The sequence below is a fragment of the Heteronotia binoei genome, chromosome 21 (genome assembly GCF_032191835.1).
Source record: "Heteronotia binoei isolate CCM8104 ecotype False Entrance Well chromosome 21, APGP_CSIRO_Hbin_v1, whole genome shotgun sequence".
In the NCBI taxonomy this organism is placed as follows: domain Eukaryota; kingdom Metazoa; phylum Chordata; class Lepidosauria; order Squamata; family Gekkonidae; genus Heteronotia; species Heteronotia binoei.
This window is the reverse complement of record NC_083243.1, coordinates 51,265,699-51,409,877: the sequence shown is the minus strand read 5'-3', so window position 1 is coordinate 51,409,877 and position 144,179 is coordinate 51,265,699. Positions and strand designations below refer to the sequence as shown.

General features: G+C 43.1%; 3 protein-coding genes across 3 annotated transcripts; 2 read left to right on the top strand and 1 right to left on the bottom strand.

Annotated features, from left to right (window-relative positions):
* The first annotated feature begins 58,706 nt into the window (after positions 1-58,706).
* Positions 58,707-77,385, top strand: VASH1 (vasohibin 1). Its single transcript, XM_060262526.1, has 8 exons — positions 58,707-59,330; positions 59,715-60,064; positions 69,286-69,374; positions 70,645-70,701; positions 71,499-71,573; positions 72,372-72,753; positions 74,148-74,260; positions 75,194-77,385. The coding sequence occupies exons 2-8, from the start codon at positions 59,786-59,788 to the stop codon at positions 75,264-75,266; spliced, it is 1,068 nt and encodes a 355-aa protein (XP_060118509.1). The 5' UTR covers positions 58,707-59,330; positions 59,715-59,785; the 3' UTR covers positions 75,267-77,385.
* A 6,776-nt stretch (positions 77,386-84,161) lies between these two features.
* ANGEL1 (angel homolog 1) lies at positions 84,162-102,165 on the bottom strand. The gene is made up of 10 exons (XM_060262131.1): positions 102,081-102,165; positions 99,352-99,942; positions 98,351-98,577; positions 97,932-98,001; positions 96,284-96,717; positions 94,094-94,220; positions 91,436-91,546; positions 90,490-90,559; positions 89,068-89,231; positions 84,162-85,435 (listed from the first exon to the last, which is right to left on the bottom strand). Exons 1-10 carry the CDS (start codon positions 102,142-102,144, stop codon positions 85,275-85,277), a joined length of 2,019 nt encoding a protein of 672 aa, XP_060118114.1. The 5' UTR covers positions 102,145-102,165; the 3' UTR covers positions 84,162-85,274.
* Positions 102,166-106,829: 4,664 nt separating this feature from the next.
* Positions 106,830-139,239, top strand: LRRC74A (leucine rich repeat containing 74A). Its single transcript, XM_060262228.1, has 14 exons — positions 106,830-107,158; positions 110,689-110,811; positions 112,550-112,725; positions 115,220-115,327; positions 118,954-119,050; positions 120,320-120,369; positions 123,259-123,340; positions 123,756-123,841; positions 125,930-126,124; positions 126,521-126,616; positions 128,426-128,569; positions 133,453-133,560; positions 135,204-135,289; positions 139,111-139,239. The coding sequence occupies exons 1-14, from the start codon at positions 107,122-107,124 to the stop codon at positions 139,178-139,180; spliced, it is 1,458 nt and encodes a 485-aa protein (XP_060118211.1). The 5' UTR covers positions 106,830-107,121; the 3' UTR covers positions 139,181-139,239.
* The last annotated feature ends 4,940 nt before the right edge of the window (positions 139,240-144,179 follow it).

Genomic DNA, 144,179 nt, shown 5'->3' with positions numbered 1-144,179 from the left:
TAATTGGGTGTTGAACCTCCTGACTCTCACACTTTACCTCCAGTTCCTGCATTTGAGGCTCTGCCTCCTGACTCTGCTCGTCAGGCTCTGTGCCAGCATTCGGCTCACCTTCTCCAGCCCCACTGGGTGCCACCTCCTGGGCTGGAGTTCTGGGCTGCGCTCCAACATCGTTATCGCTACTTGGCAGCAGGACAAATTGTTTCTGCAAGGAGTGCAACCTTGGCCAGCTGCTTTCTTCATTGAACTGGGCACTCTTATTAAGTGTTATCTTGCTTTTGCTATTGCAGAAACGATAACACCTGGCCCTTGGCTTGTAGCCCAGAAAAATTAGGCTCTCTGCCCGGACATCCCCCTCCCCGCTACTCGTGGAGTGGATGCCAACCCGAGCCCGTGACCCAAAGACTTTTAAAGAACTCAAATCTGGGGTCTTGTTCAACAGTAACCTGTAAGGCACATTTTTCACAGTATTACACCAAACCCTGTTTTGCAAAAAAACAGCTGCATGTATGGTTTCTGCCCAATAGGTCATTGGCAGTTGTGCATCCTCTAACATGCAATACATCACATTCTGCAATACAGCCCCATGCCCATTTTCTCGGGGCGTTGCTGGGTTCGTCAGACGGTGGGCAATGCCCTTGTTCTCCAGCCAACGTTTCATCTGGTTAGATAAGAATTCCCCCCCTCTGTCGGTTTGTACAGCCAGGAGATTAACCCCTAATTGTCTCTCCACTGCTTTGACCCACTTGGTGAATGTCTTATACACCTCAGACTTATGCACCATGGTGAAAACCCACGCGTACCTCGTGTGGTCGTCGGTGGCCACCAAGCAGTATCTCCTCCCCGACAGACTCTTTGGCAATGGGCCAATAACGTCTAAATGGACTAGTTCCAGGGCTCGTGTGCTTTCCCTTGAGCTTTCTTTAGCAACAGCACACGCCTTGCTTTTGGTCTTCTTGCAGACCTGGCAATCCAAGTAACATTTGCAAGGATTTACTTTCAAACTAGGCACAAGCTCCAGGGTTTTCTTTAACGCCCTAAATCCGCAGTGCCCAAGTCTCCTATGGAGCAAATGTATACAATTATTGTGCACAGGCTCATTCGACACCTGAGCCACCTGGGCACAATCACTCTGGACCACATACAGTTTACCTTCCCTCTTTCCTGTCACAAGCAACTTTCCCCCACCTCCCAGGATTTTGCAGCAGGTTTTCTCAAATCTCACCTGGTATCCCTGGTCAAACAGTGTGCTAACACTCAACAGGTTAGACTGCAGTGAGGGTACATACAACACATTTTGCAACATACATTTCAGTGCAGGAAATTCCACATTGCCTGAGCAAACAGAATTGGCAGTGGTCCCATCAGCCAATCTCACATACTTATGCTCAGGACTGTCAATGTTTTTCAACAACTCCTTCTCGCAGCAGAGATGGCTCGTTGCCCCGGAGTCTAAAATCCAAGCAGACCCTGTGCTCTCTACTGCAGACGTGACCAGCCGGGTTGCTTCCTCACACGGGCTGGCGGTCCTCCGCTCTCGCCGCACACGCCCCCGCCTCTTCTCCCTCTCAGGGCAAGCTCGGAGCAGGTGCTGCGACGACCCGCATCCATAGCAGCGACGGACTGCAAACGCAGTCGGCTCCACTTCCTCCACCTTCGGACGCCTGCCAGCAGCAAAAGCTGGCTCATTCTTGGCTGTCTTCCCGGACACACCGATAACAGCACGCTGCCCGGCCGACACCCCCGGACAGCTCACGGCCGCAATTCTCTCTTGGAAGTCAAGCAGGTGGGCACAGACGTATTCCATGGTCAGGGTCGCTACGTCCACCGTCTCCAGAGAAGTTATCAGGGGAGTGTACTCAGGTGGCAACGACGACAGCAAAATGTACACTCTGTCGTCTGGAGCTACAGTCTTGCCTCTTGCCTCCAGCTCAACGAAACAGTCCGTTAGCCGTTTGATGTGATCTTTCACACACCCTCCAGCCGGCATAACGGTGCGGAACATCCTCCTTGTCAAGGCCATGAGGGAACCAGCAGTGGTGCTAACATGCACCGCACTCAACGCGTCCCAGGCAGCCTTGGGAGTGTCCTTCCCTCGCACATAAACCAGCTGGTCATCTCCTATAGATAGCACTATGTTGGCCAGTGCCTTATCCGACAACACAGTCTCGGCAGGAGATAAGTCAGCAGGGGGGTTACTCACGAACAGCCATTGCCCTTCACGCTTGAGGTAGTGTTGCATTCTCAGGCTCCACACCGCGTAGTTGGCTGAGGTGAGCTTCTCAACGGCTACTCCAAGCTGTTGCTGAGCCATCGTGCCGACTCCTCCTCACGGCCGGCTGCCGACGTCCCTCTGGCTCTCAAACAGAGAACGGTGGTGCTTCTGTGTCCTTCACCGGCGTTCCTCGCCTCCGGCTCTTTCCAAACTCACAGTCAGCTCAACTCTCAACTCTCTCCTCCGCGCAGCGGAAGCGCCCTGGGCCCATAACCCTGTCGGAGCGGGAGTAGCAGAGTGAGGGAGATGACTTGCCCGACACAGGGCTTCAGGAAAGAAAATCAGGCAGACACGTGCAACTAGTGCCAAAAGGTGTATTAACATATATACACAACAAGTGCTCTCTTGTGCAGTCTATACAATATCACCTCCACGGACAAAGTGCTTCGCCTAACCACCATCTCACAGGGAGAGACCTGTGTGATGCACACACAGATCATATATAGTCCAAGCAGCCAATCCTGGCCGTGCTGACTCAGCAGATTGCATCACTTGGCTTCTGCCGGCTCAAGCCGGTCTGCTGATCAGGTCACTGTGACCTAGCCTGGCAGCTAGATCACCAGCTGTCATATTGTAGCTGTCAGACTGGGTTTATGTAGATTCTTGCTCCAACAGGGACATACCAGTTAGTATTCCCAGACAATGGTGTCCAGTGGAGAAAGAAAATCAATGACCATAACCTTCATGGCCTTTGGTAGAGGGTACTGCTTATTTGCATGTTACCTTTTTAAATTTCATTTGATAGCACCTTTAAATTTTGTAAAGGATTTTCTTGTGAATGATATTATGCACAAAGGTTTGCTTTTGTTAGTCTCCCCTGAGCATACAGGAGATGAGTTGCCATATTCTTTATCATTTATCATACTCGGACTCAATATCTATCACTCAGGACATTGCATCCCCCCTGCCTCTTGTTTTGTGCCTATAATGATTATATTCTACTCAGCTGCTAAAAATATCAGATTTTCTGACTGGATTTGGAACCTGAAGCTCTTGATTACCCCAAGATTACTGTTTTACAAGCACAATAAAATGTCTAAGAACAAACATTTTAAAAACTCAACAAGGCTTTAATTTCCTATCCACTGACTGTTTCTTTCTGTACTGGAGCTGTATTGCTCCTCTAAATGAGGAACCAATTGCCACATTTCCTCAGTTGTACCAACTACAATCTGTTTTGTTCGTGGAAAAAAATATTTAATATAATGGTGATACTCCAGCTGTAGTTGATACCATCATTTCTTATTGGTCTATAAGGAAATAAAATAGCCTGCACTGAGCCAAGGTATCCAGGATGTAAATCACTTAGAATTTATAATTCTTGGTAATCCATATTTAATCATGGTAATGATTAATGAATGTGTTTCTTTCCCACATCATCTTCAATATGAATGACACATTTAAATCTCAGCATTATGGATGTTACCAAGCTCTCTAGGTATCAATGTCCACTCTATGAGTTGTCTTGAAGGATAGAGTTGCCAACTCCAGGTTGGGAAATTCCAGGAGATTTGAGGGCCATTCCAGGGGATAGAGAGCTTTGGGGAGGGGAGAGACCTCACTGGTGTATAATGCCATAGAATCTACCCTCCAAAGTACCTGTTTTCTCTGTAGTCTGGAGATCGATTGTATTTCTAGATCAACGGGCTTCAAGGATGGCAATTTCTTATGCCCTTTTGGAGAAGAGAGATGACTCAAGGACTCTTAGCTTAAAGAGCTTTATTTTTATTCAAGTTTCAAATAAAATCAAGCTGAGAGAGGTTTTACAGAGGTTTATGGAATAAGATAGAAGTAAACATTACAGAAAGTAAGAGTGTTTGGAGGGTGGGGTTGTCAGGGTGTCACTGAGCTTGAAGTAGACAGATCTTAAATAAACCCAAGTCTGGAATTTGTCCTAAATGCTTTTGCAGATATTTGAAACTTGGCAATTGACATAAGTTTGAAGATCTCTCAGTCCTTAGGAGAGAGAGAGAGAGCACCTCTTATTGAGCTTCATTTAACTTCTGTTTGACAATAGTTTCTTTTGGGGCTCACTCTTTGCCGGGGGGCTACCAAACATGGCATTCATGGGTACCATAGCACCTGCCAATATCTTTCCTGATGCCTGCCAAGTGTTATAGGGTTGCCACTTCCCAGTTGGGGCAGGGGATCCTCTGGTTTGGAGGCCCTCCCCCCAACTTCAGGGTTATCGGAAAGGGGGAGGGGCATGTTCACTAGGCACTCTGTTATATCCTCTGAAGATCGGTTCCCATAGGGTATAATGGAGAATGAATCAGTGGGTATCTGGGCTCCGGGCAATACACCCTCTAAACTGTGGAGTCTTGTGAGCAAAAATTCTACTATGTGAGCTACTGATATTAAATTTGTGAGCTACTGCATAAATTAGTTTGCTCTGGGGTCATTTTTCCTGAGCTAATGTGTGAGCCAGAGGCTAAAAAACTGTGAGCTAGCTCACAATAACTCAGCTTAGAATAACTGGCTTGGGGGTGGCTGTTTTTTGTGGTAGAGGCACCAAATTTTCAGCATAGCATCTGGTGTCTCTCCTAAAAAAAACCCCACCCAAGTTTCAAAAAGATTGGCCCAGGAGGTCCAATTTAATGAGCCCCAAAAGAAGGTGCCCCCATCCTCCATTATTTTCAATGGAAGGAAGGCATTAAAAAGGAAAATAGTCCCTTTAAATGTGATGGCCAGAACACCCTTTGGAGTTCAATCATGCTTGTCACATCCTTGCTCCTGGCTCCACCCCCCAAAGTCCCCAGATATGTCTTGAGTTAGACTTAGCAACCCTAGGTGGGGACAGGTGGCGCTTTTGCTCAGCAGAGCTTGTGACTGGCCACTGGAGATCTACTTGGCTCTGTAGATTTAAGAAAAAATTGGCAGCATCTGCCCCCACAGCACAAGGATCTTCAATGCATTACTGAAGGTACACTGTATGTAAGCAAGAAAATAGTTTAAAACAATATATTCTTTTTAAAGGTATCCTCTTAAGCAGAACTTCTGCTTGAAATGTTGAAGAGTTCCAGTTGCAGTTTTGCTTGATCTCACTCTCTGATAAGGGTGCCTGCCGGGCACTGCCTGGCAATTAGCGGGAAACTGAGGAACAGTATATGGGAGGGGGAAATGGCCATTGGCATTAGTATGATGTCACTTCCAGGAAGTTATGTCATATCTCTCTATGAATAGCTAGAAATTTTACAGTGAAACTATAACATTTACAGCTATTCCTAGAGAGGACAGGCATCGCATCTTGGATTTCCCCAAAGCCATAGGCAAAATATCCTTAACCCCCAGTGGAGGCCTGATGGCAACCCTGCCCTTTGCCATATTGTGGCTGAGTCTACTTGTTGCAGTAGCAATTTTGTGGCTGAGTCTGTCGCCTGCAGCAGCCATTTTGTGGTGGCAGCTACCACCCTGTGTCAGAATTCCAAAAATGCCTGCAGGCTTTAAAAGGTTGGAGACCCCTGCTCTGTGCTGTGTCACAGTTATTACAAGTGTGTGGTGGTGGTGGGGGGGGGCGGGATCAGATGCATGACTGACTCTGGTCATGCCCATTTCCAAGCAAAATTCACTCTATTTACACACTAGAGGTTAGGATTACGAGGTTAATTTCCATAAACCAAAAGCACATCCCACCTCCATTTCCCACATCTCCCTCCATTCAGCAGTCCCTTCCAGCCTCAACAAAGATTATTCCTTGGCTGTGAGGATGCACTGAGGAGAGGGAAGGAGGGCAAAATTACCCTCTTCTTCTTCCATCAGCACAATTCCAATGTCAGAAGAGGTAAGAAGAAGGGTTCCCACCCCCCCCCCACCCCCCACAATCCCACCAACTTGCATGGCTATTCTTCAGTGTGGATCCCACAATGCCAGAAATCAACTTTGCCAGGATCTGAAGGCATTGGTGGGTGGAAAAGAATGTGAGAAAGATACACCATGACCATCAGTATCTTTTGGATAGGGAGGAGGAGAAGACTGGATTTATACCCTACCCTCCTTCACTACTCAAAGAAGTCTCAGAGCAGTTTACAATCTCCTTTCCCTTCCCCTCCCCACAAGAGACACCCTGTGAGGTAGGTGGAGCTGAGAGAGCTCTAACAGAAACTGGTCTTGAGAGGAACAGCTCTACAAGATCTTGTGACTGATTCAAAGTCACATCAGCAGGCTCATGTGGAGGAGTGGGGAATCAAACCCGATTCTCCCAAATAAGACTTTGCACACTTAACCACTACACCAAACTGGCTCTCGGAAGGGGAAATAGATTAAAAGCAATTGGACAGGAGCTTCCTTTTTTATTTTCCTAAATGTGATACCTGATGTCACATGGCTGAGTATATAGGATTAGGGTTTCCAATAGCCCTGGAGAAAAACAGCCTGTCTCTTTAATAGAGGCTTAATGGGATGTTATTTACTTTCTTGACATGCAAAGCATCACAAGCCTGCTTCCACACATTAAACCTTTATTAAAGGGACAGGACATTTTTCTCGAGGTCTGTTGGCAATCCTTTTGGGATCCAGCCAAATCCTTTGTAAGAGATACACTCTTTTAAAAATCTCCTTTCCCTTCCCCTCCCCACAACAGACACCCTGTGAGGTAGGTGGAGCTGAGAGAGCTCTTTTTAAATCTTTTTATAATCTGGTGGAATTTGTGGCTAAGAGCAATCAATTGATAATGTAAATAGCTGTCCCAAAGGCACAGGACAAGCAAATATATGACCAAGAATATCTCAATGCACAAAAGAAATTGTTCAGAACCAATAAATATAGAAAGTGTTTATTTTTTCATGACAAAAATGTTTTTATTCTGGCAATAAACCACAAGAAATCCTAGCTAGGATTCTAAAAGAAGAACACCAAAAATTATTTTATTTCTGCTCTCTTGCTAAAAGGTTTATTAATTAACCCATCAATCGGAGAAGGAAGCAGGATGTTTTAAAACTTACTATCAAACGTTGTACAAATCAGATCATCTACCAAATGAAACTATTTAAAGGAATCTGTCAGGATTGATATCTTTAAGCTTAATAATGAAGATTTAGTTCAGTTCACTTAGAATAGGTTGTATCTGTGATCAAGAACTTGGAAAATAATATAGCACCAGATCCTGAGGGCCTGACATTAAAATTTTATAAAGTTTTTATAGATAAGATTAAAACCCTTTTAACATCCATTATAAATATATCCATTCATCTTCAACAGTTACAGTCTTCTTGGGAAGAAGCCACACTAATAGTTTTGTCACAACCAGTGAAGACCGCCTCCCAATTATCAATTTATAGGCCAACGTCTTTATTGAGCTAGGACTTTAAATTCAGGGCTTTTAACATTGTGCAGAGACAAATAGTATCATCTTTAGAGGCGTAGATGAGGTTTCTTGAAGAACAGACCATTGTCGTCAAACGTTGTACAACTGATAAACATAGACTCTCCAAGTAGACAATGACTGTAATTTTACTGGATGTCGAAAAAGACTTTGATCACGTGGTTTGGGGCTAATTACAACATGTTCTGGTTAGTTTTAATTGGAGAGGGGGTATAGGCTTGGTTTCTATACTTTTGTTCCAGCTGGGCTTCTTGCAGAAGCAGTTGTCTACTGTGGAACTCACTTCTTCTCACACTTGGTGCTTGGGATTAACTATTGGATTTTTTTAAGTGCCTAGCATGAGAGGAAGTTGTTCAGTAATTATTTGGAGTTGGGAGTAAGCAATGATGTGGCTAAGTCTGCAGATGACACTAAATTGTTCAGGGTGGTGAGAACCAGAGATGATTGTGAGGCACTCCAAAGGCATCTGTTGAGGCTGGGCGAGTGGGCGTCAGCATGGCAAATGAGGTTCAACATGGCCAAGTGCAAAGTAATTCACATTGGGGCCAAAAATCTTAACTATAAATACAAGCTGTTGGGGTGTGAACTGGCAGAGACTGACCAAGAGAGAGATCTTGGGGTCGTAGTAGATAACTCACTGAAAATGTTGAGACAGTGTGCGATTGCAATAAAAAAGGCCAACGCCATGCTGGGAATTATTAGGAAGGGAATTGAAAACAAATCAGCCAGTATCATAATGCCCCTGTATAAATCGATGGTGCAGCCTCATTTGGAATACTGTGTACAGTTATGGTTACCGCACCTCAAAAAAGGTATAGCATTAAGAAAAGTGCAGAAAAGGGCAACTAGAATGATTAAAGGGTTGAAATACTTTCCCTATGAAGAAAGGTTAAAATGCTTGGGCTTCTTTAGCTTGGAGAAACATCAACTGAGGCTGACATGATAGAGGTTTACAAGATTATGCATGGGCTAGAGAAGGAAGAGAAAGAAGTACTTTTCTCCCTTTCTCACAATACGAGAACTCATGGACATTCAATTAAATTGCTGAGCAGTTGGGTTAGAATGGATAAAAGGAAATACTTCTTCACACAAAGGATTATTAACATATGGAATTCACTGCCACAGAAAGTGGTGGCAGCTACAAGCATACACAGCTTCAAGATGGGATTGGATAAACATCTGGAGCAGAGGTCCATCAGTGGCTATTAGCCACAGCTTATCATTGGAACTCTCTTTCTGGGGCAGTGATGCTCTGTATTCTTGGTGCTTGGGGGGGGCACAGTGGGAGGGCTTCTAGTGTCCTGGCCCCACTGGTGGACCTCCTGATGGCACTTGAGTTTTTTGGCCACTGTGTGACACAGGGTGTTGGACTGGATAGACCATTGGCCTGATCCAACATGGCTTCTCTTATGTTCTTATGAAGCAAGGTCTGCAATGGAGAACTGCATCCCCAGAGCCAGTAGAGAAAAGTGTGCTAGACAAAGACTTAGGTGGCAACAAATTGACATATTTCAGATAAATGTGCTTGAGGGGTATAACAAGAACACCCACAATCATCTTTGCTGTTTGTCTTCGCCATTAGAAATCTGTCTATAATGATCAGGAATAACAACAGATGTCTTAAATATGAATCAGCAATCCTAGTTTCAAGATCTGCCTATATACCAATGGTATAAGTAATTTCCTGACCTATGCATTATGTTCCTTTATGGAAACTGCTGCATAAATTACAAGTATCAAATTACAGGGTCAGGTTTTATAAAGCAGGATGGCTAGACCTTAACTTACCAATAACACACAAAAATGTGTTAGGCAATGTTAAAATAAACTAGAAGCCACATACTATAATATATCTAGGAATTCTATATGACTCAAACTCAGCATCATAAACAGAAGATCTGCTGGTTTCTTTTGTGGTGGAACATGCCTGGCTTTGGCCTGCACGCCATATTCCACCCTGCCCTCCAAGGTTTTCTCAGCATCTGGAAAGGCTTTTCTTTCTCTTTCGAGTAACCACTGACACCACCTGACCTTTGTAAGGCATTGCCTGCTGGGAGGGTCAGGACTCCCAGCTTCCCTTCCCTTCAATCTCTCACTGCCCATATATGGGGTCCATTTACTGTCTTGTGCACCCCTAGAAGAGTAGCCACTTGCCAACTGCCTGCCTTCCCCCTGGCACTCCTTTTAAAATAGCATGTCCAAGATGGTGGAGGTCTACGTGGTACAGAGAACCACCAGCAGCATCAAAAGTTATAAAGTATTTAGTAAAAAGAAAATGTTCACAAGCATACTTTTAGCACAGCACCAGGTTGAGCAAGGGACTCAAAAGAAATGGGTAAAACATAGTTCTTGGGTCCCTCTCTCTAAACATGCCTTATCAGATGTTAAAATTATAGGACAGGCTCCTTAGCTTAGAATGTGACATAAGAACATAAGAGAAGCCATGTTAGATCAGGCCAATGGCCCATCCAGTCCAACATTCTGTGTCACACAGCGGCCAAATATATATATATATATATATATATATATATATATATATATATATACACACACACACACACACACACACACTGTGGCTAATAGCCACTGATGGACCTCTGCTCCATATTTTTATCTAACCCCCTCTTGAAGGTGGCCATGCTTGTGGCTGCCACCACCTCCTGTGGCAGTGAATTCCACATGTTAATCACCCTTTGGGTGAAGAAGTACTTCCTTTTATCCGTTTTAACCTGTCTGCTCAGCAATTTCATCGAATGCCCACGAGTTCTCGTATTGTGAGAAAGGGAGAAAAGTACTTCTTTCTCTACTTTCTCCATCCCATGCATTATCTTGTAAACCTCTATCATGTCACCCCTCAGTCGACGTTTCTCCAAGCTAAAGAGCCCTAAGCGCAGATCCTCCTTTTGTCCTTAGCTACACCTATTAGCATTTCTTAGGAGATAGCTGACGTGAGGCTGGAAAGCCATTGGTTGACTTCTTCCTCCCTGCCCATTCTCTGCCCAAAGAGAGGGGGAAAAAACAAAATTTAAAAAACCCCACAAAGTGAAAGTATTGCTCATTTCAACCTCCAAAGGGAAAAAAATGCATTTCTTCACAATTTTTATCATGATAGGATTGCCACAGAAGAGAAGAAGACAAGTTGGTTTTTATACCCCACTTTTCTCTACTTTAAGAAGTGTCAAAGCACCTTACAATCGCCTTCTCTTCCTCTCCCCACAACAAGCAACATATGAGGTAGGTGGGGCTGAGAGAGTTCTGAGAGAACTGTGACTGGCCCAAGGTCATCCAGAAGGCTTAACGTAGAGGAGGAAAGGGGAATCAAACCCGGTTCTCCAGATTAGAGTCCATTGCTCTTAATAACTACTCCACACACTTTCCTTTAATTCCTCTGAAATCTCCCATTTCAGAGATAATATTAAGGTTCCCTCCCTCTTGGTTTGGTAAACCCACATGGAATGCTGTTATATGAGAGAGAAGGTAAAGGTGGATTGGAAGTCCCAGATATAAAAGGCAACTTTCCAAACAACTTTCAACAACTGTTTGCCCCATGGGAAGATTTGAAAATATTTCAAAAATTCTTGACATGTCCTTTAACCATGAAGAAACCATGCTGGGCATCATGGGATCTGCATAGACAAAAGTCATGTGTGATGGAGGCTGCAGGAAAGAGGACTGGGTGACACTAGGGATAAAAGTCAGCTGGAGCCAACTTATATGGTTCCAGTTATGGAACTGGCATTGTGACACTGTTTCAGGCTCCTCTAGTTTGAGCATTTGGCATAGAGTTAACTCTCATTTAAATCCATAACTATCTCCTCCCTCCTCAGATTTTTTTTAAAAAGAAACAACTCCCATATTCAACATACTTGAACAAGAAAGAAGAAGAAGAAGAGGAGGAGGAGGAGGAGGAGATTGGATTTACAGTATATCCCACCCTTGACTTGGAGTCTCAGTGCAGCTTACAATCTCCTTCCCCTCCCCTCCTCACAATAGATACCCTGTGAGGTAGGTGGGGCTAAGAGAGCGCTTTCAAGAACTGCTCTCTTCAACAGCTCTTTCAAGATCTGTGACTGGCCCAAGGTCACTCAGCAGGTGCATGTGGAGGAGCAGGGAATCAAGCCCAGTTCTCCCCAATAAGAGTCAGCACCCTTAACCACTACACCAAACTGGCTGTAGGAGTAGGGTTGCCAGGTCTGTGTTGGAAAATACCTGGAGACTTTGGGGGTGGATCCAGCAGAGGGTGGAGTTTAGGGAGGAAATTGGCGTCAGTATGGTGCAATGCCATAGGGTCCCCCTTCAAAGCAGCCATTTTCTGCAGGTGAGGTGATCTCTGCCATCTGGTCAGATCAGATTGTAAAAGCGGGAGATCTCCAGGCCCCACCTGGAGACTGGCAACCCTATCTAGAAGGGGCAGATTAGGATGCAAAAAAAGGGAAGGGCCCTGCCTCCCTCTCCCCATGGAGAGGGAGAGAGGACAGCTACAGGCCGGCTTGCTCCTGTCCATTTTGCGAGGGGCAGGGCAACCGGTCCCAGTGAGCTAGGGACTGTTTGTTTGTGACAACAACTCCCTTCTCCCTGACGGGGACTTGCAGCTATGATGGCTCTTTCACTCTTTGCACAGGGCTGCCTCATGATCAATGCAGCCCTGGTGGGAGGTGGCCATTCAGGCCATTCGCCCACTGGGACTTTCCCCAGTGGCCTTCATGGCCAATCTACCCCTGAATCTGGAGGAGGTTCAGCAACGGATATCTGCTGTCTCATTTTCAGATGAAAGCCTTGTGAAAAATGATGTGATACTATCGTACGAGGAAATTACACAACAACTCTGCTTGTTCAGTATTTGCAAATAAGACACATATTATTAATCTTATTTAGAAATTATGGCTGTCGAGCGAGACCGAGATTTGACCAGAGATTACATGATGATAAAAGCCAGGGCACTGTAGCAGAAGCTTATTGTCTTTTATTAGACAAATACAGATCTCATTCAAATTATATGAGAAACTGGGATCGAATTTCTAGGCAAAGGAGGTGCCTATGAATGAATGGAGTTGGAACTGGGAGAACATCCATCAAGGGCGATTTCTTCCACATGAAAAGAGAACTTTTTCAACTCATGTCTAGGTGAACTGTTATATGATGAAGCATGGCAGGTAGTTCCCCTGACTTCAACTTAACATGCTGCTTGCTTTTCAAAAAAAGTACTGTTTCTTCAGATATTTGTGGCGACACATTTTATTTTATTAGTTTCACCCCAAATATGTGAGCGGGGGGGGGGGGGCATGAGCCATAGTTGTAGAATACTGGAAAACATCACTAGGAATTAATATATATGTAAAAATACCACAGTTGCCTAAACTTTTCCCATCTCTCTATGAGGCTCAGCGATGTTGCCTGGAAACTCTCTGTGGCAGTCACCTTCCCCGTTATCTGTTCCTACTAATTAAAAGATCAGGAGATCGGGAAGGTCACCTTGAGAGACAGGCAGGTGCCACTGCCAGCAAGTACAATGCTTGGCAAAACAGCTGAGTATCCTAGGACCTCTTCCTTAGGCCTGTGACATTCAAATTCATCTGACATTCAAAGGTCTTATACAAAAAACCCTTCGACACAAGCCCTTGGTCATTATGATGTTGGTGAAGCATATGCCTTGAATGCGTGAATATGGGAGAGCTTGCTATCTGCAATTCTCACAATATGAATAGTCATCATATGGTATGCGTATGGCAATGCAGGTATTTCCCAGCGTTGGTATGCATTTTGAGTGTACACATTCATGCATACAAATCTGGAAAACACACACGTATATACAAAATGGAAACCGTGTGTATTGGGACCATTGTAGGTTGTGAACTTTCTTTTTGCATGAGGTTGGAGTTCCTGAATCATACTGACAGAACGGGGCATGAGCAGCAATGACACAAGACTGTAAGGAGTAAACAGGAGGATCCCCTTCTGTTTTGCATGTGTTCTTAAATGTTTAGTGTACAGGAGCACATTCCCCATGAATGCAATCCTGTTCAGAAATATTATGTGAGAATATCTTAAAGTTCTGCTGTTTCACCCCTTCAAGAGGTAATATTATGTATAACTTTAGGGTTACTATATGTTCTCTTTTTAGATGACACATTCTCTTTTTTGGTGTCTCTCTTCTTTTGGGCTCTTTTAGAAAAACTGATGTAAATGTCCTCTTTTGGAGTTGGGAGGCTGAGTCTGTTTTGCCCTATAGTCCCCCAGCAGAGGCAAGGTTCATCTTAAATAGGGGTATTTAAAATGTGATTTGCCAAAGTAATCAGTTGTTTGAAGTAATCAGTCAGGAAATATGTCCTCTTTTTTGGCTTTTCAAAATATGGCAACCCTAGTATAGTTGGGCAGAGATTCTCTTGGAAAGATACTGAAATTTGTTTTGTATGTGCTCAGAATTGCAGTCCTGTCTATTCATTACATAGCCTTTGCCAGTGTAACAATTTAGAGTTTAATTTACCCAGGTCAGACTACCTTGTCCTGGCCCTGATTCCTGGCACTCCACCTTGAATGTGTGCATCCATAAGAAGTGATTCTTCTCCACCTTCTTTGCAGTCCTTGACTTGGGCCCTCTCTCCACATGTCTGGTGTGCAGTAGTTGAAGCATCAGACTGGATCTGGGAGATCCAAATTAGAGCCCCCACTCTACCATGTTAGGTGACTTTGGAGAGAGGCACTGATGCTGTGACTTCAAGCTGAGCACCCAGAAGTGACACCATGGCCTCTGCAACACCTGCAATCTCTGGCAACCAGAAGAAGCATTTGGGGGCAGGAACTTGGAGAATTAATGTCTCTCAGTGTTGTAATTTCACTTCCAGTTGAGTATCCAAAAGTGACATCATGCCCTATGGATTCCTTCATCTCTATGGTTCAGAGGTGTTGTTGCAATGTTGCTTCCCACCCAGCTAGCCCATTTACTCCCACAGAAGCAGAGAGCTCTGGTAGGGCTTGGAACCCAGGAGAGGGGATCACCCCAGGCAGATGATATGCCTACCATTGTCTGGGTGCCTCAGATCCAATGCAAGGGAGCCTCGGAGTGCAGGGCAGTCAGCCTGGCTTGCCCCTCTCACTAGCAAGTCTGCAGTCTTTTGGAGGCAGCTTTTAAATACCACCTGCAACCTGTGCATGCATGCCCCCTGGCAACTGGAAGGGCCTGTGGCTGGAAACACCAACACATGTCAGCCTGTGAGAAAAACATTTTTCTGTTAAATTCTCCAAGTTCTTTATTGGCTTTTACATCTCAGTCAAGACAATATATGTCACCTGTGGGGGAGGGGGAATTGTGTTCTATAATAATCAGAATTACATGTGCCTTGTATTTTTGGGGTGGTGGTGGTGGTAAGGAGTATGTATCTTCCCCCATGTGTACAAAAAGAGACGTCTTGCTTTTCTTTCTACTGAATTGGAGGCATGCAAATTCATCTTTTGCTTAGGGCAACAAAGACTCTTTAGCTAACCCTCATGGAAGGAAGGTGCAGCATGCAATCTTTCTCACTTCTCCTATCTTGCATCAGGGGATTCTTTCACCTCTGTGATTTCCCCATATCTCTTTCTGTCTTCCTAGGCCAACTGGCAGACAAAGGAAAGCCCAGGGTCAAGGCAGGGCAGGCAGCAAAATCCACCCAAAGGAAGAGTGTTCAGTACTCCATCCAACACAGCATCTCTTATTTTTGTTAGCAATGCCTCCTCCTCTCCAGTTGAGCATCAAATTGCCCAGCAATGCAAGAAGCTCCTTTATGGGCATTCCTATGTAAACTTGTGTGTGAAATTCTCTTTCACTAGACAAACCAGTCCCTGAAAAACTGCAAGAGTCTGAACTGCATGTTCTTCATTGGACTGTAGAGATCAAAGGCGTAAAAATTCTAGGAGGTGCTATACATCCTTTGTTTCTGACATTTATTAGTACAGACATGCAGTTCAGTGTGTCAGACTTCTGTTTGATAACTGGATCATAAGGAACACATCAGTCCAGGATTCCAATCTATTTTAAAGAAACAGATAAGGGGAAAGGAAAATGCATAAATGATCAGTGTTCCACCTGCTATATAATTTCTTTGTGTAATGCAATGACTTTTCCTACAGGAATCTGCACCAGGTTGCAACCTATGGGATGGACCCCATGGTTTGTCAGTGGTAAGCATTGACATTAACCGATCTCCCCAGTTTCCCCTTCCCTCAGCAGTCCTTTCCAACCCCAGGAGAGTCTGCCTTTCTCACTGGGGCTCAAGGAAGGTTACAAGTACAGTAGAACTATTCAGTAAATCTGATGGCAAAATATGATAACACTAAGAATAAGGCCCGTTGTGGAGAAAAAAATACAACAGGCTCTAGAAGGAAGCTCTGCGTAAGTGCCCCCCACCTTTGCTATCTTCCCACCCACCTAAGTAAAGGCATTCACTACCCCCCCCCCCACCTCAAGGGGTGCCATCTGGAGAGCAGTTGTGATACTGAATGATCTCCATTCCTTACCTGGAGTTTGGCAACAGTGATTCCCCAGGAGGAAATGATATTGTATCTGTCTGAGGTGCCATCAAACCACACCCTCTGCAGGCTGCACCCCTTAAATCTCCAGGAATTTCTGCAGAAGTCCAGTGGTCCCTAAACTGTGTGTCAAAACCTGAAAGTGGATCTCTGCTCTCATAAAGGTGGTCACAAGTTTGGGTGAGTAGAACAGGGTGAACCAATTTTGGATTTGTTACTGTACAATATCCAGTCTGGCAGGGCCACTGTATCAGCATACCCTGAGGTGAGGCAACTGCCAGGACCCCAGGCTCCCGGTGGGGCCCACTCCCCTGACTCCCCATCCCTGCCCCTCTCTGCTTCCTGGGTGCTCTACTCTCACCCACCTGTACCCACTTTCAAGCACTGTGCTGCTCCCACTCCAAGCTGCAGGGAGGGAGGGTAGCTGTGAGCAAAGGTGACAGGCCCATAGTGCCCCATGGGGCCCAGACAACCCAGCCTCCTTGTGGATTTCACAAGCTCCCTCTCCAAGCCTTGGCTCCCCCCCACCCTTGGGGCCCCTCACACCGAACAGTAAGTTCTTGGGTGGGTGGGAGAAGAGGCCCCTAGACTGCACAGGCTGCAAGGGCAGCTAGAGTCCTTTCAGGGTGGGGAGGGAGGAAGGGAGGTGGCCACAGCCAGGACATGTCTCCTCCAGGCAGCATGTACAAGCCGCATGTGTTCCCTGCTGCTCTCAGTTGCAGAAGGGCACAGGATAGCAGGGAAATGGAGAGGGAGCACTGAGATACACATCAGCCTTATTTTGAGCTTCGGAACTGGATCACTGCAGGCTGCGCTCCAGGAAAGATAGAAGAGGAATGGGAGCTTACATGCAATTTAAATCACACTGGAGGATGGAGGGGTGGCCCCCAGCCTCTTCAGCTTCTTGCTCTCACCCCCATGGCACCCCTTCTACAGCCCCCTGTGGCCCCCTTACCCTGTAACTCTTGCTACGGGGCTGGTGGTGGGAAGATGCACAGGTAGATGGAGGCAAGTAGCAGGAGGGGAGGTATGAGTAGGGGGCTGGGTCTCCTTATGCCCAGGGTCTCCCAAAACTTGGAACCATCCCTGCAATATGGCAATGCTATTGACAATACTATATAATCATTAAAAGGAAAGTTGTTCAGTCTTCTGTGAAGCAATGATCTGTATATTATATGGGGGGAAAGGGAAAAGAACATGCAACCTTTTTCACAGGTGAAAGGAGCTTAGGAGCAGGCTGCACTTCCAAAAGTTAGAGGACCTCTGCAGCAGGGGAGGATCCCAGGGCTTGTTCTGCTGTGAGCAGCTCCTTCTTTCTGCAGACACTCCAATGACACTGGGCTTCCATCAAGTGCATGCTAAAAGGAAAGTCAAACTGCCTTCCAGAAGCCTTCCCGGCACAAAATGAATGGCATTCTTATGGGGCTCTTGTTCCTCCACTCCCTTCCCTGCTTGCAAAAAACAAGAGCTTGTTATCTTACAGGGAGAGGGGATGAATTAACATAACCACTTCTCCACACAGCAATTAGCAAATGAAATCAAAACAAGGGAAATGTCCTCCATTTATCTCTTCCTGCCAAAGAGCACCTGACTGCCATATAATCCACAGCAATTAGCCAAATAATAGGACAGCAGGAGATTTATCATGATGCAGGAATTAGGGAGAGCACGATTAATGTCCTGTACATGATCCTACATTGCAGTGCTAGAAACTGGGTAGGGTGGTATTGAAATTGAATGCCTTTGTCTAGCAGTGATGTAGCAAGGAAAACCTCTGAGGAGGAAAAGAAGACTTTGCCAGTGGGGTTGCACTACAGAGGCCAGTGTAGCATATCCCACATTTACAGAGGCCAACATAGCGTATCCCGCGTAACAGTAATACAATGGCTGGGGATTTGGGGGTGGGGGAGAGAATTGGTGGGCAGGAGAGGGGTATTTAAATTATCTCCTACTTACTAAGGTAATAATTCCAGACAGGTAACCATATTGTTTGTTACATCAATATAAGTCAGAAGACTAGTGGCAGCTTAAAGTCCAACAAGAAGTTTTTGATTCCCAGAGCTCAGTTCATCAGATGTGGAGAAATGCCCTCCACTTTGGGCTTCAACATAGTATTGAGAGTTCAGGATGTACAAAACCCCTACATTGACTCCATCAGTATAAGGACAGGAAACAGGAGAGCAGTTTATTGTTCTCCAGCATCCGCATCTCATTGATGGCAAGCACAAGCACTCAGTATTGAAGGCTTGATTATGCAAATGCTTCTAGCCATCAGAAAACAATCAAAGGGCCATCTCACCAGCTGGCAGGAATGTGACACCTGGGAAGGGACAGACATGTGGGGAGGCCAAAGGCTAGGTGGTGTCCCTTCCTATGGAAGACAGGAAGAGAAGGACTGATTCATAGGCGGGTGGGTAATAAATTCTCTGGACATGAGGAGAACAAGGTCCACTTTAAGAAGTCAGTTATGAAGATAACTTGGAGAAAGGAATGTTTACACTCAAGCACCATCTTGATGGCCAGCATTACCACATGAAGGTAACAAAGAGCAGGCAGCCCAGACAAAGGGTGTGATCACACGAGCAGTTTCCCCTGCCATAGCCACCCCTCCCCTCTGGATTAAAAGGGCAAGACCACACACACACTTCTAGCCCCTGTGCCCCACTCATCCTTACCTTGCACTAAAATGACTCCCACACAGATGAAATAGCTATCAGCAAATTCTAGTGGCTTCCCTGGTGAAGTGCTTTTATGAAAGGTTTTCAGCCATATGATTGCGCCAGCACACCATGGAAATGCATGAACAGTGTGGTCACTACTCAGTTTCCAGTGTGTCCTTTTATCCCCGACCCCACTCCAATGTCCTTCAGTGCACCCATAGAGCCAGCCAGGAGCACTTGTGTGCTTGTCTGCTTTAGCACACACCCAGCGGAAATTTGGAAAAAAAAACACCCAACCCATTGTGAGTCTGTGGTTGTGGTGCGTTAGCAATGGGGATGACCAACCATGGGCCTGCAGTGCTACAATGCTGGCTTAGGGGGTGCTGATTGACATTAACCACCCCTAACTTGTGCAGCTTCTTTACAACCAAGATCCTGCCACAACAACCTGCCTGTCTGATCCCACCCAAAGATTCAGTGGAATGGATAACTAATGAACACTGCAACTTTTAAAGTGAAGTATCTAACCTAGAATAACAACAGTCATGGTACATTGTCCAAGGACAGAAGAGAGGGTGTGTGCACCTTTTCTTTGTAACCCTGCTCAATCCATCACTGTGTAGAGTATATGTGTGAACATTTTCCTTTTAATAGATTTCTTGTTACTTTGAATGCTGGAAGTTTGTTCTCCATAATCATTATAAGCCTCCCTTAAACACATTATTAAAAGGATGCCAGAGGAAGGTAGATAGTTGGTCAGTAGAATCATAGAATCATAGAGTTGGAAGGGACCTCCAGGGTCATCTAGTCCAACGCCCTGCACAATGCAGGAAACCCACAAATACCTACCCCAAATTCACAAGATCTTCATTGCTGTCAGATGGCCATCTAGCCTCTGTTTAAAAACCTCCAAGGAAGGAGAGCCCACCACCTCCCGAGAAAGCCTGTTCCACTGAGTAGATTATTCTCTTGGAGTGCACAATTGCAAAGGCTAGGAGATGCAGGCAGTAGACAGAGCCTATAAATAACAACATGGATGGAGTTCTATGAGCGCTGGTGCTCATAGCGGGATATACTCTAAATTGACCAGCTGGTGGCAGCATAGATACCCAGAGAGAAGCAAGGAACCCCTCTGGGAGTTGGTGGATTTGTGAGAGCTGTAGGCCATCAGATAGAGACTTGGGACAAAACTGCTAAGTGTCTTGACCTCTTAGGGGACCCAAAGCAGAATGGAGCTCACAGGTTAGAGGAGCATGCTGTGACAAGATGCATGGCACATACATCCTTGGCAGTTATTTATACCCAGAGTTTCATGCAACAGCCTGTAGCCCACCCAGTAAATGTCTGGAGAGGGGAACCAGCCTTGGAGACTGTATATTTGCAAAAGAGAAACTATAGATGCAAGAGAGGTTTGCTCCTTCACTCCTGCCTGCTGATTTTGGTTGGTCCTAATCCTGCTGATTTTGGTTGGTCATACGGATCATCGTCTTGTACGCTGCAATCTCCGTCTTCACTTTAAACCCACACCCAGGAGAGGAGGTATCCCTCGGAGGAAGTTTCAGGTTGGCAGCCTCCAGTCAGCCGAAGTTAAAGCTGCCTTCCAGGCAAAACTCCAGTCAAGAATTGAGGACCTCAGTTGCCCCACAGACCCTTCTCCAGAAGCACTCTGGGAACACCTAAAAACTACCGTCCTGCAGATCTCTGAAGAAGTCCTCGGGTTCTCCACAAGGAAGAACAAGGACTGGTTTGATGAGAACAATCAAGAGATCCAAGAATTACTGGCAAAAAAGAGATCTGCCTACCAAGCACATCTTGCTCAGCACTCCTGTCCTGGGAAAAAAGCAACCTTTCGCGCTGCATGTAGCAACCTCCAGCGCAAGCTTCGAGACATTCAGAACGAGTGGTGGACCAAGCTTGCAGAGAGAACCCAGCTGTGTGCAGACACTGGTGATTTAAGAGGGTTCTACGAAGCCCTGAAGGCAGTATATGGTCCATCATAACAGGCTCAGAGTCCCTTGCATAGTGCAGACGGCCAAGTGCTCCTCACAGACAAGGCATCCATACTGAACCGGTGGTCGGAGTATTTTCAGGTTCTCTTCAGTGCCAACCGCGTAGTTCAAGATTCAGCAATCCACCTCACCCCACTTCAACCGGTGAAAACAGAGTTGGATGAGATCCCCACCCTAGAAGAGACTGTTAAAGCCATCAAGCAACTGAAAAGTGGCAAGGCAGCAGGAGTTGATGGAATTCCACCAGAGATCTGGAAGCATGGGGGCACAGTACTACATAGCTCACTTCACAAAGTACTTGTCACCTGCTGGGAACAAGGCAAATTACCACAGGACTTTCGTGATGCAATCATCATCACCCTATACAAGAACAAAGGGGAAAAGTCAGACTGCTCCAACTACCGGGGGATAACCCTGCTCTCCATCGCAGGCAAAATCCTTGCCAGAATACTCCTGAACAGACTGGTGCCCACCATTGCAGAAGAACTCCTCCCAGAGAGCCAGTGCGGCTTCAGAGCTAACAGGAGCACCACCGACATGGTATTTGTTCTCAGGCAGCTCCAAGAGAAATGCAGGGAACAGAACAAGGGTCTGTATGTGACTTTTGTCGACCTTACCAAAGCTTTCGATACCGTTAGCAGGAAAGGCCTGTGGCAAATCTTGGAACGTTTAGGATGTCCCCCAAGGTTCCTCAGCATGATCATCCAGCTACACGAAGACCAGCGAGGCCAAGTCAGACACTGCAACGACCTCTCGGAGCCCTTCCCAATAGGCACAGGTGTAAAGCAAGGCTGCGTTCTCGCGCCAACTCTCTTTACGATTTTCTTTAGCATGATGCTTCAAAGAGCCGCAGTAGATCTAGATGAGGACGATGGTGTCTACATCCGCTATCGCACCGATGGCAGCCTGTTCAACCTGAGGCGACTAAAGGCCCACTCCAAGACAATGGAAAAACTCATCCGAGAGCTACTGTTTGCTGATGATGCTGCACTCGTCTCCCACTCGGTATCAGCTCTGCAGCATATGACGTCCTGCTTTGCAGAGGCTGCCAAGCTATTCGGCCTAGAAGTTAGTCTGAAGAAGACAGAAGTTCTCCACCAGCCTGCACCCCAGGAAGATTATCACCCTCCCTGCATCACTGTGGGTGAATCAGTTCTGAAGACAGTCCAGCAGTTCAGCTACCTAGGGTGCATCATCTCCTCAGATGCCAAGATCGACAAGGAGATTGACAACAGGCTGGCAAAGGCAAACCGTGCATTTGGCCGACTGCACAAAAGAGTGTGGAGCAACAAGCATCTGAAAAAAGGCACAAAGATCAATGTTTACAAAGCGGTTGTGATGACAACCCTCATCTATGGCTCCGAATCGTGGGTTTTATACCGTCATCACCTGCGACTCCTTGAGCGCTTTCATCAGCGCTGCCTTCGCACCATCCTCAACATCCACTGGAGTGACTTTGTGACCAACACTGAAGTCCTCAAGCGGGCAGAGGTTACCAGCATCGAGGCACTGCTGTTGAAGACGCAGCTGCGCTGGGCAGGGCATATTTCTAGGATGGAAAACCACCGCCTTCCCAAGATTGCCCTGTATGGCGAACTCTCCACCGGCCATCGAAATAGAGGGGCACCAAAGAAGAGGTACAAGGACTCCTTGAAGAAATCCCTTAGCACCTGTCACATCAACCATCACCAGTGGTCTGACCTAGCCTCAGATCGCAAAGCATGGAGGCACACCATCCACCAGGCTGTCTCTTCCTTTGAGAACACACGCATAGCTGGTCTTGAGGACAAAAGGAGATTGAGGAAGAATCGCACTGCTACAGCACCAACCCCAAATCAGACTTTTCCCTGCAGCCGCTGTGGCCGGACCTGCCTGTCCCACATTGGTCTTGTCAGCCACCAGCGAGCCTGCAGCAAACGTGGACTATTGCACCCTTCTTAAATCTTCGTTCACGAAGCCAAGCCGAGAGAGAGAGAGAAATCCTAACACCTCACATTACATTATCTCAGAAAATAGGGTTGCCATGTCCAATTCAAGAAATATCTGGAGACTTTGGGGGTGGAGCCAGGAGACTTTGGGGTGGAGCCAGGAGACATTGGGGTGGAGTCAGGAACAAGGATGTGACAAGCATAATTGAACTCCAAGGGAGTTCTGGCCTTCACCTTTAAAGGGACTGCACACCTTTTTAAATGTCTTCCTTCCATAGGAAATAATGAAGGATAGGGGCACCTTCTTTTGGGGCTCATAGAATTGGACCCCATGGTCCAATCGTTTTGAAACTTGGTGGATACTTTGGAGAGAGTCACTAGATACTATACTGAAAATTTGGTGCCTCTACCTAAAAAAACAGCACCCCCAGAGCCCCCAAAACCTCCAGATCAATTCCCCATTATACCCTATGAGAATCGATCTCCACATAGAGAATAATGAAGTACTCAGCAGACTTCCCCCCCCCCCATTTCTGGCAACACTGAAGGGGGATCGGCCTCTCTACTCACGAGTTGCTGCCAACTTTTTCAAAGTAACACAGACACCCCATCCCAAGAGGAAGCCTTTCAACCAGCGACTGAAGCCTCTGGAGGTAGAAACGCACATGGTCCTCTGGGGGCGGAGCTCCCCCCCCTCCGCCAGCCAGACTTCCCGAGGAGACGCCTGTAGCAGCCGGAGAGGATGCAAGGACTACGAGTCCCAGCATGCACCTTGCGAAGGGAGGCCGCGGTGTTTCCCCCCCACACACCCCTCTCGCTTCCACGTTCTTGGAGATCGGGGGGAAAGGCTGCTAATCCAGGGGTCCCCCGGCAAGGCGGGGGGGTTGGGAACCCTATCAGAAAATATGGGGCTGGGTAAACACACTGGCTTGACATGACATCCAATCCAGCTTTTAGGTGCTTTTTAGTTGTAAGGGAGGCTGGTGTTAGTTTGCTGGATGAGAGCATCATGCTTGGTTTCATCTTTGCTGTAGTCCAAGTTCTTTCCCCTCCATTCTGCCTGCCCCACAGTAGCAGGTATGTTGAAAGTTTGTTGTCATTCATCTCATATTGCTTAATTTCTACTCTCACAGATTCCAGGGTTCCAGTTTCTCTGTTTTTCTCTGGCCTGGAAGCTCATCTCCCAATTCCATGTATAAGGATGCTTGTTGTATTAATCCCTGGTAATTTCAAAGCACCCAGCATATGCTTCAAGGATGCCTATTCTCACTTCTTATAGAGAATTGTAGAATCATAGAGTTGGAAGGGATCTCCAAGGTCATCTAGTTCAAACCCCTGCGGAACGCAGGAAATTTACAAATACCTCCTGTACACACCCCCAGTGACCCCTGCTCCATGCCCAGAAGATGGCAAAAAACAAAACACCTCCCTGGCCAAACTGGCCTGGAGATAAATTGCTGCCTGGCCTCAAAGTGGCGACCAGCATTTCCCTGGGCGTGTAAGAAGGGAACATGAGAACTAAGCACTGATGGTGCAACTGCAACCCTTCCTGCCCTCCTTCTCTTGATCTGTGTAAGATATCCCAGATCTCTCACAAGATCTTCCTTGCACCAAACAGCTACGTACTGATGAGGTCTAATTCAAATTAAGCCTGAGGTCCTTCCCAAATCAATGAAAAGAGGCTTGATCCTCATCCTAGCTCAAGGAACGAGCAAATAAAAAGGAAGGGGAGGGGAATGAATGACACAGGACCTTTCATTTGGGCCTCAACATTGTTTCCACGGCACAACAGCAAAGGATCCATGATCTTTTTTAAAAAAAAAATGATGAATTTAACTTTTATTTGAACAGCAACAATGTCAACAAGCGCAACATTGAGAGGATCCATAATCTGAGAGGTCCCACTTTCAATGAGCCGCATGGTATGCAAGCTGTTTGGTCTCAATTTACCTGAAATGTGATAATACCTGATAATGGTCTACCCTAGAGGGTTTCTGTAAAGATTATGGCATAATAATGATATCCTGTCACTTCCTTAGCTAAGCATAAGTGGTGCCCTGGTACAGTGATGTCAGACGCTTCTTCACCCATGATGGGACACATCCTGCACCAATGGGACATGTGGCTCTTAGCAAAGTGAAGGAAGCAAACCAAGGAAAGAACATGGCTCATATGGAATACTGAGACTGCTATGCAAATGGCTAATTACTAGAAATCTGCCGGGGGGGGGGGGGTTCAGTTACAGAGAGAACAAGATTGGTAAGTGACACTTTTTTTAGTGATCTCATGCAGTTTAAATTTAGGCTGGGGAGTTATCAGATGGGAAATAAAACATATTTTCCTTAGTGTGCTACTAGCACTAACCCTAACCAATGCTAAAGATACTGATTTCAAGGTAGAAGAAGAGGCTGTAACTTTGTTTAGGATTACAGTGTAAATTCTTCACTTGCAGAAAGGGTACAAAACGGTGTTTGGCACCCCAGAAAATGCCACGGTACAATTTCACAGAGACCCCAGAGTTCTTTAGCCCCTGATGTGGTAAATTCCACTTTCCAACACAGGCCTTCTTAATTGCAAAGTGATAACAATGCCAGCACCCCACGGTTTTATGGGATCCAAAAAGCACTTTCTGACAAAGCACAAGTTGCAGAAATGCCGAGCACAGAAAGGGGGAGGGGAACAATTATCTTTGGTATGCCTTTGGTATATCTTTGGTATATCTTTGGTCAGTGTGCCTGTCTGTCATTCCATTTTCTGCTGATTTCCCATACACACACACACCTCTTCATGCATGGTGGAACTGAAATATTTTGGACAGCTTTGGACAGAATACAGAGGATTAGCAACTTTCCCTTGTTGTATCTGAATGTAGTTACATTTTTGATTTGAATTAAGTTTCACTTCGTTTCTATCAGAATGCACGCTCCTACACTGCACTGTAGAAGAAGACTGCAGACGTATACCCTGCCCTTCTCTCTGAATCAGAGACTCAGAGCAGCTTACAATCTCCTATATCTTCTCCCCCCACAACAGACACCCTGTGAGGTGGGTGGGGCTGAGAGGGCTCTCACAGCAGCTGCCTTTTCAAGGACAACTCCTGCAAGAGCTATGGCTAACCCAAGGCCATTCCAGCAGCTGTAAGTGGAAGAGTGGGGAATCATACCCAGTTCTCCCAGATAAGAGTCAGCACACCTAACCACTACACCAAACTGGCTCTCTGTAGCCCAATGGGAATTTCCTCTCTTTGCATTATTTGGTTGGTAACATTTTAAGAAGGAAGAAAGTTATCTAAATAGAGACGATATAGTTAAAATTATATGAGCATTAGTTCTCTTGTCATTTTATTATTGTTTCATTCAGCTAAGATGCTGTAACTAATGTTTTGGCTGACTGCTATTCATTTCAATGAGACTTTCCAGTGACTTGGGTCTCATTTTTGCCATACAGAACTCTGCAGTTGTTAGGGTTGCCAGGTCTGGCTCAAGAAATATTGGGGGACTTTGGGGGTAGAGCCAGGAGACTTTAGAAGTGGAGCCAGGAGCAGTGGTGTGACAAGCATGACTGAACTCTAAGGGAGTTCTGGCAATCGCATTTAAAGGGACCGCACACCTTTTAAACGCCTTCCCTCCATTAGGAAATAATGGATAGGGGCACCTTCTCTTGGGGATCATAGAATTGGACCCCCTGGTTCAATCTTTTTGAAACTTGGAGGGTGTTTTGAGGGGAGGCACTGGATGCTATGCTGAAAATGTGGTGCCTCTACCTCAAAAACAACTCCCCTCAGAGCCCCAGTTACCCATGGATCAATTCTCCATTATGCCCTATGGGAATCGGTCTCCATAGGGTATAATGGAGTGCCCAGCAGACATTTCCTTCCCTCCACCCCACTTCCTGATAACCCTGAAGAGGGGAGAGGACATCCAAACTGGAGGGATCCCCTGCCCCCACTGGAGATTGGCAACCCTAGCAGTTGTGTCCTGGAAATGTACAGTGCAATCCAAAACAGAGTTTTACACCCTTTGGAGACAGTGACTGACTTAGCATGGAATAACCATACCTAGGATAGCAGTGATAGATCATTTTGGCATGAACCTCACTGTTGAAGTATTCAATTACATCAGAAGAGGCACCAGTGGAATTGTTTGCTCAGCAGCATATGAGTGAAAGGTTTGGGGAAGGGCCTCAGCAGGGTACAATGCCATAGAGCCCACCCTTCAAAGCAGCCATTTTCTCCAGGGGAGCTGATCTCTGCCAGCTGGAGATCAGTTGTAAAAGCAGGAGATCTCCAGGCCCCACCTGGAGGCTGGCAACTCTACCTGCACCTAATGTACATCAAGCAGCTGCAGGACTACCTTGCTGTCATATAAATGACCTTCCCCCAAAAAACACGCCCAGAAAGAAACTACATATCAACAGTCACCAATAAATCCAAGTTTTCAATAAAATCACACAAGCCAAAATTCTGTCTAGAAAGTTGTATCAAGCCTTATAAGTAACTGCAAGTGAGTGAAATACTTCAAGAACCAGCCCAAAGATGGACAGATTCCTAAAGCAGAAAAGACAAGAAGAGGTGATCTCCAGGAAAACACCCAGAAACAGAAAGCTGTGTGGGAAAAGGTAAGCAAGAGCAACCCTGCTGGGCATGGGGTGAGGAGCTGAGCTCACAGCTACCCAGAGCCTGACTTTAAGGCGACCTTCAGTGGAACTCCTTAGCAGTGTATGCCAGGCAATCGCTGGTAAATCTTTATTAATTTTAATTGGCGGCGCCCATTTATAAGAACCATTAAAAAGGATAAATTGAGCCCATCCGGCGTAATGTCTTTTGTTAATTAGTTTGTCAGCACTGTTTTAATATCCCCTAATGACTTCATATTTCAGACCTGACATTAAAGGAGACACTGTGAGAAAGGAAATGGTCTTATCACTGTGTACCTTTTCTCTCTCTTTCTCTCCCCTCTCTCTCTCTCTCTCTTAACAAAAAGTGTCCTTTCAGGACAGACCAAGGTTAGGTGTCATTAACTCAGAAGTAGGTAGTGCGAGACTTAGAGGGACACTCCTACTTGAGCCAGATTTCTCCTGTCACTCACAGGTCAGGGTGTCAGACATATTTCCCTCACAAACTTCCTTACTCAGAATGTCTCAACAAAGGAGGTGCTAGAGAGAACCTTTTTGAAGCCTTGGTTGCCAGACAGTGCAATTCTATGAATGCCTTCTTGGAAGTCAGTCCCAATGTGTTCTATGGTGCTTACTTCTAGGTAAGAGTGCATAGGATTGCATCCTTAATTTTTCCTTTATATCAAACATGTATCTTCCACCCATTACTATACTGGATGCCTCAGAATTAAGAGTACTGCGGAAAAGATGGTGCCACATACATTCTCAGAAGGAAGTTCTATGCAAGATTCTGATTGAGAGTACTACCTATTGAACAAAGTTTGAGTCCAATGGCACCTTTAAGACCAACAAAGTTTTATTCGAGGTATGAGCTTAGCACTCCACAATTAAGAAGGTTACATTTACACATCTATCTCTAATTGGGCATATTTGTTTGCTTCACTGTTCCCCCCCCCCCCCGAATTGAATCCAAACAATGATGACATAAACTTAGCTTGTTATTTCTGTTTGCATCTGTTGAAACATCTTCGTTATGTTGTATGCTGGATTCTGTTCTGTTCAAGCTCTGCCTTATATGTATGGACTGGTGTATTCCATTTCATTGTATCTGAGGAAGTGTGTGTGCACACGAAAGCTAATACCTTGAATAAAATTTTATTGGTCTTAAACTGGACTCAAACTTTGCCCTACTGTTTCAGACCAGCATGGCTATCCACCTAGTACTACCTATTATGAGCCTATTCCAGATGGTAATAATTAGAAATAGCAAGTGAGACACAGTGCTACACTCTGCTATTCAAGAAAGCAGGGAAATGGGAGAGAAACTTAATTGCCAGATGTGTAAAAGCAAAAGAAAATCATTTCAAATTTTTAGGGCTACCAAATGCAAGGCAGGTTCTGGAATTCTCCCAGAATTAACATATGTCTTTCAGCATAAATTTCCATTACAGTTGCTGGGCATGGCTTGGCAACTAGGGGAAACTGGGGGTGGAGACAGAGGAGGGGACACCATAGGTAACAGCATGATGTCACTTCCAGAGGAAACCTGGAAGTCAGTCCTCCCTTAGAATCAAAGGAATCAATGGGTTTACCATAAAGTTTCCAGTAATTCCTAGAACTACCGCACCTCACTTCTGGATGTTCATAAGAACATAAGAGAAGTCATGTTGAATGAGGCCAATAGGCCCATCCAGCTCAACATTCTATGTCAGACAGTGGCCAAAATCCAAGTGCTATCAGGAGGTTCAGCAGCAGGGCCAGACTCCAGAAGCCCTTGGAAGTGGTATCATGCTGTTGTCATAGTGGTACAGATGACATCATGCCCTCCCATGACTCCACCCTAATCCTCCTGCAGGTTACCAGGCACAGCATGGCAATTAGGGTTGTCAGCTCTGGGTTGGGAAATATCTGGAGATAGGGGGACTGGAGCCCATGGTGGGCAGAGTTTGAGGAGGGGAGAAACTTCAGCAGGGTACAATTCTATAGAGTCCACCCTCCAAAGTTCTCCAGCGACACTGATCTCTATTGTCGGGAGATCAGTTGTAACAGCAGGAGATCTCTGGGCTTGCAACACTATCTAGGCCACACTTGGAAGCTGGCAACTGCAGCTGCATTCAGGATGGCTTGCAAGAACTGTTCTGTTCCCAGGGGCACTTAGTGGATGGTAAATTGTTTGGGGCTGTATTTTTAACTGCGTGTATTAGCTTTTAACTTTGCTTAAGTGTGTATTTCCTTCAGTTTTAATATCATTCTCCACCAAGCTCTTTATTTGTTGCATTTGAAACAAATCATATTTATGATTCAACTCTTCAGCAGTTTTCAGTTCTATTTTGCCACTTTGTATTTTTAATAATTGATTATATGACAACCACTTTTCTTCACTTATCTCAGCCATTATTTTTATTACTTCAGCTGGCACTATCCATAACGGTCTTCTCTCATCTCCATATTTCTTGTATTTAATCTTTTTTTTTAGCAAATTATTTCTTATTTAATGGCGAGAGAAAAAACCATCCATCTTCTTTTTTCCATAATACAAATACGTGTGCCAGCCAAATTTATTTCCGTGACCTTCCAACACTAAAAGTTTTTTGTTTAACAACGCTATCTATTCTTTCATCCACACTAAACAAACTGCTTCCTGATATAATTTTAAATTCAGCAGTTGAAACCCACCTCTTTCTTTTGCATCTGTCAAAATTTTCATTTTAATCCTTGGTTTCTTCCCAGCCCACACAAATTCTGAGATTTTCCTTCGCCATTTATCAAATTGTTTGCCATCCTTCACAATAGGAATAGTTTGAAACAAATACATTATTCTTGGTAAGATATTCATTTTGATTGCAGCTATTCAACCCAACAATGACAAATTAAGCTTATTCCATTTTAACATGTCTTCATCCATTTTACACCATAACTTCTCATAATTATTTTTAAACAGATCAATATTCTTCATTGTTATCTCCACCCCTAGGTATTTTACCTTAGAGGTGACTTCACAACCCGTTAGTCTCTGTAATTCTTGTTGCTTGTTCATCCGCATATTTTTACACAGAATTTTTGATTTTTCTCTATTAATACAAAGTCCCGCCAACTCCCCATACTCCTGTATTTTAGCTAGCAGCAAAGGTGTAACTTGTATGGGGTTTTCATTTATAAACATTATATCATCAGCAAAAGCTCTATATTTGTAAGTAAATCCTTTTATTCTTGATCCTTCTATTTCTCTTTCTTCTTGGATCTGCATCAATATCTCAAGAGTCATTATAAACAACAATGATTAAAGCGGACAGCCTTGTCTAGTACCTTTGCTAATTTTCATATCTTCTGTTAGATCTGTGTTTATACACAACCTTGCACTTTGTTCAGAATATATTGATTTTATCATTCTTATAAAGTTTTCACCCTGCTCCATTTTTTCCATTACTGCAAACATAAAGTCCCAATTTAAATTATCAAATGCTTTCTCTGCATCTGCAAAGAATAATGCTACTTCTTTTTCTGGATGTCTTTCATAATATTCTACAATATTTACAACAGTTCTAATATTGTCCCTTATTTGTCCTTTGGGAAGAAACCCTGCTTGATCTTCCTTTATAAAGTTTATCAAATGTTGTTTAAGCTGTTCTGCCAAGATTCTTGTAAATATTTTATAGTCATTATTTAATAGCGAAATTGGTCTGTAATTTTTTACGTTCGTGACATCTCTATCTTCCTTAGGTATCAACGAAATAACAGCTTCTTTCCATGTGTTTGGTACTTTCCTTTTTATTCTTATCATATTCATCAACTTCTGCAATTTTGGTATTAACTCATCTTTAAAAGTTTTAAAATATTTAGCTGTATATCCATCAGGCCCAGGTGCTTTTCCATTCTTCATTGCGTTAATTGCTGCTTCAATTTCTATTTTTTCAATTGGATCATTCAAAACTTTTCACATATTTTCAGTTAAGGGCTCTATTTTTATCTTTTGTAAATACTCATCCATCTTCTCTTTCTTTATTTTAACACCTTTAAACAATTTGGCATAGTACTTAAAAATTCTCTTTTTATTCTCTCTTGAGTAACCACTTCTCTTCCATCTACCACAATTCTGTTAATAATTCTATTTTCTCTCTTTTTCTTCAATTGCCAAGCCAAATACTTTCCCGGTTTATTTGCTCCCTCAAAGGATTTCTGCTGAAGTCTTTTCAGACTCCATTCCACTTCTTTATTTAACAAATGTCTCAATTGAGTTTGTAATATTGTAATTTCCCTTAAAATTTTCTTTTTCCCTGGCCTTTTTCTCAACTCCCCTTCCTTCTTCTTTATTTTATTTTGAATGTCCAACAACTGTTTTTCTTTTACTCTCTTATCTTTATTACTCAAAGTAATCAACATTTCTCTCATTACTGCTTTATAGGCATCCCAGACCGTCTGAAAGTCAATATCCTCTTTGTCATTCACTTGGAAAAAAGCTTTAGTTTCATTTTCTAGGTATGTCACTGTTTCTTTATTCTGTAGCAAATTTTCATTCAATCTCCATATTTTCACCTTCTTGGACAATTTTGTAATCCACATTATTGGGTTATGATCAGCAACAATTTTAGGTAAAATCTCTATTTTCCTTGTTATAAGACCTAAATCTTTAGTTCCCCACAACATGTCAATTCTAGAAAAAGTTTTGTGTCTTGCAGAAAAGAAAGTATAGTCCCGAACTTCAGGGTTAAATTTCTTCCATATATCTTCCGATTTTCATGTTTAACCAGTTCAAAAAAAGACTTTGGCAATTTTCCTTCTTTACTATTGTTTTTTTCCCTCCCGACCTGTCCAATGAGTTCTTAACTGTTCCATTAAAATCTCCCATTATCAAAACTTGGTCATAGGTCAATTCATCAAGCTGTTGTATAATGTCTTTTAAAAAAACATCCTTTGCACCATTAGGCGCATAAAGTCCCAATAACAACGTTTTTTCCCCATCTAATATTGTCTCTACTGCTACAATTCTTCCATCTTTATCTTTAAATACTAATTTTGGCTCCAATTCTTGTTTAATATAAAAAACCACTCCCCTTTTCTTCTGTTCAGCCAATGAAAAAAATTCCACTTCCAATTGTTTGTTCCATAAAAATTTATAATCCTTTTGTTTGATATGCACTTCTTGCAAACAAATTATATTACAGTTTCGTTTCTTAATCCAATGAAATGTTGCCCTTCTTTTTTGTGGGGAATTAAGTCCATTTACATTTCAAGACAATAATTTGTAATCCATCGTGGTGCAAATTCTTTATTTTCTTCAAAAAATCTACGCATATCCTGTGCATTTGTAATTGTGATTCTTTTCCCCTGGACTTCAAAACTCAAGCCTTCAGGTATTATCCATCTAAACCTCATCCCATTGTCTCTCAATTTTTCTGTCAACTTTTTAATGTTCTTCTATTATTTATCACTTGCCTTGGCAGCTCCTTCATGATTCTCACTCTACTGCCTCCCACTATCAATGTCTTTTCAAAGCTTTTACTCATGATCCTTCCCACCATTTCCTTTGTCATATATCTTATGACAACATCTCTTGGTAAATTATTTTTCTTGGCATAAAGTGAGTTCACTCTATACATATAGTCATACATGTTTTTAGTCTCTTCAGGGTCTTCCTCTAAAAATTCTGCAATTATTTTTATTATATATTCTTTTAAATCACCATCCTCCTTCTCGGGTACTCCTCTCAGACATATCTGAGTCTCCATTAATTTGCAGTCATGGATTGTCACTTTTTCTTGCACTTTCAACAAGGTGGAATCATATACTTTCATTCTTCCTTCTACCTCCTGCACTTTCTTAGATGTTTCCTCAGTTTCCATTCTGAGATCTTCCATATCTTTTTTAATCTCTGCAATAACTTTTTTTTCCAATTCATTTATCATCTCTCTCACCCTTTTCATCATTCTGGCCTCTATTGCCTCCAATTGGTCCTGCATTTTTTCCAACGAAGTAGCCCTTGTACGGGGCTGCTTGTGTTCAGACATTTAAAAAACAATGAAAACTTGGACCTCACCAATTTCCAATTTGACTATCAGATTCAAAGAATAGGACTTGCCCTTTATAACAAGCCCAATTTCGCCATCCTCGGAGCTTTCAAAGTCAAGATATTTATTTTTAAAGTTTTTAAATCTTCCAAAAAATTTTCCGCTTTTAAAAACATCTGAGGTCCACACAAATAATATGACCAATAGTATTTAACTTCTTACCCTTTTATCAGTTAACTCCAATAATTTTTAATGTCCTGAATTCTTTAAAAACATTGTTTTTATTTTGACCTCCCAGCAATGGCCGCCAATGTTTCTCAACGGTAGTAAATTCCTAGAGTAGGTTTTCCTTCCGCTACTTCCTGCTTTTGTTTCCACAAAATCTCATTCACACTGGTAAGGAGATCTCACGATACTTGACGTACTTCCTGTCTTGCTTGAATATGCTGCAGGTCTGTGACGATGGTGCTCTTTTTTCAAAACCACAAGTAGACTAAACAATAAATTCCTTTGCACTTTTTAGCACTTTTTAACACTGTCTTTTATATTTAGTCCAAATTTCACCTCTTCCTCCTCTCTTCTTCCAGACTTTCTAGATTTTCCTTTCCCACCTTTTAAATTTATTCCATTAAGCTGTAAATAGTTCCGCAATGAAAGATAGTAATTTGTACCTTCTCTTCCAATTATCCAAGTTCCCACTGGTCTTGCAAAGCTTTAGATGTTTAGCAATGTCCAAGAAGATTAGGATCCTGTCGAGCTTATGTCAAATAAATGACTCTGAAAACTTCTGCAGATGATGAAAATGCAACTCTTCCCGGAGACCCCTCAAAGACTCAAAGGAGCCCCCCCCCCGGGACTCCCTTTTAGCCAAGGTAAATCTCCTCAAAGTTTCCTGTGCATATCTTGGACTAATCTCTGACTGAGAAAAGTAGGTAGTAGGCATTAAATTGCCTTCCACTACCCCGAACAGAAGTTCCAGCCTGCTCCTGTTATGAAAAGCAGCTCAGCTTGACATTTTCCTCCCCCGGAAGTCCTGCGTAAAGATTTTTACTCCAGTGGCACCTTTAAGACCAACAAAAGTTTATTTAAGGTATGAGCTTTCATAAGCATGCACACTTACTATCTGAAGAATATCAGTTTCTCTTTGTGTGTAATCTGAAACCACATAGCAGGTCTTCTGCCCCATAGTGATCACTTGGGAATCTTCTCAGTTAATTTATTTTATTTTATTTTTATTTACATTATTTATAGCCCGCCTTTCTCACAGGGATTTGAGGCAGATTACACATAGTGAGTCAGTACAACAGGAAAAAAAATGGGCAATTCAATAATCAATGCATTAGGATTTTAGTAGTCCCAAACCACCAGAAAGAACTGAAGCATAGCATAAGTATTATTAGCATGACACATTAAAAAATTACATAACAGGATCCTACTTCCAGCAAGCTACTATTCACAGGTTATGGCTGAAGGATTATTGGTGGGATGGCAGAGGGCTCCAGGATCATAATACAGCAGAGTTTATCTGGTTTGTGGGGGCAGGCAAGAACACAAAGTTACTCATGGAGCCTCTTTATCATTGCAAAACTAATAATGAGTCCTTTATTGTAAGGAACTCCATTCTTGACAGGATAGAGTAGAGAGAGGGTTCTAATCTAGTCTAACTAGCTAGGATGGATAAAGATGCAGGAAGCATGTCCTGCCCTCCGGGTGCCAAGATAGAGAAAGTGTGGCACAGTGTGGAAAGAAGCTGTCAGGCTGGAAAGAAGGCAATCTACACTTCAAAGGGATAGCACCAGAGAGTAAAGGGAAGAATAGTCAATGTCCTGGTCTCTCTATCACTCTGACTCTCTTACAGACCCCACTCTGAAGTCTGAGGCTAAGAGACAACATAAAGTCCTTCACATACAACAATTTCCCCACTTTAAATGTTACCACACCAGATAGTGTGGAAATGTTTCCTTACAAAGAGAGTGGTTAAATGTGGAATTTGCTGCTAGAGGATGTAGTGATGGCCAAAGGAGTAAATAACTTTAAAAGAGGATTAGATAAATTCATGGAGGATAGGTTTATCGGTGACTACTAGACATAGTGACTGAGTGGAACCTCCACAATTCAAAGGCAATAAATCTCTGAATCCCAGTACCAGGAGGAAACACCAGGGAAAAGTCTCAGCCTCTGTGTCCTGTTGTTGGCCTGCCAGAGGAACTGGTTGGCTGCTGTGTGATACGGCATGTTGGATGAGATGGACTACTGGTCTGATCCAACAGGGCTCTTTTTATGTTCTTACATAGTCTAAGAAAAGAAATCCCCCACCTTTCTGTCCAGAATACTGACCCATCTTACCCTAAGACTAGACTTGGCTTCCTAAACCCTGTCCCCACTGTCATTTCTTCTCTATCCCTAACTGGGCTGTTTAGTGAAACTAAGTTGGTTGGTGAAAACCTTTGTGGCTTTCTTTTAAAAATAAAATCAGGGTATGAATAGGGACAACAGTGCTTCTTTTCAAGCTCTTGGGGGGGGCTCTTCCTCAAAGAAAGCACAAAGGGGATGAAGAAGATATTAAAGAAGATATTGGGTTTATATCTCATCCTCCGCTCTGAATCTCAGCGTCTCAGAGTGGTTTACAATCTCTTTTACCTCCCCCCTACATACAACAAACATCCTGTGAGACAGGTGGGGCTGAGAGAGCTCTCACAGAAGCCGCCCATTCAGGGACAACTCTGGCTGACCCAAGGCCATTTCAGCAGCTGCAAGTGGAGGAGTGGGGAATCAAACCCAGTTCTCCCTGATAAGAGTCCACATGCTTAACTCTCTTATAGACCCCACTCTGAAGACTGAGGCTAAGGAACAGCACAAAGTCCTTCACTTACAATGATTTCCCCACTTTAAATGTTACCAGCATCAATGAAACTATTAAGATTTCTTTTTCCAGTGTTTCTGTGCAAAAATAAGAAGTTAAAACATGACAAATCATAACAAACAAACAAAAAACCATTCCCAAATGTGTACAGTGATAAGGGAGGATAAAGGTGAGCAGAGGACCAAAAATGAGCTTCAGATATAAACATCTGCTAGTTGTCAAAGTTAAATCATCAGTGTAACTCCACTTCCTACATGACCGTGAATTCACTTTCAAACCTGATGCATTTAAAACTGCATTTCTGTCTTTCCTAGATGCATGATGATAGCAGAAGAGAGGATTTAAAAAAAATTGTGTCCAATTTCTCACTAGGTTTGTTTTGGTCTTGGAGCCCTCCACCCCCCCCACCCCCCACCCCAGTGCTTCTGTCCAATTTTGCACAGGCTGCCTCGGGGCTGCAACTTGCTCTGTCCCTTTCCCACGGCAAGATCTTCTGAAAATTGGTTTCTGCTTGCTGCAGGAAAGAGGCAGGGCAAGTTGCAGTGACAGGGCAAGTGGCAGCTTGTGCAAAATCAGACAGAAGTGGTGGGGGGTGGGGAAGGACTCCGAGACCGGAACAAGCCTTGTGAGAAATCAGTCTGCTTCAAGTGGTATATTTGAATGTGCAGCCAGCAAACTCTGCAGTTCAGGAGTTATTTAATTTGCCACTAGAGGGCAGCATAGTGATACTGCAAAAATCAGAAATGGTGGAAAATAAGGTGTACATACACCCAAATGGGGCTTTTTTTTCTAGGAGAATGTGGTGATTTGGAGATTTGGAGCCTCTTCATGGAAACAAATTTCTCAAAAAAAAAAAATTAAAAGTTCATGAGGGGTACCCATGTGCTTATCCTTTGTTTCCCTCTTGACAGTTCTGGCAGCTGTTTTTCCAGAAAAAAATGCCCTGCACCCAAATATGATTTTTTTTAAAGGTGTGTTCATATTCCTGTTTACAGAGTTTAGAATACAAACTTTTGAGCATTAACTCACTTAGGCCTTACTCCTGTTTTGAATTGTGTAGAGTACAATTGTGGACAGCATAAACTTTGATACCAATCCTTTCAATTTTGTCTCCTCTTCGCTCATTAACCTAGGCAGGGGCCAAACTATTGCCTGTGAACATTTCAGGAAGTATGAGAGGAGAATGTGAAGTGAGGAATTCCCACCCACCCCCAAATGCAAACATATCTTTTAAATGTGTTTGTAGTTTCGTAGCCACAGTGTCCCTCCTTTCTGTGCTGAATCTTCTCCCTCACTGTGTGATCCTAGCCAGTTAGTGATCACATACTGAGCAATATGACCCCACATCTCTACATGGCCACAAGCTACTTCAGACAATGTCTATAGTGGGAGGAGAGAGAGCGAGAGAGAGAATACTGACTCTCTTCTGGGGCTCTGTTGTGAGGCCAGACAATGAAGGTGCTGCCATGAAGCATGGAAAAGCAATAGGAGGGTATGTTCTTTCTTTTCCCGCCCTGCACCATAGGTAGAGTTGCCAAGTCCAGCTTGGCAAACAGTGGGAGACCAAGTGGGGTGGGGTCATAGGAGGTGACCATCAGTGGCAGGGTGACATCACTTCCATGTTTCCTCACAAATAGCATTATGCCAACAGTGATTTCTTTTCCCTTTCTCCCAATAGCTGCCACAGGCGTTCCATGGCTTACTTTTAGACCAGGGGTGTCGAACTCATTGGTTAGGAGGGCTGGATCTGACACATATGGGACTTTGTGGGGCCAGGCCATGTGTATCATAAAATGTAATGTGAGGTAGCAGAGATATAAACCTTATAAAAGACACAAACATAATTAAAGATTTGTTTTAAAACTTAAAATACAAACATGATTAAACCTCTTGCAATATTCTGTTTAAAATGAAAAGATTGATTAAGTTCAGTCCTGTACTAATCATGGTATGTTTTGCATTGACATGTGCTTCCTTTTCCTGGAATTGCAAGCTCAGAGGATTAAATTTTTTCACCTGTCATCATGCTGTAAAACCTGTATGAGAGCTGACTGATGTATATGACCAATGAGGGCTGGCATGCCATAGTAGTGAGAGCACTGGGGCAGGACCTGGGACAACCAGTTTCAAATCCCTCACTCAGCCATGGAACCCTGCTGTTTCTCTGCCTAATTGGCCCTCGCAAGGTTTTTGTTGTGAGAATTAAGTGGAGAAGAAGACTGCAGATTTATACCCTGCCCTTCTCTCTGAATCAAAGACTTAGAGTGGCTTACAATTGCCTATATTTTCTCCCCCCACAACAGACACCATGTGAGGTGGGTGGGGCTGAGAGGGCTCTCACAGCAGCTGCCCTTTCAAGGACAACTCCTACAAGAGCTATGGCTAACTCAAGGCCATTCCAGCAGCTGCAAGTGGAGAAGTGGGGAGTCAAACCCGATTCTCCCAGATAAGAGTCTGCACACTTAACCGCTGCACCAAACTGGCTCTCCTACCTTGGATTGCTACAGCTGCATTCCAAACACTGTGGATAGAGGCAAATGATGTGAAAATCTACTTTGGGTCCCCAAATCAGGGAGAAAGGCAGGATATAAAAATTTTAAAGCATCAAAATAAGTATATTATCAGAAATGACCGTTTCAGCTCTCTCAAAAGCTGTCATTTGTCTCCATTCTTAGACAATAATACTTCTTTTAAGATATGCCATTTCCTTTTTTTTGTGATTTTGGCAAGTATGTGCTAAAGGGAACTTCTTTGCTTTCTGCAAGCTACGGTATCTCTGCAGCTGATGTTGCTTGTTTTGAATGTCTTCCTAAAGGGTGGGGGGCAGGAAATTAATTAGTGCCTATGTGTCCCACTTCTAGAACTGCCTGAGCAGTATGCAAGATTTCTGAGGACAAAATTCACCCACATCCATTAAAATGACTGGTCAATGAATATTAGTAAATCCATTCTGATCATGACAAAACACACTTGGTAGAAATGCAGTTCTTTGCTATCACCAGCAGCTGGAGGGTCCCCACAAAGGAGGAGTAGTGAACTGTCCACAGTCTCTGCAAGCACGTTATTTATAGATCCAGCTGAAAGAAAAACCAATGAACATTCTCCCCCTCCTGCTCACCTTTTCAATTGTAAATGGCCCTCTAGATGGTTGAACTGCCTCAAACATTTTGACAAACTTGGCTCTTTACATCCTAAACATGATTTCAAGTGTTTTTACCAAGTTGCACAGTTTAGGAATAAACATAAAAGCAGAATATGAAGATGTAGTTCAAAATGCATACTATTTGACCCAACTTGTATTAAAGAAAAAGACTTCAAACCAAACCAGTGCATATTTATTCAGAAATAAGGCCCGTTGTACCCTTGGGACTTGTTTCCAGTTAATTGTACATAGGAGAGCAGCCATAATTGCTGAGAGTCCAGTGTGTTACCTTTGAGGACTTGACCATATCAGCATAGACTCCTGGCAACAACCAAACCAGACCAGGCATAATAGTGCCCAGGAGAGATGGGAAGGGAGCCAATGCATATTCTCACAGTTGTGGACTCTGCCGCTTGCATCAGTTCAGCCTCATTCTTGTTATGTGCACCATCTTCATAGTTATTGTTTCATGCACTCCTTGTTTACCAGAGTCAACCCTGTTATCTGGTACCTATCCCTGATATCTCACTGTCCCTTTTCTTTGTCATTTGGGAATACCATGTTAAAGTTTTGGTGGTATGACTTGCTAGCATTACCATTCTTTAGAATTTACATCTCACTCCCCAGGATATTTAGAAATTAAATGCTTGAATAGTAGATGGATGTGTCCTATTACCAGTACCCATCCGTTTAAATGTGCGCGCACGAACACTAAAATCATTTCACACAGTGCAAGCTGCCGGGTTATATTTTGAAGTGCACATAACATATTGCAGGGCAATCACAATATATCTTTTCTGGTATATCTTCATGCAACACTCTCTGATTGAATTGGGTCATGCTTTTGTTTACTTGCCTCCTGAGATCAGTCTCACACTTTCAAGACTGTTATTTTTAGCATTGATGTCGTCTGCTTCCCTTGGACTGCTACAGCTGCATTCCAAACACAGGAGAACAAGCTACCCCCAATGAGGGGGGCAGGGAGCAGCCATCCCTTCAACTGAGACCCCAGCACTGGAGGTTGAGCTCTGATGCTGGGGGAAGGGATGAAAGGCAAGAGCCTTTCCATTAACAAGTGATCAGCCAGGCTTCCAAATTACAGTAAGTCCTTAATCAGGAGAAGAAAATGCCCCTTCCTCTCTACTAGAGACCACCCTCTCTTCTTTGCTTTCCTCTGTAAAAGTCAAGGGAGGAATCTAACAGTAGTGACTGATTCTTCTGCAGCAAATTGGGCCAGTCCAGGGAGGGAGGGAAAGATGGTGGACCCTTAACAAGCTATTGTGTCTTGCTTATGCCCTAGCCATCCATTGAGAAGAAAGAGCATCAGACCTTGTAAGACTCGCATTGTTTGTCCCACCATCCTAGACAGAAAGTGACATTTTGGTGCTGCCCCGCTTGTGTGCTTCTCTCTTTTTCAAGGCCAGTTGCCTTACCCTGTTCTTACAGTTAGGAGGAGGAGGAGGAGGCGGTTGGATTTATATCCCACCCTTCACTACCCAAAGGAGTCTCAGAGTGGCTTACGATCTCCTTTCCCTTCCTCTCCCCACAAGAGACACCCTGTGAGGTAGGTGGGGCTGAGCGAACCTTCCCAGAACTGCTCTTGAGCAGAATAGCCTTGAGAGAACTTGTGGCTGACCCAAGATCACATCAGCAAGTGCAGATAGAGGAGTGGGGAATCAAACACTGTTCTCCCAGATAAGAGCATGCTCACTTAACCACTACACCAAACTGGGTGGGGTCTTCAGAAGCTCAGGGGCTGCAGGTTTTAGGGAGAAGCATGGCAGAGCTTCTGCTTTCCACACAGAAGGCCCCAGGTTCAATCCCTCAGTGGTAGATGACATGAAAGACCTCTCCATAAGACCCTGGATTCAGAGAGTCACTGCCTTGATGAACCAATGGTCTGCTTCAGTATAAGGTAGCTTCATGTATGTGTTCGTGTAAGTACCCAGTTGGTTTGGGGCTCCAGGGGTCATTATCAAAGCAGCTATTATCAGCTGTCATATACCCACACCATTTCTTTGGCTGAAATAACCATAATTAATCTCTGTGGGGCTGCTTTCTCAACAACAGATCTATCACAGGGACATTTCTCAACTGCTGTGATAAAGCATGCCCAAGCAGGCTTTTCAGCAGACAAAGGGGTCTGTTGTGTATCATTTGCCTTGCTTTGGACCCCTAATGCTGACCCCCCACCCAATGTTACAGTAAAACAATTGCTAATAGAAACATTGTTCAACAGATCCTGATAATTCAGAAGTTTTAGCTTCTTGCCTTTCTTCCTGTTAGATTTTATTTAGATTATTAGATTTATTTCAACTTCTATCCAGCCCTTGGATTTGGAACAGGTTGTGACAAACTGCAGCATGGAGAATGACATGCCTAACTAAAATGATATTCTGCTTTTTAAAAAAAGATTGAAATTATCCAATTTAACTGCAGCTGTTGAAAATCCAGTTTATTCAGGCAATACTTCTGAAAAGTACTTAGGTGAATGCCATAAACCTCAAGAAGTGGCCAAGTTCAAATTTATTGTTGACAGCCAAAGACCCTTACAATCTTATTACACCAGATGATCTGTTATAGTGTCTTCACTGGACATCACTTTCATTTCTTATGCATTTGTCTGGACCATGTACAACTGCATTCTTCTACCATACACACAACTCCTTTGCCTTCTCCTCCTCCCCTGATTCCTGATAGAGGATGCTTGTGGTTTATCATCACAGTCTTAATTAAACCTAAGTGGGGAAGTCACCCAGCAAATGCACAAGGACCAGCAACTACTTCTATGTTTGCTACTTCCTCTAAGCTGTGGAGACTTGTGAGCAAAAACTCTATTTCATGAGCAACTGGCATTAAAGTTGTGAGTGACAGCATAAATTAGTTTGCTCTGGGGCCATTTTTCCTGAGCTAAGACAAAAATGTGTGAGCTAGGGGCCAAAAAAGTGTGAGCTAGTACGCACTAACTCAGCTTAGAGGGAACACTCCCCACCCTCCTGGCATTCTGTAAACTATATTAAAACTGAGTTCTTCAGGAGAGCTTGTCCATAAAGGCAATAGGGCTATACCAGGGGTGGCCAATGGTAGCTCTCCAGATGTTTTTTGCCTACAACTCCCATCAGCCCCAGCCAGCATGGACAATGGCAGGGGCTGATGGGAGTTGTAGGCAAAAAACATCTGGAGAGCTACTGTTGGCCACCCCTGGGCTATACTATAAAATAAAAGTTCAGGAGTCCACTATATAAAGAGAAAGGAACTGTAGATTATACAATGAACTATCAATTTGCTGCACATATTACCCTGTTCTTGTTTCATTGTTTCCGACTGGTGTGATACTATTTTTCTTAATTACATCTACTTGCTGTGTGCCTAACACACTGTGCTCACTCAGATTCTGGTAGTCTTACTTCTAGTGCATTGCTTGAATGATGTTCTCTCGTATTGATTGCATCAACTGCACTTATTAGTGGTTTCTTTGTGTGGACTTATTCTGTGTGATCTGCCCTGAATCTCCATGAATACAGTAAATAATAAATCAATAATAAACCAGTGAATAATAAATCAATTATTATTTCATATATGTTGGGCACTAATTGTACTGAAATTTGTAAAAACACAAACAAACCTGGTTTGATATCTATCATCTGTCTGTCTGTCTGTCTGTCTGTCTCTCTCTCTCTATCTATCTATCTATCTATCTATCTATCTATCTATCTATCTATCTATCTATCTATCATCCATCTATCTATCTATCTATCTATCTATCTATCTATCTATCTATCTATCTATCTATCTATCATCTTCACCCTATCACACTATCCCTAACTTAACTTCATACAGTGAAGATCCTGATGCTATGGTGGCAGCTGGTGCTATAGCTATCTGCACAGCCTATCAAATCTCCAGTGGCTAATCAGAAGCCTTGCTGGGCAAAAGCCCCATCCAGCCCCACCCACTTTCTAAAAACTCTTGGTGGGCAGCAGGAAGGGTGTCAATGGGCATCATGGTACCCACATTGGGGACCCTGGCCTAGAAAAACTGATGCACTTTCTCCAAATGTGCTCCAAGGAAACTTGTAAACATATAATCAATTCCAAATTGAGCCAAGGGGGAGGCAGGCATATCATTAATCTAGGGACTTGAGTTGTTTAGGGCTTCATAGGTCAAAACACAGAAGAATTTTCATAAAAACTCTCAAAGCAGAATTACTATCATTTCAAATAAGATGTAGAAAAAGTAAATAAGGTAACATCTGTATATGGAAATATAAATGACATCAGAGTCAAGTTAATACCAAGGAGTATAAGACAAGCAGCAACTCATGATCCTGAGCATAGTGCTATTCTGTGCAAATGAGGCATATGCAGCTAGTATAATGCGCACAGTGTTTGTGTTAACCCTAATGAATGCCAAAGCCTGAGCTTTTGGACAAGGACAGTGTTATTCTGTTATTTCTGCCAGTTCATTCTTTCCAACGCGCGCACACACACACACACTTATTATAGGCTTCTATGATAGCATTTAGTACTTATTGTCATGTTTTCCACACTGTTTTTGAGGGGCTTAAGGTAAGACTTTGCAAATGAATTCTCCCAGCCTAGACATGGCATGTGCATGCCTTTAAATAATGAACCAGAATTGGAACTCTTCCTTTCTTTTCCATGTAATTGTGAGGATACTGTTGATGTTCTGAACCAGTGCTTGAAGTCAGGGCATGAGGGTAAAAAAGCTGAAACTTAATCATGACAAGCCAGATGTTTTCTTAGTCAACAGGAAATTAGACCAAGGACTTGAAAACTCTCCTGTATTCTAGAAAAACCTTGAGAGTGCTGCTTACCTTAGAAAACCAGGTAGTTGCAGTGGTTCAGAATGCTTTCCCCCAACTTTGGTTTGGTGCATCAACTGTGCCTGCTCTTGGCTGAGTTGGATGTAGTGATAGTGATCCATTCCTTAGTTACAGGCTGGACTATTGCAAGGGTTGGAGCTATCCCTGAAGAGTGTTCAGAAGCTGCAGCTGGTGCAGAATGCTACACCCAGAGATCTTTCTCCAAGGACACTTTATGCTTGTGATACTTACAGACTGCTTCATGTGACATGGAACAATAGGAACTGGACAAGACTTTACCCCTGTATGAGGAAGGCTTTGAAATGGACTACAAAGCTGGCAGTATCCATTGAGGTGGTTCTGAAAATGTCCCATATTGATTCTCTATTGCACTTGGGATTATGAACTTTGAATACTTCTTGCACAAGCACTTCATTGTAGTGAAACAACTTGATTCAAAATAAGCGTATAATGACTTGGTTTGAAATAATTACTCATATGGGATTGTTTTGCATAAATATACTTTATTAAGTGTATTAAGTACAGCATCATAGAATGTTTTAAATTGTAATTTATAATTGTTTTGAATTGAATTGAATTGATTGTTAGTCTCCCTGAGTCCGCTAGCGGAGAGGGCAGGTTAGAAATTGAAAGTAATATGGTATATGACTCCAAAAAAATTAGCAAAGATGAACAACAAGATGCCAGATAGGTGTTGGAAATGTAAAAAGCATGAAGGTTCTTTCTACCATATGTGGTGGACTTGTGAAAGGGCTAAAATGTTTTGGCAAATGATTCAGCAAGAGATTTCTAAGATTTTGGGATATGAATTCAATAAAGTGGCAGAGACTTTTCTGCTGGGATTACAAATGGAAAAATTTCTTAAAGAAGACAGAACTTTAATATGGTACTTGCTCTCAGCTGCTAGGACATTGTATGCACAGCTGTGGAAGCAAGAAAAAATACCAGAGAAATGGGACTGGATTACAAAAGTTATGTCATGGAGTGAAATGGACAAATTAACAAGGAAATTAAGAGACTATGATTTGGAACTTTTTAAATTGGAGTGGAAGAAGTTCAGAAGATACGTAGAAAAAGAGTGGAAAATAAAAGGACATTGGACAATCTTTGATAATGATTAAGTTTTTTTAAAATAAGAATATAACTTGGGGGGGGGTTAACAGTTAAGGGTACCTTTAATATTTGTTTCCTTTAAGTAAATAACACTGGCGGGGGTCAAGTAACGGGGGGGAGGGGTGGGGGAAAAGTAAGATATGGGGTAGGAAAATATGTTCTTTTTTTAAGTTTTTATAAGTTGTAGATATAGTTTTGCTACCATATGTTACTAATAAAATTGTTTACTCACAAGAAATTGAAAGTAATAAATAAATAAAGTGATTTTTCATAAATTGGGTTATTTTGTAGTAATTTTTGGCACTGTTTATACTGGATGCCTACTGCTGCACTGAGACTGCAGGTCAGGGCCCACTATCAGGAGCTGTGCACTGATATGACAGCACTTACATTGGCTACTGATACACTCCTGAGCCCAAGGTACTGTTTTTGACTTTTAAACCCCATATGGCTTGGGAGCAGGGTATCTGAGGGTTCATCTTCTCCCATATCTTCCTGCCCAGGAATTAAGATCACAGAGAGAAACCCTCCTGAATGTCCCACTCCCACCAAGCAAAGACACATGTCTGGTGGGAACACAAAAGAGGGTCTTTTTGGTGGCAGCCCCACAATTATGGAACTTCCCCAAAAGGTGCACCTAGCCCCCTTTCACTCTTTAGGAGGCAGGTAAAAATGGTTTTATTTGGACAGCATTTGAATAATTTAGTTTTTCAATTTGTTGGCTGTCTTAAATTGTGGTTCTAAATGTTGGGTTTTATGTATTTTACTGTTATTGTTTTGCTTACATTAGAACCCACCTTGAGTTCTGTAAGGTAGAAAGGCAGCTAATATTTTAAACAAACAAACTTGTGGTAAATTATGGATGTATGAAACAAATTATTATAAAGAGTGGTATTATACATTGTCAGAGAAGAGGGGTTTTTTTGCATATCCTTTAAAAATATTATAATGCAACAAGCTCCATGTTGAGCTGCAATCTACACTGCCTGCAGCAGAGTACAGGATCCAGTGCAGGAGTTAATAGCTAGAAACACTAACTTGCGCTTGTGTTGCCACTGGTTTTCCTTCAGACAAGCCCTAACTAGCCATGGCCAGTGGAACGGCTCCCTTTTAGACAATCACATTAACCACAGTTAGCTTAATTATATCATGGCTTTGTAATATGTCTGGTCTAACCCTGTGTGTGCAAGGCAGCAATGGATAAACTACACTTTCCCAAACTTAAGACATCAGTGAGACCGGGGGGTGCAGGTGGGATATTAGCTCTCATGACTCAACAAAATTCACCATCCTCAGCACAGCTAAGAGATTTCCAGGGATTTCAGGGGATAGAGCCATGTGTACTTAACATCACAGTGCCACGGGTGGTTGAATTGATTCTGGAGCCCTGGGCAAAAGGCCAGGATAAGGCTCCAGGATCATTGCCCCCCTGCCAGCTCCCCACTGGGACCAAGCAAAGGAACCATTGCTGCCATGGGAGGAAGCATGCTGTCCAGGCTCCGTATGGGGTGAGCACAAGCAGAAGCAGGAGCCTGCTTTTCTTCCTTTCCCTCTCTTTCAAAGAATATAAGACCACGAGAAGAGCCCTCCTGGATTAGACCAATGGTCCATCTAGTCAAGCATCCTGTCTCACACAGTGGCCAACCAGTTCCTCTGGAGGGCCAACAACAGGACATAGAGGCTGAGGCCTTCCCCTGATGTTGCCTCCTGGCTCTGGGATTCAGAAGATTAGTGCTTCTGAGGCTGCAGTCATACGACAGGCTTAGCATAGTCTGGCCCCACCTCTAATGAATCTAGGTTTTTTTGTAACAGAGAGTTTTGATCAGACATCTCACCCTTAACCCGCTTCACCACATGCTCACTCTGTCATTGATTGGTCAGATTACTGCTGTGTGGCAACCACAGAGTGGGTAGTCAGGCAGTTTTTAAAATCATTTGACTCCTGAGTATGCCCATAAGCGCATATTGGTAGCAGTGCTTCAAACTCCTGGCAGGATGATGGTGACTGGTGGCCAATGGGATTGATTCGATTTTACTCATTGATTTCTAGCCCACCCTTCCCGCAAATGGGCACAGGGTGGGTTACAAACCATAAAGCAATAAAACATGTATTTACATATGTTAAAACTATCATTATTTAAAAACTAGTGCTTTACGTTAAAACGATGGCATCTAGAAAGTAATTTCATCTTCCTGTGATTCAAGTAAGTCCTGGGTTATTGCAATGAATAGTCTTCAAGTCTTGAGGGACCAAGTTTTCATGAATAATAATCATCTTCAAGCAGTAACCATATGACAGGAGGGGCTGCTGGACGATATGTAGCGCAGGAGGAGGCAGTTGCTGGGATATACAGTGCAGCATGGGGAAAGTGTTTCTGAAACTATGGCTTTGGGGGTTTTCTTAAGAAAAACACTGTCTTGAGAAAACAGGAGAGAGAGAGATGAAAGAAAGAACTCTGAAAGAACTCAAAGTTGAACTTGTGGATCTTCTAACAAAAATCTGTAATCTTTCATTGAAATCTGCCTCCGTTCCTGAGGACTGGAAGGTAGCAAATGTAACCCCCATCTTTAAAAAGGGTTCCAGAGGAGATCCGGGAAATTACAGGCCAGTCAGTCTGACTTCAATACCGGGAAAGTTGGTAGAAACCATTATCAAGGACAGAATGAGTAGGCACATTGATTAACACGGATTATTGAGGAAGACTCAGCATGGGTTCTGCAAGAGAAGATCTTGCCTCACTAACTTGTTACATTTCTTTGAGTGGGTGAACAAACATGTGGACAAAGGAGACCTGATAGATGTTGTTTACCTTGATTTCCAGAAAGCTTTTGATAAAGTTCCTCATCAAAGGCTCCTTAGAAAGCTTGAGAGTCATGGAGTAAAAGGACAGGTCCTCTTGTGGATCAAAAACTGGCTGAGTAATAGGAAGCAGAGAGTGAGTATAAATGGGCAGTCTTCGCAGTGGAAGACGGTAAGCAGTGGGGTGCTGCAGGGCTCGGTATTGGGTCCCATGCTCTTTAACTTGTTCATAAATGATTTAGAGTTGGGAGTGAGCAGTGAAGTGGCCAAGTTTGAGGATGACACTAAATTGTTCAGGGTGGTGAGAACCAGAGAGGATTGTGAGGAACTCCAAAGGGATCTGTTGAGGCTGGGTGAGTGGGCGTCAACGTGGCAGATGCGGTTCAATGTGGCCAAGTGCAAAGTAATGCACATTGAGGCCAAGAATCCCAGCTACAAATACAAGTTGATGGGATGTGAACTGGCAGAGACTGACCAAGAGAGAGATCTTGGGGTCGTGGTAGATAACTCTTTAGCTTGGAGAAACATCGACTGCGGGGTGACATGATAGAGGTTTACAAGATAATGTCAAGACAGTGTGCGTTTGCAATAAAAAAGTCCAACGCCATGCTGGGAATTATTAGGAAGGGAATTGAAAACAAATCAGCCAGTATCATAATGCCCCTGTATAAATCGATGGTGCGGTCTCATTTGGAGTACTGTGTGCAGTTCTGGTCGCCACACCTCAAAGAGTATATTATAACATTGGAGAAAGTCCAGAGAAGGGCAACTAGAACGATTAAAGGGCTGGAGCACTTTCCCTATGAAGAAAGGTTGAAACGCTTGGGACTCTTTAGCTTGGAGAAACATCGACTGCGGGGTGACATGATAGAGGTTTACAAGATAATGCATGAGATGGAGAAAGTAGAGAAAGAAGTACTTTTCTCCCTTTCTCACAATACAAGAACTCGTGGGCATTCGATGAAATTGCTGAGCAGACAGGTTAAAATGGATAAAAGGAAGTACTTCTTCACCCAAAGGGTGATTAACATGTGGAATTCACTGCCACAGGAGGTGGTGGCGGCCACAAGTATAGCCACCTTCAAGAGGGGTTTAGATTAAAATATGGAGCACAGGTCCATCAGTGGCTATTAGCCACAGTGTGTGTGTATATATAAAAAGTTTTGCCACTGTGTGACAGAGTGTTGGACTGGATGTGCCGTTGGCCTGATCCAACATGGCTTCTGTTATGTTCTTATGAGATAAATGTCTGTAAAAAATAAATGCACAAGCAATGATTGATGATCCAGGGGTGATTATGTTCTCATGTACATGTCATTACCTGATTTTGAAGAGGGGGCAGAAACAGATGGGAAGGTTCACACCTCCCAACCAGCTTGAATTTGCAACAGGGGAGCTCAGACAACCAGAAATGTGGGGTGAAAGCACTGACATCCATAAAGACGAGACTTACCCCAGTGCCCAATACCTTCAAAGCTGAGTCAGAACAGAGTGCCAACAACTGGGGAATGGGAGGCAGATGTTGCTGTCTGACACTCACATTCAATCTGGAAGGGAAGAACAATGACATCGGATCAAACTGCTCATCTGACTGCAGCCTGAATGTGGAGGTTCCCCTCAGTCACTGAGACTAGTAGCCATTGATAGACTTATCCTCCATGAATCCATCTAATCCCCCTTTAAAGCTGATAAAATAAGAACAAAATACTAGAATGAAAGCAATATGAACACATGAAATTGTGTTATACTGAATCAGAACCTTGGTCCATCAGAGTCAATATTGTCTACTCAGACTGGCAGTGGCTCTCCTGAATCTCAGGCTGAGATCTTTCACATCACCTACTGCTCGATTCTTTAAACTAGGGATTGAACCTGGGATCTTCTGTGTGTCAAGCAGATGCTCTACCACTGAGCCACAATCCCTCCTTAAGACTGTGGTTAGTCAGACCCCCCCACACACACACACACAGCATGGGGCCCAGGGCACTTTACCCCTTGTTACCCATTGGCTAGGACCACCCATGCACAACACCTTTGATGAGTGAAATATAGTTCCCGGAAACTGCAGCCATGGCTCAGATTAAATTCTTTCTTGGTTCCTTCTTTAAAAATTCTTCAATTGCCACTAGGTGGCTCTGCAAGGCAGCTGTGAATAGCACAAAGTAAATTACAGGGTTTAAAACAAAAATAAATAATAATGATGATGATGATGATATTTAGCAAGTTCCTGCTAAGGTACTTGCAATCAGCACTTCCAGTCAACAGGCTTAATGAATTACAAGTGATGATGCCACTTCTGGGAAGGCAGTGAACATATTTGCAATGAGACACATGCTTGTCTGCAAAACTTGTCTTCATAGTTTGGTCTCTACAGAGCTGTTGTCTTTGATGGGAAAATCACTTAACTGCAACTGCACACCAGACAATAGGGATAAACAACACACCTTGTTGTAACTGAACGCAGCATCAGCACTTATAAGACCTGAGTCAGACTTTTACAATCTAGCTTCACATTTGCAACTTCTGATCTTGTACTGTAAACATTTAAACAAATTTTGAGTCCAGTGGCACCTTTAAACATTTATGTGATTTAAGTCAACAATGACTGGAATGGTTTTTCTTCTCCCTCACCCCGGGTGGCATGGTTCCTGTGTCTTTAACAAGAGTATGATTTACAGAAACTGAACAACAAGCTGCTCAAGGGATGGAGATGCAGAATCTTTTAAAATGCCTGCCTGTTGTGCAGCTCTTAAAGACACAGGAGCTTGTTGGGAAGAAACACCTCCTGAACTTTCAAACATTTTTTGAGAATTTTATTTCTATTAAGAGGTTCCAGAACTCCATTCTACTACATTCCCTCAGGGGGGGAAAGCTCTGAATTAGTGACAAGGAATGCAGTGACTAGTAGGGCTGCCAAGCTCCTGCCAGAGAGGGCCCCAACCTGCCAGCAGGGAGTAGGCTGCTGGGGGGATCCCTGCCCCCAAAGAGCCCTATTGCTGCATGCCATCCCCAACACAATATCATCACCTGGAAGTGACATCATCAAACCAGGGACATCACATCAGGGATGCTCTAGGGTGCTAAAAACTCTATGGTGCCATAGAGAATGAACTGGTGCCATAGAGTTTTACCGCAAATCCTAGAGCATTTACGATGTGATGCTCTAGGAATCACGGTAAAACTCTATGGTACCACGGTGTTTTATTGCAAGTCCTAGAGCGTCCCAGGTGGGATGTCCCAGGCGGGATGTCCCAGGCAGGACATCCCAGCACAATAACGTCACTTCTGGGTGATGTCATCATGCCGCGTGTGCTTTGTGTGCATGAGGAACATGTCCCCTGCTGCAGCAACTCTAGCAACTAGGGAACGAATTGAATTTCCTCTAATATAAGCATAAGAATATAAGAGAAGCCATCTTGGATCAGGCCAATGACCCATCTAGTCTAACACTGTCACACAGTGGCCAAAACCCAAGTGCCATAAGGAGGTTCAACAGCAGGGCCAAAATTCCAGAAACCCTCCTACTGTGGCCCCCCAAGTACCAAGAATACAGAACACCACTGCCTCAGATATAGTGTTCCATCTGTCACTTGTGGCTAATAGCTACTGATGGACCTTTGCGCTACATGTTTATCCTATCTCCTCTCAAAGGTAGCCGCCACTACTTCCTGCATCAGTGAATTCCACATGTTAATTACTCTTTGAGTGAAGAAGTACTTCCTTTTATCTGTTCTTGCATTTTGAGAATGGGAAAAAAGTACTTCGTTCTCTACCTTCTCTATTCCATGCATAATTTTGTAAACCTTTATCATGTCACCCCTCAATCATAATTTCTCCAAGCTAAAAAACCCTAAGCTCTTCAATCTTTCTTCATAGGGAAGGTGTTCCATTCCCTTAATAATTTTTGTTGCCCTTTTCTGCACCTTTTCCAATGATATAATACCTTGTTTGAGGTACAGTGACCAGCACTGTACACGGTATTCCAAATACCTGTACACGGTATTCCAAATAAGGCTGCACCATAGATTTATACAGTGGCATTATAATACTGACTGATTTGTTTTAAATTCCTTTTCTAATAATTGCCAGCATATCATTGCCTTTTTTTTATTGCAGTCATACACTGAGTCAACATCTCTAGTGAGTTGAGATGACTCTATGATATCTCTCCTACCATGACTCTACTATGACTTCTACCATAACATCTACCATGACTCTATGATCTCTCTCCTGGTCAGTTACTACCAGTTTAGACCCCATCAATGTATATTTATAGTCAGGATTTTTTTTTTGCTCCAATGTGCATTACTTTGCACGCTGGACCTCATTTGCCTCATTGACATCCACTCACCCAGCCTCAACAGATCCATCTGGAAAGCCTCACATTCCTCCCCAGTTCTCACCACCCTGAACATCTTAGTGTCCTCCACAAATGTAGCCACTTCACCACTTACTCCAAATCAATAATGAGCAAGTTACAAAAGTGCCAGACCTAATGCCAAGGCCTGTGGTACCCCACAGCTTACTAGACCATATCAAGACAAGCAGGAGAGTCAGATTTGGTCTGATCTGTTCTGAAACAAAAAAAGAGGATGTGGGTGATGGAAGCTACGGTCCTGCTCCCTTCCATGTCTTTCTCCATTTCTTTCAGCATTTTTCTCTCAGCCCAGCTGACTCCCAGTGCTGGAACCTGGCTAAGAGAAAAATTCTCCTAGCATCTGCTTGGTGAGCAGAAGGTCCCAGGTTCAATCCCCGGCATCTCCAACTAAAAATGGTCCAGGCAAATAGGCATAAAAAACCTCAGCTTGAGACCCTGGAGAGCCCTGGAGAGCCACTGCCAGTCTGAGTAGACAATACTGACTTTGATGGACCGAGGGTCTGATTCAGTAGAAGGCAGCTTCATATGTTCATATGAATCAAGCAAGGTCAGGTGCAGGTATAGAAGCATTGAGCTCCCCTCACTTGTTTGTACCATTTAAAATAGACATCCTCTCCTCCCCCCACCCAAAGATCATGGGAAAGACCTGAGGTTTCTTGATGATAATTTAATTACCAACAAAATTGGGGTGCTTTCTCCTATCTACCTAAAATATGGTAGAAAGGATCCTTTTGGCAAAGTATATAGATCCTGAAATTTTATCCCAGTTGGGTGAAAGATAAAACAGGTATGCATAGAAATGTGTTTATCATGGAAATCAATGGAAGTAAACAGGTTTAACAAATTATTAAAAATAATTAGACTTCTATTCCTAGCACAGAATACAAAGAAAATATCAGAGTATGAATCCGGGTAATTCTTCATTTTAGCAGGAAGTGTTATAAGCCTGCAAGTTTTTCATTCAGCTCCTTTGCCTTTAACTGGAACTTGATCTGTATCCATTAACAGATAACAATGTTTATCACCAAAACTGAATGGTTTTACTTTCCCTACCTTTCCCCACAATTCCTACATCCCAAGACATGGTTAAAGGCAAAGGAGCAAACCAGCCTGATTTTTCTTTCTCCAATCTGGAAGCAATTCTAGTTAGTTCCTGATCATTCTACTTTTGCTCCACAATACTTATCAATTTTAAACTACATATTCAAGGCCTGAGTGCTGGCATTTAAAACAAATGCAAGAATATAGATTTTTCTTTGGATGTGCCAGTAGACAGTTGCCAACAGGCCTGGAGACAAATGTCCTTTCCCTTTAATAGAGTCCAAATTGATGTGAATGGGCAGTTGATGCTTTTCATGGCACGGAAGTATATAACCCCCATTAATCTTCTATGGAAAAAAAAAAGACAGAACATGAAAAAAGAAAGAACATTTTCCTCCAGACCTGTTGTGGGGGGAGAAGATATAGAAGATTGTAAGCCACTCTGAGTCTCTGATTCAGAGAGAAGGGTGGGGTATAAATCTGCAGTCTTCTTCTTCTTCATTCCTATTTAGATTGTTGGTTAGCCAGAAAACAACTAACCTGGCTCACTCTGTGCCTTTCACAGCAACTTGCTTTGCAAGAATCAGAAAATGGATCTTTTCATTACATGGAAATAAAACTAAGTGTGTGTGTGTGTGTCTGTTATGTGTCATCAAGTCAGTTTTTATGGTGACCTTATGGATTAAGTGACCTCCAAAACTTCCTAAGGTTAACGGTCTTGCTCAGGCCTTGCCTTATAGATACAATCCACCATGTGTTGGGTCTTCCTCTTTTCCTGCCGCCTTCAACTTTTTCTAGGATTATTGACTTTTTCAGGGACTCTTGTCTTCTTATGATGTGACCAAAGTACAATAACCTCAGTTTAAACAAACAGTATTACCTGCAAATGTCTGCATAGCAACTATGAGGAAAGGCATATGACAGAATGCAGGTTTGCAGGAAGCTGGGTTCAGTTAGCCGGCTCAAGGTTGACTCAGCCTTCCATCCTTCTGAGCTTGGTAAAATGAGTACCCAGCTTGCTGGAGGTAAAATGTAGATGTCTGGGGAACGCAATTGCAAACCACCTCATAACAAAAAATCTACCAAGAAAATTTTGTGATGTGATGTCACCCCATGGGTCAGTAATGACTTGGTGCTTGCACAGGGGATTTCCTTTACATTTACCTTGTAACTACAGAAAATCTCATGTCAGAGGTAAATGGAATGAGATTCCACATCAGAGTGATGATGCAGGACTGAGATCACGTCCCATTTCCCAAAAATCTCATAAGGACCATTCATTAAGATCATAACTACAGGGATTTGAAATATGCCCCTTGGGGGAATTATATGTAGCTTGCAGATTTCCAGATTGTTTTTAAAAGACTCTATTGATTAACAAAACAGCATCTCTTCCATCATCTGGTTCTAGTGGGAAGCACCCAAACAGCCGAGTTTTAGATTTGCATGAGATACTCAGGGGTGGCCAACGGTAGCTCCCCAGATGTTTTTTGCCTACAACTCCCATCAGCCCCAGCCATTGGTCATGCTGGCTGGGGCTGATGGGAGTTGTAGGCAAAAAACATCTGGAGAGCTACCGTTGGCCACCCCTGAAGATCTGAGCAATATGGCTCAGTTTCACAAAAGCACCAGAATTCAGTAGTTTAATATTATTGCTAACTATTTTATTGTCATGTGAAATAGATGGTAAATATGTTGAACAAGTGGGAGACACACAAGGATTTGTGAGGATCTTTGCCCCTCATTCAGTCTTTCCTCTTACCAGAAAGCCCTCATAGCCTCTCCCCCTTTTCTGTCTTCTTCTCATCTCCCCACCCACCAGCCAACCTACCATACCTCTCCCCACTTCAGTTTCCCCTCCTTCCTTCCCTACCCCTGGCACTTTCTCCCTGGAAAAAGTCGGGCCAAGTTTTACAGCATTGGCTGCTAAGCTAGGCCTGGCCTTGTTGCACAATGGGGAACCTACAAGAACTTGCAGGGAGCACTTCTTTTTTCCTTGTATCCCTTTTCCCTGTGCTATTTCCTCCTTCCCTCTTCCTTGTAGCCCCCATATCCTCATTTTTCTGTTTCCTTCACTCCTTCCCACCCATCAAACAACCCACCTTTTATCTGCCCCCCATCTTCAACTATATTTATTTACTACATGTATACCCCATCTTTTTTCATCATGGGAACCCATAGCTGCTTACATCATTCTCTCCTCCATTTTATTCTCATGACAACCCTGTAAGGTAGGTGAGGCTGAGTATATGTGACTGGTTCAACATTACCCAGTAAATTTCCATGGCAGCATGGGGATTTGAACCTGGGGTTCCCAGATCCTAGTCTGAAACTCTAACAATTTTAACCGCACTGGTTTCCTGGGATGGCTGAACAGTGGCAAGCAGCCAGGCTTGAGTGAGTCATGGAACTGGGTGGTAACAACTAGCCTGGCCCTAAAGCCCAAAACAGCCCTGGAAAATTTGCATTAACCCTTGAATACTGGCTATAGTGGGTAGGTGCCTAGCAACAACTAGTGAGGGCATCAGCTTTTTAAAGCTACAAGTTCTGGTTCTATTATGGAGAGAGAGAGAGAGAGAGAGAGAGAATGGATGAATGAATGAATGAATGAATGAATGAATGAATGAATGGATGACATTGGTTTTAGACCCAATACACCATTTTTTAAACCCTGAGTCCAGGACTAAAATATGAAGGATGGGTCTATCAATGACTATTAGCCATGCTGACCCAAGGGAACCTTTATCGTCATAGGCAGTTAACCTCTAAATATCAATGCTTCTATGCTCATTTTGTTGGCCCTGTAAGACAACAGCTGACCACTATGCGAGGATGCTGGGCTAGATGGACCAATGGTCTGATCCAGAAGGGCTCTTCTTAGGTTCTTATGTCCAGGAGGGAAGAGAGGGTAAACCCTTTCCATATATAATTTTGCTGATGGAGCTCCAGCCATTAGCCCTGCTTCCATCTGCTGCTGTTGCAGAGCATAGCATCGGACTCTCAGCCCCCCACAACCCCCCTTGCCCAGGACCACCCCTGCATCCCTCTTGTGCCACATCCTGCAGCCCATCAGAGCAGCCACAATTAAGGTTCCCAGCTCTAGCTTGGGAATTGTCCAGAGATTGGGGGGTGGAGCATGAGGAAGCAGGGTTTGGGAGGGGAGAGAATTCAATGGGGGGTTAAGTCCATAAAGTCCACTTTCCAAAGCAGCCATTTTCCCCAGGTGGCAATATAATATTCACTAGTGATCATGCAGCATAAGTACAATGGAATACAAAAACAACTGTATGAATTCCAAATAAAACTTCAATTACAAATAATCAGATTTTCACTCATGTACAAGCACAACTATAGAACATGGAATGCTCCAAAAATATACAATGCAATATTCATAAAAATGAACAGGTTCAAGGTAAATGGCAGAACCAATAGCAACTGAGAGCAGTTGCCTGAAAAGATACACAAAAGATTTTCTGGGTCTTTGGACACCATAGCAAACCTTTGGATTGTCAGCTCGTTAAAAGCAATGCATTGTGAAAAGTGGTCAATATTAGCTATCAACGCATTGAGAGAACATCTACATCTCTGAACTGACCTTTTTTGGATGAGAACTAGGTCCAACAGAAATGGAAGCACTGGATGCCTGAAAGGGAATTTGGCCTTTAAGTTCCATCCATGATTAGAATTTGGACTTCTGTGGACTATTGGTTCTGCCATTTAACTTGATCCTGTTCATTTTTGTGAATATTGTATTGTATATTTTTTGAGCACTCCATGTTCTGTAGTTGTGCTTGTATATGAATGGAAATGACTGATTATTTGTAAATGAAGTTTTATTTGGAATTCATACAGTTGTTTTTGTATCCCATTTTTCCCAGGTGGGCTGATAGTTGTGTCCTGGAGATTAGTCATAATAGCAGGAAATCTCCAGCCACCACCTGGAAGCTGGCAACCCTAAGTCCCTGAACAAGTTTTTTTGCTAGATTATTTTGTCCTATTTGACTCCTTCACTCCTGCAACTAAATAAACTTACCTTTCATGAAGTTTCGGTACCCTTGCCCATCTTTTTTGTTATTTGCAATATTATTTTGAATCTTCCACCCTTATCTGTTAGCTGTTTCCATTGCTGCTATATGCAGAAAAGGAGGTCTGGCACCTACTATCAATCACACTTTCTTTTGTATGCGAGCCAGGTCACGCAAAGTGATGGTATCACTTTACTCTGCTCTGGTTAGACCTAACCTAGAGTATTGTGTTCAGTTTTGGGCACCACAATTCAAGAAGGATATAGACAAGCTGGAATGTGTCCAGAGGAGAGCAATGAAGATGGTGAGGGGTATGGAAACCAAGTCCTATGAGGAAAAGTTGAAGGAGCTGGTTGCCATTCCCTCCAGGAGGACTTATATCTGAGGCCCAGAGATCTGTTGTAATTCCATTAGAATTCCAGGCTCCATCTGGAGATTGACAACCTTATCTACTCCCTGTTTGCAATGTGGTTCTAGCTATCCTTCTGTATATGCTTTGCAGAGCTCATATTTATCTACATATTTATTTGCTGCTTTCTCTGTAATGGGGATCAAGCTGCTTACAATATTGTTCTGTCCATTTTTTTTTTCACAAAAACAACCCTGAGAGGTAGTTAAGGGTTAGAGACCCACTCAAGATAACTCAGCAAGGTTTAAGAAAAGGTGAAGATTTGAACCTGGCTCCCCACTCTACAACTACTGGCTCTTCTCAGATCAACGGATCTAAGACAACCCATCGAAATGTATGTCAGAACTAATGTCCAGTGAGCAAAAACAAGCATTTCACTACAAGGGATGATCGCCAGGACTTCAGTTGAGTTAAGCCTCTCCGGGGCTCCGACTCGTTTCGCGTGCTAGAACAAGGGAAGTCAGGAACGGACAAGAGTGCCTTTGAGTACGTGCAGAGCGCCTTTCACAACCAGCGCCCAACAGCTGGGTCAGGCGGCGTTGCTCCCTAGCAAGTTTAGGAGGCAGCCCTAGAGCAGAGCGAGCGCCCCTCCCGCCCTCGGTGGTCTTCCTGGCCTCTGCCTCCACACGACCTTGCCGCAGCCCGCCCGGCTTGGTGGGGGGCGATCGCTGTCCCTTTAACTAGCCCCAGTCGGGCGGAAGGGACGCATGCGCATCACGCGTTTGGCTCCTGGCATGGGGGGAGAATCGGGGCGCCTACCCTCCCGTGCAGGCAGCCCCCGGGCGCCCAAGCCCCAGGCCGGCTCCTGTGCTTGCTTGGGCCGGAGGTGCGGCCCGGAAGGCTTGCAGGACTCGTCCCTTCCTCGGCGGCCCGGCGGGCGGCTTTGTTCCTCGCACGCAGCATCTGCCCGGCCGGCTCCTCCTCCTTCTCCTCGCCCAGCGGCAAAGCGAGCCGCTGTCTGCGCCCGGGCGGGCCTTTGTCTGTCTGGCTCGCCCGCAGAGCTAACGGGGCTGCTGGGGAAGAGGGCGCTTTCGCATTCCTTTATCTCCAGAGAGCAGCTGCTGCAGCCTCTGCGGCCGTCTCCCTTTCCCGGCGGCAGCGCCCATGGCATTGTGACCGGCTTCTAAGCTCACCTGGTTTGCAGCGGGCAACGCTCGGGTTGCACCTCATAAAGACCCCCGGAATTGCCCTGGAAGGCACCCGCCTGGCCCAGGCTCGCTCTGCCTGTCTCGCCCAGCGCCTTGACCTTCTCGGGTTTGCCTGTCTTATTGCCCCTACTTGAGTAAAGGTGACTTGCAAGTGTCAGGGCTTTGTTGGCATCTCTTTGCTGCTTGGGGGTCTTTCCCTGTTGCTCCTGGGGGGATGCCCTGCGACTCTAACCATTGGCGATGCCCTGGTAGGTGAGTAAGATGCCTTCTTTAAAAGCCTGACTCCCTCTAAGGGACCTTGACCTTTTTCTCCCACTCCCTTCTCTTGGTTTTCTCTTAATATTCAGACTGGGGACTTTGCCATAGTTTTCTGATGCTACTGACTTGGTGGGTGGTGGGTGGGAAATACCTGAGTTTTCTCCACCTCCGCTTAAAAAAAAATCTCTCCCATCATTTCCTTTGTTCTTTCTTGGCTCTTCTAAGTTCTTCTTGAAGCAACAGCTGCTTCTTTGCGGCTGGAGAGGCTGAAAAACAAACCTTGGCATTGCAGGGTTGTGTGAATGAACCACACCCTTTGGGGGATTCTTTCTGAAAGGGCCTTCCCCATCTTTCTAACTGTCATGTCTTCTTCAACAGCAGTGGCACCTTCTCCAGCAGTCTGAGGAGGCCAGGCAGGCCCCTGCTGTAAGGAAGAGAAGGTCTGCTTGATGGACGCTGGGATGTCAGGCAGCAGAGAGGATGGCGGCGGCAGTGCAGCCGTGGTCAGGAGGTCAGAGGCTAGTGAAGGGGTTGCAGAGAGAGAAGAAGAGCAAGAAGAAGAGGGGGACGAAGATCTCCGTGATGGTGGAGTCCCCTTCTTTGTGAACCGAGGAGGACTTCCCATTGATGTGGCCACCTGGGAAAGGATGTGGAAACATGTGGCCAAGATCCACCCTGATGGAGAAAAGGTAGCCCTCAGGATCCGTGGGGCCACCAACCTACCCAAGGTGAGAAGCTGGAGGGAGAGATGGGGAAAGTGAACTACTAGGTAGAATTTCCAGTCAAGCTACCAATGAAGGAACGAAAAATCGCAAGGGCTTTGGGATGACCATGCTGAGGATGACAGTCTACAACCATGAAAGGCTGTAGATAGCATGTTTCTTTTGTGGTTGTTTGGAATGTATCTCTGTGAAGACTCTAAGTCACAAGAGTGCAATAATATTAGAACGTTATCTTGGGAATAGTGTAGATTCTAACAAAGAACATACCTGTTTTTGCTTTGTTGTTGAAGTGTCTGTGAAGTGTTGAAATAGCCTGAGTTACCTCTGATAGTCCAGTTTGGTTTTAAAATCCAGATTTTGCAAAGCTCTTCGGGTGTCAGGGGCCATGTTGGGAAAATAACTGAATCTTGTGCACATTGTAACTGTCTAGAATAGATGGGAGGAAATAACTTTCATAGGAGCTGTATGAAATAGGCTTATCTGGGTGCAGGGATGGGGCTGTGGAAGGAAGAAGTGGAGGAAAAGTTCTTCTGTATTTCCTAAGACTGGGATGATCTAGCTGGGAAAGTACCTGTGAAGTCTACATGTCTAAAAGGCTGGTTAGGTAGAATTTCTGGAGGTGGGCATGTTAAAACAGCAGTCCAGTGGTATCTTAGAGACTTTAAGAAAATCTTATTTTAACATAAGGTTTCCTAAGTCAGGAAACTTAAAATCTTATTTTAACATAAGGTTTCCTAAGTCATAAGGTTCATTAGATGCATGAACTGTACATCCTTCATCCCACATGAATGAGCATTTCATGTATATGATAAATTCACACTGGAATAAATTTTGTTGGGCTTTAGGGTTCCTCCAGATTTTTGTTTTATTTCTGGTATCTATTTTGGTCTTCTTCCAGAATTCCATAAAGTCATTCATCATCTTCATGGGACACTTACATTATACATGGTCTTGCTCTCACCCACTGTTCAGTGTAGGTCACTGCAGCTGCATAAGCTGCTGTGTTGGAAAACTCCTTTTCCTCAACCTTTAAGGCTCAGGTCCAAACTAGACTTTGCATGTGGCCATTTCAGCACTTGCAAAGGTGGGGGGGGGAGGGACAAGATCCCATTTCCACTGTGCTGCAGGCCCAATCCTGATTGTGCCCTAGCAGCATTTTTAAATGGCCAAATTTATCTCTAGTGCAGTGTCAGCAGCTGCAGGTAGGACCTGTAGCTGCTGTAATGTCTAGTTTGGCGCTCAGTGTGCCTTACTTTCACTGGATGGAACAGAGTCTGGGAGCCAGACACTCCTCCCACATCCCAAGTACAGACTGAGCAGGGCCGACCCTTCCACTAGGCAAACTAGGCAATTGCTTAAGGTGCCAGCACTGATAACATCACTGAGTCACATGGGGGTGCCCAATTCCACACCCCCATGTGACTCAGTGATGTTATCAGTGCGGGGGGTGCCAGAAGTTAGCTTTGCCTAGGGTGCCAGACATCTACGGCCGGTCCTGAGACTGAGACATCCCAAGTACAAACTGAGAGCCAGTATGATGTAGTGGTTAAGAATGGTGGGCTCTAATCTGGAAACCTGCGTTTGATTTCCCACTCCTCCACATACAGCCAGCTGGGTGACCTTGGGTCAATCACAGTACTCTCAGAGCTCTCTCAGCTCTGCGTTTCTCACAGGGTGTCTGTTGTGGGGAAAGGAAGGGAAGGTGATTATAAGGTGCTCTGATACTCCTTCAGGTAGTGAAGGGCAGGGTATAAAACCAACTCTTCTTTTTCTTCTGAAGGGCTCACCTTACAGCAGAGCAGAAGTGGCCAGTGGAATCTTAAATGCTTAACAGTTGTTGAGACTTGAGCTGTTCAGAGGCTTGAGTCTGCTTTATGACATGCATGAAAAGACCTGCAGAGAGGTGTGTTGGGAGACTGAGCTGCCAGTCATGTAACCTTTTTTTTCCAGTCATGTTCCTTTTTTGAGTAGGATCACACAGGAACACAGATCTGGCTGGCTTGGCATCGGGGGGTGTGTCCTAATATGCAAATGAGCTCCTTCTGGGCTTTTTCTTTTTAAAAAACCCTGCATGATATAACATAAAGCTGCTGTGTATCAAAACTGGGAGTGTAACATTTAATCTTCCAAACAAATGGAGATGAATCTTGGAAAACCAAATTGCACTGTTGTCTTCTCAGCAGCACCACTGGTGTTTGGTCTTGGTAGATTCAGAAGCATTTGAAGAAATATATGTATTGAGTACATATTATCATCCCTGTCCTTTCATCAAGGAGCTCAAGGCAGTATGCCTCATTCTCCCCTCTTCATTTTATCCTCACAGCAGCTCTTACGTGGAGCCTGGCCCAAGGTTGCCCTGCAAGTTTCCGTAGCGCAGGTGGGGATTTGACCATATGTTTCCCAGATTCTAGTTGAACTCTTTGCACTGAGCTGCCTGTGTTTGTATACCCATTTTTTTAAAAGTTCCGCTAGTGGGTGCCATTGTATGGTGTTGTAGTAATGCCAAAGGGCTGTCGGTGTCGTTGCAGATGACAAACTTCTCCACAGATACCAGGGATAGGTATGAATCTTCACCTCAATATTGCTTTCTTCTATAATGTAGCATATTTATCCTGTTTGTGACAGCCTTGTTAGAAACTATTTAAAAATGTTGCAATAGTAAAGGTCAATGGTGGTGTGTAATTCAGGAAGAGTTTACCCCCTTGTGTAATGAGGAGCAACACCAGATGGTTGAATTGGGTGGGCAAGGAGAGAGAGCATCTCTGGGGAGAGTTAGGGCAGATGGGAACCTAACACCGCTAAAATGGAGAAAGAGAAACCTCATACAGATTGTGCCTGTTATTAACAGTTGTTTGGTACAGGACAGAAGTGCTAACCATCTGCCACCTAACTACATGAAGTGTGTATCATGGGGAGCTGCTTGAAAATGCAACTGTGCAACAAGCCATTTGTCTGAACCATGTGGCCACCCACCCATCTGGTTCTGGAGGCTTTGAAGCACACCACTAGAAAATCTCCTGAAAGAGAGGGCCTGAACACAAATAGATGAAGTTGCCTTCTATCAAATCAAACCACTGGTCTATCAAGGTCAGTATGGTCTATTGTGGCTGGCATTGGCTCTCCAAGGTCTCGAGTAGAGGTCTTTCACCATCGTGTACTATCTAATCCCTTTAACCGGAGATGCCAGAGACTGAACTTGGGACCTTCTGTTATGCAAAGCTGATGGTCTACCACTGAGGCAGTGAAAACCAGTGTGGCATCATGATTAAGAGTGCTGGATTCTAATCTGGAGAACCATGTTTGATTCCCCACTCCTCCACATGCAGCCAGCTGAGTGGCCTTGGGTTCCCTCAGAGCTCTTTCAGCCTCACCAACCTCACAGGGTGTTTGTTTAGGGGAGTGGAAGGGAAGCTGATTGTAAGCTGCTTCCAGACTCCTTCAAGTAGTGAAAAACAGGTATAAAAAAAGCAACTCTTCTTCTCTCCATTGCCATGGCTGCTGTCCTCACAACGCACAAATGATGTGTCACTCAGGATGTGACTTTTCACCCTCCCCTAGCATTCTTGCCACATAGGCCACAATGAGTTCAATGGCACCATCATGCCTAATACAGTGCATCCAGGGCTGGCTCGCCCACTAGGCAAACCAGGCGGGAGCAAACCAAATTGACCCCGCCTCCCGGTGCCCAAGACAACGGCCTAATTTGCCTCCCTCCCCTCCCTACTGCCAGCTCCCTCCTGCCTGCCACACTCCCACCCACCCCCCAGAAGCTTAGCCTGTTATGGCCCACTCCCAAAGTTTGCCCTGCCCTACCGCTGGTGCAGCCAGCTCCCTCCCTCCCGCCCCCGAAGCTCGCCCTGCGACCGCCTGCCCCATCTCCAAAACTTGCCTTACCACCCCACAGCCAGCTCCCTCCCTTCCATCCCCCCTCCAAAGATTGCCCTGCTGCTGCAGGCAACTCCCTCCCGCTGCCCCCAAGCTCACCCTGCCGCCACCGCAGCCAGCTCCCACCCGGCCCCAAGAAGCTTGCTGCAAGGACCCCGAGCCATATCGGCTTCAAGGTCTGTGTATGTTTTGAAGAGACCTCTGGAGGAAGCTTCTCCTTTCCAGAGAGGGGGAAGAAACTTCCTCTAGAGGTCTCTTCAAAACACACAGAGACTTTGGAGCTGATATGGCTGGGCATGCTCGGGGGAGGGGCACCTGCCGCATGGGGCTACTAGCAAGTAGCTACACGCCTGCTGTCTACTCACAAGTAGTGCCTGCCACCTACTTATGAGTAGGCAGCAGGCATGGGGACTCAGGGGCGGGCAGAGCTGTGCTGCCTAGGGCGCTGGAAGGGCTCGGGTTGGGCCTGAGTGCTTCTAGTTTTCATCGCTTTGGTTGTTCAAGTACTTTTTGCTTAGGGGCTTTATTGAGTGGTCTGGAGTTCTGAATTGGGCTTTAGGGTTCTACCTCCTGACTTGGTTAGACTCAAGGATTCTAGTGCCAGTACAAATTGACCCACATGAAGGCATTTTACTTGGATCATGTTCCAGCATGGCCTGTCTTCATTGATGTCTTTGGGTGGCCCCATGATGGGGCACAGCATCAGCTGCATGCCACGTTTCTGGCTTAGGGAAGGAGCAGGTGGCCGCCCCGGGTTACTGTGTCTTGTGGGCTATCCATGTGTTTTGGGGCCATATATCTCTCTCCAGCCTTGGACCAACTTTGTGGCTTTTGGAAGATTTCCCTCATGTGGAACAGATCCAAACCAATCTGCTTCCTCTGCTGGGCACAGCTGGTGTTGCTACTAGCCCTTCATAGCAATGAGATGGTTGACTATGTCAGTTGTGGGTGGGAAGTCTAAATTATATTATCCCCACCCCCCCATTCTTGAAAGTGTAAGATCTTCCTTCTGCTACTATAACAAAGAGGCAATAGGGCAGAAATTAATAAAAATCCACACACCCCTCTTCTTTGCATTTCTGTTTTCTTCTGAGAGCTATAGCTAATATTTCTATCATAGAGGATTCATTAAGGCATGCTTTGAAAGAAGCTTATATGCGAACAACATTGCACTGCAGAAATGGTTATATTACCTTTTTATCTTGCCCCTTTTCCTCCAGGACACACAAAATAGCATTCATGGTTCTTCCACATCATTTTATCCTCCCTGTGAGGTAAGGTCTCTGAGCCTGAGAGGGAGTGGCTGGCCCAAAGATTCACCCTCTGAGCTTCACTGGGGAGTTGAACTCCGGTCTTCTGACACTCAAATCACTGCACTATAGGCAGCATTGGAGGAGCATGAAACTGCTCCTTGGATTTGCTTGGCTTTATTGTTTAACATTAAGAGATTTATACTCCACTCTTCGCACAGGAGGTAGCTATTCTTGAGCATCACTGCCAGGCTTTATCGCCCACCCCCACCAGATGCTTTGAGATTTAGGACTCTGCTGTCCAAATGTACAGAACACTGCAGACCTGCCAAAGCCCAACAGCAATGGCTGTTCTGTGACTGAATTACATCCAACCTTGATTCTTGTTGCTGAACTACATCCAACCCTAATTCTGAGTCAAATATGAATGTTTGGCCAGGCTGCTACCCCAGTGCCAGTAATTCACATACAGATTTATGACTCTGGTTGTCTGCATTGCAAAAACTGTGGGGGTGGCAGGAAACAAAGAATGATTTCATTATGCCTCATCTTGAGGAATGTGTACTGTATGGTATTGCTTTGCATACCTTCCCCAAAGTGGACTGTCCAGCAAACCACTGCTTTTGTTAGAAACCCTTTGAAAACTGCTGCTCTGGACTCATTTATGTTGTACAGCTCCTAGTACTGCCTGTTGGCAATCTATAGTGAACATGCATTGTTGGTTCTTTGTGTGGCCTCATTTGAATACTACATACAGTTCTGGTCACTGTATCCCAAAAAGGACATTGCAGAGCTGGAAAAAGTGCAGAGGAGGGCAACCAAGATGATTGGGGATTGGAGCACCTTCCCTATGAAGAAAGGCTGAAGGGTCTGGGACTTTTCAGTTTAGAGAAGAGTGGTGGTGGTAGGGGGGCATGATAGAAATGTATGTATGAGTTAGAGACGGTAGACAGGGAGGACTGTTTCTGCCTCTCCCAAATACTAAATTAAGGGCATCCAATGCAGTTGATGGACAGTAGATTCAGGACAGACAAAAGGAAATACTACTTTCCATGACAAGTGATTAAAATGTGGAATTTGCTGCCAGAGGATGTAATGATGGCCACAGGAATAAACAGCTTTAAAAGAGAATTACACAGCTTCATGGAGGAGAGGGCTATCAGTGACTACTAGTTGTGATAACTAAAGGGACCTTCCACATTCAGAGGCACTAAACCTCTGAAAACTGGTGTCAAGAAGCAACATCAGGGGAAATTCTCAGCCTCTATGCCCTGTTGTTTGCCCTCCAGAGGAACTGACGGGCCACTGTGTGAGGCAGAATGCTGGACTAGATGGACCACTGGTTTGATCCAGCAGGGAGCTTTTTACGTTCATGTGATGATCATGCATCTGCATGAAAATCTCCCTCTCTGTTTTCAGGTGTGATGAAATAAGTCCTAATCTTTGATAGTATTTTATGTGACATTTCCATCACAAGCCCAGCTGCATCTTGGTAGTGACTGCTATGTGGAAAGGTTGACTCCATCTGTGGTGGCTTGCTACTGTCACAAATTACATAGCAGCTGCTGGGCTGCTGAATTTCTGGGGCCCCTCTGTACCTACAGAACTGATCGTACTGTATATCCTTACTGTATATTCTGATCTTAATAGCCCCGGCTAGCCCGGTCTCATCAGCTCATGGAACCTAAGCAGGGTCAGCACTGGTTATTATTTGAATGGGTGACCACTAAGGAAGTCCAGGGTTGCAACACTGAGGCAGACAGTGGCAAACCACCCCAAACATTTTTTACTCTGAGGACCCCATGAGGGATCACCATAAGTTGGCTGCAACTTAAAGCACTTTCCACCACTGCCATATCCACAGACAAATAACATACTTTTTCAAAACTCTCTTTAGAAAGGAATAACAACAATCCCCCCGGTTTTTTCTTTTAGCAGTTATTTGGATCCATTAATTTAAAGCTTGTTACTTGACAGCTTGAGCTGAAGAATTTGCAACAGGACATTATCCCAGTGCAATCCCAGAGCAGCATTAACAGTTCATGTCCTTTTATCTCTGAAAGGCATAAAGTCATGTTGCTTTTCCTGCTACATACACGTGCACATACACACACACCCTTTTTGTCTGATGGAGAAGGCTGTAGTCTTGGATGTGAAGGAAACTCTCACCCATTCTGGGCTCCAGGCCCAGTTCTGTGTACACTGAATTCCCCATCAGTCTAATTGCCTAAGTGAGAGGCTAGTTATAGCAGGAGAATCCTCCGCTCTTTAAGTGGTTTCCATTGCGTTGTCTGGGAGTGTTGGATGTCTGTGTGTCATAATGCTTCACACCATAAAGATGCGTACATAAAGTTGCCTTGGTTGGAAAGCTTGTTTTATGTCGGGGAGGGGGCGCATTTGACAACAGTGATGCATACGTAATAAGTAGTAGTGGGTTAAAGGTAAAGAACCACTGAACCATTAGACTTTTATTAACCTTAAATATGAAGCCAGAATATTTTTCCTCATGCAAGTAAGGATGGTGATGAATGCTTAGTGTGTTGGAGGTTTGGGGGTTGGGGATTCCCCCCTCTTGTTGTGATGGAAATCTTGGCTCACTTCCTCTTACTGACTGACTGACTTTGAAGAACTTCCTGGTATCTCTTGGGCCCTTCTCTTTTGTGCTGTTGTGTTTGGGGCATATTGGGAGTCGTTTGTTAACTTTAAGCCCTAATAACATTTTGAGAAGTGCCTGCTGCTTGGTTCTGTGATCTCAGCTGCCTTTTGTGTGCACACATGCACCTCTGCTGGAGAAATAACTGCTAAATGTGCCACTCTTCTGACTTCATTCTCTTTGTCTTTAAGATTTCTTCGGTGTGGGTTTTTGTAAGATTCCAAAAGGGTAGACATGTTAGTTTGTTGTAGCAAAAGGGTAGCCATGTTAGTCTGTTGAAGTCCAGTGACACCTTAAGACTAGTAATATTTATCTAATGGCCCTTTGGATAAGAGCCTCCTTGCTAGTTTACCTCACATAAATTTCAGTGGTTGTGTTCTTCCATGATTCTTGGCTATTTCCAAGTTTTGCAACATTGGAAGTGGTGTTTATCCCTATTTGTTCTGCAGGGTATGGCTGTGTAATACCCATGGCTGGGGCATCTACATTGTTCCCTGCCAAGAATGTTTCTTGCTTTCAAGGACCTATTGTCCTGTTTGAATATCCACTTGTTACTCTTCCTTATAATTGATATAGCATTTGAAACTTTGCCACATGTTCTGGCTTCACAATAACCTGATGACGCAGCTCTTTGCTACCTTTTATCCAGACTGGAGACTAATTTGCCTAAGACTGTAAACAGAAGTAGGATCCCTATTGAATTCTGGTACAGCAGATAAGGTGCCTCTGCTTCAGCTTCCTGCATGTGGGGAGGACCTGCCTGCCTTCTAGCTACCTAAGCACCCCACTGGGCACTCCTTATAAGTTTTGCATACAACAAACACTGTACAAAGACCCTAGAACATTTCACACTAGACCTTTAACCCTGGTTTAGCCCTGTCCCCAAGCTGACCTTCTACACTAAAACCAGAGAATCCACATAGTCACAGAGTTGGTTTCTCCGATTCTCTGATTCTAGTGCAGGATGTCAGTTTGGTGGCAGAGTTAAACCAGGATTAAAGAGCTAGTGTGAAATTGGTCCCTGACTATTTAGTGGAACATTCAGTCAACAAGAAAACCAAAGTAATCCTGTGAGCAGGGACAGTGCCTTGAGTTGAGACTATAAAGGAGCCTTCTCTGTAATTCCTTATAGTTCCAATGACCATAATTCTATAGCTTCATCACTTGTCATGTGTTTGAGTGCCTCTCTTTTCCATTTTAAGAGTTTGAAATAATCTCTTGTAATTGTCTGAAATCAGAAGACTAAATGCTCTCTCTTTAGAACTGTCCTCAAATGACCAGCAGTTTAAAAAGAAAATAATTTCATGTGTTATGTGGAACGATGATCTCATGTACCTCCACATTGGCCCTGGGTGTAGGCCTTGTATGCAAGTTGATGTCTCTTCTGGTGATCTCATATCTTGTCTTTTCACCATCTCCCTCCCCCACTCCCCATGCAGATCCCCATACCAAGTGTGCCTACACTCCAGCCGTCCACTCTTATCCCTGAGCGCCTGGAGGCTATACAGCGCTATATCAGGGAGCTTCAGTATCCTTTTTACCTTTGGCTAAAGTGCAAGGGGTGGGGAGAGAAAGAGCGAGATGACTTCTCAGCTGACCACAATTTCTGGCAGCCTGGAGCTTCAGCCAGGCTGGGAACTGGAAAGTGTTCTCTCCCAAAAGAAGCAGCTGTTTTATTACAGCCTACAGTTTTGCTGGCCTGAGTTGACTTGCTGGTTTCTCTGTGTTCATCCATTCCTCATCCCAGCATCCTATGTGTGACTGAGACAATGATAATCTTTCACAAGCGCTTTGGCAGAGTGCCTACCAGCAGCAGGGCTAATGGTGAGGGGGAGGGACAGGAGGGCCATTTGGCCTGGGTCCTCAGATTTAGATACTTTTTAAGGGGGGGAAGAGTTTGATAAGTTTCCCAACTTGCTTTATGAGCATACTTATTAAAGCCAAAGTGTGACACATTCTCTTCCTTTAAAGATGCAGATTTAAGCAAATAAAAGAGGTGATTTGGTAAAATACATTTTTTGTTACCAGAAACAGATGTTGTCACTCTTTTTGGTGCCTTTAGTTTTGTTGTCACCTTTTTTTAATGGCTAAAAGGTAAAGGTAGTCCCCTGTGCAAGCATCAGTCATTTTCGACTCTGGGGTGACGTTGCTTTCACAACGCTTTCACGGCAGACTTTTTACGGGGTGGTTTGCCATTGCCTTCCCCAGTCATTACACTTTCCCCCCAGCAAGCTGGGTACTCATTTTACCGACCTCGGAAGGATGGAAGGCTGAGTCAACCTGAGCTGGCTACCTGAACCAGTTTCCGCTTTTTAATGGCTAGGGGCCTCCAAAGCTGAAATGGGCCTGAGCCTCACTGGGCCCGAGGGGGCCTGGAGACAGCACAACAAGGTCCTCCATACCAGGCTGGGGTTTCTGTCTGTGGGTGATTCACCAGCTATGCAGGAAAATGTTTGTTTGTTTGTTTTTAAAGGCAAAAGAACTCTCCACTTAAATAGTCTGACAGGGACTGAAAATGGAATACTGAAGGCTGATGAGTGAAGTTTAGCTATCTGTTGCATCATTTTATCCCAAGCAGGTCAAAGAAGCATATGAAAGGTTTTTCTCCCTCACAGCACTATCAAGTAGGTTAAGCTGATAGTGTGTGACAGGTCCAAGGTCACCCCGTGGACTTTACGGCTGGCATGATAAAAAGGCTATCACAAAAAAAAAGGATGGTGTCCTCTGAGAAGAGTATGTGCTTGTTCCCGCCCATTCAGCTCTTTCAAATGGTGTAGCCCTTAACAGTTTGCCCTTATGTACAATCATACTGGAACACAGTTCTTTGAAATCAAGAAAAGCAGGCCTTTGACGGGGTAAGTATTCTCATGATGACTCTCAGTACTGGGATGAGGTGCTTCTGAACTCTTCCCCTTCTGAGTCTGACAAAATGCTGAGGCTGAACTCTAAGTTGGCCAGGGTATCTGTCCTCCCCAAGGAAGCGCAGCACAAAAGCTGAATTCTGCTTTGAAGGCAGCTGTCCAGCATCATGACCATTTGTCCAAGATTTTCTTCCTGCAGCTGAGGAGCCATTAATCAGCAACAAAGTATCCACTTTAGTCACCAAAGCAGCATTGTGGGTTTCAAGAGTACTTTTTGAATTCATGGGCTTTGGATAGATTTTTAGATAAGATAAGCTCTTGCTGGAAAGAACATAGCTTATGTCTTCATAGCCTTGCATTCTTATTGCACAGCAGACATTTCTGGTATTCATTGTGCCACTGATATAGTAATGTTATGGCAGTAAAGGTTTTTGGAATTGGATACAGTAATGCTGATGGAGATGAACATTTTCTGATTGCAAAGAATTCTCCTAATTTCAAAACTTCTTGCAGGCCTAATATCCACATTGACTTAAAGGAGCACCTCTGCATTGGCTTGAATAGGAGGCATTCCAAATATATATTCTGAGGATGAATGGCTGCTGAATCATAGAGGGGAAACCATCTCCCTAGCGAGTGGGGGAAGAGCTGAGGAACATAGCCTGCATCTAACAAATGGCTTTTTCTTTCTTTGCATGACCAGATCATTCCGTCTCCTACCCTCTTGCCATATGTTCTGCCCTTTTTTATTCTGATTATCCTCTTGCTCCACACCTTGTCTTGCCCTTTAGGCTGATGGATTTGGCCAAAGAAATGACAAAAGAGGCCCTACCAATCAAGTGTCTGGAAGCTGTGATCCTGGGAATGTATCCTTTCCTCTTACAGTAATCTGTGCCACCTCTGATGTTTAAATGTTGTTTCTGTATTGCTGCTCTTCTGCTGCAGTACTTAAGACCACTTAGATTGCTCTCCTCATGTACTGTCCTACCAGATGGGAAAATGCATTTGGGAAGGAAGGTTGCTGTATGCTGATCACACATAATCTCTTTTGGACAGCAAGGATACCCAAGAACAGATGGGCCTATTTACTACTTGAATTAGAAATAAATCTTAAAATAAGATGGTAGAATGTTTTTGGTTTAGTTTGTCTCATCATTTGACTTGGGCCTGAGTTTTCAGGAAGAAAGACTATTTTAAAATAAAGAGAGCATGTCCCATTGCTTATTTTTTTCAGCTGAAGAAACTGTTGACACAAAAGTAGTTTAAGAGGCCTTGTGTGAAATGCATAAGCTTTGGAACTGGCTGATAGTAAAGATCACATTTCAGCATGATCTTGTGCATAGACAGGCACTTTCACACACAATGAATAATGAGCTTTCAATCCACTTTGAATACACTTCAGTGATCATTTGCAAGTGGATTTTCTGGTTTCATACAGTAATATCTGGTTTCAAAGTGCAAAAGGAGCAGACTGGAGTTGAATGGCTTGTATCTTTAAGTGAGGTAAGTGGGATTTGGTATTTTGGTCTGTCTAGTTCTAAGTATTGGACTTAGCCAGTTAAAATAGGGCCAGATATTTAGGAAACATGGCAAAGGATTCCTGTTAGGCTTCCCCTCTCTTCTTGTCATACCATTATTTCCTGAATACTTTTCGCCATTGACAGTTACCTCACCAACAACATGCCAACACTGGAGCGTTTCCCCATCAGTTTCAAAACCTACTTCTCAGGGAACTACTTCCGCCATATTGTGCTGGGAGTGAACTTCGGGGGCCGCTATGGGGCACTAGGCATCAGTCGGCGTGAGGATCTCATGTACAAGGCACCCACCTTTCGCACACTGAGTGAGCTGATCTTTGATTATGAGGAGGCATACCGGCGTTGCTGGCACACCCTCAAGAAGGTGAAGCTTGGCCAATATGTGTCCCATGACCCACACAGTGTGGAGCAGATTGAGTGGAAGCATTCCATTTTGGATCTGGAAAAACTTGGCCGTGAGGAGTTCCGGAAGGAGCTTGAGAGGCATTCCCGTGACATGAGGCTGAAGGTAAGATGGCTGGAGGTATGGTACTGTCACTGCTTAGCAGGCCTTGAATTCAGCAGGAACTCACAGGAGCACAGCTCCTGAACCTTTCTGAGGGTTCCCCCTACTCCTCCCCACCCATCTTCCTTGTCCATTGAATAGTAGGTACAGCTGCATAACAATCCCTGGATGAGCTCCAGCACCTATTTTTCTACAAAACAAGCCCTGCCACTTAGTACTACTTAGTCTCCCACCTTTTGGGGCAAGCCTTGAATCCATTTAGGCTGTCTAATTGTATCCTGTTGTTTACATGTTTAAGGGAGACATTGGTTATTTAATGCCACTCAGAAGGGGAAGGAGGAAAAGAGGCGAATCATTAGCTTCTCCTTTTGTCTTTGCAGGATTTATGAAGTGTTAGGTATACATCTTGCTGTTTGGGGAGATATGGATAGCATAATGCTTAATTTGGCTATTGGCAATAGAGAGATGTGTGAGACCTTTAGAAAGTGTACACTGCAACTGATGGATAACATTCATGGGAATTACTCTAGCAAAGCAACTAAGGTTGCATGATAAGCTGACATTTGTTTAAGCCAGTTTTGCACCAACTTGGGCTGCACAACAGCCCACAGTTTGTCAAGCTCAGCCTGCTGCTTGCTGGCCTTTCTGCTTCCAAACAGGATCCATGGGTTCTCTCAAGCTCCCTTGTACTGTCTGGCTGCTGTCCAAGTATCACTCTATGCAGCTTGCTCACTATTGGTCAGCCACAATAAATGTGTGGGGAACAGTTGGGTAGTCAAGACTGGCCAACTCCCAGCTGAGCTGATCATCAGCTGCCCTCTTTTCTTACCTCCCTGTTCTCACTAAAGCTCAAAAATGCATCCTGAAATGCTGTCCATGGTGGAGTGGAGGTCCCCCTGTCTTCAGAAACAACATTTCAGGGGTATTGCAGATTGGAGCAAGAGAGGACTAAGTCTGGTTCTACAGATGCAAGGCTGTAGATAAACTGCAGTAGATCCCGCCTGTGGTTTAAATTCCACTTCAGGTCTCACCAATACATTGCAATTTGATGGACATCTAGGTGCAGATTGCCCACTTAGATCTGACTTTAATTCACTGTAGCTTATTGTGATATTTGGGTGTAGCCTAGGAATATCCCTGGTTCAAACTGCATTGTTCACTTATTAGTCTCTGCCTCATAAAATGGAGATAATATTGTCCTGTTTTACAGGGTTGTTCCTGTGGGTTTCTGATAGATTGTACATGAAGCTTTGAATGTTTAAAAAGAGATAAGCATTTGTAGTACCCTTTGTAAACTGTCTTTTCCTTCTCTTAACACATTCTTCTTCTTGCTTTGATGCATGAAATGCTAGGACTGTTGGAAGTTGGTTGCAGTACTCACTGTCCTTCTCCTTTAGATCAACAAAGGAACAGGCCCACCATCCCCAACCAAGGAAAGGAAGAAGGATGTGTCCTCCCCACAGCGAAGCCAATCTAGTCCTCATCGTCGCAACAGCCGGACAGAGAGGAGGTAAGCAAAATGCTGTTGTGTAGAACCTATATGGGTGTGCACTTGTACTTATGTCTATCTTCTAACTTTCCAACTATGACCCAAGTGCGTGAACTTAGAAGATTTTGGGACCCTTTGAGAGTCAAACCATGTTACTTCTTAGTTGTGCCTTCTCTGAATAAATAACTCTTGACTGCCACTTCAGTAACATTGCCCCTTCTGTCCTTTTGAAAGCTATGAATTTGGTCACAGCTAACTCCAGCTTTTGAGAACTGCTCTGTCAGTGGTCCATGTGGATTGGAATAGGCATCTGACGCTACCATTAGCCACAGAAGTCTAGTTAGAGCAGTCCACAAAGATGTGCCCTCCTTCTAAATTCTCTGTGCCTTGATGAGAAATCATTCCATTTTGGTTCCAAAATACCAGCTGCTTGTATCTCCTTCCCTGTCCCCACCCCCAGAGTCTTTTAGCAGGGGCAGGAGTCATCTATCACTTTGCACTTTGGAGAAGCTTGGAATTGTTAAGGTTCCTGCTTCTAGTCTTCTTCAAAGCCTCATGTAGTGAGAGAGAGACTCACTGTTCCTCTCTTTGAGTTCATACTCATGCCAGGGGGAACTTGGAGTCCACAGTGCCTGAAAATTACAGCTGTCTACTAAGCCAAGCCAAAATATGTAACAGAATAGTTTCTCAGAGAACATCTGGGATGGATAACTGACTGATGATCTCTTCCCTCACTGTAGCTGTGTGGGAAACCCAGAACATAGAGGAAACATCTTTCACAACTGGCATTTCCTCTAGAAGAAGAAAGCAGGAAGTATCCTAGCCCATTAGGGGAGGGCGGGATATAAATCTGATAAATAAAATAAATAATCTGACTATTTCACCCACCCCTCCCAGTTTCGTTTATTCTTTGTTTCTCTCACCCCTCTTCCAACCCTCTGCCCCATCTTATAGGCCTTCTGGAGAAAAGAAAACTACTGAGCCCAAAGTCATGCCAGATCTTAATGGTTACCAAATCAGAGTGTAAAGAGACTCGCCTTGTTGGTGGACTCCTGCTTGGAACAATATTTGGACCACATTCGCCTGCAGCATGCTCACTACAAGGGGAAGGAGCAGCAGGCACAGAGAGCTGCTTTTACCAAGGTGTTTCCTGCATTGATGATTCCAGGACTGTATCTTGTAGATTAGAGCATTTGCCTCTCTGGTTTTGTATGGGAGAAGTGTTTTTAAATCCTGCCAACTAAATGAACCTTTTAAAAGTATTGAACCTGGCAGTTGCTGGTTTAGTGTTTGTACAGTATTGTAAGGAAAGAAATATCCTATAGAGGTGCTACAACCTACTGACATTCTTTTGACATGGAGTAATGCCTTGCTAGGCATCTGTCTCCTCTTTCTACTTTGGATGGAATCAAGTTAGCATGAAGATTTCTAGATAGGGGAAGAGAACTGGAATCAAAAATGATGATTCCTGTGGAAGAATTTTTTTAATACGTACCTTCTGAGCATTTTAATATTTTCTAATAAGATTAGAAAGGGAGAGAACCATATCTTAATGTATATCCTGAAATCACCAATATAATCCTTATGCCACTGGTTCCAGTGATGGAGTGCCTTGTACGCCTCCATTCTGTCATCTCTGCTGCAAGCTGACTGGTAATATTGTGTTAAAAGTCCCTTTATGGGAAGCCACTTAGGAGGTGCCTGTGTTATTGTGGACAGAAGGAAGGAGGGTGACATCTGCCAAGAAATTAGAGCCCCCTTGAAGCATTCAAGAAATTGTCTGGAGCTTAGGTTATCGGTTCACTTCCTACTCTGGAGTGTGTTGGCAGAGCATTGCAGGTCTTGGGGTCATAGAAGAATGCAAAGATAAAGAGAACAGATTCCTAAAACAAGGTTCTCTAAGTGTAATGTGCATCAGCAGTAGGTAGGTGTGTATTTGTTCTTCCTACATGCAGGTTGTTAAGCGTGTGTCCAGACTTGTTTGCCTCTGCAAACATTTAATGCAAGAAAGGGCTTCAAGCCACACAGCATCCTGGGATGTGTCAGTGGACCCACATCTGATGTGTTCTGTTTTGCTTCCAGTCTCATGCAGGTTTTTCCTGTGGTTTAGTGTGAACAGGAATGTTGCATTATCTGTCAGTTCTGTGGTTTTTTAAAAAGTGACTTGTGTCTACATATTCCCTAGATTCAGAATCTTTATGGTAGATGTCAGACCTAATTACTTCAGGGTTTGCTGACATTTGTTGTCAACAGACTAGATGTGATGATGGTGAGCACAGCAACACTTATAAAGAGTCCTTTTTGAAGAGAGAGGGTGGACACAATGTTGAAAGAACTTGCTGTGGAAAGGATTGCACTGGCTTTCCTGGTGAATCAGGGAGACTGATACAGAGAATAACTACCAAGCCTTCTCCTTGTCCAAGTTGACTAGCTCACCTTCTCATGGGGACCAGCTGGCTTTGGAACAGCATGAGTCTCCAGTGGGTGAGAATGTAGTGAGGAGACTTCAGAGCAGAGAAGTCATGTAAAAGTTTCATACCTGCCCCACAGTATTGCATTCCTCAATCTTCACATTTGATATGGCCAATTCAGGCTGTAGTTTTCTTATAACAAAAGGAAGTCTGGCTGGTATGTCTTTTAGTCCTTACACACACACGCATTACTAGTTTTTAATACAGCAGGAAGGAGCTGGACTTCCTCCTGATTAGTGACTTGCTATGGCTTAATTCAAACTACCAGCCAATGGGAGCATAGCAAGGGATGAATTATCTATCTGCAGAAACTCCTGGCTGTAGGAGCAGGCAGCATTGTCAAACTAGCACTGTTGCATTTGTGTGTTTTGTGGAATCTTCTTTCTCCCTATTTTATAACTAAAAGATTCATTCAAAAGTGTACACATATTTATTGGGCAGATACAAAACTGTCATGTTAGATTGTGCTCATATCCAAAAATTAATGCTGGTTACCAGTATTATTTAGGGCCTTCTTTGACAAACTCATTTCCTACCTTTTTCTTGTTTACATATGCAAGGAGGAAAAATCTTTGATATGACTGGATCACATTTTTTTTATTTAAAGAACACTTTCTTTTTTTGTAATTTAATTGATTTTAGTTTTTAGGTAATAAAAAACTACACTCTGATGAATATGAAGTCCATGTTAATCCTGAGCAAATTGTTTTGATCACCTTTTGTTTAAAGCACCACATCCTTCCATCTTGTATTACACCATTATTTCTCATTGCCAGTTTAACTGCTAAATCCCTCTATATAAGAAATAGAGAAAGTGAAGAAGGGAGATGGTGGATAATCATGGACTACACTGGTGGTTGTGCTGAATTGTTCAGAACCATCCTTCAAAACTGGGAGAACTGCTCCAAGTTCCAAAGTTAAATTTAAAAGCAGCAATTTAACGATGGGTTAAGCCAGATAATGGATGCCATTGTAGCAAAATGGTAGCTGCCACTAACAGTCCCTCTTTGTGGGAACACCACATCATGAGGCAGCCTAACCTTTTGTTGATGAACCATAATTAACATGACATCGAACATAAGAACCAATTAGATCACATGGGTCTTCTGGTCCTGAAGTTGTCTTGCTAAGTATATGGCTGTTGCTGTCTCCCAGGAAAAATGACCCGTCTGTATATGGAGAGAAACTTGGTTGGAAAGGAATTGGAGGAGAGCTACAATTACTTTAAAATATCCTATTCTCCTTTAAAAGAGAAATGATGTTAGATTGTGAAAGGATTGGGGAGCAGTGGCAACAGCAGCTATTCAGTTTCCTCTGAGGTTATAACAGTAGATCAAAGTAAAATGCCAGTAAGAACTTCCAGTAATAAGAATTCATCAGTGAGATCTTCTACCTGGGGGAGGTTGTAGAGTCCCCTTCCTTCTTGAAGGCATTAAGACAGAAAACTAGTCAAGCATCAGGATAGAGGTGGCTCAACAAGATAATCTTCTATAGGCCCCTTCTTACTGCATCCTCATATAACGTACAGATAGAGGTGAGAATTTTGTACTTTTATTTCAATACGTTAAATTTGCTGGATTAATGTTCCAACAATGTTTTTTCCACACTTTTCTAACCTGAATCCCCTGCCTGGTCTAGGAGAAACTACAGTGCTTTGTCTGCTATCCTTTGCTCCCAAACCAAGTGGCACGATTGGCAGTTCTATGGGATGTAGTCATAGCAGACTGCAGGGAATTCAATTTCATCCTTGGTTTTAAAATTCTCTGCACTTAAAATTGTCAGGGAGAAGGTTCTGGTGTGTGTATCTTTTTATTTTATTGAGTCACAGGACAATTTGTATGGGGCTGCTGCAGATCAGATGTCTGGAGGGATGTAGTAACTCATGTGAGTCTGACGATCATGTTCTTTCTGTCCCTGGAAAGCTTCATTTGAGTCAAAATCCATATACTTTTGCTTGGAATTGGTGAAAAAATGCTACAAAAATTAAAATATGGTTGAACTCAGATCTAGTTTGTCCAAGCCACTGGGATGAGGCATTAGAATGGCTATATTGTTTCAATCTCTAGATGGTGGATTGCAACTTTTTAAAGATGCAAATAAGCAAAGCAGGAGAAAAGGTCGAATCTCTTTCCATGTTGTGCCTGCTTTCTGTTGGCAGGGAGGCATTCCAAAATTCAGGTCTTTGCCTCTAAATCTGAAGTGATGAAATATATTCTACTGCCTCATTCTTCTGCATCCGTTTTCAGTAATAAATATTGTCCTTTTCTGTCTGGTACAAATAGGGAAGAAATCAGCATGTATGCCTGCTAGACTCTTCATATCTAGATGTTACTTCAGTCATCTCTGCAGGTGAAAGAAGGTTGCTTGCCTATCTATGCTAGCACCTCAGTACGGGAACTGCTTCTGTGAATACTTACCCTCTCCCAATAAATCAACACAGGCTATGGCAGAGCTATAGAGGGGATGTGGTTTGCAGAGTAATAGTGTTGGGATAACTGGAGTTGCTTTATAATTTATAACAAGTGTTATGTGTCAGCCTTATTTGGTAAAAGTCTTAGCCAGACTGTATCACTGAAGTCACATGGCAGGCTAGATACATGTGTGTGTATATCTGGGGGGTACAGTATCTTTAATGCTGTCTCTTGAATTTTCTATACACCTACCTGATCACCTGAGTTTTAAGGTCAATATTGTCTTCTGTTGCAACAATCAACCATTCAGAATGATTGTTGTGAACAAGATGTTGCTGTAGCAGTTTGCCTTCTGTGGTTGACGTAGTCACACACTGTAGTTCTACTACAAATAAATTTGTTAGTCTTTCTTTCAGACAGCAAAGGTATTATCAGGCTTCTTTGGCACTCTTGGTTTTTGAAGTAGTCAAGGCAATGAAACTTCTAGGTTTCCTGCTCTGATGCAAGACTGAATCCATCATTCTAGGTGGCAAAATATAAGCTTAGGTCTAATAAATCACAGCTAGTTCGCTCTGAAAATGCTGTATTTCCCCCATGGAGTTCTGACAAAAGAAATTCAGCAGATTCTGGAAACTCAGTGGCTCTTCTCAAAGTGGCTTAAAGTAGTTTTCAAGCTGTCTACCATTAGCAAACAGTCTGTAGGCACAGGTCTGCCACGAAACCCCTCTAAACTATCAGAGAGTTCCATGGTGTTCAGGGTGCACACAGTGCCTGTTGTCTATAGGCCAGGTGCATTCACAAACATAACAGAAACTGCCTTGCATGGCTTTTCATTGCAGAGAGGAACTGTTTCTCTGAGAAAAATAGCTTATTTGCTATTACTGCTCTTTTCATTAAAGAACTGTCTTCTCTGGTGTGCACACAGTTAACAAACCACTGGCTAAAGAGAACTGTTAACCGGAACCATGATGTGATTTGGGGGGGGGGGCAGGGTAGCAACATTCCCTTTGTCTCAGAAGCATATGAGGAACTTGTGACTCAGTTCCTTGTCATTAATTGTTGTTCCTGCCCTGCTAACAGGCTAGAAAGTCAGCAAAGTTCTCTGGGGAATTCTAAATGTAGCAGGACCTAAGCAGCAGATGTCTTTATCAGTAAAACCATTCTTTCTGCCTTCCCCTTCCACAGTGGTGCACTCACCACCTGCTTAAACAACTGGGAGTCACTTAAGCTCTACTGAGCTGAGACCTTCAACTGGATTGGTCAGAAGCAAGATGATGCTAGGAGGCAGAGAAACTTGCTTTTAATACTAACAGTATTTATCCAGTTTGAGCAGCTGGCCTTGTTTTCAGAACCATTTCTGTTGTCATGACAGCTCAGAACAGAGACCAATGAAGGCTTTCAAGGGTTATCATGTGTCTATTCTGTAAACTAGTACTTTGTGTGATCTGAAATAGATGTTACAGACCCTTCTTTAGTTCTCTTTTCCCTCATATCTGTATTCTTCTCAATGATTTCCTTTTTAAAGTTTAAAAACAAATAAAGATCCTTTCTGTACAATTTATACACAGGAAAGGGCCTGTCTTTATCAAGGCTGGCAAATATGGTGTGTTAAGTTCTTTTTGCTGGACACAATGTGATATAAGCTGTTCAATATATGGTGCATAAAATGTTTTCCGTTGCAGTGTTCACTGTTAGGTATATCCTAAACAACAAAATATGAGCTCTCTTGAGCTAATGATAGCCCCAAGCTAGCTAGAAGCAGAGCTCTTTCCAGTATACAAGTAGTTTCTATTGTTTGTTTTCTAATGTAATGAGCTGGGTCTTTATCCTTGTATGAATAGCAGCAACAGATAGATGCTGATGGTAAGTTAGTGTACCTGGAACCTTTTGTAGTAAAAGAAAAGGCTTTGACACCTACCAAAAGGACTCTTAACGGAAGACACCACCAGCTGCAAGAGACTGGCTTTTCCAGTGTGATTTATCAGGTATTTCTAGGGTCAAAATGGTTCTTGCTTCTTTTCCCATCCTTTCTTTCAGATAGAAAATGTATTACTAGGTTTGTTTGTTTTGTTTTTTAAAAGGCTCCAGGAAATTGCAGGTCTGTTAGCCTTAACGTTTGTTCTTGGGTGAACTGGTGGAGACCGTTGCTGAAGACAGGAACAAGCACATTGAAGAACAAGCATTCCTGAGGAAGAGTCATTATGGCTCTTTAAAAGGGATCCTGTCATACCAGTCTTTTGGAGTTCTTTGAGTGGGTTAAGGAATACACACGGACAAGAGAGAGCCAGTAGACATAATATACTTGGATTTACAAAAATCTATTGACAGTTCTTCACCAAAAGGCTCCTCCTGTGTTAGGACAGCAGTCCAGGGCTAAGATGATGAGCCTGTTTATGAATAGCAGAAAACACAAGTATAGGAGTAAATGGACAGAAGTGTGGTAAGAATTGGTGGTGTATTATTTCTTCATCAATGATCTGGAATTTGGGATCTGGAGCCAAGTAGCCTAGTTTGCAGGTGACAACAACACATGATTTATGATGGTGAAGAGCCTCCAAATAGTTAAATGGGCAACAGGGTGGCCAGTGAGGTTCAATATAATTGTAAACTGAGGCACACTAAGCGAATAAATCCTGTCTGTCAGTAGATGCACATGGGTCTGGACTTATGGTAGCTAATCAGGAAAAAAAACTTTGAGGTTGTGATGTATTGTTCAGTGAAAATATTGACTCAAGTCAGTATGCAGCAGTGGTGAGAAGGGCAAATATCAGGGATTACTGGGAAGGGAAAATGACCAGTATTGTAATGTCCTTCTATAGATCAAGTACATAGCTTGGAATTATTACTTGCAGTAGTGATCACTGTATCTCAAAAAGGATGTGGTAGCACTAGAAAAGGTGGAGGAAAGGGGACCTACAATAAACAAACATTGGAGCATCTTCCCTAAGAAGGAAGGCTAAGAAGCATGCAGCTCTTTAGACTGCAGGATAGATGACTAAATTGGTACCTGTACACAGGTTTATAAAATTATGGATACAGACCCTCCTTTAGTTGTAGGACATGCAAAATCTTTTTCTCCCTCTCCCCAAATAGTGGAGCTTGCAGGAGCATAGTGAAGTTGATGGGCAGTAGATTCAAGACAGAGAAAAGGCAGTACTTCTTCACTCAAAGACTAATTATCTTGTGAAACTCAGTGGCACAAGGATGTAGTTATCACCACTAGTTCAGTTGGCTTCAAAAGTGGATTAGACAAAAGCATGAAGAACTGATAAAGTGTCTCTTAATAATGGTGTCTAAATGGATGCTCAGAGGCAGTAATCTCTGAAAGCCAGTGCTTGGATTGGCAGTGACAGGCTTTGGCCTCTATGTCCTCATTGTAGTCTTCTGGGGACATCTGGTTGGTCCCTATGTGGAACTGGATGCTGGAGCAGATGGACCATTGGTCTGATCCAGCATGGTTATATCATCATAAGTTATTTATGCATGTGCTTCTTTCATCTGCAACAAAGTGAGGAACCATCTGGAAGCTATTCCCACAAGGCCTTGTAAAGAGACTTGCACTATATACAGCCCATGGTTCAAAAACAATGAGATCCTATAGACATACGGCCATGTATAATTCCCTCCCCCCCCCCCCCCCCCCGTTGTTGCTTTGCAATAGGTTTGTGTTTTCCATGCATCCATTATTAAATGTCACATGTACAAAAGCCGGATCTGCTATCACAAAAGTACTAATGCAATGTGGATTTTTTATAAATAAATAGCACACTTAATTCTGAGTTCTAACAGCAGCAATCTGGATTTATGCTTCCACTAAACAGTTTCCCCTATGTGGCTTGCTAGTTATGCCTTTATAAGGAAACATAGTAGCTAGAGGAGCCAGGATATGCTGAGCACTACCATAACTCTGAAATATTTCTTTTTATAAGCAGACAGGTGGTACAGCTATTATCAACAGGAGGAAGCTGCAGGCAATCAATTATAACCCATATCAAATGGATATAATAGAAGAGAAAGTTCTGGTAGCTACTAATATGTGACCAGTACAATGTATGTATATGACGAATGCGGGAAACCAGCACTACTGAAATTGTCTTAAGAAAAATACAAAAATGTATCCTAACAAAAGAATTCTACAGTATTTAAGACCACAACAGCATCTTTCATTCTCTCCTGTCCTCTAAGCCAGGGCTGCATATGCTGGGTAATAAAAAGAATGGCTGTCTGGGTGGAATAGCCAGGAGTTCTAAAGCCTCATCTCCCTCTCCCCTTCCACATTAAAATGTGAGATTCATTGCCAGATTATATAGTGATGGCCACAGACATAAACAGCTTTAAAAGGGGGTTAGACAGAATCATGGAAGATCAGTCTATCAGTAGCTACTAGCCATGGGGATTAAAGGGAACCTCCACATTCAGATGCAGTAAACCTCTCAATCCCAGTGCCAAGAGGCAATATCAAGGGAAGGCCCCGGCCTTTATGTACTCTTGTTGGATCACTGGAGGAACTGATTGGCCACTGTGTGGGACAGGATGCTGGACAAGGGTGGGGAGCAACTGATTTGATACTGCAGGGCTCTTATGTACTCTCAAACCACCAAAAATCATACTCAACTTTTCCTCAGACATTTGCCTTTGGAATTTCACTAGGCACACTACCAACATACTTACATTTTCACTTCCACAGAAGATAAAAAGCTGCTTTTACTTATAAGAAAAACTCAGATTCTTCAAAAGCTGATCTTGTAGGCCAGATTCCATGCTTGCATCTATAACCAGAATTTACATAGATGTGAATATACCTCAGATATTATACTCAGTTATCCACTTCTTAGAGGCTCAGCATTCATTCCTTTAAAGAAGGGGAGGAGCACACTTGTTGCGCAGAGTAAACTTTGAGAAGGTGCAAGCCAAACATCACAGAGCAGTATTTTTCCTGTTGTGTCCGCCAGAGGGCACTCCTTTAGCTATACCTTAGCGCTCAAAAAACATTTCTGCTTAGTCTTGTTCAGTCAGTCCCAAAGTCAGATGTTCCTACAATTTTCCTGAAATTATAAAACTTTATTTTTTCAAATTTAAGAAAACATTACAAATCCTGAAAACTCCCAATGCATCCTCTAGAATAAAGAAGTTATGCCATGGCCCACACTTATAGCTAAAATTAGATGCTGTGGTTTCCATGGATCAAGGTAATGACTTGAGGCTGACTGTATAACTCCTTTCAAAATTCCTCAATAATATAAATTAGCAGCAATTGCTAGGCTTAGCTCGAGGTACCTGACAGTGTGGCTTCCAAGCTAAAGCCAGCTAAAACCAAAACAACAAAAGCAGCATTCATCTACAATCAGTTTTAGCAGTCCTTTCTTCCCTGCAACTCTAGACACCAGCAGAGGTTTCAGAAATATCCTGAGCTGATAGATGAAGGAGAAATGTAGCCATCTGAAGAACACTGCTATAAAATGGAATAGCACACTCCAGGCAGAGGGGGGGAAATATTATTAAAGCTGAAGGGTTCTGAATGTCAGTTCATGCAGAAGAGTTGAAGTCTGGCCTGATAGAAACTCTCTGCGTACAAAGTCACTTAAATTGCTTTGATTCTCTCCAAGCTAATTTGAAGGACTAACCAGTCAGTTAACACCCTTAAGGTTGCAAGCAGCAGCACCACAAAAAAACTATTTTGAACACTTGCAGAAAACCATTCTGGCCTGAGTGCGATGAAAAATCAGTTTGCAGCAGGAGTCACAATAAAAACCCACAAGTCCATTCTTCTCTTGCTCTCCTTTGGAACGCTAACAAGGTGCACAAGTCCTGGTGATTTTTGGATAGTGATGGCTAACAGCAAGCCTACCAAATGTCAAGTCTGCTGGCAGAATGTCCTTTAAAAGATGGTGCAAGCCAGAGTGCAGGCAAGCAAACTGCCAGAGAAGCCCAGTGTAGAACTGCAGCATTAGAAATGAATCCAATGCTTTTTCTTATGAAAAAGATGCATGGGAAAGAATAACAAAGGAACTCAAAAGGCAGGAAAAGGAAGGGATGGGGGAGGTAGCTGATTTTCTCTCTCTCTCTCTTTTTTGTTAACTGATGCAACCTTCAGTGGCATGATTTTCCCATTCAAAGCAACTCTTGTGAGAGTTCTAGATGTCTAGCATATGATCAGAAGCCAGAGATCTCTAAGCCAAAGCTGGCCAACAGGCAGAGATGATCAGATGAACAGAAAGGGTTAGGCAAGCCATTTGCTGACCAAAGGATATCTTCAGAGAGGAGGGACAGGCGGCCAAGTAGTTTTAGGGCTCCATCTTGGTACATCCTGCGACCTAAGATGAACAAGAGGTGCATGTGAGAGAGAGGAAAAAGCTGTGTACTCAACCCCTATTTACAGACTCTGCAGGATCCACGCACTGTAAAAATGAAAGTGACAAATGCAACATCTTCACACATCTGTAATGGCAGTCATGGCCAAGTAAGCAGTACCTTGCTGTCATTGCACTTATTTTCTGCCTTAAATTGTCATCATTTTTACTAAACGACTTGGCAAGATTTCAAAATATGTTTACATCTCATGCTCATTCATCAAACATTCAGGAGACAGTGAGCAGGAGAAATTGGCAAATGTGGAATACCCACTGGTGAGTATGTAGTTTCTAGCAGTTACTGTTCATGTGCTTACTAGGAAGTTTCCATATGTTCTTCAAAGGGTCTCATTTTTCAAAGCCTAAGATCACAAATGAAAGGAAAAAAATGGTGACCACTGTGGGTTGGATCCTAACTAGGGATGGGTATGAACCGAATTATGAACCAGGGTTCATACCCACCTAGTTTGCAATCTGCCCGCAAACTGCCATGGGTTTTCTGGCAGTTCATTCAGTTTGGATCCACCCAGATGCGCAACTTGCCAGTGACCTCAAAAGGCATTTAAATGCCTTCTGAGTTCACTTGCAAGAGCTGTTGTGGCTTCTGCTGGGAGAGGGAATGAAAGGTATTGCTGAGCTGGCTTGAATCTATTAGATGTAAGCCAGTTCAGCAATCCCTTTTGCTCCACACCCCCTCCAGTGAATTCACCACTTGCACTTTAAATGGGCTTTGATAGCAGGTGTTGCATGGAAGGGAAGCCTAAGCAGTGAATTCACTACTTCCAGGTGAATTCACCATTCCAACTCCATTCCCATGCTGTGCCTGTTCACAAAATCCATTTAAAGGTAATATTCTCTTTAAATGGATTTTATGAACCCCATCAAACTAGGGGAGATACAAACTGGTTCATGGTCTATCACAAACCGGGATAAACCTCCATTTTTCCGGTTCATCCCTAATCCTAACCATGGTTTTCAATGGACAAATGGATGGGAGAAATGAATTTTTCCTGATTCTTCCTCCCATCCTATTTTGTTCATATTGTTCATCTCTGCTACTTCTTAAGATGGAGGAGTGTGTGTTAGTAGTGAGACCCCTCCTGCGGAAGGGCAGTTTATACAAGATGCCCCTCTTTAAAATCCGCCCCCCCCCCCAAATCATATGTGTACTGTACAGCCTGGCCTAGAAGAGGAAACAAGATGGAGCTGGAGCAAACAAAACAGATGCTGGTCAGAGACTAGCTTGGGGAAACTATTTGGTAGATGACTCAGAGTCGCTAATTTGCTAGCAGATCTCTCCCCACCCTAAACAAGATCCTCAACCTCAATAATAAGTTTCCTGCGAACTCCTCCCTGCACCTGGTCTTGCTTTCCCTTACTCACTTTAATTAATAGGCTATTCATATGGTCTGACAACTTCTCCTATCCTGTACCCGAAGGGTCATCAGAAAAATGCTAACACTTTTGGTTTACACTCAGCAACTTCCTCAGAAAACATTAACACTTTCAGTCTACACCCAACAATGTTATCAAGCTCCATTAGCCACACACGCAAGCCATTACAAGTTTCCCATGGAAAGCCATCAAGCCTCCCTCAACACATTGTTTTACCCCCTAAAAAGCCAATCATGGCATTGTGGGGTTTTTTGTGGGGGGGTACACCTCAGATTGCCCGAGGGCCAATTTCTGCTATAACTGGGCTTCCCCAAGTCCTATTTGTGTGGGGTTTCTCCTAGATCTAGACCTCACACCCAATATACAGGTCAGTTCATCCTTGCTCTTCCACAGATTACATTCTTCTAGACAGTTAAATTATCACGCATCCCCAATCTGTATCCCCACTACTCCTTTATCTTTGTTAGCCTTGTATGTGCATTTCCCTGTGTGCTCTTGAGTATGTTTTGCTCTTTTATTCTCTTAAAAAAAACCCCTCTCTATTTAATTTCCAAACGAAAATCACTTTAGAACCCTTAGAACCAGCCAGGCTCACATGTCTGGAACTTTCTTTTAGGAACTAGAAGGGAAGACTGTCCAGACTTGGTGAGCACCCCTAATTCACATGGGCCTGAGCTGTTCATTAGGGCAAGATTTGACATATGACCTGATGAAAAGATGGATGTGATGGCAGCTATACTACAGAAAGAGGATCACTCCAAGGGGTCCCGAGCAGTGTTCCCTTTTTAACAAAGGCCTTGTTTTTCCTACTGGTTCAGAAAGGAGAGACTCAGACAAAACTCCCCCCCCCCCCCAAACAAAGTTAAAGAATAGAAAAATGACAAAAATGAAAAGAAAAAAAAACCTTTGAAGAATGAATAGAAGAAGCAGTCTAGATGGGTCCAGGCTTACTGTACTGGGCCAGATCACTCAGGGTTTCTAGCCATCTGATTTGGCATCTCACCCAGCAGGTGAGGACCAGCAAGAATAAAACTAAAAGGGGCTGGGAAATGATGGTTATTACTATGAGGTAGAACATCGCCTTCCTGAATGTGCCCCCTATCTGTGTCCCAGCGATCAAGGCTGGAAAGAATGGATAAAGTTGTGGCAAGGTGTCGATCACTCCATAAGAGTGAAGTACAATTTAATAAATTGTCCTGTGCCACCACAGATATATCCAAATTGGGCGACCCAATTTCCCAATTCCTCAATTCCATATCTGACATGCAATCCCCATAAATGCTGGTGAAGATCTTGGTCATTACCCCCTCTCACATGCTCCATCTCCAATTATACTAATTCCCAATAGAGATACTCCAATTTGAGTAATAGGCAGGGATTTCAGAGTTAGCATCAGACTGTGATGGCAGAAGGGAAGCAGGAAAGCTTGCTTCCACAACCTCCAGTTTAGTGTAGTTTCTTACTGTGTCAATGGCATTTAGAGACATTTTTTGGCCCAGTAACATTCACCCCCTCCCCACAAGCTCTTCTCATACTTACAATACCAGGAATCATAAAGTAGAAATTCCTATCCAATTCTGAAATAACATTTTCTGCATATACCATGGTCCACACACAGACATACACATAAAACACTCCCCCTTTTGGTGTTTTGTTTAATGTAACACCTTACCTCAAAAACTATTCTATGAAGCTTGCTATTTTGTAATATTTTGGTTTGTCTTGGCAATGCTTTGATTTTTAAAAAAAATTTTAATGGACCAAAAGGGCTGCAGACATTTTAAAAACAAACCAATGCATGTAAATGTAAATTTTTTGGGGGGGAGGGGGGGCTCTGTTCATGGCAATAGCATGAATTATCTCCTCAGAACCAACTTCTCTTGCACTTTCACACTTCACAGACAAAAAAGCTAGATTCTCCCTTCCTTCCTTTATTCTCACAGCTTTATGAACTAACTTGACTGTGAGAATGATCCAAGGCAACCCCAGTGAGATTCATAAGAGCATGGAGATTTGAACCCAGGTCTCCTCCATGCTCATCTGACACTCTAATTACCACAATGGCTATCAGCAAAGGTCCTGCTAAGAAGTTATCACTACATCAGCCCCCTGTAAGAACAATGCCCAGGCCACCAATTTCTAAGAGGTCGCATGCAACATGCTTGCTACAGCCCACTAGAGATTTATTTTGCTACACTCACCTCTTACATTCTCATTGCTAATTGGATTTGCTGAGTAGAAGATATAATCAACTGTAGCTCCCATACCCATTGGCATAGTTGTAACCTCAGGGCGGCCTTTCTGAGGCAGGAAATGGCTATAAGCAGAGGCCAAATTCAAGCCATGCTGGACACTGCCTGGATATCTGGGCAGGAGGAAAAGTGAGTGAGAAAGTCATACAAACATACAACACCCTCCCAGTGCAGTTAGTATCCAAAGGGTATTCCTATTGTTACTGAACTTCAGAATTCTATAGAAGCCTCTCTGTCTAGGAATGCAAAGTTCCAGCAGTAAATATCTGTGCAGGTTTCCCTGATGTCTTAACTGCCATCCAAAACACCGATATGGTTATATGAGTTGCTTAGGACCACTTTCTACAAAATTAACTTTATTATTATCTAATTCTCAAGAAAGGAGCCCTTTAAATAAACTTAACAAATTACAGCAGATCCAAGAGGGCAGTCGTGTTGGTCTGAAGCAGTTGAACAAAGCAGAAGTCAAGTTGCACCTTTAAGACCAACCAAGTTTTATTGAGAACTAAGCTTTTATGTGCTCTAAACACACTTAATTAGACGAGGAATTATAGCAGCACATTGGATAAATGCCTAACATCAAGGGAAGTCTGCTAACCAATGTTCCCTCTAAGCTGCAGAGTCTTGTGAGCAAATATTCTGCTCTGTGAGCTACTGGTATTGAAGTTGTGAGCTACTGGCATTAAAGTTGTGAGCTACTGCATAAATTATTGTGCTTTGGGGCCATTTTTCTTGAGATAAGACAAAAATGTGTGAGCTGGAGGCTAAAAACCTGTGAGCTAGCTCACACTAACTCAGTTTAGAGGGAACACTGCTGCTAACTTGTTGAACTCTGTTAAGAATCAGGCTAGCCCAAGTTAGCACAACCTGACAATAGGGTTCAAAAGTATACCAGCCTGGCACTTCTCATATTATGCCTTCACTTTAGTTTCAACAGGGTAACCAAGCTGGTTTCATTTATTCCACTACAACAAATCTCTCCCGTGACACCAAAAATTCATTATCAATTGCTCGGCAGTTTCTCCAGCAAGTGTCCATCAGTTCCTTTTCCTTGGGAATGCAAACCTCAGACTTCCTCAAAGAAAATCCCTCCATCCCTATGAGCTCATCTGCTCTGATGTGAGCTTTGTGATTGGAATCTGACAATGTGTGCATTCACACACACTAAATAATGTGTTTTGCAACTGGATTTTTACTGTGTAAGAATAACAAAATCTACTTGCAAACAGTCGCTGTGTGAAAGCACCCAATGGATATTCTTGCTTCTCAAGACAAGCTTCCTTTTGCTGAAACATGCTTTAGTTTGCCATCTTCCTATTTACCTGGTGCCTTCCTTATTCACAAGCCTCAAGTCCCTACCCTTTTGCTTACCTGGAACAGAACATTTCTGCATCAGAGTTATTCTCCACAAAGAGCTCCTTAGACCAATGTGCAGGACGTTCTGCAATACAGTAAAGCAACCAATTCAAACACAACATTGAACTTGCACCACAATGAATCAAAGCCACAATGGCTACAAAAGAAAGATGCTGTTCCATACACATGGTGTGGTAAGGCACCAACCCACAAAATGAGAGACCATAAAGAGCAGATCAAGGTTACAAAGCTGAAGGCAAACTATCATGCTTTCCAGCAAATCTGAGCAACAGTTTATCATACAGAGATTATCCAGATGAGAGAGCCCTGGCAACAGTTAGAAATGACGTGGCTTGCCCTATCACCTTCAGAATTGAATTATAAGGGACAGCCTGATGGATGAGAACAAAATTAAAATTAGGATAAGGTTGAAGAGATGAGTAAAGGTGCTGCTCTTTATTTAACAAATTTGGCCCAGGACCATAAGAATGATTTGAAATTTGCAGATTTTCATGCTATATCACAAAACTGCTTTCAAAAAATCCACCAGTTCCAAAAGGAGCTTGCCACAAGGTATGCAGGGCTGCTGCTTGTGAAACACAAGCCAAAGAGCACATGGGAAAGTGAATAATTCTATGGATCCAGGCCTTGGTTTGGTCTTATAATAACCCTTGATTATTGATTTTGGCTTGCTCCTTGAAATGTATAATCTTTTGATTTAGAGATGTTCTCTCTCACACTCCAGATCGCATAAAAAATATCTCAGTACCAATGTGGTTTACCAGAGATGACTAGTCGATACTCTTCTAGCCCATAAAAGCTGCTGGTAAATCTCAGCATGGTTCTATGGGGCCAAGGGCAGCATGCAATTTGTCACCCTGCCTGCAGATGTACTTTGTGCAATGAGGGACACCATAACTAGATGTGACAGAAAGAAGTAGAGGGAACCCTTTTGGGGTACCTGGTTTGGCATCCGTCACCCCTTCCAACAGGGCCAACTCTGCAGGTCGTTCACAGGCGATATCACAGTAACGGAACTGAAGCAAGAAATCACGGCTATATTTGAGCTTATCTGCTGGGAGAAATACAGATAAAAGCAGGAAAACAAAGTATTTAAAATTTGTCTAGTCCAGTAGTTTTAGCACAATCTATGCTATCTGCATGAAGTGGAAAAGCAGGTGCAAACCACATGCTGTGGAAAGTACAGGTGCAATTTCAAAGCAAAACATCTATTTATCTATTTACTTCATTTATAATCTGTCTTTCTCAGTGAAACGCAAGGCAGATTACAAAATATGAAAATCATATCCGTCAAACAAATAGCAAAAACCTCCAATAAATAAAACGGTAGGACTATGATTACAGGACTGGAAAGCAATGCGAACCCGCCCCCCCCCCTCCCGAGGAAAATAGTGCAGAAAGTGGGTTACAAAGGTAGAAGACAGTGAACTAAAAGGAAGTTGAGATATACATTACAAAAGCCCACAATTCTGCAAGCATACACAATTACAAAAGCATACAAACATTTTTAGAGGATAATGGGCAAAACTGAACTGAAATACGGTAAGCAGACACCCTTTACAATTACCATCCATAGGTTTACATTTTTGCTTAGCCTTTCAAATGCCTAGTTACTCAGATAAGCACAGTAGCATGAAAGGTACAAAGAGATTTAAAAAATATGACATGGCAATCACTGGGGGCATCAGAGTACTAACTTATTTCCTAGTGCTCTAGTAAGAAATAAGACCATTTCTAAAGCCTTGAAACAGCCAACTTAATTTAAGAACACTGAGGATAAGAAGCTCGATCTCCATGGAATTATGAAAGCCTCCACAACACACATCCCAGTTTTGGATCAATCTACTAATTATTTCTAGAGGGCCAAGTAAAGCAATCTCTATCTCATAGTTTAGTCAAAAGATAAATGAACTACAAATGAATTAGAAGAAAACTATTCTGATATTAAGAGCCCCGTGGTGCAGAGTGGTAAAGCTGCAGTACTGCAGTCTGAGCTCCCTGCTCACTACCTGAGTTTGATCCCAGTGGAAGCTGGGTCCAGGTAGCTGGCTCCAGGTTGACTCAGCCTTCCATCCGTCTGAGGTCGGTAAAAGGAGTACCCAGCTTGCTGGGGAAAAAGTGTAGATGACTGGGGAAGGCAATGGCAAACAACCCCGTAAAAAGTCTGCCGTGAAAACGTTGTGAAAGCAATGTCACCTGAGAGTCGAAAACGACTGGTGCTTGCACAGGTGACTACCTTTACCTTTTTTAAAATTCTGATATATATATATATATATATATATATATATAAGATCCAAAATGTAACAGGATTTCAGAAAGCATGACTTAAAAACAATTTCATTTAAATTGTGCAGTCTAGGTCCAAAGACAGAAAGGGTTCATACCAGACAGTATGCTTAAAGAGTACACTCATAGATTTCCCCAGTAAGCAATACAGTGCCCTTCCCAGACCATCCAGGTGAGGAAAATGACACAGAGGGGAAATACCGGAGCCACTTCTCCACATGCACCAGTGAAATTATACAAATGGGACACCATCAATGTAGGAATTAAGGAGGACCACAACTCATGTGGGGCTGTTACCAGGACAAAGGGTGGGAATTTTGCACCCAACCTGTATACTCCATAATGTGTAAAGAGAGCTGCACATGTATGTAACTTAAGTATGCAACCAAAAACCCACATGTATACTCCAAACCAGGATGGACACTTGTGCAAAAATTAAGCAAACTCATTCACTGTTTTCTCTCCAGTAATTAATTGTTTTAAATAAAGCTTCCTACTCTTTGAGTGTTTCATATAATAAAAAGGGAAGGTTAAAAATTGGTTATCCCAGATCAGGGGTGGCCAAACTTGCTTAATGTAAGAGCCACATAGAATAAATGTCAGATGTTTGAGAGCTGCAAGACATGAACAAGTATTACACACATGTCTTTATTAAAACTCTTAATACCTTTTTTTGCACAGAAAGATAAAATACATATGTATGCACTTTACAACACACGTTAGGAGACTTAAAAAAAAACATTGGGAATAACAGTCTCCATAAAACCAGCATAGGAAAGGGTTAGGGAATTATTTTTGGCAACAGTGGGAGAAGGAAACACGCATGTACCATATAAATCACTGACTGTTTGCATCATTATGCATCTCTCCTTGCCTTGATACCAAGGTTAGTAAATACGGCTCCTAAAAGAGCTATGAAACCATCCATCCCTTCTTTCAGTGGCTCCCTTGGCTCTTGCACTCTTTTCTCCACTCTAGGTCTCCAGGCAACCTCTATGGTGGAGGAGAAGAGCTTGCAAGCCTGCCTATTTCCCCCTCCTTCCCTGTTTCACACATGGTGGAAATAGATGCCTATCTATGGATCAGTGCTCAGAGGCTGACTGAGGTCCTGATGTTAAGCACATTTACTTGAGAGCAAGGCTGCATTAAATTCCTCCTTGACTTCCAAGAGCTGCACAATATGTGTAAAACAGCTGCATATATGGCTCCCAATCTGTAGTCTGGTACCCCGGCCCAGATTATGAAGACATGCCAGCTCATGAAACAGCAATCTAATGCAAAATATATTGTCATTTTTCACCTTGAAGCTCACCTGACTTCTTCATTTTGCAAAGAGTGACATATTGGCAACCATCAGTTATACCTAGACAGCTGGGCCACAGTGGAGTCGGTAGCTTCCGCTGATGCGGATGATGACAGACCTCTTCCTGCCCAGACACCTAAAGAGGCAGAAAAACACAACAAGGAAACTACATTTTTAAGAATTTTGAGACACACTCCAAAATCTTTACAAATGCAGCAACATTTATAGCATTCATGTACACTCACAAATTAATCCTTCAAGGTATCATTCGCAGAAATGCTACCAGTTCCATGAGCAGGGCCAGATAGACAAGCACAGATCAGGGGTCTCAATGTAGGGATGAGAAAGTGGTGCCAGGACAAAGGGTTTGGACTTGTTAGGCACTGCAGAACTTTCTGGGACAAGCTGAACAGGTATAGAAGAGACGCACTTCACTTAATCAAAGTGGAATCAGACTCCTTGGGATCAATATCAAAAAGTGGTTGAGCAGTTTTTAAACTAAACTTGGGAAGAAAGCCAACAGGAACGGGGGACAAGGTTCAGGACAAGGCAGTCCAAAAAGATGATTATGTATGGGATACAGTCATCCCTGAGTATAAGTTCTGTAGGCAAAACAGGAAGGGATGAGTTGGGGGAGGTGCTGCTTTGCACATCAAAGAGAGCATAAAATTGTTAGAAAACATTAGGGGAATGAACTCCCCAGCAGAAGAGATATGGGTGGAGATGGGTAGCCATAAGGATTATTTAGAAGTGTAATATCACCCACCTGATGAAACCCTTGAGGCTGATCTTGAAATGCAAAAGGAAATAATGGATGTGATACTCCCCCTAAACTGTGGAGTCTTGTGAGTAAAAATTCTACTTCATGAGCTACTGCATAAATTAGTTTGCTCTGAGGCCATTTTTCCTAAGCCAAGACAAAAATGTGTGAGCCAGAGACTAAAAACCTACAAGCTAGCTCACACTAACTCAGCTTAGAGAGAACACTGGAGGTGACTAAAACAGGCACAAATATTATAATATTGGGGGGCTTCAACTACCTTCACATTGACTGGATGCATGTGCACTCAAGTCACACTATAGAAATAAGATGTTGAGACATCATAAATGACTGCATACTGGAACAGTTGGTTACAGAGCCAATGAGAGAGTTACTGATGTTAGACTTGGTTATGAGAAGGCTCAAGAGCTAGCAAGAGATGTAGAGGTTGTTCCATTAATGACCAATTAAGAATGACCAATGTGCTATTATGTTCAGCATTCATGTCAATGGAAAGTTACCCCTGAAATCCAAAATGGTAACCTTTGATATAAAAAAGGGAACGTTACAAAAATGAGGTGAATAATTAAGAGGAAGCTGAAAGTGAAACACAAGAGTCAAGTCCCTACTGGATGTTTGGAAGCTATTTGAAACCATACTAAATGCAGCCCAGGTAGAATTCATTTCCTGGTTACAAAAGGCACTTACAAATCTAAAAGAATGCATGCATGGCTAACAATGCATGTCAAGGAAGCTATAGAAAGTAAAAAGGCTTCTTTTACAAAGTGGAAGGTCTACCCCAATGCATTGAACAGAAAAGACAAAGAGTTCCAGCAAAATATATGCAAGTTAATAATCAGGCATGTGAAAAGAGAATTTGAGGAGCAGGTTGCTAAAACAATCCAGACAAACAATAAACATTTAAAAAAAATATATCTGGAATGGGAAACCAGCCAGAGAAGGAACTGAGTCTTTGGATGACCAAGGAATAAAGGGATTGTTAAAGAAAGATGGGGAAAAGGCAGAGAAACTCTAAGCACGAACCTTGTTTTGCGTGAATGTGTTAAAATGACAGTATAGTAAGCTGCAGATATACCCTAAATTTACCCCAGGTCTAGTCTTTACGTTTTGGTAGTCATTAATTCAGCGTTGCTATAAGTTGAAAGCAACTTGACACATAACACACACTAGCCTGAATTCAACTTATCTTCTTTTAAGTTGTATACAAACAAATATAAAAGTGGTTTGTAGAATAAAAGTAATGAACCAATTCCATTTCACTGTATAAAGTGATCACAGGTTAAAAAAAATGATATCAGGAAGAAGAAAGAAAGAGATGAATACTAATCTCAGGAGTTCTTACAACTATAGAGAAAATATTTGTTTGAGAGCTAAACCAGTCCAAGAGCTTTGGCCCATAACCCCCCAACTATGCTTACCTTCCAGGCTGGCATCCCATGGTAGTACAACTGGCCATTTCTGATAAACTTGTATAATGGCGAGTCAGGCACCGAATTTAGGTCTCCACATAAGATGATGGGGCAGTAACTGCCATCAATCAGTTTTGCAGTCTTGTCTATCTCTGCCAGAAGCAGAGCCATTTGGGCCAGTTTGATATCTCCCCGATGGGGATTGTACAAAATATGAGTGTTTGCCACACACAAGGGTCTGATTGCCTTGTCTCCCAAGCTCTCTGGGAGTAAAGGCTGCATCAGTAGCACCAGACCAACATTGTCTCTGTTGAGGATGTCCAAGCCAGGCCGGAAGTATTCAACAGGGTTAGCGCTGATTAACTGGAACATGCTCTGCTTGTAGCAGATTGCACAACCATCTGTCTTTCTTCCTGTCCGCCGCTTGTAGATGCAAGCAAAGCCTAGCCAAACACAAAAGTACTTATTATTATTTCATTTCTCACTGGGACTCAAGGTGGATTACATGTTTGATAAAACTATTCAGTCAATCAACAAGGGGATTAAAAATATGATAAACATTTGAATCCAACAGCAAAGATTCCTTGCAGTGGGGCTAGGACTGAAAAACTGGAAAAGAACAACACAAGCAAACATAACTGACCAAACCACTAACACTTATTCTGTAGCTCATGGAGAGCCAAATTCACATTAACATCAATCAAAAGAGCCATAGGACTATGTTATGCCCTGTGTGCCAGCCCCCCTAATACACAATACAACTGTGTATAACTATTAATATTAAATATATATAACTATAAATTACCAAATTACTTCTCAGCATGTAAGGCTGTCTTTCCCCACCACTGATGAACCTAAGCCAGCCCTTGTTTATCTAGAATGAGAGGAAGGACTGCCTTTCTGCTCTTTCCTCAGAATGAGAGGTGAGGCTCCTGGGGGGAAAAAAGTTGGTAATAGAGAAACGGGAGAAAAACCACCAAACCATACTGTGGCCAGCTTGCTCTTTTCCTGAGTAGCTGCCATGATGGTGGTGGCTGAACTTTCTCTTTTCTATGACCAGCTTGTAGCTGCCTGAGTGCTGCAATGTGTGTGAATTCAACTCATGAGATTTTCTTCTTCTTTGGGGGGTTGCCAGTCTGAGGAATAATGAGGCTAGAATGTGTCAGTTTAAACTTTTCTGTCTAGTTGCTATTCTATACAAGATATCCCTTCCCTCATCCAACTGCTTCTTCCTCATAGGGAAAAAAGTCTCCTGTATGTGTGGGGGGAGTGAAGAAACAGTAGGAACCAAGTGGATTAAGCCCCTTCCTCACTTCCAGTAACAGCTTGTCATGGCTCCTTTCATTACAAAAAAGGATGTAGGGGACTGTTACATTCATTTCTATTTGTTGCCTACTTTTGTTCTCAGGATGAGCAATGCCACAGATGTACTGATATGGTCCAGTCCCATTCAGGCAGCCAAGGGGACAGGCTACCTCCCCTCTAAAGAGCGATACCATCTAATGGAGCAGAGAAGCTCTTCATAGCTATGTGTGCTATAAAACTCAGAAGGTAAAGCAAATCATTTCAGAAATGTGAGAGCTGATAAAACTTTCCACTCAAGAGAAATGATCTTGAGCTAGCATTGTAATTTAAGTTGCAAAAAGAGAAGTTATACCCATCATCACAAGAGTTGGTTCCAGCTGCTCCCAATAGTGATTCTCCTGAACCTCCTGGAGACAAAGAATCTGGAAAGAAATAAAGGATGTTGCTTAGGTGCTGCACTTTCAAGGCAGATCAAGTGCCCTCATTTCAGCCTCTTCTGGTTTAATATGTGGTCTATGCTATTCCCAGGGAAGATGAGGGGAGGAAAGGAAGACTACAGAATATTCAAGGGTAAAGCTTCTATGTCTGACAGAGTTCTTTACCCTTTCCCATAGCTATTTATAGTTAATTAAACAAATATATGCAAATTTACACAGTATACAGAGTTAGAATTCTTAATACAACATTTTGTTCTGTTAAACCTGCACACAAGTAACTGCAATTTTATTACTTGCACAGTGAGCGATATACATAGGCTCAAATAATACTCACATCAGGATCCCAGTGCTGGATCTCCTGTAAGAGATTTGCGAGACGATAGTTCCAGCTCAAAATGTCTGGATGGCAATGCATGTAAAGATGAGGACTTTGTTCTATCAAGTCCTGAGCCAGAATATTGTAGGACATGACTCTGAATTCAAATAAAGACCCAGCCTCTGAGCCTGGCTCTGAGATAGAAGCCTGAGCAGAAATATCTTCCCAGTCCCTCCACAGAATCTCTGTACAACAAAGAGAGAGGAATACAGATAGCAGATATATGCCAGGAATTCCTTTCCCAAAACCCCTTTCTAAAGTGCTGAGAAGATAATACTGGACATTCTCCAATTCCTTTAAGAATCTGGAACAATGACATGCCCGTTAACAGAGACTTTCATGGTTCCATTGTCACATGAGCTCTTACAAGCAAAAGCCAATTTCAATACATACATTTTTGCTGTAACAAGCTGATATGGCCATTCTTCAGAAGCTAGAATTTCAGAAAGGTGTTCACTAGTACCAAGCAAGTACATGGAGTCCTTTCCTAGGAACTATATTGTAACACTTCATCCACTCCCTAGATGACAATGATCCATGAGTAACTCTGATTTTGCCATACCAGTCTGATCACAGCTGCCTACAAATGTCTCTGCCTATGTTTTATTAATTATAAACTCAGAAACACCCAGAGCTAAAACTAAATAACACTCAATTAGAAATGATTTCTTCAGCTCCCCAAATACTCAGCAACAGAATAAGATGTGTGCACAAGGTTGTGGGATCTTTGAAGAATTCCAAGGAAAGATTGACAGGGATGTTTCAGCACTATCAGGCACAACTAAAAGCATGTGACAGAAATGAAGCCCTATGTTAGCACAGCATTATTTATTTCTTATCTAAATTTATATACCAGCCTCCCTGCAAATGGCTCAGGGCGGATCACAAAAAAGAGAGTAAAAACATAACCATAAATCAATATGGATCACAGTCATATGACAAAATACATTTGTACTGACCATGATAAGGTATCTCTGCTGGGAGGGGCTGAAATTGATCTGTATTCTGAAAAGGCAATGCTCCTCCTTCTGTCATCGCCACATCAGTCTCCTGAGCAGGACTCCAAGCTAACACAGCAGGGTCTTCAATCCATACTTCTGCGGACAGAGGTGCATCGTCAACAATCTGAGGATTAGCCTGGGTCCTTAATGCTGCCCATACAGCATTGTCCTCTGTGACCTCTTTTTCCTCTAGTGGTAAATTTGCTAATGCAGTTTCTACAAATTCCTGTAGTCCGGAAGTAATTTCATTCTGAACCACCTGTTGCTGCTCTTGGCCATCAGACTGTGGGTCCACATTCAAATCACTTAAGCTCGTCATCAGTAGCTGTGGGCCTTCCAGCCACTCAGCAGCCAAAGTGGCTGACACCTTCTCTGTTTCTGAAATGCTGTCATTGATGTGTGGTTCCCCAGCTTCTTCCTCCAGCCACTGCTGCAGCAGGACTTGCTGCTCCTCTGAAACTGGCTTCCCACAAACTGGAACAGAAAGGCCTTCTATATGGGCAGCTGTATTCACCAGAAGTGCATTCTTCCGCCATGTAAAAAAACCATCTGCAAAACAAAAAATCAAAATCAGTTGCTGATTAAAATCCATCTGTTTCTTACAGGTAATAAAATCAGGCGCAATAAAGAACTATTAAAATTCAATAGCAGAGTTAATGCAGGAATAATTTAGATAACCATCAGGGTAGTGTGGCAGACTGCTTTTATCTTCCCCTGAAAATATCTGATTCTACTGTTTTCCACAAATGTCTAAGGTAACTCCATCTTTGTGCGGATGTGATCCATGATTCTGAAACTTGGAGTTTAGCAACACCAAGCCTTTTTGACCTCTTCAGCTACAGCAGAATCTCAGCTAGAGATTTGTACAGCTCAACACAATAAGAACTGCTTGCTAATATATTCTTCTCTCATGCACACCACACACATTCATAGTTTTAAATTATGACTCTTACAAACTGCAAAGTGAAGAATTTAATTATATTCATTTCCAAAACTTGAGGACCAGACTAGGATGTCCTGTTAATAAGGAAGATGAAGCAGGAGAAATTGTATGTAGTTATGTAGCAGTTATGTAGTTATGGGACAGTTACTGAGCACAGAATGTGCTTCAATCATCCTCAACAAGGATGTAATTGAACTAATGAAAATGCATCCAAAAAAGTCTTGATCTTCCTGGGGAAAAGGTCACCACCAGGGCAAGCCTCTGCATTTACAGCCTTCTCACTTACAGCAGTTTTTCCTCAATTAAAAAGAGAAGTATGTCACTGTTTTGGGTAACTTCTGTCCCTTTCAGTCTGGAAAAAGTAGCAGGGACAGCTCTTTTTGATCAGAAGAAAAAGTGCTACAGGCAAGCAGAAATAACTGGGTCTGTTACTTTCTCTTTAGGATAGTGAACTGTGGAGAATAGGAGAGGCAGGCTAAATGACACTGCATTTGAACCAAAATGAACATGGGGGGGAGGGGAAGAGGAGGCTGGATTTCCTTCCCTTTCCCCACAACAGACACCCTGTGGGGTAGGTGGGGATGAGAGAGCTGACAGAAACTGTTTGTGAGAGAACAGCTCTGAGAGAACTGTGACTGACCCAAGATCACCCAGTAGCTGCATGTGGAGAAGTGGGGACTCAAACCAAGTTTTCCCAGACTAGAATCCATGTTCTATCTACTACACCAAATTGGCTCTCTAAGGGGTTAAATGAATTACCGAACACCTACATAGGCTTACAGAAAGGAGACCAAGATATAGGCAGTAAATGTATGCTATTGACTATGAATACATCTGTACTACATATATATCTCTTCTTAAAACCCACTGGGCTTCCCTAAAAGAAATCCCTTTCTCTCCTCCACAGAATTCTAGTTGCCCAGAATGAGCAAGAGAAAGGGAATGTAGTTTAAGTCACTTGTAGATAATGCCCTATGAACTGTTTATACATTTTGGTTGGAGATGGAGAAAAACGTTCTATCAGAATACACACAATGCATGTTTAATTTTAAATAAACACTTAAAGATGCTGGGGGCAGGACACTGTGGTTCTGTGTTCTGTAAAGCACAACATATTTGAAACTAAGTAAAAAAGAACTGGGCCATCAAACTTGTGCTACATGGACAACCGTTTCTTAACATGGCTTGAACTGAAGAACAAAATCTAGGACTGCTAGTTCTCCTGTGGAGCAGCCATGCTCAGCACCGCTAATCAAAAAGATTCTTAACTGTGTATTCAAACACCCAAGTTATTCGCCTCTAACACACACACACAAGCATCGCTGCCCGCCTTGCTTCTCGCCCCTCCTCCCCTAGCCTGTTATGGGCGCTTCGATACACAGATGCGAACTCTGCTGGGTTCCAAAAAAGATAGGCTGCCCTTGTGACTTCTGAGGGAGTTATTGCCTTCTCTGAGGAAAACCCCGCGAGCTTACTGGGAGAGGGAAAATGGCGGGGGGGTGGGCGGTTATACTGCCACATAAGACCCGCACTGCATGAGGAGGGAATAAGCGAAGTGTTTACACTCCCCGGGATTCCTGTCAGGCCTGTTCGCACGACTTCCCGAGACCAGGCCGGGGCCTCTGCCAGCGGGCGAGGCAGGGGGTCGGGCGAGCGAGCGGCCTCCCCAGCCGCAGAAAAGACACCGAAGACCCGAAAATCGCTCTCTGAGAGATGGCGGAGGGCACAAAGGGGGGAGCGTTACCTCGTAAAGCTTGCAGAAGCCGCGCCACGGGCAGCAGCACGTAATAGAGGACGGTCCCGATCATGCCGCCGCCAGCTCCTCCCCTCTTAGCTGTCAGCCAAGCGCGAGCCTGGCTCCGCCTCAGCGAGCTAAGCAAGAATTAAACGCCGGGCTAGCGGTGTTGCTGCAGCTGGGCCAAATGGCTGCGCTAGCTGCCGGTGCTCTCGATGTTTCCTTTGCGGCTGGGGAGATCTCCAGCCCAAATTAAACTGTACCATTCTCAGTGGTTTGATTTTGGCGGGAAATGTCCCCTTCTTTCCCCCTCCCCACCCCCCCGCAGGTTCCCAGACCGAGGAGGAGTACATCCCAAAATATTCGCCCTTATCTGGCGTCTGGCAAACCGAATAGCTCCCACCTTCCTGGTTTGGTTTTGTACCGGAAAGCGCTTATATTGGCTTCGATGTAATCTGTTGAATATATCCTTTGCTTTGTGTGTAATTTAAAGTGATGACATTTAACTCACATTTCACTTTCTAGGAAATGATTGTGTACATAGCTTGCCAGTTTCAAGAGGGCATACAAGTAAATTGGTGAGGTACAGTTTGAGCCCAGTCCAGTGGCATCTTTAAGACCAACAAAGTTTTATTCAAGGTATGAACTTCAATGTGCATGCATGCTTCCTCAGATACAAATGAAATGGAAGATAACCATTCATAGACAGAGGAGCCTGAACAAATTAGCATATAACTTGCTGAAGATATGCAGAGACAAAACAGGAATACCCAGACCTTGAATTCAGCAGGAGCTCACAGGAGCACAGCTCCTGAATCTTTCTGACTGTTCCCCCTCCTCCTCCCCACCTTGTCCATTGAATAGTAGGTGCAGCTGGATGAGCTCCACCACCTATTTTTCTACAAAACAACCCCCGGGGATAACAAATTAACAAAACTACCCAACTGGCAAGGTACAGTACTCCTCCACCAGGCACCCCCTCCCTACAAAAATACCCCACCATCTTAACCTTTTTAAATACTTCCTCCACTTTGTTCTATTCAAATGATTGTTGTATGGAGGTTTTATAGTGCATCAGAACAGTAATTAACCTCAGATTCATTGATCTAAAATAATTGACTTTGAGAAGGCCCTGGATCACAATAGGAGGCACAGGTCAGTTGGAATCTTCATAGAATCAAATAAACTGACATTTTAGAAAGACATGAGTTTTATTTTTGTCTTCAAATTCATGAATTTCTTCACAAAGTTTATTACTCAGTCTCAAGGATTAGGAAGAAAACTCTCTGGCTTTTAACACAAATACTTTCATTTTTCTAATTAAAGACCTCCTGACATTTAAATCATAGTTGTGCCACATATTCTTTTATTATTGTTATTATTTTGTTTCCTGGAGTGTATGAGATGGCTCACTTGCATGAACTATATTTTAATAAATTTATTCCTTGTTCATCATCCTGATCATTTATCTGAAAATAACAGCTCTGGCATAGTTCCAGCCCAGGTTGTATTGACACATACTGGATCAATAAGAGCTCAACATAGGTAATAGCTGCAAGCCTTTTATCTCTGTAAGCAATAATGCAAAGTAAGTAGTTTCATTACTGCACCCAACAGCATATAACCCCAAAAAGCAGCAGCCAAACAGACCAGATACTGTAATTATCCAAAACTGCAAACTAACTCCTGACCAAATGAAGAGTTAGATATGTGTAGAACCTTGGGGTTATATGCTTTTGGGTGGAGTAATGAAACTACTTACATTGCATATTGGGAGGAGTGTGTGTAGGAGCGACCGTGAGAATAAAAAACTGGTGAGTGAGGCTGTGTGGAGTGTATGAGGTTTGTCTTTCTAAGGACTAGAGTGCTGAAAGGCTTCCACTGAAGATGTTTTTCTCTGCTGCGGGCTTTCCCTTTATGGAAATCCTTTTATCTGGGGGAGGTTAGTCCCTAGTCAGTCTCTGAACTGAAGCTGATATCTTCTCTCCTATGGTAAGGAGAAGGGAGGTCCTAAGAACACATTACCTTCAATAAAGTTGGGGTATGTTCAGGAAGGTGCCACTAATGTTCATCTTAGTCCTTTCTTCTTTTTTGGCATGCTCTGGGAGCTAGAACTGTTTGAGTTCAGTCCACCATATTTTGATGCCTTCTCCTGTTGTTTGAGCAGGTAGAGGTCAAATGCTGAGTGTGCTTTTCCTAGTGCTGCGTATTCATATTAGGGATTCTGCTGGCATACAATCTGTTAGGGGTAGTTCAAGATTTAGCATTTTTCAGTGTTCCTTTGCACACGGCTGCTCTTACACTGAATTTGATCTTATTTTCTGCCCAAATGTCAAATGGTTTTATAATGGTGACAGTTTGAAAAATTCAGTTGTTAAGAACAGAACTGATGAAACAGAGATTATCCAGAACTTGGTAGCCATGAAGTAGAGGACCTATAGCACTCAAGAGTTTAGGGCTGACTTGGCTGGTACTTCTATTGAAGATCTTTAAAATTCTGACAAACAGTTTATGATTGTTCCTGGGTGTTGCTTCCCTCCAAAAGAGCTCATTCTATTCCTTGATTTACTGAGGAGCTTGGTTGTGTGTGAATGTAAGCCATTACAGGCCAATTTACTTTTTATGTGCCAAACAAGGCCACATTTATTTTTAGTTCATGCTTATTTCAATTTTTTTTCTTTTTGCTGTGCTGCTTCTGCTTTTACTTTGTTTTATTTATTACCAGTACTTCCTTTATTTTATTTATTTTATCAGATTTATATCCCGCCCTTCCCTAATGGGCTCAGGGCGGCTAACAACAGTTAAAAACCACATAGAATGCTAAAAAACAATATACAATAAAATCAATTCTACACAATTCTACTTCTGAATTTATTCCTTTGCTTTATTGTCAGAATTATATCAGTTCAGTTTTATAATATGTTATTTTTATGCTGTGGGTTTTTACTGCTCAATACAGCTTGATTTTATTTTCCTATTTTAAAAATAATTGTGTTAATCATTGTAAACAACCTCATGACTCTTAGTTGAGAATGCAGGGTAATAATACCTTAAATAAATATTCAGGTGAATGAATGAATGAATGAATGAATGAATGAATGAAATGGAAACTCCAGCTGGTACAAAGTGCAGTGGTGCACCTACTGTATGGGACATCTGTGCAGGGGCACATTCAGCCAGTGCTGTGCCAGTTGCCAGTCAAATACCAGATCAGGTTCAAGGTCATGGCATTAACCTTTAAGGCCCTTGTGGCCAGGGACCAGCATATCTGCAGGACTGTCTCTCCCTGTATATGCCCTGCAGGGCCTTGCATTCTGCTGACCAGCACCTGCTGATAGTTTCTGCCCAAAGAGACAATCATCTAACCTCAACCAGGGTGTTTTGGGCTCAGGCCCTAGCCTGGTGGTATATGCTCCCAACTGAGATCAGGGCCCTGCAGGATTTGTTACAATTCCACAGGGCCAGTAAAATGGAGCTGTTCCGCCAGGCCTTTGGCTGAGGCAGCAGACATCCAATGACATTGGCCTCCCCTGCATTGGCCACCCAGGGCACTTCTATGTCAACTGTCACTGGGAGCAGCCAACCTAATAACAACTTGATCCATCCCAGCATGGGATCAGCATACCTAGTATGTTATTAATTGCTGCACTATCAGTTAAGGAACCCAGATTATAGTGTGGTTTTGCTTAATGTTTTTACTTACTTAATATTTTATTTTAATGACTATTTAATGTTTTAAACTGCTGCTGTATTGTGACATTATGTGAGCTGCCCTGAGCCAGCTTGTGAGGTAGGATATAAGCTGCAATAAATAAATAAATTTAGATGACAGCAAATTGTACACATGATCTTGTAAGAATGGCTGTTACTATGTGGAATCATGTTCAGTCTCTAAAGAGTTATTATATTCCAATAGGTGTTGATAATCATTAAATATCTGAAGCCTAACCCATTTATCCCTTAAAGTTTCATTTCACATATCAACCTGTGAAGTATGCCATCTACAGAGAGAATAAAACCAGAGCAGCATATCTATCAATATACTACCAATCTAGCTTTTGTGGTTGGGGAGAATTCTTAGAAAGGCAAACCTAAGCTGTGGATTGCGTAATCCATCTATCTGGTAAATTATCAGATGCTGAATTAAAATATGGATATCAATCAGAAACAGTCAAAATAGCCTTTTATTTTATTTATTTTATCATATCTATATCCCACCCTCCCCAAACGGTCTCAGTGCGGCTAACAACAGTTAAACCATTCAAAATTAAAAACAGATATACAATAAAAGTCATTTCATACAATTTACAGTCCATAAAAATCCAAGATGGGTATTGATATTGCTAGATATTATTTAGTGCTCTACACTTATATTGGAATCAGTTAACGTTGTTAATGCTGTGGAATAGTGGTCGCCCCCCTTTGTCAGAAATAGTCGGTGTTGCCATATTCATTGAGACAAGATGGCTAGCAGGCCTAACATTGTCCAAACAGGGTTGTACGTCGGACAAAGCTGCTGGCGACATTAAGATACAGAACTACATTATTCTTTTTCTACAAGCTCCTCAGGCTTAAGTGCTTCATAAGAGATGAATGGGAACACTTTGTGAAATGATCTCTCACCTGAATTGTGATCCATTTTTGATCCAGCTCAATGAAGAAGACCTGATGCAAGTCTGAGGCTATATGACCATAGGATATATCATATATCTTAAGTCACAATGTCTAGATGAGGTCATGGAATACTTGAGATGAAATTAAAGTGACCTGAACTTAAGAGGGCGCAAGCTTCCTACTCAGCACATAGGCTGTCCCAGTGCCTGGGAAATGTGGTCTTCCTACTCAGAAAGAATACCATTTGGAATTCTGCATTTTCTGCTGACGCCAGAGGGTCATGGACATTTTCTGCAATGTATAATAACTACAGTTGGATTGCTTGAGTAAAGGATTTTTTTTAAAAAGAGTGTGAAATAGAAAACACTGTAAATTACCAATAAGACAGTAAGAGGAAGAAAAAAGTAAGGAGCTGAATTGAACACCTGACGACGCCATGGATTTTTTCAACTTTGACTCTGATGAGGAGAGAGGTGAGGCTGTTATCTATTTATTTTAGACATTTGTTAGCCACCTTTCTACCTTGCAGAACTCAAGGCTGTTTCTACTGTCAATTAAAAACAACAACTAAAGCACATAAAAGACCACACCTCCAATTAGGATGGCCAATAAATAAAAACAAAATTAGTCAATCATAGTCCTAAATAAAATTGTCTTTAACTGCCTCCAGAACATTGAAGGTGAGGGGTCCAGTGCACCTCCCTGAGGAAGTTGTTTCATAACTATGGGGCTGACACCAAAAAGGCCCTTTTTTATATGCCCACCAGATGAACTTCTTTGATTAGTAGGACAGTCAGGAGGGCCTCTCCCAGTGACCTTATATGGGAGAAGACAGTCCCTCAGATACCCCAGTCCCAGGCCATGTAGAGCTTTAAAGGACTAAACCAACACCTTGAATTGGTCTCGGGAGTGGATTGGTAGCCAATGTGATTGCTGTAGTATTGGAGTCACGTGCTTCTGATAGCTGGCCCCAGCCAGCAGGGTAGCCACACTATTCTGCACTAGCTGCAGCTTCCAAATGCTCCTAAAGGGTAGCCCCATGTAAAGCATATTGCAGTAGCCAAGCCTAGATATAACTAAGGCATGGATCACTATGCCCAGGAACAGGTATAGCTGACGCCCCAACCAAAAGCTGAGCAAAATTACTCCACGCCTCTGTAGCCACCTGATTTTCTAAGATGATGGCTGTGTCAAACAGCACTCCCAAGTGGGGCTCAGGGAGAGTTCTTTCATAATCTAATCATTGCCTCCTTGATCACAGGCAGAATAACTCCCACTCTTAAGCATTTATCACTCCTCTTATTCATTCAGCTAGTAAGGTCTATTATTTAACATAAAAACCGCAAAATAAATACTGCCAAAGCTTCAACAGATATCATACTGTAACTCTATCATAAACTCCACAATTTCCTCAATAGACCATGGACTAGAATTTATTGCAAATGACTCAGTAAATAGTATTGTCCATTATGTATCCCTATAGTAATAATATTGAGGATGTTTGCAAAAAGGGAGTGTATGGACACCTTGAGATGTCCTAGTGGTGTGATAGAGTAATCAAGGACTGCAATAATGCAGTCACTGTGGTATTAAGGTCCTTTTAAAATTTATTTACCTAATTATATCCTGCTTTTTCCCCAATGCGGGACCCAAAGCACCCTACAACATCATTCTCCCTCCATTTTATCCTCATAACAACAGCCCTGTGAGACAGGTTAAGCTGAAAGAGAGTGCTTGGCTCATGGTCAAGCTTTCAGAGTGGGGACTCAAACCTAGGTTTCCCAAATCCCAGACCTGTTCTGCTCTAGACCTTTAATCCTGGCTCAGCCCTGTCCCCAAACTGATTCTCTACGCTAGAATAATAGACTCATAGAATAGGTTTCTATGATTCTAGTGCAGAATGTCAGTTTTGGGACAGGGCTGAACCAGGATTAAAGGTCTCATGCAGAATTAGTCCCAGTCTAACTCTCTAACAACTACATTAAGCTAGCTGTTATTTAGCTCTTCTCCACCTCAGAAGAGGCTGTAGTTCAGCGGCAGAGTATATGATTAGCATGCAGAAGGTTCCTGGTTCAGTACCCAGCTTTTCCAATTAAAAGGGATAGGTAATAGGTGATGTGAAATATCTCTACCTGAGATCCTGAGGAACTGCTGTCAGTCTGAGTAGAGAAGACCGACCTTGATAGACCAATGGTCTGATTTCCCAAGCTGAAGCCAGCAACCTTAAGTATAAGAAGCAGGGCATTTTTTGTTACTGTTGTGATGCTTTGACTGCTTGTTTAGCTCTCATGGTATTCAGCAGAGGGAGCTAAGAACCATCCCTGTTTCTATTATGGGCCTTTTGGAAAGTATTGGTTGAAAAGTGTATGTGTGTGTTTTTTCTTTTCTTTATCTTATCAGTAAATAAATTGGGTATATTGAATGACATGAAGTGAGGTTAAGCTCAGTCTGAGAGGGAATGGTCAACAGCAGTAATGCCCTACCCAGCAAAAGAAAAGAGAGAGAGACCTCCTTGAATCGCCATGAACAGAATTATTGTCCATTATTGTAATGGAAAGATTGTTCGTGTGGACTGGAAACAAGGGATTCAGACAAGTATTTTCATGGACACAAAGATTTCTACTCATAGAGTGTGACTTTCTCACCTTCCCTTCCCACTGCAGCCCCAAACACCCCCTGGAATCATGTCACTGGGAGACTGTTGCCCTAAAGAATTTCAGGAGGCATAATTGGGCTGCAGCAGGGAAGGAGGCTGGGAAAGTCACATTCTGCTGGTGGAAATTCTTGCACCCATGGAAATGCTAGCCTGGATCCAAGATAGGGTGTGGGGAGCAATCTGCCATTAAGAAAAATCTGGAACATAATGGCCTTGTTTGATCCCTTATTACTTATCATGTGATTGCAAATACCTATCCCTATTATTTCTTCCTAAAGACTACCAGATTCTCTCCTTGACTGGAAGTCTTGACAGTGTGTTAATCCCATTTCATTTTGAGTTTAAATTAGTTGTGGCTATTAACTTCTGCCTCATTATACGCTCCTCTGTGAAAGAAGACAGTTGAGCAGGCTAGTGGTTTAAATACGGAGAGCTGATCCAATGAAATGAGAGAGACCAGCCAATGGCCCTGAGCCAGTGCTCTCTATTTTTTCACACATATGTATGCTTGGATGACTGAACTGTGGATCTCATGTCAGACTTGAATATTGAATAACATTTAAGGAGGGTGCAAAAGTGCAAGTCAGTAACCCAATAAATAGAAGGAAGGAGCTAAATACTTGGAGGGGGGAATTAAGCCAATTTGCACACATCAGACAGGAAAAGATATAGCAACACCACCACCGGAGGCTCTTATACGATTTGATTTCTCTCAAGAGGCAGTTTTCCAAACTCTGTTTCTCCCTAATTGTAAAATAAATTATGAATTGGAGGCGAGAGAGGTGGTATCACATCAGGTGGCATCCAGTTACAAATCTTACCTTCTATCACTGTGCACGGTGGCATGTCAAACTATTTCATCTATTGAAGAACACCCTAAAACCTTCTCATGCCAATGCGAAAGGTTGCTGGTGTGTTACCTCTGGTCAATCCATGGTAGGAAAAAGCAACCGGTGTCATTTTTTTGGTAATCGGTCAAAAAAAAATGTGAGGAATGCTGTCATGGTAACTGATTGTCAGCACAAAAAGTGACTCAGCACTGAGGGATAAGGAAGAGGGTTTCCAGCGGTATCACTAAAGCCACTGGGAAAGAGCAAGGATGCCTCTGAACCTGATCAGCAGCCTGCTGGAGAGGCACTCCCCAAAGCAGCAAGTCGTTGAATCTTCATGAAGAGCATCCACTGACTAGTGACTGCTTTTTGGTGAGTGTTCTGCGCATCAAAGAAGACAAAGCTGGGGAAGGATTCATTAATGGGCAGTGTGGGTTCCCTGTGCAGCATGGTATGAACTAGGCACTCTATAGGTCTAGTTCATCTTTGCAGATAAATGTAACCATTCTTATTCCAGACCAGGATGGCAAGATGTCAGAAGGCAGCTCATCTGAGGAGGGGGAATCTGCTTTGGAGGCCACTGACAATGAGGAGGAGAAAGAAAGGCCAGACAGTTCTGACACAGACCTCGAAATAGAAGGTGATTGTTTGCTGCCCTGTTTTCCAACCAGATCTTCTCTGTCATCCCAGTAATAACCTTGTGAGATAAACTAGGCTCGCTCAAGGTCACCCTGACCTTTGGAGCAGCTGTGGCTCAGTGTCAGAGCACCTGCTTTTCGTGCAGAAGGTCCTAGGCACAGTTCCTGGCATCTCCAGTTAAAGGGATCAGGTAGTAAACTGATGTGGAAAAAAACTGTACTCAAGATCCTTGAGAAGCCAGTGCTAGTCAGAACAGATAATGCTGCCCTTGGTAGACCAGTGGACTGACTCAGCATAAGGCTCCTTTACTCAGTAGCATCATCCTTAAAGCCTGGGTTCTCTTCCTTAAAGAATGCTTCCTTTATTTTCATTGTTGTATTTCAAGGCATGGATCATCTGGAAAATGCCCAGAAAAACCTTGTCAAAGTTTCTAATGGAAAGACTTCCATGCAATTAATGTTTTTTTAAAAAACGTGTTTCACCTATTTACCAGCCTTTTTAAATACGAGATCCATACGCAAAGGAAATTGATTCCTATATGCTCATTTTCCTTGACCAGTAGCCTCTCATTAGTTCAGTAACAGTTAACAGCTTTTTACAATGATGCAGTGTAATAATTTGTTATGTTTGGTATTGCCAACTCACCTTTTTAGAAATTTGGAGAATGCTTTTTAAAATCCTTGTTTGACTATACCCCCACACAAACTTGTTAAACATTAATGGAATTCTATTCAAGTATAGAGGAGGGGGAGGGGATTAGGAGTAGAATGGCAGAAAGTACAAACATAAGAACATAAGAGAAACCATGTTGGATCAGGCCAATGGCCCATCCAGTCCAACACTCTGTGTCACACAATGGCCAAACACACACACACACACTGTGGCTAATAGCCACTGATGGACCTCTGCTCCATATTTTTATCCAACCCCTCTTAAAGCTGGTTATGCTTGTAGCCTCCACCACCTACTGTGGCAGTGAATTCCACATGTTAATCACCCTTTGGGTGAAGTACTTCCTTCTATCCGTTTTAACCTGACTGCTCAGCAATTTCATTGAATGCCCACGAGTTCTTGTATTGTGAGAAAGGGAGAAAAGTATTGTGAGAAAGGGAGAAAAGTATTGTGAGAAAGGGAAAAAACAAATTCTGCAAGATGTGTACACGAACATCTCCAGCATATATAGCCATCAAAATTGAGGGTGACATTTTTATTATGATGCACATCAGTTCCACATGTGGATTTCTCTTGCTGGATTAGGGTAACTGTGTGAAGTGAGCATAACAAGATCTAATTTGACTATGGATGCTGCTTGTATTATAATGCCAGGATGACATAATTGGAAGAAGGGTAGAGATCTCTTTTTTTGTGCCTTTTTGCCCAGGATCAACCTGAGGTTCACAAGTTTCCATAGAAGAATTTCAGAAATAATCACCTGTATAAAAAACATTGTAACTATTTTCCATATAATCCACTGCCCACTCTCTCTATATGTAGAACGGCCAATTCCATCCCATACTATTGTCTGATAAAGTATGCTTTTTAGCACAAAAAAACTTACATTCTCAATAAAACTTTGTTGGTCTTAAGGGTGCTACTGGACTGCAACTTTGTACTTTGGGGGATGTTACAGTCCTTAAATAATTGCCCCTCTGGGTCCCCCAGGCAGGGACTCTGCAGTTTGCTCTCTGCCATGAGTAAAGGAACAATACATTGCCAGTCATGCTGATTTCCTTTTGCAGACACTGAACGATCATTTACAACCATAAAGGGTGCAGAGCTGTACAGAGAGGCTTGCAAGCTGGTGGGAGTGATTCCCGTCTCTTACTTCATTCGGAACATGGAGGAGCCCGTTATGAACCTTAACCATCATGGGCTTGGACCAAAGGGAATCAAAGCAATTGCTATTGCTCTAGTTGTAAGTAATATTCCCCTTGTTGCTGCCTGTTGCCTCCTGGAAGGGTTGAAACAGGCACCCACCCCTTAGGCCTTCCAGCAAGGCACTGTTTAAGTTAGCTGAGAGAGCAGTATCAAGGTTATAGATGTGGACTCTGGCTTCTCTGTCTTAATCATGAGTTTTCTTGATATTAATAGATAATTATCTTTATATTGTATCTCTTTTTATCATTCACCTTAAGTCCTGACTGTGTTAGGAGAAAGGCAAGGTATATAAATACATTTATACAGTGCTATTCAGGAGGCAGCCATGTTGGTTTGAAGCAGTAGAACAGATTTTGAGTTTGACTTTTGCATATGTCAAAACATGGTTATTAAGTTGTATGCTCATTTGCTGTTCATCTATGTAGAGACATCTGTCTGTATATACGAACTGCTAACCTCCTTTCCAATGTGTCTGAGGAAGTGTGTTTGCACACGAAAGCTCACACCTTTCATAAAACCTTGTTGGTCAGAGGTGCCATTGGACTCAAAATCTGTTCTATAGTGTTATTAACATAAACCAATTAATGCTTTAGTTGTCCAGATATTTTTATCATTTTTGGACAGAGGGTAACCTCTGAGAGGAAGGAAGGATAAAAAAAAATAAGGATCTAGTTTCAGTGTGCAGTGTAACCTGCAACTTCCAAGTGCTCTCATTTTATGCACTTTAATCAGAGTTGCAGTTGCTTTGACGTTCCTTATAGCACAGCTGAGTAAAGTACTTGTTAACTTTTGAATGTTAAGAAATAACCATATAATCCATTTTGTTACATGTTGAACAACTAACGGTACTCTTTCTGAAGCCACAAAGACTATACTTGCTGGTGGTGCATTATAGAGATGGTAATGATCATGATGGGCATGTAAATGGCTGACTTAGCAGTTATAATGGTGGTTACACAGTGAGATAATGAAAGCTGTCAGACTTGAATAGGTGATGTTTATTTATTAAGAATAAATGTTCCACAGTGTGTACAGAACAGTAAAAGAGACAGTTGACCTCTCAATTCTCACAGAATTATTACAGCATTGCTGTAATATTACTGTGATTTGAAAACCTTGCAAATCGCCAGTTGTTTGTAGCCTGAAGTATTGTTAAACTTACCTTCCTACACACCTGCCAGATAAGGCAAGAATTCAGCTTTGTAACTGGGAAGGGCACTGTGAAATGAGACTCCCCATCCGGGCATCTGTTTCCCACTCACATAACACTTATGACATCACAGTGAGCACGACCTCATGGATGTCTCAAGGCTAAATGTCTCCATTAGGGTTTGTAGAATCTTTCGGACTCAAGTGCCGTGTTCTACTGGAGAAAGTTTTCCTTCCAGACATTTCGTTCTCAGCTGCGGAGAACATCCTCAGTGGCGTTGCAGCCGGAGCAGGCGCTCTGACCTTCGGCTGCAATGCCACTGAGGATGTTCTCCGCAGCTGAGAACGAAACATCTGGAAGGAAAACTTTCTCCAGTAGAACACGGCACTTGAGCCCGAAAGATTATACAAACCCTAATGATGTTACCAGCTGTGAAAACCTGAAATCCTAAATGTCTCCCTTTGCCTGTCATTTCTTGGCGCTAGTTAAGTGGCCCGAGGAAAGGAACTGAGCTTCCCACAATGGTGAAAATGCAGGCCACAGGCCAAAGTCAAAATAAATCTTTAAAATGCTTTAGCCATCAGTTCTGGGACCAAACCACAGCTGTGAATCTAGGGAGGAGATCCCCAGATACGCATTTAAGTTGCAAGAAACAGCTACAGAGGATATGGACTGATGCTTGGTGTTAGGCAGAGGTCATTTTGTAGAAAAATAGGTGGTGGAGCTCATCCAGGGATTGTTATGCAGCTGCACCTACTATTCAATGGACAAGGAGGTGGAACTCTCAGAAAGGTTCAGGAGCTGTGCTCCTGTGAACTCCCACTGAATCTGAGGCATGGTGCTAGGGAAAAGCAGAGATAGCTCATCATACCTCTGTGCCAGTTCCCTGATCAGAAATGCCTTTTCCCCCATGTTGCTTAAAACGTGGTAAAGGAAAACAAGACAAACTGCTGCCTTTTTCTCTTCCTCAGGCTTAAAGCAGCATTTCTGAGATCTGGCTTGGCCCCCAGTTCCTACCTTTCTCTGGGTCGAAAGATTCATTATACAGTTCCCCTGATGTTTCAGTAATGGGAGCTTTGTATATTCCATTACAAACACCACCACATAGTAAATGGTCCATGCTCTATAATGTAACATTATCTGTCCAATAAATAATGCCATGTGGAAGCTGCAGTGACCTCCGTAATGTGTATCGATTATCTCCCAAATAACATTAGCTGGTTTGGCTGGCATATCTCTGCTTTTGGGGGAGGGGGAATGAGAGTGGTGGAAAATAACTGTAAAGCAACCTTAGAACTTAACGATAAAGGCTTTCTCCATCAGTAAAATCAACTAATCTGCTTGCATTTCTCTGTCCATGTCTGAATTCTTCATTCTGTAGTCCAACACAACCATCACCCACTTAGAGCTAGACGATAACTGGATTCTGGGTGAAGGAACCACATACCTGGTACAGATGCTGCGGGAGAACTGCTACATCCAGGAGCTGGTATCCAATCTTTCCCTGTATGGAGAGAGGGAGATCATTTATATTTGGCTTTAGAATGAACTCTTCATTGGAAATTTTGCTAGGCAACTTCATTTATAATGTATTTATATTAGTATTTTTGATGTGCAAAATGATATACAAATTTGATCTTGTGTGTCCCATTTTACAAGGAGAGCTCTGTGGTTGACTATGTGCTATAAATGTACAAACTCCTGCTTCTAGTTAAATTTCTGCAGCATAAAGAGTGAGGAAAACTCTTGCCTGAGAATCTGCATCACTGCTGTCAGTCAGGATAGGTTGTACTGGTCTAGAAGGAGCAGTGATCTGACTGCAGAGCCCCTATCAGAGTTCCGTGGGTTCCCAAGCAAGAGACCATCAGTATGAACTTGTGGTGTTGGGCTGAGAAAAAATTGCAGGTGAATCCAAAAATATATCCCAGAGTCCTCTGCATTTATGGGTTGTGCAAACAAGCCAGCCCTGCATCAAATTATCCATGTCAGGTATACCTAAAAAGAAGCTTTATCATTCACTATAGCAGGGGTGGCCAATGGTAGCTCTCCAGATGTTTTTTGCCTACAACTGCCATCAGCCCCAGCCAGCATGGCCAATGGCTGGGGCTGATGGGAGTTGTAGACAAAAAACATCTGGAGAGCTACCGTTGGCCGTCCCTGCACTATAGCAGTGCTGCCCGTTAATAAAATACTCTAGCCCCAGTCTTTTGGGGTATAGACACAAGGCCACTCCTTTGAGTTCTTCATAGAACAATATTCACATCCTGAAGTCCTGCAAGTTAAAAGATTTGTCAACCAGGTCAAGATGGCTACAATGTGTGGTGGGAATAAGCTACATCAGGAGGATATGGGCCTAGTTCTATCATACTGTCAACTTACAGAGAGATCCCCAGGTCCCACTTGGAGGCTGGCATCCCTAGTCAGGAGATCTGGAGATGGAGCTTGGGAGGGATCTCAGCACAAATTAATGTCTTCAATAGGCAATCCCTGAGGTTTTTTGCAATCAGAAGTTGGTGATGAATAACACAGTGAATGTTAAAAACATTTGGCGCTGCTTTTTTCAAGTAAGCAATACGCCAATGGTACCAACCAGTCATTGATTGTGCTACATCAGATTCACAAGCAAGTACATTAGTAAGCCAAATTTCCTTGCCTTTGAAGAACTGTTCAACAACATGAAATATTGAGTCACCTTTAATATCTGTTCTTTGTTGCCTTGCGAATAACTCTTGAACCAAACTTCTGACTTTTATAAAAAAATTCATCTACACCCTAATTTTTTCTTTTAAAAAGCTTTCCCCCTTCCTTTTAAAAACAAGTTATTGAGAAATTTTAAATCCTTACAGAATTTAGAAATATTAATATTGGGCAGGCTGTGACAAAAATTACACTTAAACAGCTAAAAAGCACACTTCATAATCAACAAGTTTGTAACCAAGAACTCAGAAAAACAAATACCATGCTCTGTGTTACTATGTGAAGAATGTATTCGCAAAAACTTGAAAAATGACAGACAAAAGCATATGGTGACAACAAAACATGGTTTACTGGTCTGACTAGAGGTCCGGTGGCATATTTACCAAAAAATCCAATAGATTCTACCACATTTCAGCACTATGTAAATGCAGAAATTTGGAATATCATTTGCCAGCCTGGTGCCATAGCCTGGTCAGTTGCAAAAAAGCGAACAATGCAGTGGGAAGAGCCCACCTCCACTCCCTGCTGCCCTCTTGCCTCTTAATGGCTCCTAAGTAATGCCACTGCTGCCCCCAGTGGGCACTATCACCCATTTTGTGAATCACTGACCTAGAGCAAACTAAGATCATGTGATTTTAGGGCAAGTCTACAAAGTATCAATTCTGTAACACAAGGGAATATCTCTGTATTGTCAATCTCATCACGATATTCCCTGAACATATAAAATGGAATGCCAGGCAGAGGGCCAAGCAAAACATTTCTATCAGCATACTAATTTTGTGTTACAGAGGGTTTTTTAAAGATGTCACATTGCTCTTAAGACTATATTCATGCAGCCTGAAGTGGTATAATCCCATCTAGGAGTCAATTGCACCTTTAAGACCAACTTCGTTTTATTCAGAATTTAAGCTTTCGTGTGCATGCATATTTCTTCAGACAAGGAATGAGGTACAGAAATGCCTTCTTTTTGACCCAGATTTATTAGCAATAGAATAATTAACAGGCATTCTCACATTCTGACATGTTACTGTTTTATGGTTTCCCATGCTAATGCAACTCAGATCAGGGGTTTTCTGAATTTGTTAATTTTACTATTCTGCTATTGGTTTTTAACTTTGTACCACTTGGCATTCCAAACCCCAGCAGCTATATGTGGCTCTGCTTACTGTACCTCATTCCTTGTCTGAAGAAGTATGCATGCACACGAAAGCTTACATTCTGAATAAAACTAAGTTGGTCTTAAAGGTGCAATTGACTGCTATTTTGTTCTACTACTTCAGACCAACACGGCTGCCAATTTGGATAATCCCATCTAGTTTGATTGTGAGGCTAGTGGGCAAAAAAAGAGGCACAATCTGCATGATTTTTCATGTGCCCAGTATCTCATTTAAACTGTGCAGTTCCACATGCCTGCCAAATACCTGCTCAGGCTACAGATCGCTATATATGCATAGCAGCTGAAGGCACTTTGCATGAAATATTGAGCACCAGAAAAGTAATCTGTTGATTCTGCTGATTGAGCAGAAATAGGAGAAGCAGTTCCATGATTTCTCCTCCCAGTGATATTCCTTTCCCTAAAGAAAAAGACCTACAGAATACTAAAATTCAAAGACTAAAAGAGAACGGACTGCTTAAACTTTCAGTTTTTACCTGTGTGTTTTCCCACCCACTGAGGGAAAGGTATGGAGACCCTGTGCTTTCTCTTGCAGGTAGGGTCGCAAACTCTGGGTTGGGTAGGGTTGCCAGATCCAGGTTGGGAAACTCCTGGAGATTTGGGGACAGAGCCTGGGGAGGACAGGGACCTCAGTGGGGGACAATGCCATCAAGTCCACCTTACAAAACATCCCTTTTCTCTAGGGGAACTGATCTCTGTACTCTGGAGATGAGCTGTAATTCCAGGAGATCCCCAGGTTCCACTTGGAGGCTGGCATCCCTAGTTGGGAGATTTGAGGATAGAGCTTTGAGGATAGAGCTTGGGGAGAGATCTCAGCACAATGTAATACCATAGAATCCACCCTCCAAAGCAGCTATTAGCTCCAAGGGAAATTATCTATGTTGTCTGGAGATGAGTTATAATTCCAGGAGATCTCCAGACCCCACTTGGTGGTTGGCAACCCTACCTGCTGGTGGCAGGTGAACTAGAAACACCTGTGGACTCTTTAAATGGAAAAAATGGCCAATGGGTGTGTGTGTGTGTGAAGAACTACATCCCCATTCTTAATTCTTTGTTTGCACGTGCAGATGTGGGAGACTGCTTTTTAGCTTAAATTTAAAAGAATAGTCAGAATTTCATTACATGCACCTGCATATAACGTGTCCTTAAAAGTACTCAAAATAGATGAAACTTAGGTTAGCTTCATCCTTTGAAGTTCTTTCCTTCTTTCCCCCCCCCATACTCCTCCTCACCCCTCCCTTCAGAATATTTCAAATAATCACCTTGATACAGAAGGAGCTGAAGCCATCTGCAGGATGTTCCTCGATAATATTTCCAATATCCGGGCCATTCAGCTTGCAGGTGGGCTGCGCACACTGATGAACAGGGGCTAGGCAGGAGCCTGGAAACTATACTCATAGCTTTGAATACCCAGAAAGATTTTGAAGTGTGTTTGGTTAGCTTTCAGAAATTAGATTTGCCATTCCTGAGGCCTGCACAACTCACAATGGGCATGGACTGACTGTAACGTCAAAAGGTTTTTTTGTTTGGGGTTTTTGTTTTGTTTTATTGATAATTAGAAACAAACTTGGAATATGTAGCTCCTTAGGCAGACAATCTAGGGCCAGCCCTGGGTACAGAGAGCAGCTAGAACAAGCAAAGGAACAGAAATGCTAGAGTTACATATGCCCTGTGGTTTATATTTTGATTCGAGAAATCCATTCATTTCTCCCTGATCTGGCTAACAGGCAACAACAAAAAAGTGATGTGACCTGGTGGACAGGGCCAGCTGTGATTGTGGGGCATGCTATAAACTTGGCAGTGCAAGGGCACATGCAGTGAATCTCCCACCAGCTGCCAGCCTTAAGCTGGCAACTGTACTTACCCATGGCATTAGCCATGAATAACACAAGACTCTTTATAAGCATCCTGTTTTCTCTGCTTCCAAAGACTGCAAAAATGGGTGTGGGCAGATGTCAGGCGTCTAGTAGGAATGTGTGTTTGGTATGGTGCATTTCCACCACTCTGGTAAGATCCCAGGTTCAATCTCTTGCATTTCCAGTTAAAAGATCTCAGAGAACAGGTGTGGAAAACACCTCTGCCTGCTGTCTTGTTGAGCTGTTGCCAGTCAGACTGGGAAATTTGGAGCTTGATAGGCCAGTGGACTGGCTCAGTAGAAAGTGGCTTCATGTGTTAATTGACTGAAAGTGTGAGGGATCTAAACTGTAGACATTAACTGTAAAATGCAGCTACCCTGAAATAATTCATGTGGGCTACCAGTGACTTTTTATTAGGACAATATACCATTAAGGAAAAGTAAATGGAGAACCATGTAACATTACTCCATCCCACCCCAGCTCTGTGCTGGTTTTAGTGTATGATTACAGCTATTTTTGACTTCTCAGTTTTGCCATCATCTAAATATTCCTACATGGATATTTTTTCTATACAATCCATCATGTAATATAAAGAGTAACAAAGAACTCTCCCTCCAGTCATTTTACAGTATAAATGTATGGTGAAATAGATGCCAGTATTTTAAATGTACTTATGACTTGCCTACACATAAGTGAAATAATCTTGTCTGAAACAGCCCCCCCAGTCTGTTAACATCCTCTTTTTTGTCTTCAGGAAACAACTTTAGGGAAGAAGCAGCACCATACTTTTCTGAATCATTAATGGTGAGTAGATTGTCTATGGGAAAAACTGAATAGCCAGGAACAAGAAGAGGATACATATATGCATAAGGCAATAAGTCATGTAAAACGGCTAGATCTGTTTATCAAAATATTTATACCCTGCCTGTCATAATGCTTAGGATGTTTTGCAATAATAATACATATTTACACAGTAAAATTCCACATCTGTATGTGTAAAGTGCTGCCAAGACTTATGGAAACCCGATCAGGTTTTCAAAGCAGGAGGCTAACAGAGATGGTTTGCCATTGCCTTCCTCTATATAGTGACTCTGGACTTCCTCGGTGATCTCCTATCCAACCCAAGTATTAAACAGAGCTGATCCTGCTTGTCTTCTGAAATCTAATAAACAAATGTGTATTTACTGATATGAATATCATGTAGAAAATGCCATAAGGTCACTTCTACTAAACAATAAACCACTACCTAGAATCAATAATATTAAAGGCCATGCATGCAAGACATCATTGCTGCTGTACAAAACATCTAAAGCTTTTGATAAATACGCCTCCAAAGACAATGATTTCACAGATACAAATCCATTTGGCTAGTTCTGTCTTTTAAAGTTCCGGCTGGTTCCGGCTGATGAGTGGCCAGGCTTTTCGACTCATTTCAAACAACACCTGTTTCAAAAACCAAACTCCCTCCCCCCCAAACATTCTGTACAGCGGAACTGATGTCTTGCCTGCATGCCCTTTGGCATTACTAATTCTAGATAGTGGTTCATTGTTTAGCAGAAGTGACTTTATGGCATTTTCTACATGATGTTCACATTAATAAATTATACTACACATTTGTCTATTTGGTCAGTTTCTTCACTTAATAGGTATACACTTTTACACTGTCTGCTTTTGCTATCTTTGTCATCACTGTGTTTCTCTCTTTATCTTTTGAGATCTGACAAGATTGAGCTGGCCTGGACCATCCAAGTCAGGGCAAAATACTATATACAAAAAATATTTACCTTAAAAACATAGCTTCCAGTCAAACAAAATATGTACAGTTTACACTGTTTCCAGGCCTCATTTAAACAAATTAAATCCCATACCTCAGAGTTTATGCTGCATTCAACATCTTCCTAGCAGTGTTCAATAAGGATGGCTCAGAGTTCAATAGACCACAGATCCCCCAGTGTGTATTTCATGGTTCCCACTTGCTTCTTCCCCAAACTAGTAGCCAGTCCTGGCTGCCCTCCACTTCATTTGATCAGGAAGTGAAGACCTGAAAATCTCTAGAGTAATAACTATCACCATCATAATAGAATGCTTGGTTTAGAACCACCCTACATTTTATAATTGACCCAACTGGCAGCCATTTTGTGACTGGTCTCATTTCCCATGGCGGCTACTTTGTGGTGGTGCCCAGCTAGGATTGCCAGCTCCTGGTTGGGAATTCCTAGAGATTTGGGATGGGACTTGGGGAGGGGAGGGACTTCACTGGGGTATAATGACATAGAGGCCACCCTCTGAAGTAGCCATTTCCTCCAGGGGAACTGATTTTTGTCATCAGAAAATCAGTTGCAATTCTGGAAATTGGCAGCCTTAGTTCCTGCTGCCCTCTCTCAAAGTTCCCAAAGTGCTCTCGGGATCAACAAGTCTGAGGATCCCAGCACTACACTAATAACTCAGTTATAATGAATTGGGGGCGGAGTTCTATAAATCTGGTGATAAGAGTCACACAAACTCTGAGTGATCATACTCATCAGCTTTATCCCAAACCATGACTCTGCCCCCTGGATGGCATATCACTTTCTCTAAATTCCTAAAGCTATTTCAGCAAACGGCCTCGTCTTCTGAGCACTGATGAAAACATTGCGGTGTCTAGGCAGTGATGGGTTGTTCTACTTTTCTCCCTCCTTTTTAACAAAGGGATGGCTGCAGGGAGATCAAATCCAGAGTGTGGATCCTGGTGTGATGGGAGAGCCTGCTTCACTCTTGCCTTTCCTGTCGTTCCTCTGTGCAAAGTCCCTCTGCCCAAAGTATGAGGGAAATTATTGGCAGGAAAGACATGTAGGGGAGGTCACTTCTTAGAGCACAAACAATAGGAGAGGAAAGGGTTTAGTAGCCCCAGCCCTGTGTGTTTTCTACTCCAGGGCTTTTTCTTGGTTTATTGATTGATCTGAACCTTTTGAACTCACTTTTCTTCTCAGACAAGAAAGGAAAGGGAAGTGTATGTTGCTGTACCAGATCTCTAAAGAACAAATACTCATAAAGATTGGTAATACACAGTGTTAATGGCAAAGTGGGGTTTAAGAGATGTGCTGCCTTAATTTAAGGGCCAAAATACATGCCATGAGCAACACAGATTGGGACATAGGTACACAACCCAACTCATCATCAACTTTGGATCGATGTAACCCACTTTGAAGCATTGTGTTGTTCTGCATGACTCCAAACACGACAAGGGTCTTCAGGCTTTGCTCCTGTGCTGTTTTGCAAGCAGAAACATCTGTGGCTCTGGCAAAAATTGCATGAGAGAGAAACCTCTCTCTTTAAAGTGTTTGGAGCTGTACAGGACAACACAGTATTTTCAAAATGAGTTACAGCAATCCAGTGTGTGGTGAGTCAGGTTAGGGACTCATGTCCCAACTCAGTTTACATGTATCATGTATTTTGGCACTAAGCTTTACTTAGGGACAAAACTTGGGTATAGTATGGACTGAACCAATTACTTGCAGTGTGGTTGCATGTGTATATGGCATCATTCTGGAGATATTATTACCTTTATCCCATATGAGCTGATTAATGTGTTCCTCTCAAAGACTGTTGTATGTACAGGCAACAATGGCCACTAAATTCTGCCTCATTGCTGAATGGATCTTGGTCTGAATACTGCAAATGAGTTCAAAGAACATGCACCATTTCTCTCCACAGGGCAATTACAGAGTGATGGAGCTGGACCTCAGCCACAATGAGTTTGCTGAGAAGGGAGGAGAGCTTCTGGGACAGATGCTGGGTAACCTTGCTCATTATTTCTACAGAGTCATCAGCCATCACTGCAAATGGAGAAATGTCTAATCTAGCCTGTGTTAGATAGGTTTGCACTTTGGATTAGTCTCACCATTTGTATAGTGGGATTTTCAGGTGATGGCCAGAAGCATGTAAAAATGTCCACAGGTACAAGGAGTGGGGGGGGGGGGGCACAAGCACTAAAGTGAAAACACTTCTCCACTCTCTGAGAAATTTAACTCTTAGAAACCATCAGGAATGGCTGAAGAACTCAGGTGTCAGTATACACTAGCAATTTATTTTAAAAGCATCTATTAAAGCACATGATTTTGAGACACCCCCTTGCTCGCCCTCAAAAAGATATTTCCTTTTGTCCACCCAATTTTACTTCTTCATCAAGGTCCTCTGCTCCTTTTCTTCAGCCAACAACGTATCACTGGAGGTCCTGAAGCTGAGTTGGAATCACGTGCGGATGAAGGGGGCAGTAGCCCTCAGCGCTGGCCTCAGGGTAAGCATCTTCCCATGCTGAGACAAGAGTAGTCTGAGTGATGAGAGGCAGAACAGGACAGTAGAAGCAGGTCTGTTGTAGGGAACAGCAGCATCCAGGGAGCAAGACGGAGTGCTGAGCTCTGTTATGTGTAACAAATAAATAAATAAATACAATCTGTGCCCAGGAAGACTTAAACTTAACCAGAATTTTAATGTTTAAATGTAATTTTGTTTTCTTTGTTTTTCCTTGCATAATTGAAATTTGAATTGATGCTGTTAGCCGCCCTGAGCCTGCTCCGGAGGGGAGGGCGGGATACAAATAAAATTTTGTTGTTGTTGTTGTTGTTGTTGAAGCAATAAGGGCCCAACTTTGGTCTGAGTAACATATCCAAGGAGAGCACAGAGAAAGGTAGGATGAGAGAATGCAGGACAAGCTTACCAGACACTGTTCATATTTATATGTTTCTTTGTTACATACACACAGGCTTTCCTCTATAAAAGCTTAGAGTGGTTTATATATGCCTCTGAGGGACAGCCTCATCCAGACAGTGCTAAGTCCCAGATGTGTTTAACTTTACTAGTAGAATTGCATCAGGTGATATATTAGAATACAGTAATCTATGTAATAATTGATTATATGATGTAATAATTGATTATATGATGATTTTATCTACAAGCAGGGGGCAGTGTTGACATATATTTTATTCACGTATCAGGCACCAAATGTCTTGAAATGTCTGTTTCTCTTAACTGTTTCTTAATTATCACCTTAACTACTGGCTTAGTATAAAAGATTTACAAACTTTCCAAAATGTCTAGTTTTACAGAAGGGCCCATTCTGGGCATGAAGTGAAGCTATTGCAAAACATCTCCCCTCTTCAGAAGTTAAAAAACCCAACAACTCTGCAGCAACTTATTTCTCCTACAGTTTGCACTGCCTGTTCTTCTCTTTTGCCAACACTGCTTAGTTTAGTTGCCCTATTAGTAGTAAACGTTTTAGGAAAAGTCCTATCTCACATGGTAGAAATAAAAATTTCATTCTTCCCCTGTATATTCTGTGACACTGAATGAGTCCAGATGGTTATGAGAGGAACTGAAATGACTGCTGGAAAGAGTGAGTCCACTTCATTCAGCTGTTTCCTCAGTTCTGCCTCATCCCCCAAAATATTTGGGTTTTGTCACAGCAGAACATGCTGTAAGGAGGTAATGGTTGAGGGGAAAACACAAGGGCAGAGTATTATCTGGTACTGTGAGAAAATCTTTGCCTGTAGGTCATTAGGATGACAAATTGCTAGTGTTTGGACTGTCACCTAGGAAAAATCATGGCTGGAGCTAGGCACCGGGAAGGTATCAAAACAGATAGGATAGTCCTCCTGTCAGGACATTTTCAGGCATTGCACTTACATGCAGTTGGGAGCCCAGCAACTACACGTATTGAGAGCACACAGTACTCACAATCAATGCTCCCTCTAAGCTGTGGAGTCTTGTGAACTAAAATTCTTCTTTGTGAGCTACTGGCCTTAAAGTTGTGAGCTACTGCATAAATTAGTTTGCTCTAGGGTCGTTTTTTCCAGAGCTAAGAAAAAAAATGTGTGAACTGGAGGCTAAAAAACTGTGAGCTAGCTAACACTAACTCAGCTTAGAGGGAACACTGCTCAAGTTGCTTGGTTCTCTGAATGAAGTTACATGCATATATGCATACCAAGCACATACAACTTTGATACGTACATATGAACAGGAATCCTGAAAAAGTCCCGTGGTCAGTTTGCATGTATTGAAGCTCAACATACATATATGTCTATTGCTGCAATCAGAAAATATGGTGACAGCACATTTCAGGAGAATTTAGGTGCAGTTTGGGGGCTCCTGGTCTGTGCAGATACAATGTCTGAAAGAGGCTTAGAAGAACGTGCAGGATTTTCCACCTCAGTCAGTGAGCCTGACTTTCAAGGCATCCTTAGAGCCATCTTGTAGTGAATTGGGGTTACACCATCACAGCACTTTAAGACCTGGATCTTTGTGAGAGGGAGATCTTAGGAGAAAAGGATTGCTGCATTGGAAGGCTGTACTGTAGCAGTGTCAATGTCTCTTCATACTAATTCTCTAGACTAACGGAACACTGAAAGTGCTTGATGTATCATGGAATGGTTTTGGGAATGAAGGCGCTTTCGCCCTTGGAGAAGCTCTCAAAGTCAACAGTGTGTTGGTTGAGCTAGATATCAGCAGCAACCACATCAACAATGAAGGAACAATAAAGCTGAGCAAGGGATTAGAAGCCAATGGAACCCTCCGAGTCCTGAAGGTAGGCCAGTGTTTCCTGAGCTCAAGCCAATGAAAGCTTTCAAACTGGCAAAAGATGGGCTGTGAGCTGCATTGTTTGTGTATTTACTTACAGATTTTCTATAACACTTCCCTCCAGGAAAGTGCTCAAAGCAGTTTACAAACTCTACCACTTCTAAAACATCTTCTCCAGACCCATGAGGCTTTAATAACTATCAACCAGTCTCAAACGTTCCATTCATGAGCAAGGGGATGGAATGGCTGGGGGATAAACAATGTCAAGCTTTCATGAATTAAGTGGATTGTTTGGATCTGTTCCAGTCTGGTTTCAGACCTGTTTATGGGACTGTACAACTTGTACATTTTTAGCAAATGAAATCCTTGCAAGTATTCAGCTATTTTTTCTCTTATTTTGCAGATGTCACATAATCCCATAACAGTAGAAGGTGCCATAGCACTCATCACATGCATCAGAAGGAATTCAAAATCCAGGATCGAAGAAATCAACATCTCAGTAAGATGATAGGAAGGATGGAGTAGTTTTTATATGCAGTATAATAATACAAAGAGTTTCAGTTCACTTTTCTCACGCAAAGAAAATTCTAAGCATATTGGAAGCTGTGGTTAGTCAACTGCATGTGTGTGTTCTTCTTTCCAAAGAATTCAGGGTGGCATATATAACCCCTTTTTAACCCAACCCCGTGAGGTAAGTTAAGCTAAGGTTGCCAACCTCCAGGTGGTAAAGGGAGAGAGGTCACTTGTAGGATAAAGACAACACAACCAAAGTTATAGTGACCAAATAACTAAGAATATATTGAAACAAAATCATACAAATATGTTCAATAGAAGACTAAATAGCAGTAACAATTCCCCAAAAGTTTCACAGTTCCATCAAAGGAGTCCCACTGAACAGGAGGTCAACTTGATTATTCCTGCTTCCAATCCTCTTCTAGCATAGGGTGCTCCAACCACATATCTCAACCAAAGGCAAAAGCTCAGAAAAAAATATCAAAGTGTTTCTGATGCATCAATAAGTTGCAAAAAGCTGCAAAACCCACAAGATTCTTTTTCTTTGCATCCAAAGACTGCACATATTATTTTATTTTATTTATATCCTGCCCTCCCCGTCGAAGCAGGTTCAGGGTGGCTCACAGCATAAAATCACAACAGACAATTAAAATCAATAAATATTAAAAATTACACTTTCAACAATTAAACAGAATATTAATTTTAGTGCTATTTCAGTGGTGATGACATTTCTTCAAATTCACATAGAATTCCCAATGGACAAATGGGACAGAAAGTCACCAGTAAGGTTTCAAAATGGCACCAAAATCCAAAAGGCTCAAGCCTTTTGATTCATCAAAACTAATCTCTCAAACTTTGCTAATTAGCTCACTTAATCTGGAAGTGGATAGGAGAGGGAACAGAGCTTGTTCTCATCCAGAATCTCCCTTGGAGACAGCCTAGTGATGAGTAGACAAGAGTCAGGAGATCTATGGCCCATGTTTTTATAAAGTGTATTCTATGCTGTTAGACCACATCCTAGTTCCTTTACCCTATTTCATCTCCCTGTTCCTGTACGTTACCTGCTTTGCCTCATGTTACACTCATGTTTTTGCAGAAAAAGCCCAGCAGGAACTCATTTGCATATTAGGACAGCCCCCTGACATCACCATTGTTTCCCACGGGGCTTTTTGTAGAAAAAACAGCAGGAACTCATTTGCATATTAGGCCACACCCCTGATGCAAGCCAGCTGGAGCTGCGTTCCTGTGCATTCCTGCTAAAAAAAAAAGCCCTGTTTACACCTATATGGAGGTACACCTATACGGAGGTATGGACTTAATAGAGCTATATGAAGTTAACATCTATGCTGCAAAGACCTATAAGTGTATCTAGGAAGGGAACTAGTTTTGTTTCCTGTGTACTTGGAACTGGAACCAAATTGTTCTAAAAATCTTTTTTCTTTAATTTCCTTAATAAAATTCTGTTTTACCTTAAAGATGTGTTGCTGTGAGTTACCGGGCCAACCCAAGTGTATACTTAGCTAGGTTATCACAGAGAGCCTTGTTCCAGGTCTCAGTTCAGAGACAGAGGAACAAATCTCTTGTGCCAAGGTGGGTCAGTCTTTACAGTCACCTAGTGATCTATGATGGCAAAGTGGAGAGTCAGACCTGGGTCTCCCAAATTCTAGTCCAACATGCTGCTGTACCACACAAGCTCACACTGAAGTGATTGCCGGTTGTATGTGTAAACAGGTGGGGATTTGGGAGGGAATGTCTCCATAGGATCTAGCATCATCTGCTCTCTGCTCTGCTTCAGAATGTGCTGGTCAATGAAGGTTTCGTTCGACTAGTGGACGTCGTTTGTGAGGCACACCCAGAACTAGAGGTCATCTATGGAGGGGTAGGAGGCCACATAACCAAGAAGCAAGAGCATCATCCAGATCCTATGAAGGTGATTCAGGTGAGGATGCCTTGGCCCTTCCAATGTCCAGTCTTCTTCCTGCAGGTGCACAGATGGCAGAGATTGTTTCTCTAAGGACCTTACTGCTGAGCCAGGATTTGGGCCCAAGCATAGGGTAGGAAAGTGAGTATAATTTAATGGGGTCCCAGAAGGCCCAAGCTAGGCTGCAAGCCCATTGGCATGAAATGGAGTATTGCTTTAATCTGAGAAATAACAGATAATTTTCTCTCTCTTATGACATATGAGAATGAATCTATAGATTTGCCAGCCAGCAACTGACAGGAGTCCAGGGGAGTGGGAACATGGAGGAGACCCTCAGGTTCACTCTGTGCATTCTCTCCCTTTTCCTTCCTGGTTGTCAGCAAACCATCATTGGTGATTTGGCAACCTCCAGGTACGGCCAAATTACAATGGCTCTCCAGATTAGTGAGATCAATTCCTCTGGAGAAAACAACTGCTTTGGAGGTGTATTCTATGGTATTATACCCACTGAGGTCCATCCCTAAGCACCTCCCCTCCCCAGACTCCACCCCTAAAATCTCCAACAATTTTCCAACCCAGAATTGGCAACCCTAATTTCAGCAAACTAGCAAATTCTCATTTGCAGCTCCCCTTCTAGGCAGAACTGGTCGGCTGCTTTGCATTGGCTACAAATTTGGCTACTTTGTATGAAATTTGGCTACTTTGTATGAAATTATGTTTGCCAAAAATCAGGAGGCACATGTTGGCACAATGCTCTAGGATCCCACTCCCCCGCACTGTGTGGTTTTACTACATACATTATAAATGCACGGTGCTAATTTATGTATTTATTTTATGAGCAAGATAGTTTAACTTCTGAAAAAGAATGCATTAAATCATTTGATATTATTATGGATAGTTTTCTGATTGTTTCCTATTTGACTATGCACTGTGTATATCAAAAGTTCAGCTCTTAGCAACTTGGTATGTGCTGTTTTCTTTGGATTTCACAAAGTTAATTTATCTTACAATCAATGTGTATATGTATTATACCTCCACCTTTTTTGTTTTGATCATGCAACAATAAAACAATTAGCCCATGTGTCACTACAATAGTTTTTTTGTCTTTTGGTTACTACAGAATAATATCTTTTTAAAAAAAATTCTTGATTATTTTTAAAAGCATGCTGTCTCCAGAAACTTCACCAGATGGTGCTGTTGTGTTGAAGAATGTTTTTACTATTGTCATCATTATCAATGTTTTTATGATTATCATTTTATTATTATTATTATTTTATTTTTAGTGCAAACTGCTTAAGCCTGTGACTGAATTATATTCCCTGTAGCCACCTTTTCTAGTGCTTAAAAAAAAAATCAAAGTTTTGCGCCCAGAAATTCTTTAGGCTATATAAACTAAGCATATTTGTTAATTAGCAGGGCACAGCCTCACGAAATGGAGTTGGAAATCCTGCTCAAATCTTACTCTGGCTTCCAGATTTCACCAGGCATTGGCCAAACGTTTTCAAGGCAAAGTATCAAATCTCAAAGGCCATATTCTGCACCCAGCTATTGCTGAATTTTGAAACACAAGCAGCTCAGAATACAACTAGCAAGACCTGTGGTTTTAATCATTCCACTGCCCAGCAAGAATATATTCATATACCAAGGCCAAATGCCATTGTACTGGGGTAGAAATGTTCCCACAAAAACATTTCTGGTGTCAGAAGCCATCTGTTGGACAACCCCAGAATGTCCAGAAGAGCCTGGAAAGTCACTCGGGCATGAGGCAGAAATCTTTCTTTTGCATAGATTCATCTTTCCCCCCTATTACACATTGAGTGACTTTTGCCAGCATGGTTCCTGTTATGTATTGAGATGCTATGTTTGGCAGGAAGCTTTTGCGCGCCCAGCAGCAGTGGGGCACTAGAGACTCTTTGCTACATTAGAGACCTGAACTCTAAATGGGACCAATGAGCAGGTTTGGTGTGAAGCTTAACTGTCATGATTTGGTAAGGGGAGGGGGGTGGTTCTTTTGCATGAATATAAGCAGGGTCAGGGTCCCGCCATTTTGTCTTGTTCTGGAGTTACAAATAAAGCATGTTCCTATTTTGAACATCTATGCATTGAACCCAGGATGTAACAGTACCTTTTAAAAGCTATAACTTAAAAGAAAGGAAGGAAAAGAAACAACAAAAACTGTGTCTGGAACCTGAGATGTTAGACAACTAGCATAAACTTTCATGAATTTTAAAGGAAGACATCTAAAAAAATCTAAAATTAATAGTGTCAAATACTTTTTATCTCAGGATATTTTTCTGCCCCATAAATATATCTCTCTTTTGGGAAGTAAATGTTCCCCAGGTCATTGGGAAAGGTCACCAGGTTTTAGTGAAGGATTCTGTCTCTCCAGAGCACTTAAAATGGTTCCCTAGACCATTGTTTCCTTAAATAGTGCATCAGGTCGCTAGTGATGCTCCCCCCACCCCTTTCAGGCTGTCCATTCATTTATTGATCTCTGTACCTAGACTATAGAGTCTGGAGAGCAGATTGGACCATAACATAACTAGAACAATCTCTCTCTCGGCTTGGCTTCACGAACGAAGATTTAAGAAGGGTGCAATAGTCCACGTCTGCTGCAGGCTCGCTGGTGGCTGACAAGACCAATGCAGGACAGGCAGGTCCGGCCACAGTGGCTGCAGGGAAAAGTCTGATTTAGGGTTGGTGCTGTAGCAGTGCGATTCTTCCTCAATCTCCTTTTGTCCTCAAGACCAGCTATGCGTGCGTTCTCAAAAGAAGAAACAACCTGGTGGATGGTGTGCCTCCATGCTTTGCGATCTGAGGCTAGGTCAGACCACTGGTGATGGTTGATGCGACAGGTGCCAAGGGATTTCTTCAAGGAGTCCTTGTACCTCTTCTTTGGTGCCCCTCTATTTCGATGGCCGGTGGAGAGTTCGCCATACAGGGCAATCATGGGAAAGCGGTGGTTTTCCATCCTAGAAATATGCCCTGCCCAGCGCAGCTGCGTCTTCAACAGCAGTGCCTCGATGCTGGTAACCTCCGCCCGCTTGAGAACTTCAGTGTTGGTCACAAAGTCACTCCAGTGGATGTTGAGGATGGTGCGAAGGCAGGGCTGATGAAAGCGCTCAAGGAGTCGCAGGTGATGACAGTATAAAACCCACGATTCAGAGCCGTAGATAAGGGTTGTCATCACAACCATTTTGTAAACATTGATCTTTGTGCCTTTTTTCAGATGCTTGTTGCTCCATACTCTTTTGTGCAGTTGGCCAAAGGCACGGTTTGCCTTTGCCAGCCTGTTGTCAATCTCCTTGTCGATCTTAGCATCTGAGGAGATGATGCACCCCAGGTAGCTGAACTGCTGGACTGTCTTCAGAACTGATTCACCCACAGTGATGCAGGGAGGGTGATAATCTTCCTGGGGTGCAGGCTGGTGGAGAACTTCTGCCTTCTTCAGACTAACTTCTAGGCCGAATAGCTTGGCAGCCTCTGCAAAGCAGGACGTCATATGCTGCAGAGCTGATACCGAGTGGGAGACGAGTGCAGCATCATCAGCGAACAGTGGCTCTCGGATGAGTTTTTCCATTGTCTTGGAGTGGGCCTTTAGTCGCCTCAGGTTGAACAGGCTGCCATCGGTGCGATAGCGGATGTAGACACCATCGTCATCATCTAGATCTACTGCGGCTCTTTGAAGCATCATGCTAAAGAAGATCGTAAAGAGAGTTGGCGCGAGAACGCAGCCTTGCTTTACACCTGTGCCTATTGGGAAGGTCTCCGAGAGGTCATTGCAGTGTCTGACTTGGCCTCGCTGGTCTTCGTGTAGCTGGATGATCATGCTGAGGAACCTTGGGGGACATCCTAAACGTTCCAAGATTTGCCACAGGCCTTTCCTGCTAACGGTATCGAAAGCTTTGGTAAGGTCGACAAAAGTCACATACAGAGCCTTGTTCTGTTCCCTGCATTTCTCTTGGAGCTGCCTGAGAACAAATACCATGTCGGTGGTGCTCCTGTTAGCTCTGAAGCCGCACTGGCTCTCTGGGAGGAGTTCTTCTGCAATGGTGGGCACCAGTCTGTTCTATTAAACAACTAAAGTCAATAAAACTGCCCACCATTACAGTTATTTATTTATTTGCATATATGTTTGCATGATGCCTTTCTATGCTTCTACGATTACCTTTCTACCCCATTTATCCTCAAGGTGGCTACCAAATCCTTTTATAAACATATAACAAATGAAAATTAAAATATGCAATAAATACTCAAAATAAGAACAGCCTGAAAAGAAAACACTAATAATCATCTTTCCCCCCACATATTTTCATAGAGAGTTTTATTTCTAAAAAAAACCAAACCAGGACATATTCCCACATGCCTATTGGAACAGAGTAGTTTTAAAAATTCTTATAAAAGAGAAAAAAGAACTGACCTGGTGGACCTCTCTAGAGAAGGAGTTCTACAGAGAATGCTACCACCAAGAAGACCCTGCCTTTTATCCGGAGCAATCTGTTTTCAGCTAAAGAAGGACCTCAAAGCAAAGCTTCACCTGGTGCATAAGGAGGCAGAACTCCAGCATCTTTTCTCTGGTCCCTGTACAAATTTACAGTATGCACCACATGCACACACAATCTCACTCTGTCACACTGTCCCATAAATCACGGAAGAAGAAAAAATCTGTTTCTTTTCCAAAATGGATTAAATAAGTAAAAGGTTTTTATCCAGGAAGTGCATATGGGATCTGAGGAAGAAAAATGATAGTCTTTGTATCAGAATGGCAAGGAATACTTCCATACTTTTGTGGTGGACAGAGCTGGAATACCAAGATAAATAACGTTAACCCGTGGAGTTGGTATTGGTTACTAAAGTGAGATAATAGATTTGTTTGCATTTTGTTGTTTTTTAATCCCTAGAACTACTTGGATAAAAACAAGCTGAGACTCTGGGATTTCTTCAGGAAGATGGACAAAGAAGGCAACATGAAGATTCCTGTATCAGAATTTCGGAAAGCTATGATGCAGGTATGTCTCAGAGAATTTACAAGTGGCTTGAACAGTTTAACTGTCATGGCTTCCTGAAACAGCAGTGCATATTCAGGAGGGTGCCAAGGATTGTAGTCTTGAAGTTCCATCATTGTACCAGAATTACCAGGTTATTTGCTTGGAAACCATGATAGTTTGAGTCAAAATGCACTATATATTAAATCCACATGTCAGGACCAATGTTCCCTCGAAGCTGTAGAGTCTTGTGAGCAAAAATTCTACTTTGTGAGCTACTGGCATTAAAGTTGTGAGCTACTGCATACATTATTGTGCTCTGGGGTCATCCTTCCTGAGCTAAGACAAAAATGTGTGAACTGAAGGTGAAAAATCTGTGAGCTAGCTCAGTTTATAGGGAACACTGGTCAGGACACAGGCTCCTCATCTCTGCAAAGATCTCAGTTTCTCCATTTGGCTTCCGACAGGGGAGGAAGGAGGTTGGGGCTTCCCTCTCACAGCATTTTTGCCACAGTAAAGATCTTCACTGTTGGCAGGCTTATTGAGAGGAATAAGGTTGCACCAGCCAAAATTGGTTAGTTGTTACTTATTTGACCATCCATCTGCAGAAATGGATCTTAAGAGCTCCCACAAGCTGCAAACCTACTTCTTTGTGGAACAAAACCCTATCCAGAAGTAGCTGGATCCCTGCTACCTGATTAGCCCAATTAATGAGCAACAGCAGCTTAATTTTATATGCACAGACCTTCAGTGTATTGGCCCTCATCCAATCCATTACCATCTCCAGACACCCATTCAGAACATCCACTGTCTTATCTCTGTTGCAAAGAAAAATAGAGCAGTGTGCTATCAACATACTAATAATATCTTCTTCCAGGTGTCCAGACAGCCTTACACAGTTGTTTAAAATGAGTGGGAGGGAAAGTAGAACTCTATAGCACATATGCCACAGGGTTCAGCAGTTTCCCCAAATTACCTTTTGCATCATGGCCCCAATCCAAATTGAACCCACACATGTTTGGTAATTAAGTTCCCAGTGAGGACTTCCAGGAGTGGTCTGATTCAAAGTCTTCATGGCAGCCATGTTACAAAGGTGGAACAAGCCTAAGAAGTCTCAAGAGAATCTACAGGGACAACACCCCATATGCCTCCCTGGTAAAGGTTGTGATTTTATGGCTGGATATCACTTTGGTCACATGGGAATAGGCAGGATCTAAGTTTAAATGAATAAGGAGATGCTAGAAGTTTATTGGTGGAAGTCTTGAAATGGGATTGGCAGTGGCACAGATGGGTGCTGAAACCAGAGCTGCTAACTTGCAACACCTGACATTCCAAGCAAATCATGGACATTGATAGGAAGTAACTGGGACAGCCTAGGAAGCAGTGAGAAAGGCAAATATGGGCAGGCTCCCTGCCTTGCATCACAGGACATGTTTGATGTGTGTATATAAGCCACGCTAAAGGAAGCAGAATTGTGTCAGGTGGGTCAGTTTGAGCTGACCTGCTACAAAGTGTATTTCCTCTGCTGCAAAGTGTCTTTCACAGATATAGGGTAAGGAAGAGCAGACAGGCAGGCACTCTCACCCTGTAGCCTCCAAATAGCTGGGGAAATACTTCATCATCATTTCCTAATGGAATGTAACAGAATGTTCTTCTTGTTTCCCAAGCAATCCAACATCCCTCTGGACCGAATACAGGTTAGTGAACTGATACGCAAGCTGGACAGCGGCAAGACAGGGCAAGTAGACTACAGGTGAGCAAAAAAACACCACAAAACCACATCCCATTATTCTGCTCTCTCTCTTTGTTGTACTTTTCCATGTTTAAATAAGCAAGTGGCAAGTACCAACTCCAGTAAACCTTTTGAACCAGGCTAGATCTTTGCATTTCTCTCTCCAGAATGTGATTATTTACTATATTTAATAGTAAAAGGAGAGGTTCTAATTGACAAAAGCAACATAACCGGTCCACCCCCAGACAGAGGAGAGGCTTCTGTGTATTTCAGGGACTGCCTGGGCATAAGGAGGAGAAATACTGCTTTGCAAATTAACCAAAAGAAATAATTAAAAACTCTATAATACCCTGATGAGGATTGAGAATACTTCATTAGGTACAGAATTTGAGAGCTCTAGAGAATCAGTTAAAGGAAGAGTTAGGAAAATTAGTCACCCCAAGCCCCTAAGAGCTTCTAGTATCCGGACGGGGGAGATTGGGCAGGATTTCACAATCATCTATTTCCAGTGCCTCCTCCTGCCTATGATTCATGGGAACTAAGTTTGTTCCCTTTACATAGCAAAGTTAAAGGATGAGAGGCTGTCATGGATGGGCTCACCTCAGGGAACTCCCTGGGCACTCAGAAAAATGTCTGTTTGTAAATCAAAAGACACCCCACCACCACCCAATCATGAGGTCTGAGCATGCTCTTGGAATACTAAGAACAGTTGAAAGTTCATTAAAGGGGAGGAGGGATGACAGAGGGAGATCGAAAATTTTCCTACCCAAAGCCCTAAAAGTTTATAGTACCCTGGCCTAGAGAGTTCACACATATAGTTTATATGTTGGGCAGTATCCAGCTGTCCACATGCAGAAGGTGCATGGAGTTTTCCATTGTTTCTATGTACTACTGCAGCTCTTTCTGACCCCAGAAAGACAATTCTTGGAGTCTCAGCATTCATGGAGAGGACAAGCTGAGAGGGTCAGCAGACTGCAGCAAGGAGGGAGGACAAAAGGGTGGAACCACCTATTCCCCTCTGTGCTTCTGGAAAAGAAAGAAGGAGCTGTTTCAGCCCCTCATCTCACTCACTTCACTGCCACCAGCCCACATGTCTGGTGTATTTATTTGTTTACTTCATTTCTACCCCCCTGTCTACCCAACAGGAACCTGCAGCAGATGACATGATTCTCCTCTCCACTTTATCCTCACAACAGCACAGTGAGGCAAGTTGTAGCGTCCAGTTGCATTGGTTGCCAATTGAATACAGAGTCAGATTTAAGGTTATAGTACTGACCTTCAAAACCCTATAGGGCTGCCAAGCCCCTGGGCCGGGCAGGGTTTCTCCCACCTTGGAGGTTCTCCCCACCTTGGAGGTTCCCAACCTGCCATCCCACATTGGGCCGGCGGGGGGAACCTCCCCCAACATCGCCAGCACAATGACGTCACCCAGAAGTGATGTCATCATGCCACCGCGCACTGGCTGCTCTATGGTCTTCCCGGACACTTTAGCAATTTGGGAGGGAAAACTCTATGGTACAATAGGTACCATTGAGTTTTTACCTCCCAAATTGCTAGAGCAGCCAGAGGCCATGGGGGACTTGGCAACCCTAAGGCCCTATGCAGCCAGGGACCAACATACCTGCAGGACCCATCTCTCCCCATATGTGCGCCAGAAGCTTTGCACTCTTCAGACTAGCACCATTTAGCAGTTCCCAGACTGAAAGATGTCCATCTTGCCTTGACCCTGCCCCATCCTGGTGGAACATGCTCCCAATTGAGATCAGGGCCCTGCAAGATCTTGTACAATTCCGCAGGGCCTGCAAATCAGAGCTGGTCCGCCAGGCTTTTGGCTGAGGTGACAGATGTCAAATAACATCAGCCTCCCCTTTGGCTGAGGTGGCAGATGTCAGATAACATCAGCCTCTCCTGCTTTAAGCACCTGTCACAAGCAGAGGACCAGGGAGGACCTTCTACCTGCTGCCACCTCTCTGGTAAGGGTCTATCTGGGAGGGCCCAGAGCACCCACTCAGCCCCTGTCTTCCTTCTCAGCAAGCACTTTTATCTGTGACTGAAGAGGTTTACAGACACAGGCAATATAACAACAAGTTCATTGTAAGTGCTCAAGAACAAACAAGTGGCTTGTAACTTATAGTGCAACAGTAAACATGGAAACAGTAGGTGTTACAAAGCAAAATAAAAAGCCCTAACTCAACTAACTTTACATCCCTTTCCTCTAATTTCAACTGACTCACCACTGTTTGGATAAGAAAACTCATAACTGCAGCCTTCCTCCAGCCCAGCCTTTTCAGAGAGAACTCTCCTGACTGCAGCCTCTCTTCCTTCTTTCCAAGTTCCACCCATCTGGTCTTCACTGGACAAATTTTCCCTCCAAAACTGCTGCCAACCCAATCAGAGGGACAGAAGGGATATTGGGAAATGTAGGTCCTATAGCTACTCTAGCACAGACTTCCCTGGAACCTGTAGACCTTACTAGGCCTAGGATCATGACAACACCGCACAGTGCTATTTATATCTTGGGTGCTGCTTATTTTCTGGCATGAGTTTCTGTGTATTTGACTGAAATCACTCACTGCTGCTAAGGTATTTTAAACTGGTTATTTTAAATTTTAGTTATGTTAGAACTTAATATAATTCTAAATTTATAAATTGTTTTATGATATCATGTAAGCTGCCCTGAACCCACTTGCAGGATACGGCAGGATAAAAATCCCAAAAGAAATTAATGAAGTTAGACTGAGAGAGTCTCAGGATACCCAGCAAACTTACTTGGCAGACTGAGGACTCCATCCAGATCCTAGTCCAGTGCTCTAACCACTGCACCATGCTGCCCAGCTCTGGGACATGGGTCCTGCAGCCCTGAGACTGATCTTTGCATGGGTCAGAAAGAGCTGCAACAATGAAGAGGAATCTGGGGGAAATTACACTTTCCACACATGGAGTGATAGGATACTGCCTGTTGAGTAGGGGTGCTAAGCTCCCGCCGAGGGCAGAGGATTCCTCCACCTGGGAGGACCCCAACCTGCCAGCAGGGAGCAGGCTGCCAGGGGGATTCCCGCCCCTGAAGAGCTCCATTGGAGTACCAGAAGTGACATCATCCTTCTGGGGACGCTCTAGGACTCACACTAAAAGCTCCGTGGTACCATCATTTTACCGTGAATCCTAGAGCATTTATTATGTGACACTCTAGGAATTGCAGTAAAACTCTATGCTACCATAGAGTTTTATCACGAGTCCTAGGGCGTCCCTAATGCAATGTCCCTGGTGCGATGATGTCTGGGTGACATCATTGCACTGTGCGTGCAAAGCATACACGAGGAACAAGTCTCCCACCACAGTGGCAGAGGGACTTGGCAACCGTACTGTAGAGTCCTGGTCTTGTTGTTCAGACTGCTCTTCACATGACCAGCATGTGTTGGTTACCAGCTTGTGGCAAGTTAGTTAAGTGCATCCATTGTCATGAGCACCATTAATCCTTTGAAGTAAAGCACCATGGATTGGATCAGGTGCTTACAACAGTGTAGCAGCCTGATTAGCCCAATTTGGTCTGAGCCCATCAGGGTTTGGGAGCTAAGCAGGGTTGGCTATGGTGCTGGGATAGGAGACCCTCAAGGAAGACTGCGGTTGTTACATGGAAAAAGGCAATCTGGGCTAAAAGGTAACTTGAAACCAAGCACTCTCCCCTTAGCTATCCTGTGCTCAGGGGTTAGTTTGTTTCAGGTGGTCTTTAATATGTCATTTGGTGGAAAGGGGAGAGTAATTTAGAAAAGTGATTCTTAAAAACAACAACAACAAAGAGCAATCCTCATTGTTTTTTTCCCCCCCTTCATCTTTCAAATCAGTAAATTTAAAATTGAGGTGCCAGAACAGAAGCCTAAGAAGGAGGAGGAGAATAAAGAGGAAGAGCCTTAATCAGACCCAGAAGTCAGATCAGCTGGTGAAAGATGCAAGGATAAGTGCTGGCAGGAAGCTCAGAATCATGCACTGTGGTCGGGGGTGGGAGGAAGCCTGGAGGACAAGATGCCATTTGCTGATCAGTGGTCTTGAATTCAGACAATAAAATATCCTGCAATACCTACTGGCTGCTGTAAATCCAAAACAGGAAGACAAAAGGGCACTTTCCTTTCTACAACAAAGTCATGAATTTGTCTCCCTTGTGTGCAAGGAAGGTGCATTTGTTTCTCATGTGTGCCACGAGTACACATGTGCTTCTTCTTTGTTGCACTGCTGGTACATCTTCCCTCAATGTTGTGTTTTAGCACTCAACTTTTTTTACCTAGAGAAAACATAATACTTTCCTCCTAGTAGTTCATCTGTCGCTAGCATGGCTGTGCTGTTGCCTGGAAAGCGACTGTGTCAGTCCCATGGACCTCTATGAGGCTTCCTTTGATGGTACTAGTAAGACACAATGTCCTTATCCATGCTTATGCCATTTTATGGACGTCTTTTAATTTTTGTTGTCATTTTTTGCGTGAAGACACATAAGACGAAACAGGAGTAATTCCAGCAGCAACAATGCTTAATCCAGCATTAGCTTTCACAACCCAGAGTTCACTTCATCAGATGGATGAAAAATTCATCTGTGTGCCAAGAGATTAGCCCAAATGAAGGCTGAAAATTTAGGCTGGAGTACAGATTGCTGTTCGTTAAGGTGCCGTTGAACTCCAGTGCAGCTACTTATCTGGAATTGTCATCGTATGTAAAGATAGATATCACAAGAGTGACTGAGGTCATTTCAGTGCTTTCTAAACTGATGAGTGGGGGTGTTTTGCTCTTTTGAAAGACACTTCTGCAAATGATGAATGACAGATTTGGTAAAGAGCTCTGAGCACAGGGTCTTCCCTTGCTCAGCTGTTTTGCAAGCAGCCAACTAACTCAAAAAGGGGATTAGTTGTGTTGCAAATGCAGGTCAGTTCATTTCCAAAGGAACTGCTCTGTATGATGAAACAGCTCTGCTTTGATGTAGCAAGAGTGGCAGAGAACAGAAGAAATGATGACTTGTATTGGATCATCATCCATCAGTAATTTAAAGATGAACAGGGCTCTGGGTAGTTGAATTGCAGTCACTGGGCTATAGGCTGCTTTATTGTACTTTTTGAATATTTGCTTATTTACTTGCTTACTTCAATTATAGTCTGTCTATCTCAAGATAGATTCCATACACACACACACCTCTGGAACCCACTTTCTGGATTTGTTTTGTTTGCATTGTTTTCCAGTTCTATAATCCTATTCCAGCTGTTGATTTTGCCCAACTGCAGGGTGACTTCTGCAGAAGACCCTGCTCAGGTGACAACAAAGTTGTCATGGTAGGACATAGGTGAACAGGTAGTCTTGTAGATATGAGGGTCCAAGGCCATGGCCCATTATACACACACATCTTGCTGCAGATTTTCAGAGCAGTAAGCCTTTAATAGACTTCAGATTCTGTACCTATCCTTACGCACTATTCTTTTTCCTCCTGTGTTTTTATTCTGCAGCTACAATTTTAAAAACATACTTTTTAAAATCAGGGTGGAACATCACTTGTGGCATGTGGGGATGGCATCCAAAAGTTTTAAAAAGAAAATTATGCTATTGTCATATCACAAGGCAAACACACAGGGTCCTGGGGCTTGAGATTGTCCTATCACAGCTGCGCAATAAAGTCCAGCAAGTTTCCAGTTAAATCCTCCTGGTTCAGGTTTTGGTTGTGATCTTGGCAAGTGTTGTATAAATTTTTTAATTTCAGTGATCTGAGGCTAGTGATAGTCTCATATCGCTAGACTCATGGCATTTGCCAAAAAATAAAAATGAGAGGGAAATGGAACTTGTACACTAATGAAGAGGGGAGGATGGTGGAAGGTTCAGGGTGGGCAGAACAACCACGATGTGGCAGGGGGGTGATCTTCAAGAGGCAGAAAAACTGCACCCGGGGGGGGGGGTGAATCCGAGGGAATCTGTAACTTTTGAATTACCTTCAGCTTGGAAGCAAAACAAGGGGGAAATCAGCACAAAAGCACTTTCAGAAAACCCAGAAAATCTGTGACCAGAAATCAAACTGAGTGCTGAAGGGTGGAAAATCAATGCAGAATGACCAAGAAAACCTGGCAGACATGCATGGTGAAAGTGAGGGAAAACACCCATGCATAAAAGGCCCATTAAGGGCTTTTTTGTGATTGTCAGTATCTGAACCCAGTAACTGATGGTCAGCCAATGGAATAACTGCAGAATGAGGGTAATATGAATGCTCAAGCTAGCTCCTGATAATAACCAAGCTGCAGCATTTGAATCAACTGGAGTTTCCAAGTTGACTGTGATGGGAGACCAATATAGAGTGCATTACAGTAGTCTAGTTTCACTATTACCGTGGCATAGCGCCAGGAGGTCAGATCAATCAAGTTAAGGTAACATAAGAACGTAAGAGAAGCCATGTTGGATCAGGCCAATGGCCCATCCAGTCCAACACTCTGTGTCACACAGTGGCAAAAAAAAAATTATATATATATACACACACTTGCAAGTTTTCAGTGCAAGTTTTCCACTGGCAGTGTTCAAGAATTCTCCCTGCTCTCTTCAGGTTGCCCAGCAGGGTGGTAAGCCAGGGAGCTGAACCCTGCTCCAAGTACAGAAGAGGTTGATAAGGGGCAACCTTGTTGATTTCAAAGAGCTTCATATTCCAAGCTCCCACAGCAGCACAGCATGTATTTGAAATCTGCCAGAGCATTCTGGAATCCATGAGTTTATGTGGGTAGACCATTTTAAATGAGTCTCCCTTTCTTGTAGGGTGTTGAGGTTATGAGTAACCTTGCCTTGACTAGGTAGTGGTCAGTCTGTGGTTCAGGCTGAATCTCCAACCCTGAAATCAGACTGTCCGAAGGCTCAGTATGAAAGATGGAAGGAGTAGCCTCTTTTATGTGTTGTTTAAGAGAGACTCAAGGCAATCAAAGAAGCTATAAAGTCCTGGGCTGGCCTCAGCAAGATATCTACTGCATGAATTCTGAATTCCGCCAGAATAATCTAGGCATACAATACACAGATCTCAGAAACCCTCGTGTCTGATGATCATCAGCCAATTCCATAATGTTAGATCGGATTCCAATGTGTTGTGTACCACCACTTTCTTTAAGATACTGGGGGAGAAATCTGAGATTTGGGATTTTATTAGTTCATCCCATCAATCTGTTGACTGTCAGAATTTTTTGCATATAGGGAAAATGGGACTGCTTAAAATTCCATCTCCAAATAAGTTCCTCCCAAGATTTGTAGATTGCCTTCTGAAGGCTATACAACCTTTGCTAAGAATCAAGGGCACAATGGAAAATGCTTTGTCATGGCTCAGTCATTCCTACAATTATGAAAGAGGCTACAGCTCCACTGGCCTCTTTCTTTCAGAGAACAAAGCCAACCCGGGTGGACTGTCCCATGTATTTCTTCTGAAGATCTTAACTCTTGGTTTTGCAGGTTCCCTGAAGGAATGCAAGGGAATGGCGCTCCAGAGCCTCTTCATGGCAACAAAATTCTCAAAAAAAGTTTTAAAGTCCATGTGTTTCTCCTCCACTTCCCTCTTGAGCATTACAGCATCTTTTTCAAGAAAAAAAACCCCCTGTGTTCAAGAGTAGAGATCCAGTCAAAAAAGTGCTCCTCACCACAAGTCTTTAGCTGGTCTCTGTAGGATAGACAGACAGACAGGAATGGAATGGAATGGAATTAAATGTAAAACTGATTGCTGCTAGAGACCAGAGAAGTGTATTTATTAGAGTGCTAGCCTAGAATCTGAGAGAACTGTGGTACATTCACACTACACTAGATAATGTGTTTTACATCCAGATTTTTGCTATTCTTATAAAATCCAGATGTCAAACACATTATTTAGTGTAGTGTGAATGCACCACTGAATTCAAATTCCCACTCTGCTCTGAAACCTTCGGGAGACTGTATGTAACCTATCCCACAGAGCTGTTGTTAGGATAAACTGAAAAAAGGAGAATTATATATGTTGTCCTGAGCTCCTTGAAGTAAGGGCAGGATAAAAATGTGCCAGATAGATAATGCTTATATACTTTCAGAAACCAAAAGTGGCCAGCCTCCAGGTGGGACCTGGGGTCCCCTAGAATTACAGCTCATCTCCAGACTACAGAGATCAGTTCCCCTGGAGAAAATGGATGCCTTGGAGGGTGGACTCTGTGGCACAGTACCCCATTGAGGTCCTCCATTTCCAAATCTTCAGGAGTGTGCCAGTCTGGATTTGACAACTCCACCCATCCCATCTCCAGACAATGTCATGGGAGATAGCGCCTGCCCTGCCCGAGGCCTGCAGTGCCTAGAGGAGAACCAAGCAGCCCTGGGAAGGCAGCATCGAGCCTGCTGAAGACCTGTGGATCTCAGGGGCAGCATCCAAAGCTTGCAAAAGGGATCGGTTTGCCAGGTTTATGTAGAGAAATTCCTGGAGATTTGGGAGTGGAGCCTAGGGGGGGGAGAGGTTTGGCATAGGGAGGTACCTCAGCAGAGTATAAGGTTTCCAAGTCCAGTTCAAGAAATATCTGGGGACTTTGGGGGTGATGTCAGGAGCAAGGGTGTGTCAAGCATAATTGAACTCCAAAGGGAGTTCTGGCTGTCACATTTAAAGGGACCACACACCTTTTAAATGCCTTCCCTCCATTGGAAATAATGAAGGATAGGGGCATCTTCTTTGGGGGCTCATAGCATTGGACCCTCTGGTTCAATTCTTTTGGAACTTGGAGGGTATTTTGATGAGAGGCACTGGGTGCTATACTGAAAATTTGGTGCCTCTACCTCAAATAACAGCCTCCCCAGAGCCCCAGATACGTTCAGATCAAGTCTCCATTATACCCTATGGGAATCGGTCTCCATAGGGAATAATGGAGTGCCTAGCAGACATTCCCCTCCCCCCTGCTTTCTTATGACCCTG

Excerpts from the sequence above, each read along its gene's own strand:
- LRRC74A (XM_060262228.1), top strand. The coding sequence starts at position 107,122 with ATGGATTTTTTCAACTTTGACTCTGATGAGGAGAGAG. Across the intron at positions 112,726-115,219 it reads CAATTGCTATTGCTCTAGTT|TCCAACACAACCATCACCCA; the intron begins GTAAGTAATATT and ends TTCATTCTGTAG. Across the intron at positions 128,570-133,452 it reads ATCCTATGAAGGTGATTCAG|AACTACTTGGATAAAAACAA; the intron begins GTGAGGATGCCT and ends TTTAATCCCTAG.
- ANGEL1 (XM_060262131.1), bottom strand. The coding sequence starts at position 102,144 with ATGATCGGGACCGTCCTCTATTACGTGCTGCTGCCCGTGGCGCGGCTT. Across the intron at positions 96,718-97,931 it reads ACCAACTCTTGTGATGATGG|GCTTTGCTTGCATCTACAAG; the intron begins GTATAACTTCTC and ends GTGTTTGGCTAG. Across the intron at positions 85,436-89,067 it reads TAGCAATGAGAATGTAAGAG|GTCGCAGGATGTACCAAGAT; the intron begins GTGAGTGTAGCA and ends TGTTCATCTTAG.
- VASH1 (XM_060262526.1), top strand. The coding sequence starts at position 59,786 with ATGGACGCTGGGATGTCAGGCAGCAGAGAGGATGGCGGCGGCAGTGCA. Across the intron at positions 71,574-72,371 it reads GAAGCTGTGATCCTGGGAAT|TTACCTCACCAACAACATGC; the intron begins GTATCCTTTCCT and ends CGCCATTGACAG. Across the intron at positions 72,754-74,147 it reads CCCGTGACATGAGGCTGAAG|ATCAACAAAGGAACAGGCCC; the intron begins GTAAGATGGCTG and ends CTTCTCCTTTAG.